We start from the raw sequence: 140,636 nt of genomic DNA, 5'->3' as shown, positions 1-140,636 counted from the left end.
TAGCAGTTATTGTAGTTTTTCAGAGCTGAGCTCTGAAAAAACAGGCAGCTTGGTGGCAGCCTGGCGGCGGGAAGGGCTGGGAGCCATCCTGGTGACAGGCTTTATTTGCAGTAAATTCTCAAACCCACTGAGAAAGAGCATAGTGGGGCGGGGGGTGGGGGAGGATGGGGAGCTAGAAAGAACCCAGAGAATGAAAACCCAGCCCCTTCCACCGATTCCCACCGCCGCCTTGTCCTTGTCCTCCGAGTGGTGATGAGAACGCCTCGGTCGCCGCCCAGCTCACTTTCCCAGGACGTGTTTTAACCCAGCGTTAATTAGTGATTGTGGCTGCATCTAGGGCTGGGGGCTTGAGCTGAAGAAAGAAAGTGCCCCAGAGAAAGGCAGACTTTAAAAGGCCCCAAAAGGCTGGGGCAGTGAGGCTCTGCGGAGAAGGAGACAAGCCGTGCATTTGTGTTGCAAATTTCCAGTGTGTGCAAGCCAGCCATTCAAAGAGGGCGATGCTACTGGCAGCCGGCATGGGGGTGGGGAGGGAAAGGAAGTCCACAAAGGGGGCCTGTCTGAGGACCTCAGACCCTGCTTTGTGAAAGCTGCTTTCATCCCCCTCCCTGGTTGATGGCAGTGTTCCCAGTCCAAGGCCACTGTGCAAGGATGCAGAGGCCTGGACCCCAGACTCCCAGATTATCTTGACCCTCCCTGCTTGCCCTTCTAGGCCTGTTTTTGTGGCATCAGCAACAGCAGGTGTCTGAGTGCTCCCGGGTACTGTGTCAGAGGAGACCGGGTTTAAGTGGTGTGGGCTTGCTAGGTGGCTTCAGGCAAAGTCACTTGACCTCCCTGAGTGTCAGTTTCCTCTTCTGTAAAATGGAGCTGATGTGGTCCTTTCTCCTGCTTCACAGGGTCCTACCCAAACAGAAGGGCCTGTGATTGGATGGCAGCTCAGAGCTTCATTTCTTTCTGAAAAAGTCTGCATCTGGGAAAGTCATTAGAAGAGCTCTTTTAATGAAGAGATGAGGTCAGTTGTACTTAGCGAATCAATGATGCAACTCTGGGCTCCTTGGAAATGTTACTCCCACGAGTATTTTAATTTTTTTTTTTTTGAGACGGAGTTTAGCCCAGGCTGGAGTGCAATGGCACGATCTCAGCTCACAGCAACCTCCACCTCCCGGGTTCAAGCGATTCTCCTGCCTCTGCCTCCCCAGTAGCTGGGATTACAGGCATGTGCCACCACGCCCAACTAATTTTGTATTTTTAGTAGAGATGGAATTTCACCATGTTGGCCAGGCTGGTCTTGAACTCCACTCACCTCAGGCTCCCAAAGTGCTGGGATTACAGGCATGAGCCACCGCGCCCAGTTCAATTTTTTTTTTTTTTTTTTTTTTTAAGACAGAATCTTGTTTTGTCACCCAGGCTGGAGTGCAGTGGTGTGATCTCTGCCCACTGTAACCTCCGCCTTCCAGGTTCAAGCGATTCTCCTGCCTCAGCTTCCCAAGTAGCTGGGACTACGGGCATGAGCCACCATGTCCAGCTAATTTTTGTATTTTTAGTAGAGACAGGGTTTCACCATGTTGGCCAGGCTGGTCTTGAACTCCTGACCTCAAGTGATTCGCCCGCCTCGGCCTCCCAAAGTGCTGGGATTACAGGCATGAGCCACTGCACCTGGCCCATGAGTATTTTGAACATTCACCGTGCTTGGAAACTTTGGGCCTGCCACAAGTCAATGAGGCACGCTAGCCAGGTTGGTTTTTGAGTTGGTAGACTTGGTGCAGGTGCCAAGCTGCTTCATAGGAGGCTGTCCCCAGCTGATCCTCGGGCAACCTCTCCCTGGTGAAGATCCGACCATACTTCAAAAGCCTCTTGGAGGCCATCTCTCCAAGAAGCATTCTCCCTCCCTGGCCTTGCCTGTGGTTGAGTGATTTTGTAATTTTATATGCAGAAAAATGTCTGCTTTCCTGAGACCCTTGGGATGCCTGGGACCAAATCTTTGAGCCCTCTAAAGCTTTCTAATCAAAGTGTGGTCCATAGACCAGCAGTATTGACAGTACCTTGGGGCTTGTTAGGAGTGCACAATGTCAGGCTCCACTCTGGACCAACTGAATCAGACGCTAAAATCTGTGAGGATTCTAAAGGCATCAGGCACCCTGCTGTGTAAACGCCCAGGATTCTGATCAGGTAAGAGGGCCATGGCCTCAGGCAGCCGGGAGATGTCGCTGTTCCCCAGTCATTGGCGTTGTCAGGTTTTACTACCAGTGCCAGAGGCCCCGCGTGTGGGGCTTTGTTCGCTGTGAAATCCCAGGACCACGAAAGGGTCAGGTCAGGTTTGTCATGCCACCCTTTTGTCGGCCACTCAACCTGCCCCTCCTCCCATCTCTCCCTGCCTGTTCCTGTCCTGGGTTCCCAGCGATGTTTCCAGATAGGGAAGACTGTGTGATCCCCAAGCCCAGCCCTGCCCCAGGATCTCAGGAGAAAGCCCACAGGAGATAGTGCATCTGGCCGGGCGCAATGGCTCATGCCTGTAATCCCAGCACTTTGGGAGGCCGAGGTGGGTGGATCACTTGAGGCCAGGAGTTTGAGACCAACGTGGTGAAACCCGTCTCTGCTAAAAATACAAAAATTAGCCGAGCATGGTGGCATGCGCCTGTAATCCCAGCTACACGGGAGGCTGAAGCAGAAGAATCACTTGAACTTGGGAGAAGGAGGTTGCAGTGAGCCGAGATCGTGCCACTGCACTCCAGTTCGGACAACAGAGTAAGACTGTCTCAAAAACAAAACAAAACAAAACCAAAAAAAACCCCCGAAAAACCAGAAGTGTATCCTACAGGGTCTCCCTCAGCCTGACTCATCAGACAAGAAGAGCTCAGACCAGCAAGGAGGAGGTGTCTACAGGGACGACCCGCCTCGCTTGGAATCTCTGAGTTGGGGGATCTTAGTGACAAGAGGACCTGCAGACACAGTGGGAAGAATTCCCATGATTTGAGTGTCCACAGGCAAAAGTCAAGGCCTGCCTGGGACTTCAGTTTCCAGTTTCTATTTTCTGTGTCAGGAGCCAAGTTATCTCATGGCCTTACTTCCCCTCTGTGGTTACAGTGCAGCTAAAGGAACCCTGATAGCCTTGACTGCAGCAAACTCAGGTTCGAGTCAGGGCCAAACGGACCTCACTCCAGACTAGAAGCAGAGTCACTGGGGTTTCCCTCCAGGGCCTGGAGCTCCCACTCTCTGGGCCTTTCCCACCCTGCCTGGTTTAGCCCCCGAACACCCAGGCCACAGAGCAGAAGGAAGAGCAGCCTCCACACCCAGGCCCCCCAGCTCCTGACTCCCCAGTGGCTGCGCCCTGTTGAAGCTGGAACCTCCTCTAAGGCCCAGAACCTGGGATCCATGGCTGAGACCTGGCTTCCTGCCTAGCTCCTGTGCCCCCGGGGTCAGCCCCAGTCACCACCACCCAGTGACTCACGGAGTTCAGCTGTCCTGGATTTCCGCAGTCTAGCAGTAACATCTACGTGCCGGTCACGTAACATATATGATCTCATCTCATTCAACAACCTTGAGCCTTAGGGACACATAGTGCTCTCATTTCATGGTGGAAGAAGCTGAGTCTTGGAGATACTGGATAACTCATCCAATCTCATACAGATAGTACATGGAGAGGCCAGGGTTAGGAGTGGGGCTTGCCTGCCTCCAGACAAGCCCACCTGCCCCAGAACAGTGCTATCCCTGACCCTGCCTCAGCAGCCTACAGGTGATTTCTGCCAGCTTGATTTCCCATGGCTTGGTATCAGTAGGGTCTCTGTGGGTCCTGCGAGGTGGAGTGATAAAGGTGACGTGAGGATTTCCTATAGCAACGACAAGGACCCTGCAATGGAAGATGGCACTGCACTTTACACTCGCGCTTGTCATGGTGATAGTGACATTTCTGATTAACATCAGAACTTTGGTCTGCTGATTTCACCCGTGAACCTGGAGCCAGAAGCCCCAGGATCCCATCTGACCTCTGACCCAATTCCCACATCCTTCAGGTGAGAGATGGTTCCAGGCATGCACAAACATTCCAGAATATTAATTGATGATGAAAAGTCATCATTAATTTATTGGCATATTTTATCTTTTATTCCTGCCTCCTTCCATCCTTTGATAATTTATCCATCAGATATCAATGTAGTAATACACATCAGGTGCTAAGTGCCGTGTTTGGTGTCCAGGAGCCAAGGAAGAGTAAAGCACAATTCAAATGAATTGATATTTATCAGGTACTGCTCTGTGCCATTCACTGAGTTGGGGGCTCCAGACATTCTGTGGACTGACTTGCTTTGATGCCATTTTCATCCTAGCTAGACAAGTGGGCAAACAGATAATTACACAGTGTGATATACACAGTCTATAATCGAGGTGCATACAAGGAGCTGTGGGAGCAGAGTGGGTGGGGACTTCTCCCTGCTAAGGAGCAGGAAAGGCTTTGCCTAGGATGTAACTTTTTTTTGGGGGGGCGGTTGGGGGGACAGGGTCTCACTGTCACACAGACTGGAGTGCAGTGGCATGATCTTGTCTCACTGCAAACTCTGCTTGCCGGGCTCAAGCGATTCTCCTGCCTCAGCCTCCGGAGTAGCTGGAATTACAGGTGCGCGTCACTACTGCCCGGCTAATTTTTGTATTTTAGCAGAGACGGGGTTTCACCATGTTGGCCAGGCTGGTCTTGAACTCCTGACCTCAAATGATCCACCCCCCTCAGCCTCCCAAAGTGTTGGGATTATAGATGTGAGCCACCTTATCTGGCTTCTTTTTTTTTTTTGAAACAGGGTCTCACTCTGTCACCCAGGCTGGAGTGCAGTGGCTTGATCTGGGCTCACTGTAACCTCTGCCTCCTGGGCTTGGGTGATGCCCCCACCTCAGCCTCCTGATTAGCTGGGACTACAGGCACGTGCCACTATGCCAGGCTACTTTTGTATTTTTTGTAGAAACGGGGTTCCTCCATGTTGCCCAGGATGGTCTAGAACCTGTGGGGTCAAGCAATCCACCTGCCTCAGCCACCCAAAGTGCTGGCATTATAGATGTGAGTCACTATGCCTGGCCAGGATGTGACTTTTAAGCTGGATCTTGAAGAAAGAGGAAAAATTAATCCAGCCCGAGCAAACACCTGGTTAGTGAATAGCAAATTATTTGGTGTAGCTGGAGTGAAGGTTCTCACATCTTTTTGGGCTTCGGACCTGGACCCCAGATTCAGTTGTCCAGGGTAGGGCCCAGGGTTCTGAATTTCTAATCAGGGCCTCACGTGGTTCTGGTACAGGTGTGAGGGTCCACAGACTAGGAGACCTAGGCCTGTGGTTTCAGCGGCAAGAAACGTGGATGAATCTGGAATAATGCATTAGGGCCAAGCTATGCAGGGTGTCAAATGCCATGCTAAGGAATTTGGACCTGTCCTGTTCTCAGTGGAGACAGTCCACTGGAGGCTTTCAAGTCCTGCAGTGGTGGTTTGGAAGGAGAACACTGCCAGCAGCCTGGTGGGCGGAACAGAGACCTGAGAGGCTGGAGGGAAGAGGTTCAGTGAGGAAGCTGTCACAGCTGTCCAGGCCAGCCATCCTGGAGGCCTGAGCCAGGGGGTTGAGGGGGCAGTGGGCAAGGAGCATGGGAGTGAAGGCACTGGATTTGAGAGGGCTCTGAAAAATGGGGCCCAGGCCTGCAGTAGATGGATGAGGAAGGTGAAGGAGAGGTTGTTGAGAATGGGCTGGGGAGCCCCAAGGGCTGATCAGGATGCACCAGGGGGCAGTGGATTGAGGGGAGGAGCAACAGAGCCGATTTGCACGTGTTGAGTTTTTCACTCATGGGACCTCCAGGAGGATGTGGGTAACAGGCATTGGATCTTGTCTGAAGCTTGGAGAAGGTGGTTGAAGTTGAGGGGAGAGTATTTTTTTTTTCCCCTGGAGACAAAGTTTTGCTCTTGTTGCCCAGGCCGGAGTGCAGTGGTGCGATCTCGACTCACCACAACCTCCGCCTCCCTGGTTCAAGCGATTCTCCTGCCTCAGCCTCCCAAGTAGCTGGGACTACAGGCATGCGCCACCACACCTGGCTAATTTTGTATTTTTAGTAGAGACGGGGTTTCTCCATGTTGGTCAGGCTGGTCTTGAACTCCCAACCTCAGGTGATCCGCCCACCTCGGTCTCCCAGAGTGCTGGGATTACAGGTGTGATCCACCTCATCCAGCTGAGCCTTTGAAGAGCAAAGAGGTATTGGAGGACTGTAAACTGCTTACGAATCTTCAGGGCGCGTGGAAGCAGAATTAGAAAAAGAGGCCAGGTGTGCTGGGCCACACCTGTAAGCCCAGCATTTTGGGTGGCCAAGGTGGGAGGATTGCTTGAGGCCCGGAGTTTGAGACCAACCTGGGCAACAAAGCAAGACCCCCCCTTCCCATGGCGAAAGAAAGAAAAGAGGCAAGAAGAACCCACTAGAAAAGTAGGCTGTTTGGCTGTTTGTCAATTTATTATCTCTACTTTGCAGATGGGGAAACTGGGACTCAGACAATTAAATACCTTGTCCATGGCCACTAGGCTCATCAGGGTAAGGCTGGAGTTTTGAACCTAAGTCTCTTTGGCCCCAGTGCCCATATTCTCTTGACTGAGTCTCCGGGAGGCAAATCCTGTCCCCAGACACAAAATAAACAAATTCAAAGACTGGGGGTGAATGGGTGGAGGTGAGGAAGATGCAGCAAAAAGAACTTGCAGGAGGCCGAGCGCAGTGGCTCATGCCTGTAATCCCAGCACTTTGGGAGGCCGAGACAGATGGATCTCCTGAGTTCAGGAGTTTGAGACCAGCCTGGCCAACGTAGTGAAACCCCGTCTCTACTAAAAATACAAAAATTACCCGGGTGTGGGGGCAGGCACCTGTAATCCCAGGTACTCAGGAGGCTGAGGCAAGAGAATCACTTGAATCCGGGAGGCAGTTTGTAGTGAGCCGAGATCATGCCATTGCACTCCAGCCTGGTGGACAGAGCGAGACTCCATCTGAAAAAAAAAAAGAATAACTTGCAGGACAGAGGCAGGGGAGACCAGCACACCAAGTGAGCCTATTTTTCATTCCTTCTCCCACTAGAATATATTAAAGCAAATCCCAGACTTCACATTATTTCATCCATAACTATTTCAGTATGTATCTTAAAAAGATAAGGCTCTTTTTTAGACATAGTCACAACCCCATTATCACACTTTAAAAAAAAAATCTAACAATAATTCCTATTAAGGGAACCTATTGAGGACAATCTGACAAGACCTCAGAATGGAAGTGGGCTTGTGTATCTTGAGCCGGCACTGTCACAAAGCCATGATAAGGAATTTAAATTTTCCCAAGATAATTACAGCCAAGGCGAACAGGGGATTGGAAATGCAGGAGATTTGAGAAGCTTGTCTGGCTCTGGAAAGAAAACGTTATAAAGGAAGAAAAAAAGAAAAAAAAAGACTGGAAAGGTTTACAGAGTACAAAAGACAAGACTCTCCTTTCTTTCTGACTTCCCCTTTCCTCATGCGAGGGTCTTTAGTCATAAATGAGAAATAGGAACCCGGGCTAGAGTGAAACCAAATGGATAAAAATAACACAGCAAATACAGTATTGCTAAATGCAATGATAGAGGCATGGGGTTTATTTCCCACCAAGGCCGTGCAAACTGCTCACTTCTTAGATAAAGGCTAATAGTTGCTGCTATTCAGAATCCCAGCTTCCTGAGAGGTCACGTCCATTGTTTATTAACTGGCTATTGTGGATGCTGACCTTCTACTAGGTAGGCATCAAGAAATCAGATTTCTAGACCAGGCGCAGGCTCACACCTGTAATCCCAGCACTTTGTGGGGCCGTCGCAGGTGGATCCCTTGAGGTCAGGAGTTCGAGACTCAGACTGGCCAACATGGCGAAACCCCGTCTCTACTAAAAATACAAAAATTAGCCAGGCGGGCCAGGCACAGTGGCTAATGCCTTTAATCCCAGGACTTTGGGAGGACGCGGCGGGTGTATCACCTGAGGTCAGGAGTTTGAGACCAGCCTGTCTAACATGGCGGAACCCCGTATCTACTACAAGTACACAAATTAGCAGGGCGCGGTGGTGGGTGCCTATAATCCCAGCTACTCAGGAGGCTGAGGCAGGAGAATCGCTAGAAACCTGGGAGGTGGAGGTTGCAGTGAGCCGAGATCGTGCCACTGCACTCCAGCCTGTGCGACAAGAGCGAGACTCCGTCTCAAAAGAAAAAAAAAAAAAGCCAGATGTGGTCTCTATTAAAGATACAAAAATTAGCCAGGCATGGTGGCAAGCACCTGTAATCCCAGCTACTCGGGAGACCAAGGCACAAGAATCGCTTGAGCAGTGAGCTGAGATCGTGCCACTGCCTCCAAAGGCAACAGAGTGACTTTGTCTCCAAAAAAAAAAAATTATATATATATATATAGGTCCAACTCCTCCATGAAATTGCTCTGTGACCTTGGACAACTTCCTTGACTTACCCGAGCTGTCTGTAAAGTGGGGGTATTAGACTATAAGACCTCGTCGTTTCCTTTAAGATCTGAGTTCTCTGATTCAGTGAATACCTAGTAAAACAGTGCTTACTTCCTAGGGTTTAGAAAGCCTTACTAGGATTTGGCTCAATGTTACGCTGCATCTGCAAAATGCTTGGATTGGCTGGGTGCGGTGGCTCACGCCCTGTAATCCCAGCACTTTGGGAGGCCGAGGTGGGTGGATCACCTGAGATCAGGAGTTCAAGAGCAGCCTGGCCAACATGGTAAAACCCCGTCTCTACTAAAAATACAAAAATTAGCCTGGTATGGTGGCGGATGCCTGAAATGCCAGCTACTTGGGAGGCTGAGGCAGGAGAATCGCTTGAACCCAGGAGGCAGAGGTTGCAGTGAGCCGAGATCATGCCACTACACTCCAGCCTGGGTGATAGAGTGAGACTCTGTCTTTAAAAAAAAAAAAAAAAAAAAAAAAAAAAAAAAAAAAAGAATACTTGGCTAACCTCGATGAAGGATGCTATGGAGATGCCATGTGTTGATTATGCAGGTTCATGCTACAAAATCACCCAGCATTGCTCTTGGCTGATCCCCCAGAGGAAATCCGAAAGGCAGCACTACGTGAGGTCTCTGGAAATGGACAGTGGATGGAGAGCATGTGGAAACTGCACAGAGCCATCCACAGATGGAGCTGGCTGCCTGAGGCCCAGGAAGCAAATTGAAGAAATAAGTTGAAACGACAGCCCAATGTGTTTTTTTTTGTTGTTTTGTTTCATTTTAATGGCAGGTAAAGGGGTTGATGGACGGTGACCAGGGATGTGGGACTGAGATGGAGCTAAAGGGAAGGCGGCTGTGAAAGCAGTTGCCATATGTTGCTGGGATTCTGGGACTTTGACCTGGGGAACTGCATTTGAGCAGAGTCTTAAGGACTTGAGATTGGAGGGGAGCCAGAGGAAGATGCAGAAGAACTTGAACCAGAAAGGGCAGGGGAGAAACAAAACAGACCCCATCCTGGGCCAGAAGAGAAGCCCTTTTCTGACACCTTGCCCTCTGTCCGGCTCATCATCACGTGAGGAAGGAAAGGCTGTGTGGCTCATGGCTCCAGCTGCTCTGATTTCTTTCTTCAGTTCCTCCTAGGTGCTCTGTTCTTTCTCCCTGCACGGTCTCTGCTGTGTCCTCTCCCTGGAAGGCAGCTCTTTCTCCCGATCAACTTCCACTCAGACCTTAGCTTAAATCTATTGCCTCCAGGAAGCCCTCCTTGGCCTTCTGATAAGACAACCACTTCATTTTAAGTCCTTACATCATTATTATAGTGCTCCTCACTGTTATCATTCTTATTTATGTGATTTTATCATTCTTTAATGTATTTAATGAATTTATGTGTATTATGTGATTTATGTGTTTCTAAAAAAATGTCTAATTTTGAAATAATATCAAGCTTTTAGAAAAGTTGCAAGAATAATACAAAAAACTCCATGGGCTGGGGGCGGTGGCTCACGCCTGTAATCCCAGCATTTTGGGAAGCCCAGGCAGGTGGATCACTTGAGCCCAGGGGTTCAAGACCAGCCTGGGCAACATAGTGAGACCTCATCTTTACAAAAACCAAAATAAGCAAATTAGCTGGGTGTGATGGCACGAACCTGCAGTCCCAGCTACTTGGGAGGTTACGATGGGAGGACTGCTTGACCCAGGAGTTCAAGGCTGCAGTGAGCTATGACTGTGCTGCAGCACTCCAGCAAGACCTTGTGTCTAAAAAAATAATATTTCAAAAATTAAATAATTTAAATTAAATTAATTTTATTTATGTATTTATGGAGATAAGGTCTCACTCCGACACCCAGGCTGGGGTGCAGTGGCACAATCTCGGCTCATTGCAGCCTCAACTTTCAGGGTTCAGGTACTTCTCCCACCTTAGTCTCCTGAGTAGCTGGAACTCTAGGCATGCACCACCATACCCAGTTAATTTTGTGTGTATATATGTGTGTGTGTGTATATATATATATATATATATATACACTTTTTTTTTTTTTTGAGACAGAGTCTCGCTCTGTCACCCAGGCTGGAGTGCAGTGGTGCAATTTCAGCTCCCTGCAAGCTCCGCCTCCCGGGTTCACGCCATTATCCTGCCTCAGCCTCCCAAGTAGCTGGGACTACAGGCACCTGCCACCACGCCCAGCTAATTTTTTGTATTTTTAGTTTACAAGTGTGAGCAATTGTGCCTGGCTTAAATTACCTTTACCTTAATTAAATAAATTAAATTTTATTCAATTTTTAAAATTAAATAAAAATAAAAATAAAAAGAACTCCTGGCTGGGTGGGGTGGCTCAAAGCCCAGCACTTTTGGAGGCCAAGGTGGGTAGATCACTTGAGCCCAGGAGTTCAAGACCAACCTGGCCCACATGGTAAAACCCCGTCTCTACAAAAAAGTACAAAAAATTAACTAGGCATGGTGGTGCACACCTATAGTCCCAGAGACTTGAGAGGCTGAGGTGGGTCTCTTGAGCCCATGAGGTGGAGGTTGCAGTGAGCTGAGATTGCGCCACTACACTCCAGCCTGGATGACAGAGTGAAACTCTGTCTCAAAAAAAAAAAACAATAAAAAAATTTTTAAAACTCCCAGATTCAACAATTGTTAACATTTTGTCACATTTCCTTTGTGATTCTCTCACCCTGTCTCTTCATATATATGTATATGTATAGATTATATGTCACATACTTACATACACGTAATATATGACTGTTATTTTTTCTGAACCTCTTAAGCGTAATTTGCAGATATCTTGCTCCTTTACCCCTAAACATTTAAGCATTATTTCCCAAGAACAAGATCATTCACTTATACAGCCACAGTTGTATAAATGATCGGATTTTTGGAATAACATCTGTTTTGACTTAAATGTAGGTGCCATGAGGGTGCAGCAGTATCTTGCTTTTCACCCATGTGTGTGTCTCCTAGCATAGTGCCTGGTGCATAGCTGGGACTCAAAATATTTGTTGAATGTACGAGAATTCCTGAATTCCAAGGGCTTGTCATTAATATGGTATTCTTGCCCAGCGGCCAGCTTTCTCACTCAGCCCGCTGTGCATGTTGGATGGGGTTGGGTGTTCAGACTTCTCCTGTCCATCTCTCAGTGGGGAATCAGGATCCCATCAAGGTAAATCAGTGCCTGAAGATTTGGCTTCTGTCATTTCTGTCAAATCCTCTCCAGCCAGCTCTGACCCTTGCCGAGCTACATTCCTTTTTTTTTTTTTTAAAAGGAGTTTTGCTCTTGTCCCCCAGGCTGGAGTACAGTGGCATGATCATGGCTCATTGCAACCTCTGCCTCCTGGGTTTAAGTGATTCTCCTGCCTCAGCCTCCCGAGTAGCTGGAATTGCAGGCGTGCGCCACCACCCCTAGCTAATTTTTGCATTTTTAGTAGTGATAGGGTTTCATCATGTTGGCCAGGCTAGTCTAGAACTCCTGACCTCAAGTGATCTGCCTGCCCTGGCCTCCCAAAATGCTAGGATTACAGGCGTGAGCCACCGTGCCTGGCCCTGAGCTATATCCTTGACTGGCAGCCGCCTCTCCTCTGGCTCAGTGGCAACTATTAGCCATCACACCCAGTTAATTGACCCCATGAGAGAGTTCTGGCAAAGGCAGCTGAAATGCTGGCCAATCTTCCCAGGCAGTTGCCTCTGTGAGGGACTGGCCTCAGCCTTGGAAACTGCCCTCTGTGCCCTTGGCCCACCAGGTGCTTCAGTCTACCTTACCGCCCGTGTTATGCTCTCCTGTTAGGATGTCATAGCTTTTAGTACAGAGGAGGCCAATGGAGGGCATGATGTACTCAGGGAAAGTAGGAGCTGGGGCCCACAGCCCACCGAATCCTGAGTTGGAGAGGCTTTTAGATATCAGGTAGGACAGTGGTTTTCCAAATGTGGCCCCCAGTCAGCAGCAGCCGTGCCTCCTGGGCACTTGGTAGACGTGCCCCACCCCAGCTCTATTGAATCAGGAGCTGATTAGGGCAGGGCACAACTGTCTGTGTTGTAATCAGCCCTTCAGGAGGTTGAGATGCATGCTCAGGTCTGCAACCCTTTGCTTTAGGCCCACCCTGCAGTTTTCAGGGTGGGGGTGGCGGGTTCACTCTGCTCCCTCCTCTCACATAGCACATTCTCTGCTCGTTCTTGCCCATCTGCAGCTACCGGCTTTTTAAAACAATGTTTTCAGAATAAAAAATAAGCTTATCACGGAGTTATTACATTACCATGGCAACCTGGCAGCTGACTAGACAGAAGCAGGTAGCACAACTGCCTTGGGGTCTCAGTGGCACTAAAGTAATCGTGGATTTTTGCTCTGTGGGCTGTTCTGCCTATGCACAGCTTCGTTTCTCTTGTCTTTTCCTCCTTTTTTCTCCTCTTTTCTGTTTGGACCCTTATTCCTCTCTCATCTCATCAGGAGCAACAAGTGTTCTCATTGTTTTAGATTTTCCAAGAGGCTGCCACATCTGACCTCTCCTTTGAAACCGACAATAACCCCAGGAGGTAGCTGATATGAGCAGGGCTGTTTGACTGCGTTTTTTGTTTGTTTGTTTTATTTTTTTAGATGGAGTTTCGTTCTTGTGGCCCAGGCTGGACTGTAATGGCACAGTCTTGGCTCACTGCAACCTCCGCTTCCCGGGTTCAAGCGATTCTCCTGCCTTAGCCTCTCGAGTAGCTGGGATTACAGGCATGGGCCGCCATGTCCAGCTAATTTTGTGTTTTTAGAAGAGATGTGTTTGTCAGGCTAGTCTTGAACTCCCGACCTTAGGTGATCCACCCTCCTTGGCCTCCCAAAGTGCTGGGATTACAGGTGTGAGCCACTGCGCCAGGCCTTGACTATGTTTTTATCCTCATCAAAATGTTGTATTAAAATTTTCTTGAATCGATTGATTTATATTTCAAGAAGGAACATGCACAGAAGGCAAAATTCAAAAGGTACAAAATGGTGCATGTTCAGAGTAAGTCTCTGCGTGATTCTGTGTCCAGGTCTCCTCCCTGGGGTGGGGGTCCCATGATCTGTTTCTTGTGCTTCCTTACTGGCTTGCTGAGATAGCCTACACACATAAAAGGTTTTTTTAAAAAAACCTTCTTTCACCTTTGTTATTTACACAAATGGCAGGTTCCATCCCCACTGCTCAGTACCTTGCTTCCTTCATGCAGTCTGTCTTAGGTATCCTTTTCCAGTGTTTAGAGTTGCCTTATGCATTTTATTTATTAATTAAATTAATTTTTTAAAAATTTGAGACAGTCTTGCTCTGTTGTCCAGGTTGGAGTACAGTGGTGCGATCTTGGCTCACAGCAACCTCTGCCTCCCAGGTTCAAGTGATTCTCATGCCTCCGCTTCCGAGTAGCTGCGATCACAGGTGAGCACTAATTTTGTGTTTTTAGTAGAGATGGGATTTCACCATGTTGGCCAGACTGGTCTTGAACTCTCAACATCAAATGATCTGCCTGCCTTGGCCTCCCAAAGTGCTAGGATTTCAGGCATGAGCCATCGCACCCAGCCGCCTTGTGCTTTTTAATAGTCTATTCCATAGTGTAGATGTATTATCATTTAAGCAGTCCCCTGTTGATAAATATTTGGGTTGCTCCTAGTCTTCTGCTATTTTCATCCTCATTTAACAGCTAGAAAAACTGTGATTCAGAGAGGGACATGACCTGTGAAAGTTCCCAAAGCAAACGTTGGCATCTTCAGGCATTGCTTAGCTACAGAATGTAAGAAAAAAGGAAGAGATGACTGACCCCTGAATTAGAGAAAAGACAGAGCCATCCAGGGACCCAATTTCCTCTTCTGCCGCACTAGTGTCTTAACTAGTTCAGTTAAATTCTTCTAACATTGCCTGATATGTAATTAAATAATCATTTATGGAAGTATTTTAAATCTGTCTTCCTTGCTAGACAGTAACCTTTGTCAGGCCAGGGGCTATGTTTTCCTCACTCCTTCATCCCTAGGAAGGACTACACTCCTAGCAAGTACTGAGCATATAGTAGGTGCTCAATAAATACCTGTTAAATGAATGAACGAATGGATCAGGATCGTGTGTGGTTAAGACAGTGGACTTAAGAGATCTCGCTTTAGAGATCCTGGGTTTCACAGTTATTATTATGTAATCCTAGATCTATCATCCAACTTCTCAATACCTCCATTTCCTTAGGTGTGACATGGAAACGCTCCCTTGGGATTGCTGGATCAGGTGAGCAAATGCAGGTCAGGTATCCATCACAGGGCCTGTGTGCAGTGAGGCCTCAGCCATTTCTCCTAAGCCAGAGCTTCTTCCAACATCATATGCTGCCTGGAAATTCTGATGAAGGAACCTAAGAATCTTCAAGGCGGAGGTAATTTGAGCTGGGCCCTGAAGGAGGAGTAAGATTCCAGCTTATGTGGCCAGGGCCAGATTTCTTTATTGAGTTCATCCAACTACAAAATGGAGATGATGACACCCAGTTTCTGTCTCCCTCTGGGAGCGCTGGTCTGGCTTAAAGTCTCTCAAGAGGATAAACATCATACAATTAAAAGGCACCATCATTACTCAAGTGGAAAAGTGCCCTCCCGGGACAAGTGATTCTGCTTGTGCTGTGTATGACTGGATATTTGGTGTGGATTTAACCCAGGGCGTCAACTGTGCTGTCACTTAGAGCTAAGTGTAACGGGGCACTTAGTAAATGTGGGGGTAGATAAAGCCGTCCAGATGCTGGATGTGGGTGAGCTTTGTGCTGCCTCTGGGACTGAAGTGCTTTAGAGAGATGAAGTTCTGGAGTCTCTTCTTGAGGGGCACTGGGAGTGTAAGCCCCAGCTTGGGCCTTTGCTGCTGCTGTACTCTTCTGCTGGAGACTAAAAGACACCTATTCTGGGAAGCCTTCCCTGATCACCAAGACAGAGTCTGATGTTCTGGGTTTTTCTGTCACCCCACACACTTCTCACAATATCCTATTGTCTTAGTTTGTTTCTCTGCCCATCTTCCCCAACCAGAGCCCAAGATATTGTCCCTAGGATTTTTCTGACATACAGTCAGTGCTCAACAAGTGTCTGCTGAATGAAGCTTTTCACTTTTCACAACCGTGGGAAATGTTGAGTCTCAAGAACAGATCAAGGGGTTTGATTTTCCTGGGAAGGGTAGACCCTGTGTGGTTTTGGCATGTGATCCCTCTTCTGATGGAAATTCTGTTTGATGCCCTTTCTAATAAGCCCAGGGTGGAAACGTGAGCCTATCCTCCTTTGCAGCAGACCTGAGCCTGCAGATTTACAGATATCTGAGTGTGGAATCCAGCCTTGAGTCCCTACCTTGTAGAAAGCAGGAGGAGAGCAGGCCTTGAACAACTGAAGTTGCTTATCTGCTATGAACCTCCTGGATGCCCAGAGAAAGAATCCAGAACGTGGCGAGTCTCCACTGCTGCCTGGGCCCTGTTGGCTCAAAGATGAACCTGTTGCTGGCTTTTCTGGCACACGGAGACTGTCCCCACTGCCCGGAGAGGCCCCTCCTTGTGGTCCTGCATTCTGGATTCAGTGGGATCCACCACACTCAGCATTCTTGGCTTCATGCTGGAGCTGAGCATAAGGCGAGAAGGAGTTGCTGGGAACACTGTGATACCTGGCTCAGGCAGGAACCACCCAAGTCAGGTGTGATGAGATCTTGGACTGAGAGCCACCTGCTCTGAACAAGGCCCTGGACTCTGGACTTACCACCATCTCTGACCAACCCTTCCAGCTGGTCTTTCTGCCTCTGGATTCAGAGTCTGGAGTCGGGCTTCTGGCTGGTCATGGTTAGGTCCAGTGTCCACGCTCCAGCAGGAATTGAGGGGAGCGTGTCCACCCCATTCGTCTGCATTTATCTCCCTGCTTCTTGGGATTCCCACAATGGGGGCTCAGATGCTGGGCAGCCCAAGTGACAAATACTAGCAGGGTTCCCCTTCTATGAACTTGATATTCTCTTCTGGAGGGCTCCATCTCCCAGGCCCATCTCTGCCCCATGCGGTGTCTGCTGAGGTGCCTAGGTCTGGAGAATCCACTTTCAAGATAGTTTCTTTGTTCAAAAAATGTTTTATTTCTTAATTTTTATTTGAGACGGAGTCTCATTCTGCCACCCAGGCTGCAGTGCAGTGGCGCGATCTCAGCTCACTGCAACCTCCAACTCCCTGGTTCAAACAATTCTCCTGTCTCAGCCTCCTGAGTAGCTGGGATTATAGGCACACGCAACCAGCTAATTTTTGTATTTTAGTAGAGACGGGGTTTCACGATGTTGGCCAGGCTGGTCTCAAACTCCTGACCTCGTGATCTGCCTGCCTTGGCTTCCCAAAGTGCTGGGATTACAGGCGTGAGCCACTGTGCCTGGCCCAACATTTTAAAACGAAAAATTAAAACATATACAAAAAAGCCAAAAGAATTGTTCAAAAAACACTATACCCACCATCTATTAAGTTGGAACAAAAGTAACTGTGGTTTTTGCCATTCCTTAACCTAACAGATTCTACGCTTCACTTTCATTCTGCCACATTTACTTTATCACACATGCATCCATCTCTCCACCGCCCCGAGGTGGCTGCTTCTCTCTTGGGTCTGATGCCTGATGCTCCCTGCACTCTTTCTCCCTATGTGACCTGGGCTTCTCACAGCTCGGTGGTCTCTGGGTAGTCATTCTTTTTACATAGTGGCTGATTTCCAGGCCAGTTCAACACCATGCTTGAAACTGACACATCATCTCTTCCATAGTTGTCTACTGCTCAAAGCAGTCACTGGGTAGAAGAGCATGTGGGATGGGGAATACCAGCCATCCTTAGGATAAATAGTCAGCTGCAAAGGGTGGTCAGTGGAGCCTTGAAAAGGAGGTATTGGGGCTTGGTGTGGTGGCTTGGGGCTTGGTGTGGTGGCTTACGCCTGTAATTCCAGACCTTTGGGATGCCGAGGCAGGTGGATCGCTTGAGCTCGCGAGTTAGAGACCAGCCTAGTTAACATGACAAAACCCCATCTCTATCAAAAATACAAAAATTAGCCGGGTGTGGTGGCACATATCTGTGGTGCCAGCTACTCAGGAGGCTGAGGTGGAAGGATTGCTTGAGCTGGGGAGGTAGAGGTTGCAGTGAGCCGAGATCACACCACTGCACTCCAGCCTGGGAGACAGAGTGAGACCCTGTCTCAAAAAAAAAAAAAAAGAAAAAATGAAAGAGAGAGAAAGAGGGAAGATAGGGGAGGGGAGGGGAAGGGAGGGGAGGGCAGGGAGGGGAGGGGAGGGCAGGGGAGGGGAGGGGAGGGCAGGGGAGGGGAGGGGAGGGGAGGGCAGGGCAGGGCAGGGCAGGGCAGGGCAGGGGAGGGGAGGGGAGGGGAGGGCAGGGCAGGGGAGGGGAGGGCAGGGGAGGGGAGGGCAGGGGAGGGGAGGGGAGGGGAGGGGAGGGGAGGGGAGGGAAGGGAAGGGAAGGGAAGGGAAGGGAAGGGAAGGGAAGGGAAGGGAAGGGAAGGGAAGGGAAGGGTGGGAAGGATTGGGGCTAAATCCTAAGGAAAGAGAATGAATTTGTCTTGTGGACAGCCAGAAGAGAGCATTCTAGACAGAGAGACCAACAAAGGCAATGACTTGAAGTGGAAAAGCGAATCTTGTACCTCTACTTTCCCTTTTCCACATCCATATCCAGCCCATCATTTGGGACCCACATGGAGCTGCCTCCCCCACGAAGCCTTCCTCGATACTTCAGTCCCTGCTGATCCTTCCCCTCTTCCTAGAGCCTTCATGTGTGTACACTCATCTGACTTGCACAAGAAGGCTGGGTAGTGCAAAGGTTATGCACGCAGTCTCTGCGAGGCCTTAGGGAAGTTGCTTAACTTTTCCAGCCTTAGGTTTCTTCACCTGTAATGCCTATTTTATAGGGGTGCTGGGGGAGAATATTGATATGTGTAAAGTGCTTGGCACCTTTACACATATGAATATGCAATAAACAGCAGCTACAATTAATACAAAACTGGCTCACTCGGTCAAGTGTGACTCTAAGAAAATATTTTTCAGAGCAGAGGTTATGGCTTTTTTGGATTTTTCCTTCATTGTGCAATCACTGTGCCTTGCATAGATATTAGGATAGAAATAAGCCTGCCACAAAGCTCTCCACCGTGCTGTGGTGCTCATGGAGCCATGCAGGGAATAGAGACAGCAAAACTCAGCTGCAGGCCTCTAGGAGCTTCTAGAGAGTGAGCAAGTAGCTGTGCCTGTCACTGGGCCTGCAGCAGTCACTCGGGCGATCTTTTACATTTGGATACAGAGAGTAACAGGTTTCAAAGCACCTGCACACTCGGATTAGCATGCAGGGGCTGCTCTAACAAAGTCCCACAAACGGAGTGGTTTAAACAACAGATATTTACTTTTTCCTGGTTTTGGGGGCTAGGAATCTGAAATCAAAGTGTCGGTGGCACCTTCTGAGGACTGTGAGGAGCCTGTCCTATGCCTCTTGCCTAGCTTCTGGTGGCCTGCTGGCCATCTGTGGTGTTCCTTAGCTGTAGAGGCATCGTCCTGATATCTAACTTCATGTTCACATGACGTTCTATGTGTGCATCTGTGTCCATGTTCCCCCTCTTTTAAAATAAATTCTTTTCTTTCTTAGAGACAGGGTCTTGCTCTGTCACCCAGGCTGGAGTGCAGAGGTGAGATCGTAACTCACTTCAGCCTCCAACTCCTAAGCTCAAGTGATCCTCTCATCTCAGCCTCCCAAAGTGCTGGGATTATGGACAAGAGCCATCACGCCCTGTCGAAATTTCCCCTTTTCGTAAGTATAGCAGTCATACTGGATTAGGGACTACCCTAACACTCTCATTTTAACTTGATTACCTTTGTAAAGCTCCTATCTCCAAATAAGATCCCATTGCGAGGTACTGGGGGTTAGGGCTCAAACACAGCTTTTTGGAGGGACACAATTCAACCCAGAAAACACTCTCCTCACTCACACCCCGCAGTGAGTCCAGGGCAAGTACCAAGTCCCGTCCTAAACATGTGCACCCTGCAGGCCTCAGTGTAACCCCCTCAGCTATTCTTACGCCCCAAGCCATTTCTCACTACCCAGCCTTTCCACTACCCATCGTGCTCTTTCCTCCTTCTCTTTGCCTGGCAAAGTCCTCCTCATTCTTCATTTCTTTTCTTGAGATGGAGTATCACTTTGTTGCCCATGCTGGAGTGCAGTGGTGCGACCTCGGCTCACTGCAACCTCTGCCTCCCAGGTTCAAGCAATTCTCCTGCCTCAACCTCCCAAGCAGCTGAGACTGCAGGTGCACACCACCATACCTGGCTAATTTTTCGGGTATTTTTTGTAGAGACGGGGTTTCGTCATGTAGACCAGGCTGATCTCAAACTCCTGGGCTCAAGCAATCTGCCCACCTAGCTTCCCAAAATGCTGGGATTATAGATGTGAGCCACCACTCCTGGCCTCATTCTTCATTTCTTACCAGAAATGCGATCTCCTCAGGGACGTCTTCCCCGATCACTTCTCTTGATTGTATCTCCCGTGTTATTTCGTCTCTCACGGTTCCCCCTTCTTCCTTCCCAACACATCTCTTGGTTTTTAAGTGTACATTTATCTGTGTGAATGATTAGTGGGGGTGACACATTGACCCCTAGTCTATAAGCACAATCAGGGTAGGGACCCACCTACTCACCATTGTCTTCCCAGTTTCATAGTGCATGATTCAGAGTAGAAACTCCATAAATATTTGTTAAATGAATAAATTATGCATTTTGGGTTCCCCATGCCACCTCACATAGTATGGGATTAGTGAATGTTGAGTGAATTATTTGTCTTCCTAGAGAGTGAATTCCTTTAGGGCAAGATATAGGTCTCTTTTTGTTTTTTGTTTTTTTTTTTGAGTCTCTGGTATCTAACCTCTGTTCCTTGAGCCTCTATGTATGTTATCTAGGCTGCATAACCAATTATCCTAAGACTTAGGAGTTTAAAACAGTATCATTTAGTATTTCACAACTTCTGTGAGGCAGGCATTCAAGTGACGTTGCCAGGTGTTTCTGGCTCAAGGTTGCTCTTAAGTTTATATTGAAGATTTTGGCCAGGCCACAGTCATTTGAAAGCTTGACTAGGACTGCTGGAGCCACCTGGCTCATACACACGGCTGGCAAGTTAGAGCTGGTTGTTGGCAGGCAGTTCAGTTACTCCCCATGTGAGCCTCTCCACAGGACTGCTTGAGTGTCCTCACAACACGGATTCCCCACGAGTGATCAAGACAGAGCAAAGAGGAAGTTCCAATGTCTTTTATGACTTTATCTTGGAACTCGTGCTCCAAGATTTCCGCAATATCTTAGAACTCGTGCTCCAAGATTTCCGGGTTATAGAGGTCAGTCCTATTCATGGTGGGAGGTGACTACGGAAGGGTATGGATACTAGGAGCCAAGAATCATCAGGGTTTATGGAGGAGGCTGGTTATCACACTCTCATCTAGGTTTCTTTTTCTCCTACTACTTGCCCCCCACCCCTTCTTAATCATGGAACACTGTTCTTTGCCTTCAAAAAACTTATCCTGTTATATGATTACACATTCATTTAATTAGTCTGTCTCCTTCCAACAGACTGTAAGCACCACAAGGGCAGAGACTGTATGTGCCTGGTTTAGCACTGTGTCCTCAGTTACCAGCACAAAGCATGGAGTAGGTGCTCCGTGAATGCTTTTTGAATGAATTATAATGATTTGCTTCTGTCTGAATTATAAGAGGTGTTTCTGTTTGTCTCCTCTCTGCATTGTAGGCTCCTAGCTTAGGACCTGGCATAAAATTAAGGAAATGAATGTGAGAAACACTTTTGAAATGGTGACAACACATACATATTAACATTTTGCAGGACATCTGCACACCCGTTTTAGCTCACCAGCTACCAGTTGTGACTGTGCTCTGCTCTGGGAGACGGCTTAGCTTTGCTTAGGACAAAATTCTAATCTAGTTTTGCGCAGTTCTTAGGAATTTGTTACAATGAGACGGGCCAGGCTATACAGCCCATTGCTATGAATAAGTTTTTTTTTTTTTTTTTTTTTTTTTTGAGGCAGAGTCCCATTCTGCTGCCCAGTCTGGAGTGCAGTGGCGTAATCTCGGCTCACTGCAACCTCTGCCTCCCGGGATCAAGAGATTCTCTTGCCTCAGCCTCCCAAGCAGCTGGGATTACAAGCGCCCGCCACCACGCCTGGCTAATTTTTGCATTTTTGGTAGAGACGGGGTTTCACCATGTTGACCAGGCTGGTCTCGAACTCCTGACCTCAAGTGATCCGTCCAACTCGGCCACCCAAAGTGCTGGGATTATAGGCGTGAGCCACCGTGCCCAGCCCCTAGAAATAACTTTTGTTTCAATTAAAAAAAAAATGTGCTGAAACGAGCTGAGGATATAGGAGCTTAAAAAATTGACAAGTTCGGGATTTCGTTTCCCCAAACCTCTTTGTCCAGCTCAAACCCACAGAACAGGGACAAAAGTCGACAAAACCCAGCGGTGGCTCACCCAGAAAGCAGGCAACGCGAGCGGAACAGAGCCCGTTGGTTGCTCAGTGCGCGTCACTTCCGGGACTCAGGGTCGCGGGGAACTACTTCCAGGGGAGCGGCGCGGCGGCGCGGGAGGTGAGTGCAGAGGCCTCGCGGCGGGGCGGGAACCGAGAGAGCTGTGCTTGTCGCAGCGGTCTGGCTTTTCCGGCCGGCGTGTCCCCAGCGGCGCCGCTCAGCGGGCCAGGCTGTCGCTCCGCTCAGGGCCTGAATAAGTTCCCGCGGCGGTCGTTCAAAAATTACTTCCGGAGGGGAGTTTGAGCCCCCCGGGAGGCGGAGGGCCTCGCCTGGTGCAGCCCTACGCTGTCGTGCGGAGGCTGGACCAGAACCCAGGGCTCCTCATGGCCTGGTCCGGGCCTTTCCTCCCACGGGTGGAGCGGTAGGAGAACCCTGAGCTCCAGAGTGAGTCTGGCTAGGGTTGGAATCCATATGGCTGTGTTACCGTGGGCAAGTCACGGTTCCTATCTGGCCCTCAGTTTCGTCCTCTAAAATGGATTTACACTCTTGTACTGCGGGTAAAGCGAGGTGGTAAATGTGAAGCCCTTAGTAGGTGCACAGTGCGTGTTTGTTGGACGAATTCTTTTTAAGAGAAGCGAGAAATGAATATGAGAAACACTTTTAAAGTGGTGACAACACATTTAGATTAATAATTATATTTTGCAGGGCATCTGCACACCAGTTTCAGCCCACCAGCTACCAGTGTGACTTTGCCGAGAAGTGGCTTAGCTTTGCATTCTAATCTAGTTTTGCGCAGTTCTTAGGAATTTGTTATAATGGGACAGGCCAGGCTATACAGCCCATTGCCGTAAAGCGGTAACTTATTTTCTTTTTTTAAAAAGCCATTCTATTTATTTAGAGACGGAATCCCTCTGTCGCCCACGCTGAAGGGCAGTGGCGGGATCTCGGCTCACTGCAAACTCCGCTTCTTGGGTTCAAACGATTCTCCAGCCTCAGCTTCCTGAGTAGCTGGGATTACAGACGTGTGCCACCACGTGTGGCTAATTTTTGTATCTTTAGTAGAGAAAGGGTTTCACCATGTTGGCCAGACTGGTCTCAAACTCCCGACCTCTGGTGATCCACCAGCCTCGGCCTCCCAAAGTGTTGGGATTACAGGTGGGAGCCACCACACCCAGCTTTTTTTTCTTTTTAATTAAAAAAAAAAAAAGTTCAAATAGAGATGGAGTCTCACTATGTTGCCCAGGCTGGTCTCGAACTTCTGGAGGCAAGATATCCTCCCTCCTGGATCTCCCAAAGTGTTTGGGATTACCAGCGTGAGCCACTGTGCCTGGGCTAAAACAGTAGCTTCTGACACTGGTTTCTACTCCCCAGTCTGTTTTCAGTTGAATTTTCACAACAGAATTTAAACTTACTTCATTAGAAGCCAAGAATGGCCTACTAGCACAGTACACAACGTTGGGAGATGGTAAGGCCTGTGGCAGTTGTGAAATCTGAGTTTTTTAGTCTTAGGAGAAGATTTAGTATTTGCTAAGTCTTGAGAGCTATACTTGTCTCAGTGGTTATTTATTTGTTTTGAAATGTTGACCCATTCTTTTTTTCCCCAGTAACATTTTTGTTTTAGAATAATTTTAGATTTACAAAGTTATCGCAGAGATACTTAAGTGAGTGCCCATATAGCCTACATTTCCCCTATTATTAACATCTTACATGTTGTCACAATTACTGAACCAATATTGATACCTTATTATTAACTCTAATCCGTACTTTATTCATATTTCCTTAGTTTTTCCCTAATGTCATTTTTCCGTTCCAGTGTTATCCGGGGCACCCTATTACATTTAGTCATCATATCTCCTTAAGCTCCTCTTCTCTGTGATCGTTTCTCAGACTTGCCTTGTTTTAGATGAACTTGAGGGTTTTCAAGATAGTACTGACTGGTCAGATATTTTGCAGAAGGACCTTTAATTAGGATTTGCCTATTTTTGACATGAGTAAGATCAGGGTAGTAGGTTTTGGGGGAGGAGGACCACTGATAGGGTTTGGCTGTGTCCTCACCCAAATCTCATCTTGAATTGTAACTCCCATAATGCCCACATTTGAGAGGGACCTGATGGGAGGTCATTGAATCATGGAGGTGGGTTTTTCCCATGCTATTCTCCTGATAGTAAGTCTCAGGAGATCTGATGGTTTTATAAAGGGCAGTTTCCCTGCACATGCTCTCTTGCCTGCCGTCACGTAAGACGTGCCTTTGCCTCCCCTTTGCCTTTCGCCATGATTGTGAGACCTCTCCAGCCATGTGGAACTGTGAGTCCATTAAACCTCTTTTTCTTTATTAATTACCCAGTCTCGGGTATTTCTTCAAAGCGGTATGAAAATGGACTAATCCAACCAAGGAGGTAAAGTGCTGTTCTCATCATATCATATCAAGGGTACATACTATCATTATGAGTTATCATTGACATCTGTTGACTTGGGCCACCTGGCTTGAGGTAGTAGTCAGGCTTTTCCAGTGTAGAGTTACTTTTCCTCCTGCACTTTCTGCACTGTACTTTTTGAGAAAGTCATTATGTACAGCACACATTTAAGGAGTATGGAATTATGCCCTCTGCTTAAAGGCAGAATGTTACGCAAATTTTTTGGAGTTCTTCTCTGTGGGACATTTGTCTGTTCCCCTATTTATTTTTTGCTTACAGAGCCATTTATTTGTATCGGTGTGAACTCATGGATTTGTTTTGTTTTGTTTTGTTTTGAGACAGCCTGTTGCCCAGGCTGGAGTGCAGTAGTGCAATCTTGGCACACTGCAATCTCCACCTCCCGAGTTCAAGCGATTCTCCTGCCTCAGCCTCCTGAGTAGCTGGGATTACAGGCACCCACCACCATGGCTGGCTAATTTTTGTATTTTTAGTAGAGTTTCACCATGTTGGCCAGGCTGGTCTTGAACTCCTGACTTCAGGTGATCCACCTGCCTTGGCCTCCTGAACTGCTGGGATTACAGGCGTGAGCCACCACACCTGGCCTGAACTCATGGATGTTTATTTTATACTTTGGACCAGAATCCAGTGCTACTTTATTTTGTTGCTCAAATTATTCCTCCATTGGCCATTGGGAGCTCTTCCACTTGGCTCCTGTATCCCTTTGACATATCCCCCTCTATGTGTTTTGCTTTGTTTTGTTTTGTTGAGCACCTTCTTTCTATTCCAGACTCATCTAGTGTGTTTCTGCCCCAGTCCTAGAATTAGCCATTTCCCAAGGTGCCCTGGCTCCTTTTATTGGAGAATGGCCCAGAAAACAAGATCTGGGCTGTAGGTACGCTCAGTGCTTCTCAATGTCCTTGCTTCTAGGCCTTCGCAGTGGACAGAGCAAGAGACATATATATAGATGCCCAGATGTAGAAGTATTTCCATATATAACCACCTGTATCTGTGTTCAGCTAAACATAACTGATGTCCAGCTCTTATCATGACCACGTGGATTGTTCTAGCTCAGCAGTCCCCAACCTTTTTGGCACCAGGGACCTGTTTCGTGGAAGACAATTTTTCCACAGACTTGGGGGTGGGGATGGTTTTGGGATGATTCAAGTGCATTACATTTATTGTGTACTTTATTTCTGTTACTATTACATTGTAATATATAATGGAATGACCATACAACTCACCATAATGTAGAATCAGTGGGAGCCCCGAGCTTGTTTTCCTACAATTAGACAGTCCCGTCTGGGGGTGATGGGAGACAGTGACAGATCATCAGGCAATAGATTCTCATAAGGAGCACTCAGCCTAGATCCCTCACATGTGCAGTTCACAGTAGGGTTTGTGTTTCTATGAGAATCTGATGCAGCCGCTGATCTGATAGGAGGTGGAGCTCAGACAGTAATGTGAGTGATGGGGAGCGGCTGTAAATACAGATGACGCTTTGCTTGCTCACCTGCCGCTCACCTCCTGCTGTGCGGCCTGGTTCCTGACAGGCCATGGACTGGTACTGGTCTGTGGCCTGGGGGTTGGGGACCCCTGTTCTAGCTTCCTTTTCTTGCTTATCTGTAACCTCGCACTCCACCTGTGACGAACCCGACTCCCACCATTCACCATACATTTACTTAATTGTTCATCTTAGCATACATGTATCATGGTTTTAGAATTGCTCCGCCTGTATCCCCTGTGGGAAACAACTTATCAGCTAGAGTACAGTGTGTATGTACAGTTCCTTTTGCCTTCAGTCTTACGGCTCCACTCATTTTCAAAGTTACTTAGGTCAGCACCCTATTCCCCTGCCACCCTTTCAGTGAAGTTGTTTAATACATTTAGATTCAAAATGTCACATTCTGCATTCCATCCTGGAACACCCTGACTTCATGCGTGTGTGTGTTGGTGTGTTTTAAAAACCGGGTCTCACTATGTTGCACAAGCTGGTCTAAACTCCCGGGCTCAAGCAGTCTTCCTGCCTTGGCCTCTCACAGTTCTGGGATTATGGGTGTGAGCCACTGCCACGGCCTTCCTATGTGTTTGTAAAAATATTTACATACATTAAAAAGTTTACGCTTTGTGCTGTCAAGTTTTTTGGGTTTTGACAAATGCTTAATATTTTGTATTCCTAATTATGGTGTCATACAGGATAGTTTCCCCTCCTTCAGGGATTATTTTTAACTTCTTTCAGATTTCACCTCAGCATTCCTGTTGCTTTTCTCCAAAATATATCTATAAGCTGAGAATTTACCACCTCCATAGCTACCACCCTGGTACAAGTGTGTCTTTTGACTGTTAAAGTAGCCTCTTCACTGGTCTCCTTGCTTTCAGTCTTGTCCCCTACAGTCTATTGTCAACAAAACAGCCAGAGGCATCATTTTGAAATGAGTCAGACCATGTGATTTCTTTGCTAAGAACCTTCCAGTAGCTCCCTTTTCACTCAGAGAATGGCCAGAGTCCTCATAACGGCCTGCAGCTTGCTTACTTGACTGTTCTTGATCATGACGCTTATTCCTGCCTCAGGAACTTGGCCCTTGCTGTCCCTCCATCCTGGGATACTCTGGCAGATGTTTAAATGACTTATTCCTTTGCTTTCTTCTTTCCTCTGTTGAAATGTCACCTTCGCAGAGAGGCCCTTCCCCGACCACTTCATATTAAATAGTACCCTCTTCCTCCTTCCTGTATGTATTGTAATACTCACCCCTGACATTGCATGTGTATGTGTGTGTTTGAGTACTTCCAGTTGAATGGAAACTCCGTGACAAGGACTAGACCAGTGCCTGGCACATAGTAGATTCACAGTAAATATTTGTCCAATGAATTAATGTCTTCTGTCAGCAGTGTCTGGCACTCAGGGGTGAACTTTGCAGTGTCTAGTAACCTCACGAAATTATTTGCCTCATTCAGTAATAAATAATTAGGCACCTTTTGTTAAATTCTGATAGAGGTATGAAAGTCTCCCGGTGTATGAAAACCTCTACCCGTAAGCAAGTCTGGAGCAGGACAAGGCTAGAGGCCAGGATAGCAGCTCTGCCCTGACTCACCAGTAGAGTCTAGGGAAACCTCGTGGCCTCTCAGCTCCTCCTTGTTGTTAAATGATGACGCTGTTGGTTGAGGCATCTGCTCTTGCTTTCAAGGTGGGAAACAGAGGCATAGGCTTAGTCATTTACCAGATATTTACGAGTCAGGACCTGGCATAAACTCAAGATATACTCAAGATCCTTGCTGTTCAAGAGATTACAATGGATCAAGTAGAAAACAGTAGATTCCAGTGTAATATTTCTCAAAGAATAAGAAATAACATTCTAAAATTTGATCCAGCACATACATGCTCAGATGTAGATGGGTGTTTAAAAAGCTTCAGCATATAATACCGGCCTTAATGTGATACTCTCTGATATTTTCTATTGTTATTTACCTACTTAAATAAAGTGCTGCCTAATAAAAGAAAAAATGCTGGTTGCAGCCCCCTAAATGGTTTTCGTGGCTCACTAATGAGCCACAGCCTACAGTTTGAAAACAATTGACATAGTGGGTAAGAGCCCTGGCTCTGGAGAAGCCGGCCCCTTTGAATCTTGCCTTTGCCACTTACCAGCCAGGTTATTCCTGGGTAGGTCACATAACCTCTCCAAGCCTTGGTTTCGTCATCCTCATTAGTAATACCACCTCCCAGCGTGGTGGCGAAGTGCATGAGTTGCTGCCTGTAAAGTGCTGTTCACAACACCTGGCCATTCATTTGCCGACTGCTGCTGCTGCTGGGACAATGGCCGGGGAACAAAGCCTGTCACAGCGAGTTGAAGGGGTAAGTGTCTCCTAGTTGAGATCTGCAGGATGAATAGGACTTGTTTGACTTTGGTCATCAGGAAAGAAAACTCAGAAATACTGGCAGGAGAGCTGGGAAGTAAAGCGCAGAGGTGCAGAGAGAACTAGATGAGAGCTGTACAGTGCACACAGTATGTGTAGAGCAGTTTGTTTTCCAGAACCTTTTCACAACCAGCCTCCTATTATACCTGTGCTGTCCAGTAGGGAAACTTTGGCCACATGTGGCTTTTTATGGTTAATTAGTTAAATAAAATTAAAAATTTAGTTTCTCTGTAACCTCATTTAAGTTTTCAATAGCCACATGTGGCTGGTGGCTACCATTTGAAGAACACAAATACAGAACATTTCCATCACTGCAGAAAGTTTTATTGGACAATGTGTCATTATACCCTAACAAAAGTCTTGTGAAGGAAGTAGGTAGGGCATAGATTTTTCTTTTTTCTTTTTTTTTTTTTTTTTTTTGAGACGGAGTCTTGCTCTGTCACCCAGGCTGGAGTGCAGTGGCCGGATCTCAGCTCACTGCAAGCTCCGCCTCCCGGGTTTACGCCATTCTCCTGCCTCAGCCTCCCGAGTAGCTGGGACTACAGGCGCCCGCCACCGCGCCCGGCTAGTTTTTTGTATTTTTAGTAGAGACGGGGTTTCACCGTGTTAGCCAGGATGGTCTCGATCTCCTGACCTCGTGATCCGCCCGCCTCGGCCTCCCAAAGTGCTGGGATTACAGGCTTGAGCCACCGCGCCCGGCCAGATTTTTCTTAGATACTTTATTGTTTCATAACAGTCCAAAAAATTAAAACTCATGACTTCACCTTAACAGCAACTATTTATTTCTGTGGCCTCTTTTGATCTTTGGCCCATGAAATCAGCTTATAGATGGTTCCAATCATAGTGTTTATACAATTGCTTATTTTTTTTTCAATTAATGTTACTTTGCAAAGACTTTCCACTGAGCTGATCCACAATGTTTGTGTTTGCCATGTTAGTGAAGAGGGATTATACGGTGATGTACCCTCACTGGGTTAACTGCTTGCTGATTGCTGGACGCTGGCTTGCTTCCTGTTTTTCGGTATTATGAATAGTGCTGCCATGAACTTTTTTCTACCTGAAGGCTTTTTCTTCTTTTGAATTGTTTCCTTACTATAAATTCTAGGAAGTAAGTTATTCAGTCAAAGGATATAATCACTATTATGGCTCTTGTTATATTTTGTCTAATTGCCTTTTTTTTTTAAAGGCCTAAATGTATTATAGGTATTATTCTTGCTTGGCTCATGAGAACATCCTGTCTCCAGAGGTCAAGGGATTATTAGCCCAAAGTGTAGCTACTTGCAGATAGAGCCGGGGCTTTTGTCCTCTGCTTCCCGACTCTTGCCCTATCTTTCTATTGTACCACTCCAAATATTTATTATCACAATGTTGCTGTTAGTAGTAACACTAGTGAATCCGGGTATTTATAACCTCATAAAGCTTGTTACAGCCTTAAGCAAAAAGCTTGGGGCCAAGGGCATTTTAAAAAATGCACACTTTATGAGGTGCAACTGCGGAGAAATGAGAACGCATTCTTAAGCGTTGGTATTCACGTGGTGGTGCTGGTAGAGGCTGTTACATTTCTTCCAGTGAAGCTGTTCTTGCAGCCGCCTTGGAATTTACTTCAGGGCCAGTTTATGAGCCACCCCAAGTAATCTGCTTGGAGTCTGAGCATCATACCTTGTATTTGACCAAAAATGGTATTCCTGAGCTCAGTGCCACCTGATTCACTGCACTTGGAACCAGATGATGTTGGGCTCTTTCCAGAAGTCAAATCCTTCCTGGGAGGATGAAGATCTGCCAGCTCTGAGGATTCTGGAAAAAAAAAAAAAAAAAAAAAAGAGCCTCAAGCTTTGAAGGCCATTTCCATGGTAGACAGACTGATGTGAAAAGTGGCCATCCTGTTGCCCCAGGCACATGACCTTCCAAAGTGACCAGGTTGAAAGGAAAGCAATATCGTGTGTGAGTCCTGCTCTGTTTACCTACGAAGGTCGTTTTTATTATTCTCGGTGACTTCATGTTGGAAACATGGTGCAAAGCAGTGAAGCAGCAGAGCCAAGGTGGAGACAGGCCTTTTTTTTTCAGATGGAGTTTCACTCTTGTTGCCCAGGCTGGAGTGCAGTGGCGTGATCTCAGCTCACTGCAGCCTCCATCTCCCGGGTTCAAGCGATTCTCCTGCCTCAGCCTCCCAAGTAGCTGGGATTACAGGTGCCTGCCACCATGCCTGGCTAATTTTTTTGTATTTTTAGTAGAGATGGGGTTTCTCCATGTTGGTCAGGCTGGTCTCAAACTCCTGATCTCAGGTGATCCGCCCGCCTCAGCCTCCCAAAGTGCTGGGATTACAGGCGTGAGCCACCGCGCCCTGCGAGGCAGGTCTTTAGGATTGTCTCTACCCCAGGGCTTCCCCATGGAAATATACAAGCTATGTATAATTTTACATTTTCCAGTAGCCACATTTAAAAAGCAAAAAGGGGCAATGCCTGTAATCCCAGCACTTTGGGAGGCTCAGGCGGGAGGATTGCTTGAGCCTAAGAGTTTGAGGTTACAGTGAGCTATGTTTGTGCCATTGTACTCCAGCCTGGGTGACAGAGTGAGACCCTGTCTCTAAATAAATAAATAAATAAATGGGTAAAAAGAAACAGATTTTTTAAAAATTGTGACAAAATATATGTAACAAATTTACCATTTTAACCATTCTTAAGTTTAAGATTCAGTGGTATTTGCAGTGTTGTATAACCGTCATCACTGTCTATTTCTAGAACTTTTTCATCTTTGCAAACTGAAACTCTGTACCCACTAAACAGTAACTCCCCGTTTCCCTTCCCTCCAGCCCTTGGTAACCTCAATTCTACTTTCTGTCTCTGAATTTGCCTGTTCCAGGTACCTCATATAAGAGCATTCATACAATATGTGTTCTTTTGTGTCTAGCTTATTTCATATATATTTATTCAAAGCTCATAATGTTTTCAAGGTTCATTCATGTTGTAGCATGTATCAGAATTACATTTCCTTTATGGCTGAGTAATATTCCATTGTATGTATATACTACGTTTTGTTTATCCATTTTTCTGTTTATGGACTCTTAGTTGTTTCCATCTTTTGGCTATTGTGAATAATGGTGCTATGAACATTAGTATCTTGAGTCCTTGCTTTCAATTCGATTTTTTAAAATTTTAAACAGGGTCTCTCACCCTGTCACTCAGGGTGGAGTGTAGTGACGCAGTCACGACTCACTAACTCACTGCAGCCTCGACCTCCCAGCTGAAGCAATTCTCCTGCCTCAGCCTTCTGAGTAGCTGGGACTACAGGTGTGCACCACCATGTCTGGCTAATGTTTAAATTTTTTATAGCGACAGGTTCCCACTCTGTTGCCCAGGCTGGTTTTGAACTCCTGGGCTCAAGTGATACATTTGCCTTGGCCTGTCAAAGTGTTGGGCTTACAGACGTAACCCACCGTGCCCAGCCAATTGTTTTTTACGTGTATTTTTTGGTGTCATGGTGGGATGGGGGCAGGGTCTCGCGCTGTCACCCAGGCTGGAGTGCAGTGGCATGATCACGGCTCACTGCCTTGAGCTCCTGGGCTCAAGTGATCCTCCCACCTCAGCCTCTGGAGTAGCTGGGAATACAGGAGTGAGCCACCACTCCTGGCTAATTTATTATTTTTTTTGTAGAGATGGGGTCTCGCTATGTTGTCCAGGCTGGTCTCGAACTCCTGAGCTCAAGTGATCTGCCCACTGTGGCCTCCCAAAGTGCTGGGATTACAGATGTGAGCCACTGCAGTCATTTCAACATGTAATCAATATGAAAACATTATGAATGAGATAGATTACATTCTTATTTTCATACTAAGTCTTTGAAAATGGGTGTCTAATTAGCATCTAAATTCAAACTCGCTGCGTTTCAAGTCGTAATAGTCGTGTATGGCTCATGGCCACCATATTGGATAGCTCAGACTTAGTAAAACATTGCATTGTGGCACAGATCTCTGGAAACACAAAGGGTTTTAGATTCAGATAGGCCTGATTCCAAAGTAAATTTGCCCCTTTATCATTGGGATGGGCAGAAGAAAGCCACTGATGGGTGCTGTGGTAGAGGGGGAGCAGTTCAGTCATGCCAGTGGAAGAGGAGGGTGACAAGAAAGGCATGTTGGAGAGATGACACTTGAGCTCAGCCTTAGAGGCAGAGTTGGGGCTTTGTCAAGCAGTCAAAGTAGGAAAGGACATTCTTTGCAGAGTATGCAGCTTGAGCAGAGGCCCAGGATTTTGAAAGAGCCCAGTGCTCTTGGAGAACCACAGCAGTTCTTTCAGCTCTACCAGGATATTAGGAGCGGGGGCCCTGCCGAGAGGAGAGGCTGGAGAGCTGGGCTGAGGCAGGACCTTGCACCACTGGCCACCACTGCCCCTGTCATTCACGCCATCAGCAGCTCTTGTCTGGCTTATTGGCAGGGGCCTCCTCCTGGCTCTCCCTGTGTCCACTTTGCCCCTCCCCTTGTTGTCCCTCCTCCATTTAAAAATGGAAGTCAGATCATGTCACTTTTCTGCTCAAAATCCTTCAGTGGCTTTACATTTTACTCAATCAAATTGGAGGTATCAGGGTCCGACCCCGTTCCTCTCTGATCTTACCTCCTTCCACCCTCCCTCCTGATCACTTCTCTCCCTGTATTGGCCTCATTTCCCCACCCTGGGGCCTCCACACTTGCTTTTTTCCCTGCCTGGAACATGTTTCCCTCAGATTCTCAAATGGCTCACTCTCTCACTTCTTATCTCTTCCACTCTATTCCCATCTCTGTTCTTCAGAGACAGCCTTCTTGTCACAAAATAAAGTGATGCCCTTAAGTTTTTTCCAAAATGCTTATCACTACCTGGCATATCACATCTCAATGTGTTCATTGTCTCCTTCCATCCTGAGCATGTAGGCCCCAAGAAAGCAGGGGTTTGTCTGTTTTGCTCATTCTTCAGTGCTTGGTATTCAAGAAATACTTGTTGAATGGATGACTAGATGAATAAATAAACAACAAAACCTGAAACGTGGCAAGCCTTTAGTAAATGTATGTTGATTTGAGATTTTTGTTGAAGTGCTTCCCTTTGCATTTATTTATTTTTCTCAACTTTATGTTTGGAAAGCATCAGACGTACAGAAAAGTTGAAAGAATGGTTCAGTGACTAACCATATGTCCCCAGCTTAGATTCAAGAATTGTTAACATTTCACAATTCCTGTATATATTCTTGGGGGGATGTGTGTGTTTGTTCAAGCTAAAAGTCAGTTGCTGGGTGCGGTGGCTCACGCCTGTAGTCCTAGCACTTTGGCAGGCTGAGGCGGGCAGATCACCTGTGGTCAGGAGTTTGAGACCAGCGTGGCCAACATGGTAAAACCCTGTCTCTACTGAAAATACAAAAATCATCCGAGTGTGGTGGCCCATACCTGTAATCTCAGCTACTCGGGAGGCTGAGGCAAGAGAATGGCTTGAACCCAGGAGGCCAAAGTTGCAGTGAGCCGAGATCATGCCATTGCATTCCAGCCTGGGTGACAGAGTGAGACTCCATCTCAAATAAATAAATAAATAAATAAATAAATAAAAGTCAGTTACAGAAATATGACACTGACCCTTTGCATTTACAAGTTGGCTCTGAAGAGTGGCGAGTCAGAAGAGACATCAGGCAGCCAGCAACTTGGGCCATGGCCTCTGACCTAGACTTCTCACCTCCGGAGGTGCCCGAGCCCACTTTCCTGGAGAACTTGCTACGGTACGGACTCTTCCTGGGAGCCATCTTCCAGCTCATCTGTGTGCTGGCCATCATCGTACCCATTCCCAAGTCCCACGAGGCGGTGAGTGTTTCCTTGGGAGCTTGAGCTCCTCTGAGTGCCAGGCTGGATTCTGAGTACTAACAGTAGATGCCACCGCAACTAAAATCAGCGGGGTCTACAGTGGGCCTTTTTGATTTAGCGTGCCCCTGAGTTCCCACCTGGTGGGTTGAACCACATAGTTAATACTTTATTTGTTCATGTACCCATTAAGGAGATTTTTTTTTTTTTTTTTTTTTTTGAGACGGAGTCTCGCTCTGTCGCCCAGGCTGGAGTACAGTGGCGCAATCTCGGCTCACTGCAAGCTCCGCCTCCCGGGTTCACGCCATTCTCCTGCCTCAGCCTCCCGAGTAGCTGGGACTACAGGCGCCCGCCCCTGTGCCCGGCTAATTTTTTCTATTTTTTTTTAGTAGAGACGGGGTTTCACCATGGTCTCGATCTCCTGACCTTGTGATCCGCCCACCTCGGCCTCCCAAAGTGCTGGGATTACAGGCGTGAGCCACCACGCCCAGCCAGGAGATTTTTATTTAGTGCCTACTACATTTCAGATTCTGCTGAAAGATGTAGTGTCTGCACCTGAGGAGCATCTAGTCCTTGGGAGGAAGGCAGATAACAAAAATATACCCCCATGTGCTCCCATGAGAAGTACAGAGTACATCGAGGGTGTATAACAAGGGGGAGAGACCTGATCTTACCCTGGGCTGTGGTCCCTGACAAGGAGACAGTGTTTGAGCTGAGACTGAAGGAATGAGCAGGCTTCTGCCAGGCGAAGTGGGCAAGGGGCGAGGGCAACATTCCAGGGAGAGGGCATTGCACGTGCAAGGGACTCAGAATAAAGGAAGGGGCTAGTTCAAGGAACCGAATGAAGGTGACTGTGGCCAGAGCACAGAGGGACATGATGAGAGGTGCAGCCAGAGGTGTGGACAGGGGCCAGAGGGTTTTAAGTATGAGAATGATGTCAAATTGGCTTTTTTGTTGTTGACTCTTCCTCTGTAAATATCTTGATAACTATACACTCTCCTTCTGCCCATTTTCTTGCCCACTCATTTGCTGATGGCATTGATTTGTTGGAGAAAGCAGGTCATCTATCATGTGGGATACCTACATCCCAGGAATTGGCTGTTGCTTCTCTGTGGTGTCATTTAACGTGTTTCTCTGTTCCCTGTGTTTCCTATCAACAGGCGTTCTATGTAGAGGACTGATTCCATTCCAATCAGGTTATTGGGTGTGGATACCTCAGAGCTGGTGCTGTGTACTCCCTACTATGTGGCATCAACAGGCATGTGATGTCTGGCTGCTGCACATTTAGAGATTCTAGGATTGATCGGTGGGTTTAGGTGGTACCAGCTGATGAAAATCCCCTGTCAGTCTTTCATCTAAGTGATTTTAGCATCCATTGATGGTCGTTGCTTAGATCCATTATTTCCTTCTGCATCTGTTAGCTGGAATTCTTTAACAAAGACTTTTTCCTTATCACCTGTATGATTACTCTGAATTACTCTTCATAATGAAGAGCAGGAAAAATGCTTGGTTCTTTCCCTTTATTTATCAATTTTCAAAGTTGTGAATTCAGGCTCTAGCAACCTCCAGTGTTGACCAGTGAAGCTTTGGTTTTCATAGCATTTTGAACATATTTTTTATATATTTGATATGTTTTAGTTGTTTTTTTTTTTTTTTAGGGCACTTGTCTGCCATTAATTTGTTTTTTATGTTCAGTGGGAGCCCCTTTAAGTTGGTATCTTTGTTCTTTGTCATACTTCATTAGTCTTTGATATTTCCTTGCTTCATGGTTCAGTAAGATGTCACAGGCTCTTTGTGTGTGTGTGTGTGTGAGACAGGTTCTTATCTGTTGCCCAGGCTGGAGTGCAGTAGCACAATCACAGCTCACTGCAACCTCTGCCTCCCAAGTTTAAGCAATTCTCCTGCCTCAGCTTCCCAAGTAGCTGGGACTACAGGTGTGCCACCATGGCTGGCTAGTTTTTGTATTTTTAGTAGAGACAAGGTTTTGCCATGTTGCCCAGGCTGGTCACAAACTCATGGGCTCAAGCCATCCACTTGCCTTGACTTCCCAAAGTGCTGAAATTATAGGCATGAGCCGCTGCGCCTGGCCCCAGGCTCATTTCCTGCCCCAGACTTGGAATCAGTCATTTCTCTAAAATGCTCTAGTTCTTTTTAGTTAGAAAATAGTATTTAGAAGCTACAGTTGGGGCATTAGAAATTCTCAGTGCTACTGAGCTCTTACTGCATCTAGGCCTTTCAATAAACGGAAATAGAAAATAAACATTTTTTAAGAAATGAAAAAGTTGTGAGTTCATACTAGTATTTCCAATTCAAATGTAAGGTGATAGTGTTTCTATTTATTTGATTTTATACTAGAGTCTCGTATTTCTTTATCTTATGCTGGAAATCTTGTTCTCAATAACATTAACAAAGTGATGTGTCTGCTAGAGCCTTCTGTATCCGAGGTCCTCAGGACCACCCCAGGTTCAGTGATGCAGTAGGGGGACTCTCAGCTGTGGCAGTGAAATGGTACCAGGTATGGCAGCACAGGGAAAAGGTACATGGGGCAGAGACTGGAGGAAACAGGCACAGGCGTCTGCATGCTCTCCCATTGGACACCCAGAGGAAGGAGTTGCGGCAATGTGTGTGAAGTGTTATCTAGCAGGGAAGCTCGTTAGAGACTCAGTGCCCACAGCTCTTATTCAGGACTGGTCACAGAAGCACCCTTGGCCTACCATGTACCAAAATTCCATATTTCCAGAAAGCAAGCAGGTGTTCAGCGTGAACCGTATTGTTTACACAGTTTAGGCGTGGTGAGCCACTCTTATCATTTCTGGGAATTGTGAGAACCACCTGGAATCCAAGTTCCCAGATGCCAGTCAAGGGCCAACCTTGCAAGCATGCTTCTCTAAGATTAGCGATGTATATTAACTTTATTCTGCACATCTACAATATGCCAGTTACATTTTTAAAATAACTATATGTTTACTACTAAGATTCAGAATGAAATTTAGACTTCTTTGTGGTTCTTCTTTGGCCTTAAAATATGTCTCTGTGGAGATATAAGGTCAAAGTGCTGTGTTTAGTAACTATTTTTCTCTGTGTAGGTCTCCCATCATGAGATATAGTTCGGTTAATTTGCTTCAATCTGTTTTTAATTTTTAGGTATTTTTAACATTTTTATTTAATTTGTTTTAATTATATAATACATTTATATACAATATTTCTCAAAGTCAAAACTATATAACAAGGTATATTCACAGAAGTTTGCTTTAATCTCATTCTCCTCCACCCTGTTCTCTTCCTTCCCACATAGTTAACAGTTGTTATTAGTTTATCTTTTCTTTGTTTCTTTTTGAAAACAGTAACAAATGCATATATATGTGTGTGGTGTGTACATATATATTTCTATTCCCTCATTTATTAAATAAAAGATAGCATGCTATTAAACACAGTTTTGCAACTTTCTTTTCTCACTTAATGTACCCAATATGTTCTGGAGATCCATATATCTTGGAGATCACTGTTCCTGGAGATCCTGCTTCTGTAGCTGGGAGGATGATGGGGAATTACTGATACAGTGTGGAACCTATTGATGCAGTGGGGAACTATGGTGAAGGAACAGGCTTAGGGTGGGTGCAGGGAAGGAACATACCAAGTTCAGTTTTAAACAGACGCTTTAACATATCCAGGTGGTTCTGTCAAGAAAGTTGGTGGATTTACAGGTCTCTAGCAGGAGGAGTGCATAGACTGAGTGTTGACCAGCATGTGAGTGTTGATAAGATGTCATCTGAAGCCATGAGAAGGGACAGGGTCTCCTAAGGAGAGAATATGGAGGGAGATGAGAAGAGGGCCTAGGCCAGAGCCTGGCGGGGCTCCAGCGTAAAGGGGACAGGCAGGGGAGGAGCAGCCAGCAAGGGTGGGAAAACCTTGGTGAACAGGGACAAGTTTGTGGCCTCTAGGTTGTCTTGTCCATCTGTTATTCTGGTGTCTTGAGAAAGATCACGATTGGAGTTCTTCCACCCACAATTGTATCACATTTTAAAAACATCACCCCTGTGCTCTTGGGCTCTGCCCCCACAGATGTGTGCTATTCGGTATTATAAATAACAAATGTGGTTGTTGGTGGTGGCTGATGAGGCCTGCAGAGAGTCCTGAGGGAGGGAGGTGATGAGCCTTCTTGTTTTATAGGCAGAGTTGTGTGGCTGTTTGGAGAGCAGGGAGGCTGCTCACCTCCTGTTGTGCTTGAAGCCCTTGGAGGTAAGCCACAGAAGCCTGGGTTAGTTCAGCAAACTTCAGAAAAGGAGCCCCTTTATTGTCCTCTTTAAGGTTTTCAGTGGGATAGTGTGTTAAAGTCTTTTGAGGCAGGGAGTTGACAAAGGGTTCAAAAATATGCCACCAAACCCCCCCCCACCCACTGCCATTTAGAGGTTAATTTTGGACAACAGCCTCATCTTTTTAAATTTAAATATAGTACATGACATCTCTCATTTTTATTAATCTTGCATTTAGGGAAACAAGGCTCACACAAGTGAATTGTCTCATAACTGAAGCTTACTGTTTTAACTTTTTTTTTTTTTTTTTTAGCTTTTCAATGGATCAGTAGCAAAAAAATACAGTACTGTTAATCTTAACTTTTTACTGGTGCATCAGGGGAGCAAATGGCCCCAGGTTACACAGGGGGCTCTATTGCTAGCTCTCTGTGTGTCTCCATAAGGCAACCTTTCTCACTCCCCAAACTCCTAACTAGATAGAAAGGGAACACAGCATTCTGTGCATAAACAGGATTACAAAGAGAGGGTAAGTGCTGAGACTGTGCTGCTTAGAGGTTGTCCCTAATAGTTGAGATTTGGAAGGAGTTTGGAGGGGAAAGAAAGGGGTTTTAATATGGGGATGGGGTACTTTTAGGGAGAAAGGGAGCCCATGGGAGCACCGGCAGCTTGTAAGACTCTAGGCAGCCTGAAGGCAGTTGGGGGATACGTGGAAGTGGAGAGTGGCAGGAGGTAGGGGAGGGAGCAGAAGTGAGGGTGGGAGGACCCAGAGAACAGTCTTGCCGCCTTTGCCGTTTTGCTTAGGGCAAAATCTTCCCTCTTGCTTAGCCTATAGAAACAAGGTTTATTAGTGGCTTTTTGGGTCAGAAGATAATATTTTTGGCTCCAGATGATGGGAAAGCCTTTGAAAAGCAAAAGAATGCCTTTCCTGTTGTTCCAGTAAGCCGATTTTTTGCAACTCGCTTATGACTTCAGTACTTCAATACTTAGCAGATTATTTGAAAGCTCTTTTGGGGTTAATCATGGAGGAAAAAAGGGAACACATACAAATGCTTCCCACCCCACCCCCTTCCTTTTCATAGTAGGAGCAAGAATCAGTTCGTAAAATGAAAACCCATGTCCCTAGAATCGTAAGCCAAATGAAAAGGTTTTCTTATTGGTACCTCATTAAACTCAGACCTAAAAAAACAAACATTTGTTTGAGCCTGATGGAGGTGTGGGCCACATTTAATCCAAGCATTTTCTTGTAGGCTGGATTCTAAAATAGAAGATAATAGGTCCTAGTACCATTTCCATCTAGTCCAGGTTAGCAGGTAAGTTTCATCTCTCATGCCAAGTCTGATCGATTGCATGGTGGCCATGGTGAAAAGGATTCTGGGGGCTGTTGCTTTGCTCTGGAGGAAAGAAATTGATCGATGCTATCTGTTCACTGTGAGCTGGGATTAGAGAATGAGAGTGCTGGTCTTTGGACTGGTCAATGATTCTCCACGAGGCTGCACATTCGAACCATCTGGGGAACTTTCAAAGGCCTAGACCTCACCCAGAGATTCTGATTCAGTTGTTCTCTGAAGCCTTGGATCAGTATTTTCTTTTTATTTATGTAGAGACACGGTCTTGCTCTGTTGCCCAGGCTGAAGTGCAGTGGCATAATCGTAGCTCACTGCAGCCTTGACCTCCTGGACTCAAGTAATCCTCCCTTCCTCTGCCTCCTCGGTAGCCGGGACTACAGGTGTACTCCACCACACCTGGCTAATTTTTAAATAATTTTTTGTAGAGACGTGGTTTCACTATGTTGCCCAGGCTGGTCTTGAACTCCTGGGCTCAGGTGATCCTCTCACCTTGGCCTCCCAAAGTGATGGGATTACAAGCATAAGCCAGTGTGCCCGGCTTGGATCAGTATTTTTTTTTTTAAAGTGTCCAGGTGATTGTAATATGCAGCCACTGCTCAAGTCTTTAGATGATTTCCCTCAAACAGAAACCAATTTTAGGAGGACAGGATATGTTCAGTTCTTAGATGTGTTGTTTGAAATAAAGCAAAATGTTCCATGTGGGAAAGGAAAAGTGAACAAGAAGTTGGGAAATAGAGACCTGATAATTATTTTATTAACAGAGCATTATGATGTCTGGAATCCCAGCACTTGGGAGGCTGAAGTGGGTGGATCACTTGAGGTCAGGAGTTCAAGACCAGCGTGGCCAATATGGTGAAACCCTGTCTCTACTAACAACACAAAAATTAGCCAGGCGTGGTGGTGCGTGCTTGTAATCTCAGTTGCTAGAGAGGCTGAGGCAGGAGAATCACTTGAATCTGGGAGGTGGAGGTTGCAGTGAGCTGAGATCGCGCCGCTGCACTCCAGCCTGGGCGACAGAGCGAGACTCCATCTCAAAAACAAACAAACAAAAAAAAAACCAAACCAAACAAATACAGCATTATTACTTGAAACCCAAGAATGAGTTGCTAAGTTTTTCAAGGGAAATGAAGATCCAGGAAAGACGTGAACTTGGAGCATACCCAACCTGTTGAAGTAGTTTCCTTGCAATGTAGGTAGACTGAGAAGGTGCAGGTGCTGTCCTAGAACCCAAGAGCAGGAGTGCGGCAGCGCCTCCGGAAGTGGTGGGAACTGGAACTTACTGCTCATCACCGGCATGCCCTCTGCCTCCCTTCCTGTTCCTCTCCTGCCTTTTGCTTTTCTAACGAGGACCCTGCTTCTCTGCTTGCTGGCCCTGTGATGAGATGCAGCACAGACACTAAACATAACCATGCCTTCCTGCCGGACTCAGTTCCAGAATCCCCAGGGAAGGAACTGTGGCTGACCCAGCTTGGGACAGCTGTGGCCAGTGTGGGGGAGGGGAGGGTTCTGTGGCGTGACCTCTTGAGTGGGGATGGGAAGGTCCATTCCCACAGGGGGAGTGCTGGGCAGAGAAAGCTGGGGTCTCCATTTCTCTCCCTCTCTCAAGTGACAGAGCAGTGGGCAGGGGAGCAGGACAGTGTGGCCTGCCTGAAGTCCACCGAGTGGTCCATGGAGAGCACATGTGAGACCAGTGCCCTGGAGATGATTGAGGAAAGCCGGCCCAATCTGACGCCACCACTGTGTTCCAGCTGCTCTTCTTCAGAGTTGGGTTTCAGTAGAAGAAAGTTCTCAGTAGGGAGTTCCTGGCTTTCTAGGGAAGTCTCGGGATAGTTTGAGGGTCTGTGATCCCTGTCAAGTTGTGTACAAGAATGTGAGATTTATATGCCCAGGCATATTTTCTGGGGGAGATGGTCCATAGCCTCTGTACATGGAGTGCAGTGGGAAGTGGGGGCAGGTTTCTTCTCAAGGTAGGGAGCCTGTCTCCCTCCTCCCCATAACCCTCCTCCAAGCCTCTTTCGGATCGATTTCTACATCGAGTGTTGATTCAGCCAACCCTAACTAAGCATGTGGGTGTTGACTCTGAGATCAGCAACTTGTGTGGCGGATGGTCAGTCATACACGGTAGTGAATCAGAAACTCTCCTAGCTTCAGCGTTGACTATTCTCATCTGTTCATGTGCTTATGGCACATCTTGTCAGCTCACAGCCAGCTGTCTGCTTCTAGAAGGCAGGTCCTTTCACTTCCATACTGCTATGTTTGTTGATTGCCACCGTCTTATATTAGTGGGGACTCTTCCTGTTGCAAGTTCAGAAACTCAGCTCCAGCAGCTTCTCCGAATGAAAACAGTATTGGCTCTTGGAACTGGGAATTTCAAGGCACAGCTGGATTTAGGGGTTCAAGGGGTCTCCAGGGCTCCATCTATCTGTCTCCTGGCTTTCCCGGGAGTGCTGGCTTCCTTCCTGGGCCCTTGCTCTGTGTTGGGAAAGATGGCTGCAGCAGCCACAGTCAGTGCCCTTATCAGTCAGGATTGACAGGTGAGAAAAGCCATTTTTCTGCCTCTCCTCACCTTCTGAGTCTCATGGAAGGCCTCTCCTTGGCCACATACATCTTGCCCCACAGGTGGGAAATGGGAATGAGTACTGTCTTTGGCCAGGCCACATGTAGCTGCCTACTCTTGTGACCCCAGTGACTGAGAGTCCCCTTGAACCCCATGGGATAGGGAAAGGGCAGGGCCCCCATGGAAAAGAGGTGCTGGGAAGACAGATAGCTGATGGCCAGCATTGCGATCTAGTGGAGGACTCACCACAGGTGATGGTGAGAGTGGTGGCTCCCAATGTGATGCCCGTGGCGACTTCACAACCAACCAGAAAGCCCTGCAGTGTTTAGACCCCTGATGATGTTTTGTCTCATCAGGGTGGTGAGCCACCTGCACCTACTGCACCACAGGTGGCTCATTCCTGTGGTGCAGTAGGACAGTGGCCTAGAAGGTCAGGACTCTTCTGGACAATTTTGCACAAGGGTCTTGATTTTAAACGAGGCCCCTGGTTTCCAGTGAGGCCTGCTGTAAATAAATAATGAACCGCAGGCAAGCATCCACCCATTCTCAACACCTCAGGACACAGGCTCACAGAAGCAACTTTGCATTTCTGCTCAGTGTGGTTTTAAAGCTTGGGAGGAGGTTGCAGTTGAATTGGGAGGCAGGCTGTTTTTTGCTTAATGACCCGTTCTGGGGATATTGCCGTGTGGTGGGCAGGATGAGGGTATAAACATGCTCCCACCAGCCTGTGGTCTGGAGATGTGTACCGACCGGTTCTTGGGAGAGACGGCTGGACACACAAGGAGCCGCAGAGCAGTCAGTGGGGAGGGCCGGCAGAGTCGTGCTGAATTGTGTCTGGAATGAGTTCCCAAAGGCTGTTCTTTCTAATCACAATTCTCCCTGCCTGCCAAGTGCGTCCTGGACTCCGTGTCTCTGTTTGCCTTGTTGAGTCCACATGGATGGCCTCCCCTGCTCTGTTTCAGCCAGTCCTATCTTTGCTTAAGGCCACTGCTAGTTTCATCTCTGCGAGGACTTCTCAGCTCCCACCCTGTCTCAGGCCCTCATGGCCCGCTGGGATGGGCAGCACCTTCAGCGTTAGGCAGACTGGTCTGAGTGCTGACCTGCTCTTAGTCTGCCTCCGTCATCAGAAGAGGATCTTCCTGCCCAACTCCATTGTTCTTAGAGGGTCGTGCAAGATAAGGTGCACGAGGGTGCCTGAGTGTAGCAGAATGGTTTTCTTTCCCTGGGCCATTTTCAAGGAAAGAGTGGCCTGTGTAGAATGACATTTTGTCCTGATTTACAGTACTAAATCCACATTGGACTGTAGAGTGGAAATCATAAAATTCAATGCACTTTTCTTGCTGGAAGGGATGTGATGTATTGTGGCACAGATTCGATTATTCGAATCTGATGAATAGCAGCAATTTTCTGGCCTGGTAAGCGCTACAGAGCTACTTCATTATTGATGGGGCCTTTGTCCACAGAGGACGCCTCCGTGGACCCAGGAGCCTCCTGGCCGCGGGAGTTTTTTATATGTGACATGCGATTGCTGAGGAAACTTGAGGCTTGCTTCAGAGGAAGCGCAGTGCTCCCAGATTTAAAGGCGGGGCTGTCGGCTTTGTAGTCTGCTGTCTGTGTGGCTGGACTGGCAGCGTACATTTGAGGAGAAATGAAAAGGCAGCCCTTCATTCAGAGTCATTCTTTTCAGTGAAGAACTTGGAGCTACAGGCCCTGTGTGGCTGCCAGGACTCCAGGGCCCAGGTCATGTGGGTCACGGCCGCCTTTGCTTCCCTGCAGCTTGCATGGGGCTGTCACCTGGCCTCAGGGAGCCTGAGTGGCCTTGCCAGTGGAGTGTGGCTCGTGGTGGCTGGCTCACCAGGGCAATGGAGAGGCTCGGGGAGCATCCACACACAGACCCGCTAAGTGTGCATTCTCCTCTTCATTCCCCATGGGCACAGTGCCCACATGTACTGGATGCAGGTAGAGATACAGAGGAGGAAAGGGAGCAGAGTACTGGGAGACACTGGCTGGCCAATAGCCCAGGGTGACAAGAGTGGGCTGTGCAAGGGGGCCTGCCTGGAGACAGGGGCCAAGACTGAGCGAGAGGCCCGGAGCCCCTGCTGAGTGTCTTGGAATTTATCTCACACAAAGGGGAACCAGCAAGGTTTTTAAAGGAGGAAACAGACACGATTGGGATTGTTGTTGTCATTGTTTTTTTTATTTGTTTGTTTGTTTTTGTTTTGAATGAAACTTTTTTTGAGTTTTGCTCTTGTTGCCCAGGCTGGAGTACAATGGCACAGTCTTGGCTCACGTCAACCTCCTGGGTTCAAGCTATTCTCCTGCCTCAGCGTCCCGAGTAGCTGGGATTACAGGCATGCACCACCACGCCTGGCTAATTTTGTATTTTTAATAGCGATGGCGTTTCTCCATGTTGGTCAGGCTGGTCTCGAACTCCCGACCTCAGGTGATCCACCCGCCTTGGCCTCCCAAAGTGCTGGGATTACAGGCATGAGCCACTGTGCCTGGCGTGTTGTCATTGTATTAGGAAAATTGACTCTGAAAGTAACATAAAGTAAACTCTGATGAATATGGGGAGGTAGAGGCATGGGCAGGATAATCTGTGGGAGTTGGATGCAACCAGCGGGGCTGGCAGGGGACCTGGGTCTGAGCTGGGCAGTGGAGTGTGTCCAGAGGGGACTGGCTGGGTCTAGAGCCCGCTGGAAAGTGGAATGGACAGACCTTGGGGATAGGTTGGATGCTGAGAACTCATAAATGACTTGGAGGTGTCTAGCTTGGGTAACTGGGTGCATGACGGCTCTAAAAGCTGAGGTGGGGAAGAGAGGAGGAGGTCTGGGGTGAGGAGGAGACAGATCACGCATTCAGATGACTCGATAACTGTAATATGTACACACACCCACAGAAGACTGCCTTCAGCTGTAAAAAATCAAGTGATCTGGAGTACAAACCCACTTTTCTGACTCCTATAGGGACTTTAGTCACAAACAAGGGGTTTTAAGTGACCCATCGACAGATAGGTTCTCAGAGGAGCTGTACTTATCGTTCCAGAGGCAGCTTGTGGTTCTGGGGGCTGCTAAACAGAGAGTAGGTTTCACAGTTAACTCAGATTCAACGTATTCCTACCCCTGAGGACCCCAGGAAACCTGAGAGAGGCTGGACTCTGTACCCATGAAGAGGTTAGGTTCAAATCTTGGGTCTGCTACTCACCAGCTAAGACCTTAGGCAAGTCATATGACCTGAGTGTCTGTTCCTTTGTTTATAAATTGGGCCTCATTATGGCACTTTGTGAGGCCGTCATGTCCAGACACATAACACAGGGCCTGGCATATTATAAACAATAAATAATTAGCAGCTGTTGTGGCTCTTGTTATTTTTTAGAGAGGGAGTCTCACTCTGTTGCCCAGGCTGGAGTGTAGTAGCTATTTATAGACACAGTCATAGCACACTATAGCCTCAAACTCTTGGGCTTCAGTGATCCTCCTGTCTCAACCTCTCAAGTAGCCGGGAGGACAGGAATGTGCCACCACGCCCAGCTGTTGTTGTTATTATTGGCAGCTATCCTTAGGCATACTTTAGGCCAGGGTATGTATATTGGGTTTTAAGTCTGTTCATATCCTCTGTGATCATGGAAAAGTGAGGCCTAGTTTTAAGTGCTGTATTTTCATGGGAATAAACAAGAATGAAGTTCTCATGGTTACTGGGAGACTTGGCTGTTCTTTCATTTCTTTCATTCATTCATTCATTCATTCACTCATTCATTCATTCAGCAACAGTTGAAGCTATCCCAAAGTGCTCATGGGCTAATAGGGGCTAACATGAAAACATGTAACTATGGGAAAATAATAGTGGCATTATGGGCTGGGCGAAGTGGCTCACACCTGTAATCCCAGCACTGTGGGAGGCTGAGGCGGTTGGATCATTTGAGGTCAGGAGTTCGAGACCAGCTTGGCCAACGTGACAAAACCCCATCTCTACTTAAAATATAAAAAATTAGCTGTGCGTGGTGGCGGGTGCCTGTAATTCTAGCTACTCAGGAGACTGAGGCAGGAGAATCGCTTGAACCTGGGAGGTGGAGGTTGCAATGAACTAAGATCGAGCCACTGCACTCCAGCCTGGGCAAAAGAGTGAGACCCTGTCTTAAAAAAAATAGTGGCATTATAAGGTTCCTGGGTGCCTAGGGGCCCGAGGAAGGAGGAGGGGCTGCCCCCAGCTGGAGGGAGGAGCAGGGAAGGAAGGCTAGACAGTGAGTAGGAGTGTATTCATGGACAGGGCCAAACAATGGGAGCAGCTTGCCAGGTGGCCAAGGAAGCAGGTATTCCTGTTGATGAAGGTGACCAGCGGAAGCTCTGGGGCCTGACTTAGTGTGGGGGATAAAGAGGAGCCCGGGTGAGGCTGGAGAAGCGGTCTCCTTAGATGCCGTTCCACAGAGAGCCACTGGAAGCTTTCAGGTGGAAGGTGCAGTGGCCAGAACTGCACTGTAGAGTAGTTCCTTTGGTGGGTGCATGAGGAATGGACAGAGACAGCAGGCACTTCGCTTAGCGGTGGGCAGAACTGAAGGGGGAATTGGACGCTGGAGAGAGTAGCAGAATCAAGAGGTAGAGGGGGTCATGTCAGCAGGACATGGTGACCCACTGGACAGTGGGGAGCAGAGAGACGGTGAGGTCACCGGGTCTCTGGTTGCTCCACCAGTGGGAGGAGGGCTGGGCCTTCTGGGGTCAGGGACAGTTCAGTTGGAGGTGCCTTAGAGACGCCAGTCCCGATCTTCTGGCAGACAGCTGGATCAAGGGAGAGGTCTGGGAGGTGCCAGAAGGGTTGAGGCTCCAGAGAGAGGGCCTGTGGAGTGAGGGAGGCACTAGGGTGGCAACGGGGTCTCACTGTCCCTGTGGTCTCTGAACTGAGCCCCATTGAAACTGGAGGAGCCCCCAGCCTTGAACTCAGAAGGCAGACTCCTTCCTAGAGATCCAGGCAGGCCTTGCAAATTTTGTTTTGTTTTGTTTTGGCCAAGTTACATAAACAGAGTAGGGGACCTTCAGATCATTGTGACTTTTGGCGGGAGGAGGTTCAGCAGGCCAAGGGAATCCAGCGCTGCAGTGAGAGGCTGGGGAGGGGAAGCCCTTCGGTTATCTTGGGACAGTCACTCCTTGGGGGCCTGAGACCTGACTGGCTCTTCATAACTGGTTTTCTCGCCCAGGCGGGAGACAAATGTTGGCTGATAGGAGGGAGCTGACAGGCCTCTGGATCAGATCCGAGGCAGGGACTGCCCTCCCCTGCATGGGCCCTCCTCTTCTGTAGGGTGGGCTGAGGCTTGGGCCATGGGCCAATGGGGCAAGCAAGGAAGGTCAGGGAGTGTAGTGAGCTGGAAGCCGGGTTGGGAAATGAAACACAGAGGGGTTTTTTCCTCATCTGGAAGTATCCCCCCTCCCAGGAATCTTAGTCTGCTTCATATTTTCCTATTTCTCATAAAGAACACGGGCACTGAGAAACATTTCCCAATCAGTGCTGGGGGCGGCGGGGTGTGGGGGCATGGTCGGCACCTGAAAAGGGGCAGTGCCTCCTCAGCCCATCGCTGCCACGAGGGAATGCAGGGCCAGTGTCACCGGACAGTTAGTTTCAAGAGAATCTAGGAATCCAGATTTAATGGGAAATCTCCCAATTGGCTTGAGTTTTTAAATAAACACTGCAGGCCAAATGAAGTCTGTGGCCTGAACAAGGCCTGTGGGCTGTGGTTGGCGTTCTCTGGGCTAGCCCGGCCTCTCTGACGTCCATCCTTTCTGGCCACAGCACACTGCAAGTTATCACTCAGAGGAGGAGAGGACACTAGACAGGAGCACACGGAGCCTGTTCCACATTCTTCTCTGACATGAGCCTGAGTGGCCTGGGCCAAGCTGTGTCCCTTTGCTGGAGTCTACCTTCCTTATCAGCACAGTAAAGGCCAGGGCTGGATCTGTGGGTTTGAACCTTTTATTCCTTAGCAGCAGAACTTTGTTTCATTTAAATCTTACAAGGGACAGATCACAGTGTATGAAATAGATTGAAAATCAGAGCTGCTCCTGTCGCCAGGGGAGTCTGGAATTCTGCCCCAAGGCTCTCTGCCCTCCCCCACAGAGGCACCTCTGCCAGGCTCCGCAGAACACAGTGTGGAACTGCGTACCTGCTGGCGGGCCCTCTGTACCCCTCCCAGCCCTGGCATTCTGTGGGTTGAATGGGAGGACAAGAATGGCAGCCAGAGGAGGGCAAGCCACAGCGAGTCTGCCCCACAGCCAGCTCCTCGCCCACATTTTGTCCAGTCCCTGACACAGGATGATCGGCCAGCCACTGGATGCAGCTGGCATTTCCTGGCTGCTTTCCACGTAGTTTTGCCTCCTCACATCAGTCCTGTAAGGCGGGCGTGGCTATTTCCATTTCACAGGTGAGTAAACCAAGACACAGAAAGGGGAAGTAAGTTTCCCACAAAGTCAGTTGGCTGGAAAGGGAAGGATCCCAGGTTCTGCCTGGGCGTCTGAGATCCCACAAGCTGCCCCCTCCCCGTGGGGCCTCCTTTATTCTCCACTGAGAGCCACGATGCTCCCGGGGCAGTCCCACATACATGTGGGTGCTAGGTCCCGGGAATGACGATTTCCATCTCTTGTGTTTCTGTGGCATGCTTCTTTGCTTTCAGATGTGCTCTCCTTTTGCTGGCATCAGGCTTGATCCATCTAAGCAGGACTCTCCTTTTTATCACCTCACAGGAGGCCGAACCATCTGAGCCCAGAAGTGCTGAGGTGACGAGGAAGCCCAAGGCTGCTGTTCCTTCTGTGAACAAGAGGCCCAAGAAAGAGACTAAGAAGAAGCGGTAGAAGAGGAGGCCCGAGGAGCCGGGCAGGCAGGGAGAGGGTCTTGGGGACAGCCCTCCTGGGAATCTACATCCTGTTCCCCCCCATCCCAGGCTCGGGATCTGAGGAGGCTGTGACGCCCTCGGACCACAGAGATCTAGACAGTCATGACAGTCCCTAGGCTCCAGCTCGGCAATCCATCACTTCCTCTTCCTTCTGCTTCTGTGACGGTTTAGAGTCAAGGGGACTGAAACTGTGAGCATAGACTGTATTAGGTTTGTTCAGAAGCCAGTTCAGCTCACAGAGTCACATTTTCTTAATTAGTCATGTGTCCATCCTTGAGTCGCCCCCTCCTTGTGGGTTTACACTACATTTTGGCGTCATTATCTAACGCTGACAAGCACACCCTCTCCCATTATTTGTGCACTGCAAATCTCCTGCTAATCAGTCACTTTTGTTGCTGCTGTGTAGACAGAGCCAGGCCTCACCTGTTTGTTTTGGCCAAGATGCCATGGCCATGCAATGTTAGTGATCCCACTGGCTGCGACAGCCAGGCCCAGAAAATGCCTGGCGTGAGAGCCAGCAGACGGCCAGGCCAGGGTAGGCAGTGCCTGCTTCTGCTCCGTCAGGTGCAGGGTATTTGGCTGAAGGTGTGCATATTTCCTGGGCACAAACTTCCTGAGCCTCCGAAATGGGAGGCTCATCAATTTCAGACCAACCTCTTTTCAACCTATCATAGCACATTCAAGGTGTGCCTTTTACTTCTACTTGTACATCCCCCATCCCTTCAATTCTTTCATTCCCTGACCAGTGAGCGAGTTCCTGGGGGAAGTGTGAATAAACTGACATGCAAGCTTCAGAACCTGCCTGTGTTGTCTTTTGCTGAGGGAGAGCGGAAGCCTGGGGCCCTGCCCTGGGGATGAGGGAAAGGCTTGCCCCCCAGAGAAGTGGGACAGTGGGGGCGAAGCTGGCCATAATGGGGTGGCTTTGGCAAGAGCAGCTCTGCAGGCTGAGCCATTCTGGAAGAAGTTTTCAGGAAGGGTCCGGCTAAGTGCTTCGTGTGGCCTTTAGTCACTGGAAACACTTGTGAATGGCCATGGGTGTGTTAGAGTTTCCACTGGGTCCAGGCCCTGCTCATTCCCCACGTTCCTTCTGAGGAAGATGCTGCTTGTCGTCAAAGTGGCTTGAGGAAAACCAAGTGCAATACGGTAAAAGGCCTTATGTGGCATTGGCCAGGTGTAGTCACTTGCCCTGAATCAGCTGCTGAGGAAAAGCCCTGGCCCCTTGGTAACTCAGATTTGCCCAGCTCGTTTATAGCCCGCTGGACAACTTTCCCAAATGTCAGGACTGATGAGGATCTTAAGGGATGAGCGACTGTCATCTCCGTTTTGGAGATGGGAAACTGAAGTCCAGACTACTTGAGAATGTCCAAGCCGGGGATTTGGACCCAGCCCACGGCACATTCCTTGGTATTTAACAGGTATTTAGCGAGTGCTATGAGGGTCCTGCTCTGCTGCAGAGGGGCTTGGCAAGATCTCCCAGCACTTGAGGTTTCAGGAGAGGAAGTCCAGGGGCTGGAGCTTGTGCATAATGAAGGGCCAGTCTTGGCTAGATACTGGCTTGAGGAGGAGCTTCTGCGGAGTGTTGCTGTTTCGCAACACTTTAATATGAGTTTCAATGCCAGGCCCCATGCTAGGAACTGAGGATGCAGAAATAAGGAACCTTCCCAGAAACCCAGAGTGCACCTGGCCAAGTGGGAGACTCAGACATGTAAGCAGGTTTGATGTGGGGAGTTTCTCCAACAGAGGAGCTATTTCTCCAACAGTGTTCCCAGGGGCACCCAGCTCAATCTCGAGGGGTTAGGTGCAGCCATCTGGCAGAGTGGAAGTGATGGAGCTGAGTCTTAAAGGCTCAGCAGGACTTGAGACCACAGGGAAATAAGGCTGGGAGAGCAGGGGCCAGAGCTGTAGTGCAGACCTGTTTCAGCTTGTGGGGGAGAGACAGCTTCTGGCTCTGGGGAGCAGTGCCACCTCAATAGATCCTCTCCCTTAAAGGCTGGGCCAGAGAATAGCCCTCAGAAAGCAAGGGCTGTCATCCTCTGCTCCACCAAACCCTTCTTCCACATGTACTGTGGGCAGAGTTTGCGGCATTTGGTTCTCTTGGTTTTCAGGACCCATCCTCTCCGGATTTCCCTCCTGCATTACTAGTTCCTGCTCATGAGAGGGACCCAGGCTTTAGTCCTTAGTCCTCTATCGTCTTATACAGAAGCTCCAGTCCCTAGACTTCCTCTCTGCACGCACTCCTTTGAAGATCTCATCTAGGCTCGAGGCTTTAAATACTACCCATATTAGGATATTCCAGAGAAACATGGAAGGAGACTTTAAAAATTTGGTTTTTTGAGATGGAGTCTTGCTCTGTCGCCCAGGTTGGAGTGCAGTGGTGCGATCTCAGCTCACTGCAGCCTCTGTCTCCCAGGTTCAAGCGATTCTCCTGCCTCAGCCTCCCGAGTAGCTGGGATTACAGGCACGTGCCACCACGCCCAGCTAGTTTTTGTATTTTTAGTAGAGGTGGGGTTTGGCCATGTTGGCCAGGCCGGTCTCGAACTCCCGGCCACAAGTGATCCATCTGCCTCAGCCTCCCAGAGTGCTGGGATTACAGACGTGAGCCACCGTACCCAGCGAGATTTCTTATAAGATATTGTCTCCAGTGATTATGGAGGCCGAGAAGTCCCACAGTCTGCTGCCTGCAAGCTGGAAACCCAAGAAAGCCAGTAAAGGGCCGATGGTGTAGATCCTGTCTGAGTCTGAAGGCTGAGAACCTGGAGTGCTGTGAGCAGAAGATAGACGTCCCAGCTCGTGCAGTCAGACAGTGGGAGGGCGAGTCCAACCTTCCTCCATCTTTTTGTTCTGGTCAGGCCCTTAAATGGATGAGGCCCACCCGCTTTACTCACTCCACAGATTCAAATGCTAATCTCTTCCGGAACACAGACACACCCAGAAATACTATTTAATCAGATATCTGCATGTCCTGTGGCCTAGTCAAGCTGACATGTAAAATTAACCATCACACCGCTCACATGCTGAAGGCTCCCCGACGGATCTCTCCAGCCCCTCTCCTGAGCTCCAGACTCACGAATCTGACTTCCTACTCCTTATCTCCATTTGAATACACAGCAGGCATCTCAAAGCACATTCCTGATCTCACCAGCAGCCCCAGGCCTGCTCTTTCTGTGGTGTTTCCTATCTTAAAGAGCATCTTAAAAAAAAACAAAGTATATATTTAAAGTGTACAACTTGCTGATTTGATATATGTATATGTTGTGAAATAATCACCACAATCAAGCTAATTAAAATACCCATCACCTCACATCGTTGTGTGTGTGTGTGTGTGTGTGTGTGTGTGTGTGTGTCGGGCGGTGGGGGGTGGGGTGAGAACACTCAAGATCTTAGAAAATTTCAAGTATATACAGTTGACCCTTGAGCAACATGGGTTTGCACTGTGTGGTCCATTTATACGCAGCTTTTTTTCAGTAAATAAAATTCCTTCATAGCCACATCCACATCTACAACCAAAAGCAGATCAAAAATAGTGTTTGTGGGATGTGAAATTCACGTATATGGAGGGCTAACTTCTCCTAGAGGCGGGTTTCACAGGGCCCACCTCGAGACTTGAATATGTGTGGGTTTTGATGTCTGCGGGAGTCCTGAAACAAATCCCAGGCAGATACCCAGGGATGACTGTACAGTATCGTCTATAGTCACCATGCTATACATTAGATCTCCAACACTCTTTTATCTGGCATAACTGAAACTTTGTGCCCCTTAACCAACAGCTCCCCATCACCCACTACTCCTAGCCCTTAACAACCTCCATTCTACTCTCTGATTCTATAGGTTTGACTATTTTAGATTCTACATATAAATGAGATCATGCAATATTTCTCTCTGTGTGTCTGGCTTATTTCACAGGTCCATTTGTGTTGTTGCAAAGGGCAGAATTTCCCTTTTTTTTTTTTGAGACGGAGTCTCGCTCTGTCGCCCAGGCTGGAGTGCAGTGGCGCGATCTCGGCTCACTGCAAGCTCCGCTTCCTGGGTTCACGCCATTCTCCTGCCTCAGCCTCCCGAGTAGCTGGGACTACAGGCGCCCACAACCGCGCCCGGCTAATTTTTTGTATTTTTTAGTAGAGACGGTGTTTCACCGTGGTCTCGATCTCCTGACCTTGTGATCCGCCCGCCTCGGCCTCCCAAAGTGCTGGGATTACAGGCGTGAGCCACCGCGCCCGGCTTTTTTTTTTTTTTTTTGAGACGGAGTCTCGCTTTGTCACCCAGACTGGAGTGCAGTGGTGCGATCTTGGCTCACTGCAACCTTCACCTCCTGGGTTCAAGTAATTCTCCTGCCTCAGCCTCCTGAGTAGCCGGGACTACAGGCATGCGCTACCATGCCTGGCTAATTTTTGTATTTTTAGTGGAGACGGGGTTTCATCATGTTGGCCAGGCTGGTCTTGAACTCCCGACCTCGTGACCTGCCCACCTCGGCCTCTGGGGTTATAGGTGTAAGCCACTGTGCCTGGCCTGGATTTCCTTTTTTTTTTTTTTTTTTTTTTTTTTGAGATAGAGCCTTGCTCTGTCACCCAGGCTGGAGTGCAGTGGTCCGATCTCGGTTCACTGTAAGCTCTGCTTCCCAGGTTCACACCATTCTCCTGCCTCAGCCTCCCGATTAGCTGGGACTACAGGCGTCCACCACCACGCCCGGCTAATTTTTTGTATTTTTAGTAGAGACAGGTTTCACCCTGTTAGCCAAGATGGTCTTGATCTCCTGACCTCGAGATCCGTCCGCCTTGGCCTCCCAAAGTGCTGGGATTACAGGCGTGAGCAACCATGTCCGGCCTCCTTTTTCTTTTTTTTTTTTTTTTTAAGGCTTAATAATATTCCATTGTATGTATACACCACATTTCCTTTATCCATTCATCAGTTGATGAACATTTAGGTTGTTTCTGTATCTTATCTATTATGAATAATGCTGCAATAAACACAGGAATGTAGCATTTCTTTGAGATACTGATTTAATTTCCTTTGGATAAATACCCAGAAGTGGGATTGTTGGATCATTTGGTAGTTCTTTTTTTTTTTTTTTATCTTTTGAGGAGCCTCCATACCGTTTTCTATAATGGCTATACCAATTTACATTCCCATCAGTAGAGTACCAGGGTTCCAATTTCTTCACATCTTTGCTAACAGTTACCTTTTGTCTTTAAAATAATAGCCCCTCTAATAGGTGTGAGGTGATATCTCTTGGTTTTGATTTGCATTATTTAGTGATGTTGATAACCTTTCCATAGAACCTGTTGGCCATTAGTATGTCTTCTTTGGAAAACTGTCTATTTAGGTCCTTTGACCATTTAAAAAATTGGGTTCATTGGGTTGTTATTTTGCTATGGAGTTGTATGAGTTTCTTTTTTCTTTTTTTTTTTTTTTTTTTTTGAGACGGAGTCTCGCTCTGTAGCCCAGGCTGGAGTGCAGTGGCCGGATCTCAGCTCACTGCAAGCTCCACCTCCCGAGTTTATGCCATTCTCCTGCCTCAGCCTCCCGAGTAGCTGGGACTACAGGCGCCCGCCACCTCGCCCAGCTAGTTTTTTGTATTTTTTAGTAGAGACGGGGTTTCACCGTGTTAGCCAGGATGGTCTTGATCTCTTGACCTCGTGATCCGCCCGTCTCGGCCTCCCAAAGTGCTGGGATTACAGGCTTGAGCCACCGTGCCCGGCCCTGTATGAGTTTCTTATATATTTTGGACATTAATGCCCTATCAAATATATGATTTGCAAACATTTCCTTCCATTCTGTAGATTGCCTTTTCATTTTGTTGATTGTTTCCTTTGCTGTGTGGAAACTTTCTAGTTTCATGCAGTCCTTTTTTTTTTATTTTTGTGTTTGTTGCCTGTGCTTTAGTTGCCATATCCAAAAAATTGTTGCCAAGGCCAATATCAGATTGCTTTTTCCCAACTGGGTGTGGTGGCTCACACTTATAATCCCAGCACTTTGGGAGGCCTAGCTGGGAAGACATTTGGGGCCAGGAGTTTGAGACCAGCCTGGGCAACATAGAACTTAGTGAGACACCATCTCTGCAAAAAATAAACAAATAAATAAATTACATATATATGATTTTAAAAAGCTTTTTCCCTGTTCTAGGAGTTTTACAATTTCAGATTTTATATTTAAGTGTTTAATCTATTTTGAGATGATTTTTATATATAGTATAAAGGTTCAATTTCATTATTTTGTAGGTGGCTATCTAGTTTTCCAAGCACTATTTATTTATTTATTTATTTTGAGACAGAATCTCTTTATTGCCTAGGCTGGAGTGCAATGGCACAATCATGGCTCATTGCAGCCAAAGACTCCAGCTATCTTCCTGCCTCAGCCTCTCAAGTAGCTGGGACTACAGGTGCACACCACCACACCCAGCTATTTTTTAAATTTTTTGTAGAGACGGAGTCCCAGTATGTTGCCTAGGGTGGTCTTGAACTCCTGGGTTTAAGTAATCCTCCTGCCTCAGCTTCCCAAAGGTCTAAGATTACAGGCTTGAGCCACTGTGCCCAGCCCAACACCATTTATTGAAGAGGTTGTCTTTCCCCTTTTGTGTATTCTTAGTGCCCTTGTCAAAAATTAGTTGACCATATATGCTTGGGTCTATTTCCAGGCTCTATGCTCTTTTCAATTGGATTATGTATTTGTTTTTATGTCAGCACCATATTGTTTTGATTACTGTAGCTTTGTGATATAATTTGAAATCAGGAAGTGTGATGCCTCCTCCAACTTTGTTCTTTCTCAAGATTGCTCTGGCTATGTGAGATCTTTTGTGGGTTATATGAATTTTAGGATTTTCTTTTTTATTTCTGTGAAAAGTGCCATTGGAATTTTGATAGGAATTACATTTCATCTGTGGGTTGCTTTGGGTAATATGGATATTTTAGCAATATTAATTCTTCCAATCCGTGAACATTGGATATCTTTCACTTATTTGTGTCTTAAAGAACATCTTAATTCTTCCAGTTGCTTGGGCCAAAAACCTTGAAGTTATTCTTTTTTTTTTTTTTTTTTTTTTTTTGAGACGGAGTCTTGCTCTGTCTCAGGCTGAAGTGCAGTGGCCGGATCTCAGCTCACTGCAAGCTCCGCCTCCCGGGTTCATGCCATTCTCCTGCCTCAGCCTCCCGAGTAGCTGGGACTACAGGCGCCCGCCACCTCGCCCGGCTAGTTTTTTGTATTTTTTTTAGTAGAGACGGGGTTTCACCGTGTTAGCCAGGATGGTCTCGATCTCCTGACCTCGTGATCCACCCGTCTCGGCCTCCCAAAGTGCTGGGATTACAGGCTTGAGCCACCGCGCCCGGCCGAAGTTATTCTTAACTTCCCTCTCTCTGTCACACTCCACTTCTGACTCTTAAGTATCTCCTTGCCACTCAACCTTAAAAATCCAGAATGACACTATCTCATCACTTCACTACCCTTATCTCACCTGGATATTGCAGCACCCTCCTCATGGGTAGTCTGTTCTCAAAACAGCAACCAGAGGGATCCTTTTAAAACTTGTGAGATCACCTCCATCACCTGTCCCCATCTCACTCAGGTAAAGGCCAAAGTCCTCACTGGGACCTACAGAGCCTGCAAGAACCACTTCGCCTCCTTCGCCTCTCTGACTTCATTTCCCCCCACTCCTCCTTGCCCACTTCACTATCTAAAGGACTAAATCACTAATGGTAAAATTGTGCTCGTCAGTGAGGAAGAGACTCTAGAGAAGAGTTTCGTTTTTATTTTTTAACGTATTGGAGTAAAAGTCACATGACATAAAATTGACCATTTTAAATAAGCCTACAATTCAGCAGCATTTTAGTGCTTTCACAGTGTTGTACAGCCACCACCTCTATCTTCTTCCAAATTTATATATTTTTTAGAGGCAGGGTCTTGCTTTTTTACCCAGGCTGGAGTGCAGTTACACCATCATAGCTCACTGCAGCCTCGATGTCCTGGTTCCAAGCAATCCTCCTGCCTCAGCTTTCTTGACAGAGTAGCTGGGGCTACAGGTGCATACCACCACCCCCAACTAATTTTTAAATTGTTTGTAGAGACAGGATCTCACTATGTTGCCCAGGCTGATCTTGAACTACTGACCTCAATTCATCCTCCCACCTTGGCCTCCCAAAGCCTTGGGATTACAGGCATGAGCCACCATCCCCCACCAGTAGAGCCGCTTTAGAAAACTGGGGTTTCTGGGAGCTAAATGATGAGAACTTATGAACGGAAAAAAGGAAACAACAGACACTGGGGTCTGCTTGAGGGGGGAGGATGGGAGGAGGAGAAGAGCAAAAAAGATCACTATTGGGTACTGGGCTTAATAACTGGGTGATGGAATGATATGTACAACAAACTCCCATGATACATGTTTGCATATGTAACAACCCTTCACATGTACCCCCAAACCTAAAAGTTAAAAAAATTAAAGAAAACTGGAGTTTCTTTTAAAAATTTAACATACATCTAAGCTATGAGCCAGCATTCCGCTCCTAGATATTACCCAAGAGAGGCGAAAATATTTGTCCACAAAAATTTGTGCTAAATTCAAGCTAGATTGTTCATAGCAGCTTTAATCATAGTAGTCAAAAACTAAAAATAGCCCTGATGTTCATCAACAATAGAATGAGTGAAATGCAGCATATTTATACAATGAAATACTACACACCATCAAGTAATGATTGACTGTCAGGCATAGTGGCTCAAGCTCGTAATCCCAGCTACTCAGGAAGCTGAGGTGGAAGGATCCCTTGAGCCCTGGAGTTCGAGGCTGCAGGGAACTATGATTGCACCACTGCATTCCAGTCTGGGTGTCAGAATGAAATCCCATCTCTAAAAAAAAAAAAAAAAAAAAAAAAAAAAGAAAGAAATGATTACAGATATGCGCAATATGAATACGGATGATTTTCTACTTTAATTTTTCAACTTTATGATCCTGTGAAAGAGATACACGTTCAGTAGAAACCGTATTTTGAGTACCCATACAACCATTCTGTTTTTCACTTTCAGTATAGTATTCAATAAATTACCTAAGATATTCAACACATCACTATAGAATAGGCTTTGTGTTCGATGATTTTGCCGAGCTGTAAGCTATTGTAAGTGTTCGGAGCACGTTCAAGGTAGGCTAGGCTATGCTAGGATGTTTGGTAGGTTAGGCGTATTAAATACATTTTTTTTTAACTTTTTTTTTTTTGTAAAGGCAGGGTCTCACTCTGTCATCCAGGCTGGAGTGCTGTGGTATGATCATAGCTCACTGTAGCCTCTAACTCCTGGGCTCAAGCCATCCTTTCACCTCAGCTTCCGTATAGTTGGGACTAGTGGCTTATACCACCACGCGTGGCTAATTTTTTAAAATATATTTTTTTGGTAGAGGTGGGGTCTTACTATGTTGCCCAGGTTGGTCTTGAACTCATGGCATTCAAGGCACTGAGATTATAGCTGTGAGCCATTGTGCCTGGCCTAAATGCACTAACAATTTTTATTTTGTTGGTATAGTAGGTGTATAGATTTATGGGGTACTTGAGATATTTTAATACAAGCACACAATGTGTCATAATCACATTGAGGTAAGCATCTATCATTTCTTTGTGTTACAAACAGTCCAATTATACTCTTGTAGTTATTTTAAAATGTATAACAAATTATTGTTGACTATAGTCACCTTGTTGTGCTATCAAATACTAGATCTTATTCATTCTACCTAACTCTAACCATTCTACCTAACCATTGTCCCTTCCCCTGCCAAATGCATTTTTGACTTAATGATATTTTCTATTTAGGATGGGTTTATCAGGATGTGACACCACTGCAAGTTAAGGAACATCTGTATACAGTCTGGTTCTATTCCAGTGAAATTCTAAAATAGACACAACTAACCTGTGGTGATAGAAATCAGATCTGTGGCTACTTCTGGGAAGAGGGTTGAGTAGGAAAAGGCATGAGAAAACTATCTGGGATGATGAATTTTTTCTTTTCTTTTTTGAGGCAGGGTCTTGCTCTGTCACCCAGGCTGGAGTGTGGTGGTGGGATCTCAGCTGACTACAACCTCTCCCTCCCAGGCTCAAGTGATCCTCACACCTCAGCCTCCCGCATAGCCAGGACCACAGGCGTGTGCTACCACACCCAACTAACGTTTTGTATTTTTTGTAGAGACAGGGTCTTGCCATATTACCCAAGCTGGTCATTAACTCTTGGGATCAAGTCATCCACCCCCTTGGCCTCCCAAAGTGCTGGGATCACCTGCTGGAAATGTTTTATACCTTGATATGCAGTCATCAAAATTGACTGAATGCTTCAGATCTGAGCACTTCACTATTTGTAAATTGCTTTTTCCTAAAATATTTTCCTAGGCTGAGGTGGGCGGATCACTTAAGCCCAGGAGACTAGGCTGAGCCACATAGTCAGGCCCTGTCTCTATTTAAAAAACAAAACAAAACAAAACAAAAACAAAAACTTAAAAAAAATTTTCCTGTGGGTCAAGACATAAGCTATGTGTTTGAGATACATTATGTCATTTAACTTGTAAGCAAATTCCTTATGGTAGATATTATTGTCTCTGCCTTAGAAAACTGAAGGCTTTTCTCAGAAGGGCTAAACAACTTGCCTCATTAAGAAAGGTGGGATTAAAACCCAGCACTATGACCCCAAAGCCCATACCTCAAGGGTTACCTCTTCTCTCTAACCCATTCTTTTCCCTAAGATTTTACAAAAAGGGAAATTGAGTCCCAAAGAGGGTTGGAGACATGCTCAATGCCACTTAGCTCTTTGGAATCAGAATGGAACTAGGTTTCCAGAGCTTTCTTACTGCATCCCACTTGGGCAAAGAGGTCAAACTCACTCCCACCTCCACCCAGCTGGAGGTTGGGAGCTCAAAGTATAATTTTTAAGGACTTGAGTATAACATTCATGTTATGGGAGGCCCAAATTCAGGGCATAGATATCCTGTGACTTCAAAATGAGAGACTGTGCTTTCCATCTGTCTTTGTATTATTGGAGTCGTTCCAGGCTGGTTTTTGAATCATGGAGGCTTGCCATCCGCCCTGCTGCAATTATCACATTTTACACCCAGGATCCCTAACCAGACTCACCTATTCCCTCCCTCCATGGCTTTTTGGGCGGCAAGATTTCTAATCCAACACATTCCACACGCTTCCCTCTACTTAATTTAAGAGGAGCCAGTATGAGTTTCTCATCTTCTCCTTGACACTCGGAGTTCTGACATGGATTCATGTCAAGAACAACAAAACAGCCAATCAAATTTAGTTTTAACCCACATCCAATCAACCAACAATAAGAGCGGCCGTTGTCAGGTTCAGCCTATCACATTGTTCAAAAAGTGATGTCGTCTCTTGTGTTGCTAGAAGGTACCATCTTGTGTTTTGAGAGAATTAGGCTTGAATGATGATAGATTCCTCCCAAAAAAGCTTGGTTCTCTGGGAGGAAAAAAATACGTGTCCCAGCTTCTTTGGCCATCTTCTGCTAAAGAGAAATTTCGTTAAAAAATGCTGGCCTGGTGTGGTAGCTAATGCCTGAAATCCCAGCACTTTGGGAGGCCAAGGCGGAAAGACTGTTTGAGCCCAGGAGTTCAAAAGCAGCCTGGGCAACATGGCAAGACCCCAGCTCTAAAAAAAACCACCACCCAAAATTAGCCAGGCATGGTGGTGCACGCCTGTAGTCCCAGGAGGCTGAGAAGAGAGGATCACTTGAGCCCAGGGAGGTGGAGGCTGCAGTGAGCTGTGATGGTGTCACTGCCCTCCAGCCTGGGTGATAGAGAGAGACCAGGTCTCCAAAAAAAAAAAAATATTTTCCTCCTCCTTAAAAGTCACAGAGTGTGTTTCACGGGCTGCCTTTTCTCTGGAACTGGCAAGTGGTGCTGTGAATGAATCACCCTGTTTCTTGGGAATGTTTTGCTCCCAGAGCTCAAGGGGGTACAACAAGATGATAAACAGCCTCTTGAAAGTGCCTCTCCTCCCCCCGCTGCGGGGCTGGGAGCCTGTGAGTTCATGGAACTGGACAGTGGCCGAACTTTCAGAGACCGCTGAGTCCAACTCAGTTGTGCAGACGAGGAAACCTGGGCTTTCACATTTATGGAAAGGGAGCCAGGAGCAGGGCCGAGGCCATCTGAGTATGACCCATCCCCACTGCTGGCGGGCCTGTGGTTCGTACCCTCGTCCCTCTAAGTTTCACCTTCCTTCTCTGGAAGATGAGGGCAGGATGCCTGATGTTCCCTGTGGGTTCCTATCATTTAGGGACCCTGAGTCTTTGCTCCTATGTAGTCACCTGATAGAAATGCCAAATCTGAAATGTGGTACTTTGCTTCTCAAGCCAGAGAAAGATCCAGGCTTATGGCCCTTAGCAAGAGCCCAAGTGATTCAGTTCAGCTCAGGCAGGTTCAACAAATACACCCACACCCTGGCCCTATTCAACCCCTATGCTGGGCACCGGGATGCCAGGTGGGTCAGATCCGGCTCCTGCCTCCAGTCAGTGGGGCTAGGCAGACGCACAGAAAGACTATGACCATAGGCTGTGGCAAGCCTGGGGGTATTGGCCTAAGGGGCTTTGGGAACACAGGCGAGGGCCTAACCAAGCCTAGGGGAGAGCCAAGGAAGGCCTCTGGGGGCAGGTAGCCATGCTGGAGGGTTTGCATCTGGCGGCACTGAGGAGGTGATGGACAAATGGGATGAGACCTTGGGCAAGGCCCTTCCCGTCTAGGCCTGGGTCTCCCCAGAATGCACTTGCAGGGGCTGGCGGAGGTCTCCCTACCTCTGGACTTCTGGGGTGGGGAAAGTGTTAATGTTCGTTGTGAGCTTGGAGGGCGCCTGTCCATGGCCAGGAGAGACTATCCTATCCTGGCACCCAAGGCTGTGGTCTTCTTCTTCTCCTGTAGGTCCAGAGTCCTCTGGGAACATAAGGGCGCTGCCTGGCAGCCCTCTCAGTTCTGACCGAGTCCCAGTGTGTGTGGGAACACCCCGAGCTGGGAGAGGGGAGAGTGAGGCACCCTGCCCTCTCCTGACCCCTGCCTTGTCCTCAGTCCATTGGAGAATTGCCACAGGCAAGAAATAGCCCTCGATAATACACAGGTTAACTCGGAAGTGCACAGCTGCTGATCAATACCAAAAATGAAATTCTTTTTTTTTTTTTTTGAGACAGTCTCCCTCTGTTGCCCAGGCTGGAGTGCAGTGGCATGATCTTGGCTCACTGCAACCTCCACCTCCCAGGTTCAAACAATTCTCGTGCCTCAGCCTTAAAGTAGCCCGGGACAGCAAGCGTGCGCCACCATGCCTGGCTAATTTTTTTTCTTTTTTTTTTTTTCCGAGTCTGAGTCTGGCTCTGTTGCCCAGGCTAGAGTGCAATGGTGCGATCTCGGCTCACTGCAACCTCTGCTTCCCGGGTTCAAGCGATTCTCCTGCCTCAGCCTCCTGAGTAGCTGGGACTACAGGTGCCCGCCACCACGCCTTGCTAATTTTTGTATTCTTAGTAGAGACAGAGTTTCACCATGTTGCCCATGCTGGTCTCGAACTCCTGACCTCAGGTGATCTGCTCGCCTCAACCTCCCAAAGTGCTGGGATTACAGGCGTGAGCCACCACGCCTAGACTCAGAAAGGAAATTCTTATTCTAAAGTGTCCATCTCTTTGACAAATCCCTGGAGTCTCTGGCCCTAGATGGGCAGGGGAGCATCCTGGGACCCTCTGTCCCTGTAAGCAGCGTCTGTCTGTCTCCTGCCCTCCCCAGCCAGGCTTAGCTCCCTCCACCTTCTCTTCTCCCACTCCCTCCAGGACATCTAGCAGTCCAGCTCCCGCCTCTATTCCCCTGAAACCTCACTCTCTGAGGTCAGCTGGAGCTGCTTTGTGATTGGTGGCTTAATGCCCTGGACACTTTATTGACCCTATCTTATCTCACGTGGTCTCCCAGCAACATCTAATCCAAGAACAACATCCTTCCGGAAAGCTTAGAACCCTCATTGGAGGCCTCTTCCTGCAGCCTATTAGACATGAGGACTCCCCAGGGCTCTGCGTGGCTTTCTCATCCTTTGCAAAACATCATATTCTGAGCCTCAGTTTCACCGTCAGTGAAATGGGAATAATGATACAGGTTGAGCACCTCAAATTGAGCACCTCAAATTCAAAAATATGCCATCCAAAATGCTTTAAAATATGAAACTTTCTGAGCACTGAGATGACATTCAATGGAAATATTCACTGGAGCATTTCAGATTTCATTTTTTATTTTTTGGATTAGGGAAATATTTCAAAATCCAAAAAAATTCAAAATTGAAACACCTCTGGTCCCAAGCATTTCAGATAAGGGAGACTGAACCTGTAGCACCTTTTCCAATGGGTTGCAATGAGTTAATGCATATAAGGCACTTGGCAACTGATGCAGTGTGTTCAAAAGTGTTGGTTAAATTATTCATTTTTTTTCAACATCTCCATGGATATCTAACAGGTTTGCCCAAAATAATTTGGCCAAAACCAAACTCGTGACTTTTTGGCCTCAGTGGGCTCCTACCCAGACTTCCCCATCTCAGTAAGTGCACCTCCACTCACCCACCTAAAGCCTGAGAATCCGTCTTGAGCTGCCCTCTCTGTGCCCACACCCCTCATCCATCAGCAGGGACTGTCGGAGCTTCCTCCTAATGCGCTCAAGTCATCCACTCTTGCCACCTCCCCTGCCAGGCTTGCAGCACTTTCACCCTCTCCTGGAGGATATCCCAGCCTCCTTGCTGACCTCCCTGCCTCCACCCACCTCCCTTAATCCCGCTTTATGCAGCTGCCGGCAGGGCCTTGCAAAAACATGCATTGGTGGCTCATGCCTGTAATCCCAGCACTTTGGGAGGCCAAGGCGGGTAGATGCCTTGAGCTCAGGAGTTCGAGACCAGCCTGGGCAACAAAGGGAGACCCTGTCTCTACAGAAAAAAAAAAAAAAAAAATACATTACATCTTGTCACCAACACCTTTCTCCTCCCTTAACATCCACTGTGGTCCCCCAGAGCCTGGAAGTAAAGCTCAAGCCCCTTCTCATACCAGAGGAGGCTCCAGTCCCTGTGAAAAGCTCTGGTTCCATCTCCCATTAATCTTCCTCCACCCATTCTCCATCCAGATCCAGTATACCCAGTTCCCACCTTGAGGGCCTTCCCCTGAATGTTCTTTTCCTCAAATAATTTTCTTTTACTTTTTAATTTTATTTGAGATGGGATCTCGCTTTATCACCCAGGCTGGAGTGCAGTGGCACGATCGTAGCTCACTGCAGCCTCAACCTCCTGGGCTCAAGTGGTCCTCCCACCTCAGCCTCCCAAAGTGCTGGAATTACACCGTGCCCAGCTCTCCCGAATCTTTATATGGTCACTCTTTTTCATCCTTCAAGGTTTAGCTGCACAACTGTAGTCCCAGCTGCTTGGGAGGCTGAGGCGGGAAGATCACTTGAGCCCAGGAGTTTGAGGTTGCAGTGAGTCAGGATTGTACCACTGCACTCCAGCCTGGGCAACAGAGCAAGACCCTCTAAAAAGCAATAAGAACAATAAAAACCAAGCTTTAGCTACTTTCCTCTGGGAAGCCTTTCTGACTTGCTGTCCTAAGAGCTCCTCACCTCCTCCTCACCCTGTCCCTCACTGACTCCCATCCTAGCAGGTAGCACATTCTGCATTTCTGCAACAATTGGGTCAATTTTTTTTACCGACCGCCTCTCACACCAACCTGTGAAATCCACAAAGGCAGGGGCCGTGTGCATTTTATTAACCAACGTGCCCCCACCACCAGACACTCAGCAAATGCTTCACCCGGTCCCAAGGCCTCAAGCAGATCTCCAGACCTGGGCTCTGTGGCCTTGGGGAAGTTACTCACCCTCTTTGGGCCTGTCTGGCAGGTAGAGGGGCCTGGCTGGTGATGTATGCCTCCTCTTATCCCTGGCCCACGTTGTGGCAGGGAGGGGAGGCTGCCCAGGCTGGCCCTTCATGTGCTGGGTACTTCTCAGGGCAAGCTTCCACAGACAGAGCTCCCTGAGTGTTTGCTGAATTGAACAGAAGGACCTGGAAACCTCGATGCCAACACCTCCAGGAATGAGAAGGCTGCAGGGGAGCCAGCTTAAGGCCCAGGGAGCTAATTGCACCATTAGATGATTAAAGATGTTTAATGACGGGGATGCAGCTGTGGTACAAAGTTAAGCACAGACCACAAGCGGCCCGAGGCTTGGTTCAAATTTGGGGTGTGGGAAGGAGCCTCCCCCAGATCCAACCATCTGGATAGGAGAGGTAACAGCCACAGCCTGTGGCCCCAGGCAGCTGAGGCCTGAGCCAGCACTGGGGCTGGGCTCCTTCCGGGCTCCTTGGGGATCCCTGCCTCTGGAGTCCTCCCTGAGCTGGCGGGGCCCTGGGAGAAGGTGAGGCCAGACTCAGGGTGTGACGTGGGGCGGGGTGGCTGGCTTAGTTCCTGCTCTGGAAGCCAAGCTAATGTGCTAGCCTCAGACAGGGGCTGAGATGGGCCTGGCATGGCGCCAGCCAATCTGGGGAATCCAGGCCTGAAATTCCTGTCCCAACAAGTGTTGGGGCCTGTTCAGCGTCAAGTGCTGGTCTGAGCAATGCTGGAACATGATGATGACCCAGCCCACCCTCTCCCCGCTGGTGAAACATCCACTGTGAGGAGTGCAGATGGGATCCACGAAGCTTTGACCCAGGCTGGGGGGTCAGGGGAGGGACCAAAGAATGGAAGAGGAGTGAGCGGGGGATTAGAGACAGGAAGGACATCCCAGCAGATGGCAAGCAGGAGCAGGGCCCACTGGAGAGACAGTGGCAGGGGCAGGGACGCGGGGTGGTGGAGGTTCAGCCGTTTAGCCCTGCAGGCAGATGATATGGGACTGGAGAGGCTGGCGGGGACCTGGTGGCCTCTTAAGTGTGAGCTTTGGCCTAAGGCCCCTGGAGAGCCACCGAAGGCTCTTAGATCTTAGCTGGGTAGTTAGTCCCTTCTCGAGCCTACAGCAGTGACCTCCAGAGTGCTCCATGTATTGGATTTTCTCCTTCCCTGCCTTTCTCTTCCTGCTCCTTTGCTCCAGCTTCCTGGGGTCACTTCCCAAAAGAGTAGTCTCAGGCTCTGCTTCAGGAGAACCTGAACTAAGATAGAGTGAAGCTGAAGCCACCAGACAGTTGGCTGACTCCTCTTAGGCTAACACTGGCTGTGTGCTCAGCCCAGGCCCAGTGCAAAGGAGCCCACCTTCCTCATTACCCACTTCTGCCCTACCTTGGGAACGTGTGTGGATGTAGAAAGGGTGAGTCAAGGTCAAGGGGAAGGGGAAGGGGACATCCCAGAATGTCATGGAGAAGAACTGGGCACTTCCTCCTGGGGGTAGCACTCTCTCGTCAATGGTGCCAGGACAGGTACAAAATGCACAACAGACGTCACAGAGCATCCCCAGCAGGTGCCCCCAGAGGGACCAGCCCAGAGGGGCTGCGGAAAGGCCAAGTGCATGACCAGCTGCCTTGAGGACTTTGGCCCCCAGGAACCTTGGGCCATGGACTAGGCCTCATACTTGGGCTTCCCAACTAGTTGGGAAGCAAAGATCTGTGTGAGTAGAGGGCACTAGATGGCACTTTAAAAATAACTCATAGGCCGGGTGCAGTGGCTCACGTCTGTAATCCTAGCACTTTGGGAGGCCAAAGAAGGAGGATCACTTGAGCCCAGGAATTCAAGATCAGCCTGGGCAACATAGGGAGACCCTCGTCTTTACAAAAAAAAAAAAAAAAATTAGCAAGGCATGGTGGCAGTTGCCTGTGGTCCCAGCTACTTGGGAGGCTGAAGTGGCAGGATCACTTGAGCCCAGGAGTTCAGGATCAGCCTGGGCAAAATGGCGACACCCTATCTCTAAAAAAACAAACAAACAAACAAACAAAAAGAAAAAGAAAAGAAAGAAGGAAGGAAGGAAAGAAATGAAAGAAAGGAGGAACGAAGGAAGAAAGGAAGAGAAAAAGAGAGAAAGACAAAGAAAAAGAAAGAGAAAGACAGAAAGACAGAAAGAGAAAGAAGGAAAGAAAAAGAAAGAAAGAAAAAAAGAAAGAAAGAAAGAGAAAGAAAGAAAGAAAGAAAGAAAGAAAGAAAGAAAGAAAGAAAGAAAGAAAGAAAGAAGAAAGAAAAGACAAGCCAGGTGTGGTGGCGCTCATCTCTAGTCCCAGCTACTCTGGAGGCTGAGGTGGGAGGATCTCATGAGCCCCGGAGGCTGAGGCTGCAGTGAGCCGTGATTGTGCCATTGCACTCCAGCCTAGGTGACAGAGCAAGACCTTTTCTCAAAAGAACTAAATAAGAAAATAAAGGTTATATGGATCTACATTATTAATTTTAAGGCTGTCATAATTATCTACTTTATTAAGGGACTTCTCCGGCTGTACCAGAAATAATAATGATATGCATTTACTGGGTATCTAACATGTGTATCATTACACAGCCATATGAGGTGCATACAAGTATCCCCGTTTTACCAGTGAGAGAAATGAGAGTCAGGGGTTAATGACTTCCAAGGCCACACAGCTACCAAGGCAGGATTCAAACCCAGGTCTGCTCTTAACTGTGATGTTCAGCCACCTGGCAGGTCCCTCCCACTGACCCCTATATATTTGTTTCTGAAAAAAGTTCTGATGAGTCAGAGCCCCGTGTGTACATTTTACCAGTTCCACTTGGAGGGAAACTTTATTTGCAGGACATTACATTGGGGCAGGCAGGGTTGGGGGAGCAGTCATCACCATCCCTCCTGCCTGCCCCCTGGACATCACACTGCTTCCCTTAGCAGCTATGGAAACCACGCTGGCCAGAGAAGGGAAGGGACTTGCCCAAGGCCACACTGTTCAGAGGCTGCTCAGGACTGCGGTCCTGGCTTCCGATTCCCCACCCGGGTGTGGATGAAGCATGCGGGACACACGGGACATAGGGATTAGAGACCCAAGCTCCAAAGGGCAGGGACGGTGCCAGTCTTGGTCATTCACTGCTCACTCATCTGTCCCCAGCTCCAGCACAGGAGCTGACATGCAGGCCTGAATGGATAAAGACCATAAGGAAGCCAAGATTGGGAGGGATCTCTGTGGAAGATTTCTAGGAGGGGCCGGGGGTGGGCCAAGGGGGAGTGGGGTTTGGACCATGGTGCCTCGTGGGCAGGTGTGTGGAGGAGGGAGGAGACCTGGCCTGCCGAGGGCAGAAATGGGTCTGGGAGCAGGCCGACCAGCCAGATGGGGGTGAGTCTGGGAGTGGCCAGAGCAGACTGAGGAGGCTCCAGGCCCTGTCTCTGGGGCAGCCCCTGTCCCCGAGTCCCGCCACAGAGCCTTGCCTGGGTAATTCCTGAACAGGAACAGAAGGAGGAAGTTCTACAAGTGACACTCAGCTGGTAAGTGGGAGGCAGGGTTTGGTTTCCTTTCCAGATGAGCCCTGGGTTTGTTCAGCCCTGGTGCCTGCCCCCACCCCTCCCCCTCCGCTGCTGCCTGTGCCCTTGGCTCAGGCACTGGTGAATCTCAGAGGCCAGGGAGGCCAGGAAGGAGCCATCCAGGCCAGGAAATGGGGAAGTCCTGCTGCGTGGGAATCCCCTGGGAGGGTGGCTTGACATGTCCCCTTCTCTCTCGGACCAGACTGTGAGAACTGAAAGCTGGGGCCGCAGCTTTCACATCCTTCCAGTGTGGCAAACTCCTTTCCATCCTTCGGGACCCAATCTATTTTATTTTTTTACTTTGGAGATGGGATCTTGCTTTGCTGCCCAGGCTGGAGTGTAGTGGCACAATCATGGCTCACTGCAGCCTCAAACTCTTGGGCTCAAGTGATCCTCCTGCCTCAACCTCCTGAGTAGCTGGGAGTACAGGCACACCCACCACACCTGGCTAATTTTTAATCATTTTTGTAGATACGGGACCTCGCTATGTGGCCCAGGCTGATTTCAAACTCCTGGGCTCAAGCGATTCTCCTGCCTCAGCCTCCTAAAATGTTGGGATTACAGGTGTGAGCCTCTGCACTCAGCCAAGACTCAATCTAAATGTCCCTCGTTTGGTAAACTCTCTGAGAATCCCCTATCAAGGCAAACTGACAGATGCTCCCCACCCCTGAACTCCTGTAGCACTCAGAACACACTTAAAAATAAAAAGAATCACTGTTTCTTGGGAGTCCACAATGCACAGGGTCTCACATTTCACCTCCTTGTACCTCTCGGCATCACTGACAATTGGCACTGTCCTTAGTTCCATTTTACTGAGCAGCTCAGTGGGGCTCAGGGAGGTTGCAGGGTTGCAGGCAGTGGGGCTGCGTCTCCTGGATACCAAAGTGTGTTGCTCTCTGGCCCTCCTGCTCATAGCGTTTCAGGGTCTGTTTCGTCCTCTGGCTTGGAGCCTTCAAAGGGCAGAGTCCGTGTCCCTGGGGACCTGGCCGTGGGGAGGTGTTGACCCATGGACAAATCTTTGAACCTCCCCACCAACCTTCACCATGATGAGGACTTAGACTGGTGCCTTGTATACAGTAGGCTGTTACTGAATTCTTGTGACATTGAGAAAGCTTGATCTTAAATTTGTCATAAACGTGCAGTTTGAGCTTGGGCAAGTCACTTCTATTCTCTGGTCCTAAGTTTCCCCGAGTTTAGAAGGAAATGTTTACAGACAAGTGTCTTAGCTTCCTCCCTGTCTGAAAATTCAGTCCTTTGCTCTAGAACATGGCACATACCCCACACTAAATTTCCCTGATATTTCCCTTATATTGTTATATTAATTTTTTTTTCTCAAGTGGGCTTTCTAGGGAATCCCTTATTATTAATATCCATGATAGTATAGTATATTTGTTACAATTAATGAACCAATATTGATACATTATTATTAACTAAAGTCCATATTTGATATGGAGTTTCTTAGTTTTTCCCTAGTGTCTTTTTTTTTGTTTTTTTTAGATGGTGTCTCTATCTGTTGCCCAGGCTGGAGTGCAGTGGCACGATCTCGGCTCACTGCAGCCTCCACCTCCTGGGTTCCAGATATCCTCTTGCCTTAGCCTCCTGGGTAGCTGGGATTATAGGCACACACCACCATGCCTGGCTAATTTTTGTACTTTTAACAGAGACGGGGTTTCACCATGTTGGCCAGGCTGGTCTCGAACTCCTGATCTCAGGTGTTCCACCTGCTTTGACCTCCCAAAGTGCTGGGAATCCAGGTGTGAGCCACTGCACCCAGCCCCTATGTCCTTTTTCTCTTCCAGGATCATGTCTCCTCTTGGCTTTGATAGTTTCTCAGACTTTTCTTTTTTTGATGACCCTGACAGTTTTGAGGAGTACTAGTTAGGTGTTCTGTTTTTTGTTTTTTGTGTTTGTTTGTTTGTTTGTTTTTTGAGATGGATTTTCGCTCTGTTGCCAGGACAGAGTACAGTGGTGTGATCTCAGCTCACTGCAACATCTACCTCCTGGGTTCAAGCGATTCTCCTGCCTCAGCCTCCCCAGTAGCTGGGACTACATGTGCCCGCCGCCAGGCCCAGCTAATTTTTGTATTTTTAGTAGAGATGGCGTTTCACCATATTGGCCAGGATGGTCTCGATCTTTTGACCTTGTGATCCGCCTGCCTCAGCCTCCCAAAGTGCTGGGATCACAGGCATGAGTCACTGCGCCCAACCTTTTTTGTTTTTTGTTTTTTGAGATAGTGTCTCACTCTGTCACCTAGGCTGGAGTACCGTGGCACAATCATAGCTCACTGGAGCCTGCACCTCCCAGGCTCAAGCGATTCTCCCACCTCAGCCTCCTAAGTAGCTGGGACTACAGGCATGTGCCCCCACGCCTAGCTAATTTTTTTTAAAAATTTGTTTTTTGGTAGAGATAGGGTCTCGCCATGTCACCCAGGTTGGTCTTGAAGTCCTGGCCTCAAGCCATCCTCCCGCCTTGGCCTCCCAAAGTGCTGGGATTATAGACGTGAGACACAGTGCCTGGCCTAGTCTGGTGTTCTGTAGAATGCCCCGCTATTGGAATCTGTCTGAAGCTTTTCTCATGGCTAGACTGGGGTTCTGGGTTCTGAGGAGAAAGACCACAGAGGTAAAATGCCATTCTCATCACATAATTTCAAGGGCAAATGTTATCAGCAGGCCTGTTGGCCCTGATCACCTGGCTGAGATAGCGTTCGTAAGGTTCCTGCACTGCAAAGGCACCACCCCCACCCCTCTTTCCACCCTGAATTCTTTGGAAGGGAGCCACCAAGCACAGCCCACACTTAGGGACTGGGGAGTCATGCTCCCCCTCCTTGAGGGTGGAGTATAGCCTGAACATTTTTTCTTCTATCTACTTTTCAAAGTACTCCCACAAAGCATTGCTACATTGTATCTTCCCAATGCCTAGGAAATGTGGAGGATGGAGGCATTCCACTGAGGTGGAGGCCAGTGCTCAGAGGGGCTGCAGTGGTTCCCTGCCCGGCCCTGTGGATCCGGCCTTTCGCTCTTGGATATGAAATACGTGAGCTTCGAGGTTCACAGACCCGGGTAGCACAGAACTGCAGTGCCGGAGTTCCAGATTCAAGAAGCCTTAAATTTTTTTTTTTTTTTTTTTTTTTTTTTTTTTTGAGAGGGAGTCCTGCTCTGTCGCCCAGGCTGGAGTGCAGTGGTGCAATCTCAGCTCACTGCGATCTCAGCTCTGCTTCTTGGATTCAGGCAATTCTCCTGCCTCAGGCTCCTGAGTAGCTGGGACTACAGGCACCCGCCACCACGCCCGGTTAATTTTTATATTTTTAGTAGAGACGGGGTTTCACCATGTTGGCCAGGCTGGTCTCATCTCCTGACCTCTGGGAACCACCTGCCTCGGCCTCCCACACTGCTGGGATTACAGGCGTGAGCCACCGCGCCCAGCCAGGAAGACTTGAATTTTGCCTGGGTTTGCATTCAAGTTCCTGCCCTTCCTCACCACGTCATGTCACCTCACTGAGTCTCAGTTTCCTCATCTGTACGGTGGGATAACAATAGCTCCTACCTTGTTGCGTTGTGAAGAATGAACTAGATACTACTTCCAGGGTCCCTGGAAGCAATTCCCTGCTCAGGAAACTCCTTGCACCAGGACTGTGAGCCGTGGTGATTATTTTTACAATGATTCTTTCAGCCCTCCCGTCGTGACCGTCTCCTCTCTGTGCGGCGGGTTTCTCGCCCCCTGTGGACTGTGGGGTCACAGCTCTAGCTGCAGATTTCCGGCTGCCCTCTGCCCTCCCGTCAGGCCAGGCAGATCAAGGGCCCAGCCTCCTTTCATCTTTTCTCACAAACATTCTGGGATGTGGTGGAAGGAGGCCTGGGCTGGGGTGGGGTGGTGGCTCTGCCTGCCAGCGACTCTCTGTGTGACCTTGGGAGAATGCCTGTCCCTCTCTGGGCCTCTTCTGCAGCCTGAGGTGAGTGAGGTGATGAGTGGCTGAGTTTCTTGGCACTTGGCCGTCACGTGAGCCCAGTGGGGCCAGGCGTCTCCCCCATTTTCACATGGACAGGTCTTTTCTGCCTTTGACGTCAGTGTTTTGTCTCCAGATTCTGGGCTGGGTAGAGACACTTTTGAGCCTGAGGTGCCCATCTGAGAACCGGCCACACAGCCCAGAAGGTCCGGCTGTGGGGTTTGAGTGTGTGGGGCTGTACTCAGTGGTTAACGCCGTTTGTAGGTCACCACTTGGGCGCCACCTGCTCAGCTGCTGCTGTCTCCATCTCTTCCCTGACGGGGACACATTTGTTATGATTAATGAATCAATACAATATTGATACATTATTATTATTTTAAAAAATTTCAGAGGCAGAGTCTCACTCTGTTTGCTAGGCTAGAGTGCAGTGGCATGATCACAGCTCACCGCAGCCTTGACCTCCTGGGCTCAAGCGATCCTCCTGCCTCGGCCTCCCAAGTAGCTGGGATACAGGTGCACACCACCATGCCTAGCTAATTTTTTGTTGTTTTTTGTGGAGACAGGGGTCTCACTGTGTGCCCAGGCTAATCTTGAACTCCTAGACTCAAGTGATCCTCCTGCCTCAGCCTCGATGCTGGGATTACAGGCGTGAGCCACTGCCCCTGGCCTGATAGATTATTATAACTGAAGTCCATGCTTTAGTCAGACTTCCTAAGTCTTTCCCTAATGTCTTTTTTCTGCCCCAGGATCATGTCTCCTCTTTGCTCTGATAGTTTTTCAGATTTTTCTTTCCTGCCTCTGACATCCATGTTATGGACGCCCCTCCTGGCGCTGGCCGCTGCGGGAGAACAAGCTCATCGGCTCCTGGCTCCTGACTCCCATGTGGCTGGGAGTCTCTAGTGTCTTGGTTTCCCACCTTCGGCCAGTTTGGCCTCACTTCCCGGAACACAGATATATGCCCATGCACACGCTCCTGTATGAGCCAGGCCTTCTGCCTTAACTGGGTCCCTGCTGCTCCTCAGCACAGAGGCCTCCTGACTGCCCCCTCCCTGTCCCCTAATGTGGCTGCCACTCCACATCTCGCCAGGCCCTGCTCTGCTCACCACCCTCCATGGCTCCCACCACCTCCAGGACGGAAGCCACGACTGGCACTTAGGGATCCTCAGGTTCCCCTGCCACCCTGCCCACCTTACTTTCCTGACTCCAGCCCAGCCGCCATGCTGTGCTTTGCAAACACCACGTGCTTCTGCATGGAGTTCCAGACGCAGCGGCATCCCCATCTCTGTCTTTGCTCATGCTGTCCCTCTACCTGCACACTGGCCCTGTCCTGTTTGTTATTATAATTATTTTTTTTTTGAGACAGGGTCTTGCTCTGTCACCCAGGCTAGAGTACAGTGGTACGATCATGGCTCACTGCAGCCTCAATCTCCTGGGTTCAAGTTATCTTCCCAGTTCAGCCTTCCCAGTACCTAGGACCACAGGTGCATACCATCACATCTGGCTAATTTTTAGGTTTTTTTTTTGTAGAGACAGGGCCTCATTGTGTTGCCCAGGCTGGTCTCAAACTCCTGGGCTCAAGTGATCCTCCTGCTTCAGCCTCCCGAAGTGTTGGGATTATAGGCATGACCCACCATGCCCTGCCTCCCTGTCTCATTTTCACCTGGCAACCATTTCCCCAGGCTTCTAAACTCTCCATAGACAACTCTCTCCTCAACACACATGCTGGGTTAGGGGCCTCACTCTGGGCCCTGCAGCCCCTGTACTTGCCCATCCCTGACTCCTCTAAGTTAGAGACCAGAGACCAGCCTTGGTTTTTTCACTGCTGTATCCCAGCATGTAGCGCAGACCCTAGCACATAGTAGATGCTCAATAAATGACCACTGCAGGAGGAAGGATGAGTGCAGCCCAGCCAAGGGCCAGGGGGTGGGAACCTTCCAGGCAGAGGGATCAGCACGTGCAAAGGCCTCAGGACAGGGACTGCTTGTGGAGGGACAGCAGGAGGCAGGTAGAGGAGGGGAGGGGACCAGGGCCTGCACAGCAGGACATCTCTGCGGAAACTGTGAAGTGCAGTGCCAGGGGAGGTGCCAAGCCCATTCCACAGCCTCAGGCTAGAGCCCATCCCTCACCCAACCCTATCCTGTAGCCCTGAGCCCAGTGGCTTCAACTAGACCACTCACAGCACACCATGTGGAGAATGGCGGAGCTGGTCTGGAATTTCCCACTGAGGCCTGTGATGGGTCCAGTTTCCTGGCTGCTGCAGCAAGGGTGAGCTGGGCTGGGGCTGGGCATGGCAGATCAGCCACCATTGAGCCAGAGTCACCAGGGCACTAGGTGTGGTGTGGGCAGCACCTCTAATCCCATGTGATGGGACAACTCTGACTGGTGGGTTCACTGCCTCACCCTACCTCCTCCACCCTCCCCTCAGTTGTGGCTTTGACCCACCCAGGTTGAGGGAAGGAGGGAAGAGGAGGTTTCTGGAGACAGAGGACTATACGACCAGCACTCACCATCTCAGCAATATTGATGTCAGTAGCATCTATCATCTGCTGGGTGCTTTTGGGTTGGGAAGTGGTTCCTGTTGGTGTTCTAAGACTGGTCTGGGGCCATGTATACAGTTGGTAGTCAATAAATGCTTGCTGTCCATTAATGATGATTTGCAGGAATTAAGCAGTGAGTTGCTGCTTTACCAACAAAGAATGTTTTAAGCAAAATAATTTGCACAAAGAGTCACTTATCCACCAGGCCAGACCCGCAACTCCCAACTGCATAATCCTGGAGCTTGCCAGGGTTGTTACCCTCGTTTTACTGATGAGTACACTGAGGCCCAGAGAAGGCAGGTTCACATAGTCACTGAAGGGAAGAGCTGGAACTTGAACTCTTGTCTGTAGGTCCTAAGTCAGTGTGTGCTGCCTGGCCAACTGGGCAGTGCCTGCTCTGTGCTGGGCATGGGCCAGGCCTTGGTCACTGCCTTCAGGGTGGGGACAGACACACTCAGAATGGACTTGGCACGTGCCTCCATCAGGGTGTGTCAGGAAGCATGTTGTGGAGAAGGTGGCATTTACTCTGGACTTTGAAGAACAAGGCGAGGTAGCCAGGGACAGGGGCTGAGCATTCCTGGCAGGGGTTACAGCCTGAGCAAAAGCCCAGAGGGGTGGTTAAAAATAAAGAGCGCTTCAAACGCTCAATAATGAAACCATTGTGCTGGCCACATCCTCCTGAGAACCTCAGCCACTGAGCCAGGCCCTTGAAGCCCACAGTAGCTTCAGGTGCGAAGCTGCATCTGCCTGCAGAACCCTTACTTGTCTGAGTTGCCTCCTCTCTGATAAGAGCGTGTAGGGTATGAATGAGAATGAGATTTCACATGTGCTGAGCGGGCATCACCTCATTTCATCCTTACGTGCGTCTTCTGGGGGCTGTGATATCTTTAGCCCACTGTTCAGGTTGGCATACTGAGGCTTCTTACATTATCTGCAAAGTGGCAGAGTTGAGACTTGAACCTGGGTCTGGTCCAAAATCTGTACTTTTAAGCTCTCTGTCATCCCAGTTCTCGAAAAGCCCAGAATTTTCTGTTGAACTCCTGGGGATGAATTTAGTGATGTGCTGGTACATATTGAACAACCAGCTCTGTGGAAGAAAAAAGAGGCTTCATTGGTAGCGTATTCTGATGTCCAAGGGGTAAATACTCCCACTGTGGCTGACATGGAGCTAACCAGTGTGACATTCTTGAATATGGACTTGGGAAGAGATGAGCACAGTCGGTTCTTGCAAGTAGGCAAGGGCCAGCTCCAGCGTGTCACTGGGTGACTATACCTGCCTCCCCCCGAGCCCCGCACGGCCAGTAAAGGCCTTTAGACATGTCTAAGGAATGGAAGAGGGCTGAGAAACCTGCTTCTCCAGCCGGGGGCCCGCCTAGCCCTGAGAAGCTGCGGTTAATCTTTAAGCCAGCCTTGCAAACAAGGGCAGCCATTTCGCCTGGCTTCTGCTGTTGACTGGCTGTGGCACCTCAAGCAGCCCCTTTCCCCTTTGGCCTCAGTTTATCACCGGAAGAGCTACTATTCATCTAGCACAACCCGACCATCCTCACACTGGTCAGTTTCAGCCTTCCCAGGAATCTTCTCTGGTCACGTTCACTCCTGTTTTACAGGTGAGGGGGCTGGGCTGGGAAGCTGATGGACTTGTCCACCCCACAACAGAGGGGCAGCTAGCCTAGATGCGAACCTAGATCAGTGTAGAGTAAGGCTTTGCTCATTCCTGGTCTCCTGGAAGGTATTTTGTACCCAGAGGCCTTTGCCTTCCACATTCTAGGGTGCTCCTCCCGGCTCCTCTCAGCGGGGACCTTTGCCCAGGAAATAGAAGCTTGGCAAAGGCTTCTATTTGTCTTTGACCTGGCTGGGCCTTAATTTCCCATCTGTGAAATGGGAGAACTTTCAAAGAAGGAACATGGAGGCAGGTGTGATATTTAAAGCAGGACCCAGGTCCACCTTTCCCTGTGCTAGGATTCCAGGACAGGTGAGGAACCAAGGGTGGGGTGCCCAGCCCCAAAAGGATAGCCCTGGAGCCTGTGCCAGGGGGTGATGGGGAGTCTTTGTGGCCTAAAGCAGCGTTTCCTCAATGTCCCGTTTTTCTGCTACACTTCCTGCCCTGGTTCAGAGATACTTAGCCTCTTTACTTACTTGGAAGTGTGAGTGCCACTCCGATGCCCTGGCCAACCCCTCCTAAGCAGTAATAACTGGAACTAGAGTACTTCCAATGGGCTGCCAGGGATGTTTTTTCCTTACGCACTTTTTAAAATGAACCCACAACTATTAAAATAAAGGTCGCTCCTCCCCACCCTGTCCCTCCTGCCCCAGCCCCCACTTTGAGAAACTCAGGTCAAGGTTAAAGTCCAGGGCCTGGTTCTTGTCAGTGCCTCAGTTTCCCCATCTGTAAAGTGGGGCGATCTTCCGCCACTCAGGCCAGGTGGTGGTTAGGATTAAACCCTGAAGTCGACCTGAGCACCTTAGCCTGGCGCCTGGCCCAGAGCGGGCGCTCCACGCCCGCTGATATTATTCTAATTGTGATTTCGGGAGAGGCAGATTTGGGGCGTAGAGGGTGGGTGGGTCGAGGAGGGCATTTTGGCCTGGGGGCGGATGGGGCCCGCGGGGTGGGACGCCCTGGCGGAGTGGGAGGCGGGGCTTCTGTGCCCGGTGTCCCCACCCCGCCCGGACCCCGGCCGTGCCTGGGTCTCTCCCGGGTCACCGGCGGGGAATCCGTCCCCGCGCGCTTCCTCCTTCCTCCTCCTCCCGGCTGCCTGCCGGGCCCCTCCTCCCAGCTCGCGCGCTCCCTCCCTCCTCTTCCCCTCCCCGGGCCGCCGCCGCCTCCTCCTCCTCCTCCTCCTCCCTTTCTCTCTCGATCTGTCTCTCCCAGCCCGGAATCCATTCCGGCCTGGGAGCCGGAGCGGCCAGGCCGCCGTCTGCCCTACCCGCCGGCCGTCCCGCGGTCCGCCCTTCTGTGCGTCCGTCTGCCGGTGCGCCCGCCCGCCCGCCGGCCCAGGTGAGCGCCCCCCGCCCCTCCGCGGGCCCCCCGTCCCGGCCAGCGCGGGGGAGCCCCCGCCCTAGACCACCTGGGTCGGATCGCGGGCCCGCGGGGGCTCCTGTCCACCCCCCAATTCCCACCCCCCGGGCCGAGCCGCGATACCCGAGCGCCGGGCGGGCGCACAGGGCCATGCCCAGCGCGGCCTTTTGTTGTGATGCCGCGGGGGGAGGGGACTGGGCGGGGGGACGCAGGGGTCCTGGCTGCGTGGGGACCCCCTCCAGCTAGTGCTCCCCATAGGATCCCCCAGAGAAGCGGGTGAGCTGGGCCCTAGCCCCCGGGCCAGGTCTAGGCCAAATCTGAAATCTGAGCCAGTCGGCGCCGCCTCTGGCTGGGCTGCCCGGTCCTGCGCCCCCCGGCCCAGGGTGGGAGGTGGAGGGGCTCGGCAGGGCAGGCTGAGGGGCCCCGGGGTCAGGGCGCCAGGCCGAACCACCAGGACCTCCCTGCCCTCTTGGGGCCTCGGGTAGGGCCTGGTGCTGCCGGCCTGGAAGGGACTGGGCCAGACTGCGTTTAGTCTCCACTGCTCACAGCCCCCAGCCTCGCCCCAGAGCAGGCCCAGCCACCAGCCGGCTCAGAAGTTGGCAAAAGTTTTGGGTGTTGGCCACCGGGCCAGGTCCACCTGTCTGCCTGGGCTGGGATTGGGGGTGGGTTTGAGTCCTGCACCAGGGCTGCCACTTGCCCTGCTGTGTGTCCTCAGACAACTGCCTGCCTCTCTGAACTGGGGTCCTCATTGGTGGCAGGTGGGCCTGGCTGGAATTGCTGGGCTGGTGGAAGGATGGGGTGAACAGAAGGGGCTCACCTTTGTGGTATCCTTTCAGCACCTGTGTCCTTCAGGTGGACTTAGGAGTGGACAGAGCCTGTGTGTGCCCCTGGGCAAGGCCTCCTGAACTTCATGGACTCTGTACAATTTGGGGCAGTGGTTGCTGGGTCACCTGGGGTAAGTCCAGGCCCAGCCACAGCCACAGTGCAGCTGGGATCAGACTTGGTTTCTAGGGTGGGCCAGGCTGGTCCTTTTGCAGACCCTCTTCTCAGCCCCCTGGCTGGGGAGTCAAGGCACTGAGGCTTCTTGTCTTGCCCAGTGACCTGGGCCAAGAGACTGCCCCACTAAGTCCCCATACGTGAAATGAGAATCCTCAGGTGAAGATTCTAAGCGCTTCTGCAGGTAGAGGCTTGGCATGTAGTAGATGCTCAATAAATGAATTGTTCACTGGACGCATTGGCTGAGAAAGATGAGTGAGATGTGAGGTTGCTGGCTAGTTCATCCTAGAAGAAGATGGGTTGGTGCCTTGAGAAAGAAACAGCCCTGGCACCATCCTGCCAGCCAGCAGCTGGGTGACTGTAAGCAACTCACTTTTCCCTTCTGGCCTCAGTTTTGCCACGTATAAAACTGGGCCAATGGTAATGACAGCTGCCAACATCTACTGAACACCTTTTAGGAGGTAAGGACTCTTGTTTATCCTCATTTTGCTGATGGGGAAACTGAGGCTAAGAGAGGGGAAGTGACTTGACCAAGGCCATACAGATGCAAGCTGGAATGAAAGCCCCGACCTCAGAGACCACAGTCTGGCTGCCCTTGCATCCCTCCAGTGATGGGGCAGCGGAGGCTCCCAAGACAGGACTGCGCACACAGCAGGGCCGGAAAAGACTGTTGTGCCGAGGGATTGAATGAAAGCCACGAGGCCTTTTTGGTGATGTGGTGATGTGGTCTTTCCACCCAAGGAAATGATTTACAGTGTGTCACCTCTCTCAGCTGACTGCCTGCCTAGGCCCTCCCGCGTGCCCCTGGGCCTTTGCTTCTAAACAGTGTCCCTCCCGGAGCTCCCTCTCCTCCAGGTGCTGCTTATCTACCCTTGCCCCACCAGGCTTAGCTTAGGCCCATCTCTTCTAGGAAGAAGGGCCCTGGCTGTCTCTCCCTGTCCCCTAGCTCTTCTTGGAGCATGACTTACCCACAGCTCAGCCTGGTTCCTGCTTTTGCTTCTCTGATTGTGACCTGGGGGGTGGGGTGGAGGGATATCTGGCTTCCTCAAGCCCCAGGAACCGGAGAGGAGATGGCTCGGTGACCTGTTGAGGGACCTTATGCCCATCTCTCTGGTCCTCAGCTGACCCCATTTTCTCAGACCTCCCCATGTATAAGCATTTGTGACCCCTGTATTGAGCACCTGCTGTGTACCAGGAACTTGGAACTGGGGCTGAGCAGTATTGTGCTGGAGTTAGTAGGGAGTGGGAGCTGTGGGAGTCTCGGAGGCTTCTAGAAGGTGGCAGGGCCTGAGCTGAGGACTAGCAAGAGTTCACTCAGCAAAGAAGGGGAGAGGGAGCTCTTTTTCCCTTCCCAGGGGCCCTGGGGTGGTGGGGTGTGGTCAGCCTGGTTGGATACTTGCTGGGAGCCTGGGAACAGGTCCTTGGCCTCCCATAAGTTTGAATCTGGAGGGTGAGCAAAGTTGCAAACAAGTTGCCAGTTGAGTTACTGTATAATCACAGATATGATAAGGGCTCAGGGAGAGAGGCCTGGGGTACAGAGGAATCTTGAAGGAGGCATGTAGGGGTTGACCAGGCATAGAGTTAGGGAAAGGGCTTGCCAGGCAGCAGGAAGTGCACATGCAAAGGCCCTGGGGTGTGTGCCAAGATGTGTGCTGTCATGGAGAATCAGTGGGAGAAGCTGTGAGGCTGGAGTGTACACAATGAAGGGGAGTGGGTAAGAGGTAGAACGAGCGGGTGTATCAGCAGGGCCGGACCATGCTGGGGCCTTGTGGGCCCTGGGGAGGAGTTTGGCCTTCATCGTCACACAGGGGGCTGATTGGTGTCCCCTGTGTGAACAGCCTCAGGCTGGAGGCCAGAGGTACAGAGCTGACCAATAGAAAGATCTGACGACAGAACTAGATTTGTGGGCTGGACTCCAGTATTTTATGGAGGCCTAGATCAGGTCTCAAGAGGATCGGGTATTTGAGGCTGGGCTTTGGAAGTGGAGTAGAAGTTCACTAGCAGCAAGGCTGGAGAGGATGAGAGCCGGGGGTGTGGGAAGTGCAATGCTGGGTGGCGGGAAGCTGGGAGTGAGGTGGGGAGCAGGGAGGGGTCAGCCCGAGAGATGGGGACCAAAGATTTGATAAGGGCTCAGGAGTCAGACAGGCCTAGGTTTATGTTGCAACCGTCCCACTTGCTGTGTGTCTTTGGATCATTTACTGTATCTTTTGAGAGACTTAGTTTCTTTGTCATGAAAATGGGGACAATAGCTATCTCCTTGTTAGATTAGGGTTAAAGGAGGGCTGTGTGCCCAGTGTCTGGCACCGGTAGGTACTTGGCAAATGGGACCTGCTTTGCACTGTTGCATTGGACAGGTCACTTGGCCTCTCTGCGTCTGGCCCTGCCATCTCTGTGGTCAAGCCTTTGCCTGGGTGATCTCATTGAGTCTGAAGATGCCGGTTGGGGCAGGGCTGGCTCAGGAGAGGATGTTGGCAGCCAAGGCTGCCAATGTGCAGGGTGACTTTGAGTCCTGCCTTGCACTCTCTTTGCCTTCTCTGTGTGTGAAGAGGCTGAACGGGGGAGAATGCCATGTGTCTAGCCTAGCCCCGCTTCTTCAAAGCCTGCCTTCGGTGCAATTGGCCCCATTTTCCAGTTGTAAGTACTGAGACCCGGGAAGGGAAAGCCACTTGCCTAGGGTCTCCCAGTTGCCAAGTGACAGGGTCAGGCCTTGGCTGTAGGGCTCTGGACTCCTAGTCCAGTAGAGCCACTGAAAAAGGCTGCCACTTCCCTGCGCTGGGCCTTTTGCCGGAGCTTCATTTCCTGCCTCGGTGTGTGTCCCCACATCTCTATCTCCCTTCGGATTCCCACAGCCCTTTCCTTCCCCTCCATGGCTCCCACCCCTTATCTCCATGGAAAACCCCTCTGGCTTCCCCTTGAACTCCTGGGGGCCACTTCCTCTGGGGAGCCTCAGTTTCTTCATCCCTGAAGTAGGATAGTGAGTCATGGTTCCCAGGATGTCCCAAGAGGACAGAAATAAAGTGCTTAGCACACATTAGGGACTCAATCAGTGGAGGCGGGGGAGGGCCAGGCACCTGCTCAAGTCCTGCCTCCTCTGGCAGCTGATTCCCTGTCCTGTGATTCAGTTTCTGAAGCTGTGAAATGGGCCTAGGGCTGGTACCTAGTAAGGCTAACAAGAGGATGGTATGAGGCTGTACCTTAGGTCCCCACCTGGTGACTGGCTCCGTGTCTCTGTTCCTGGGGGAGGGATACCCAGTAGAGGCCTCCTCTGTGTTCAAGGCCTCATTCCCCGCTGTTTGTCCAAAGCCAAGTCACTTAGTCTCTCTCAACCTCAGCCTCTGCACACCTCCCTTGTGAGGATTAAATCAGCTAATGTATTCCCAGTGGCTCAAATCTACTGGGTGCTTGGAAATTTTTATATTTTTCTTTCCCCATTCTTTTCCCTCTTGGGGACTCAGATATTATCTAGTTTAGGAAAGGCTCTGAGCTTTCATCCCCCTGGCCTAGAGTGCTGTGTTGAGAAGCATTCTGAGGCTTAGTGTTGGCTTCATGGGAAAGAGTGCTGTGATAGATTAGTCATGTCTGCCATGGGCAGAGGATAAGAGAGTATTGTATATGTGCCATGAGTTTGTCATTCTTGATCTATTCTGACCTTCTCCTTTCACAGATGGGGGGATTGAGGCCAGAAAGACCCAGGGCAAATCATCTAAGCTGGGAAAAAAATGCAGAGCTCTTGTCTTTGATCCAGGACTCTCCCCAGCCAGCCAGCCTCCTCCTTCCCACAGTACAGCCTGGTAAGGCTGAGTCAGGGATAGATGACTGGGGAGGATCTCAGAGCTGGGAGCCAGACCTCCATCTCTCTACTCCTTGCTCTGGGTCCTTGAGCAAGTGACTTTCCCCCAACCTTGGTTCCTTTGGTCTTCCTTCTCCCTTAGAACTACCCAGAGAAGTTCCAGAGTAAAAGGAGAAGCCAGAAGGGAGGAGAAGTTGAATATCTTGGCCAAATCCCTTCCTGTCTGGTCCTCAGTTTCCTCAGTATGGTGAGGACTCCTCCCATTGAGGCTCTGTGATGGTAATCCTAGCTGGGGAGTGTTCCAGGGGCAGGCCCAGTGGAGTCCTCTTAGATGCTCCTGTAGGGGTGGGGATGTCTGTGGTGGGTGGGTGGTGATATCTGTGGACCCACTGAGAAACTTTAGGAATGGGTTCTTTTGAACGCTTGGACCTGCTGGTCTATGAGGCCGACACAGGCAGAATCCAGTTGCTGGGAGTAGAAATTAAGCTGGAGTGGCTTCGGGAAGCATGGCTTCCCTGTGGGGTCTGATTAGCTTCTCTTAGGCTGCTTTGCCCAAATTCATGGCCTTGACTTTTACCTTATCTGATATTGATATCTTCATGTCATGCCCTTCTGAGCTGGATCATAATAAGGTGACCCATCGTGTCCCTTGCTCCATCCTGGGAGCAGTCAAACTCTTACTCCTGTTACATGGAAAAGGAAACTGAAGCTCAGAGAGGCTAAGAGCTGGGGCCATAGGAGCGCAGCAAAGTGAGGTGTGAGCCCAGATTTCTGGTTGCTGAGTAATTTGTGGGGATCTGATTCCTATTAAGTGTGTACCCAGTGTGGCTAAAACTTTTCCCAGGTATAGGAGGGGTGTGTTGCTGGAGGCAGGTGACCCTGACTCTCTGGGTTCCAGCTCTGGCTGATGGATTCCCCAGTCGGACCTGGAGTACTGGGATCTTGGGTGCTCAAGGGTGCTTATGCCATAAAGGGTAATGGAATTAGCAAAGCCTTTGAAGGCAGTTGGTTCTGGGTTCATATCCTGGCTTGGCCACTTGTTTGCTGTGTATGATTTTACAGCTTAGAACCTCAGTTTCCCCATCTGTGAAATGGGGACGATGAGGCTGGCACCAGCTTTGACAAGATGGCATGAGGATCCGGTGAGCCAATGTGTGCCAAGTGCTTGGGTGCGGAGCCTGCACTCAGGAAGTGTGTGATATTTATGAATGCCTGTTAGAAAGGTGATTCCCTGATGAGGCAGGAATCCTGGGCCTCTGCAGGTCGATTGATCCAGAAATCCCCAGGGCAGTGACCGGCCACCTTTGTCTGTGGTTGGCTTGTTCTGTGGGGAAGGGAGTGGGGGGAAGATTAACTAGAGACAGACAAACTTGGTGGCTGGATCCATTGGAAGCCACCAGCTCCCTCCAGCCTCCCTGAGCCTGGCTCCTGCCTTAGCCCTTGCCTGCCTGTGACCTAGCATAGCCTCCCAGTGCCCTGATGCCTCACCCTGGCCTCCCTCCTCCCCCTCACTGAATGGGCCCCTCTCTTCAAAGATTTGAGCATTCTATTTGAGCTTGAGGATTCTATTTGAGCATCCTTGCCTGTTTGACCTGAGAGGCAGGACCTGTTCCTGCTCTTGTTTTTTGGGAGGCAGCTGAAACTCAGAGAGAGGCAGGGATGGGCTTAGGCTGCACATCAAGGGCTGTAGCTATCTTCCTGCCTGCCTGGGATTGTCGGGCCACACACCTTTGCCTCTGCAGCTCCCACTGCCTGATGTGCCCTCCCTCTCAGTACCCCTCCAGTGGCTGAGATGCCTCTGGCTTCAGAAGGCCTTTGTGACCACCCTCCTAGTCCCACTGAGTCCATGAGTCCGTACTGACCCCACATCTGCCGCTGAACTTCACCTTGTCCCTTCTTTGCCCTTCCTCATGGCTCTGACACATTCTGCCTTAGATGGCAAGTCATAGGATTCTTTTTGCCTCTAAGGGAATATGGTAATCATCACTCGCAAGGGCACAGCCCTTTACAGTTTACCAAGAACTTCCTGCAGTTATCTCTGTGCATCCCTAGCACCAGCAGGGCTGAGACAGGCAGAACCACTGTCATAAACTTTGTGTGGCAGATGAGGAAACTGTGACCTCAAGTCAGGGTCATGCCAGGTGCTCTCTCTGCTTGGGCAAATGGAACTGGACTCTTGCCCCACCGAGCCTGTCTCCTCAGTCCGGAACCCCTCTCCCAGAGCCCTGTGAAAAGCATGACTTATTGTCAAAAGGAGGATTTGGAGGTTCAGAGAGGTAAAGTGACTTGCCTGAGGTCACGCAGCTCTGAAGGGACTTGGAGGGTTCCTTCTAAGAATCAGAGAAGAGGCAGATTAGGCCAGTTTTCTTCCCACTTCTGAAGGGAGGACCAGACACGCCCGGGACCCTGAAGGAGCAGTGAGCCACGGTGAGCCCTGGTGGTCCCTTCAGCCAGCGTTCGTTCCTCCGGTACAGAGTTGAGCCCTTCTGCAGTGCCAGGCAAATGGTTGTCTCATGCTCACAGCAGCCCCGCAGGGTAGTGGTCCCGGCCCCACTTCACCAAAGAGGAAGCTCAGGAGCCAGGGGACTTGCCCAAGGTCATCCAGTGCATGGATTTGAACCCAGGGCCTCCTGGGCATGCCAGGCCTGCCCCGCTTCATCTGGGCTGAGCCCTTCTCTGCTTCCACAGACCCTTGATCAGCCCTTCAGCCCTCCCCACAGTTCCTCACTGGGCAGCGTGAAGACCGGGAGACTTCTCCTCTACCTCCAACTGCTGTCACCCACTAGCCGCGTGGCTTTGGTGAGTCAGTTTAACCGCTCTGTGCCTCAGTTTCCCCATCTGAAAAATGAGCCTAGTGGTAGAACCCACCCCATGGGCTTGTTCCAAGGATGAAGTCTTGCGTCCAATGCTCTCAGCAATGCCAGCACATAGTAAGTGTTCGATGCGTGTTGTTATTTTATTGTAATTTGTATTGACCTGGGGAAGAAGGGAAAGACCACCCCGTTATCCAGATGGGAAGATGGAGAGAAAGGAAATAACATCCGCTAGGTCACAATGTGATGTCACAGCCAGAAGTCTCTTGGGGCACATTCTGCTTTCCAGAGGGGGAACTGAGGCCTGGAACCTGAGAAGGGACTCAATCAAGGTCCTAATTTCTTGCCTTCAGTTTGGGTTGCAGCCTCCTTGTCCACCTGCTTGCCCTGGGACTATGGGTCAGTTGCTTCCCCTCGCTGAGGCTCAGTTTCCTCATCTGGGAAATGAGGGTAACAAGCGTGCATCCAGTGGGGCTGGGCTGGGGACTGGGTACAGTCATCTCCATGAAGCATTTAGTTCAAGGCCTGGCCTGGAGGCAGCACTCAACAAATAGCTGCAGGGACGGACTTCCAGGGCTCCATTTTCTCATCTGTGCCATGCTCTGTGCATGTTTCTGGGGAGACAGTTCCATCACGCCTCGCCAGTGTGGCTCCTCAGTCTCTTAGAAGCCACCCTAGGCAGGGGCAGGGGCTGGGGAGGTGAGGTCTGGCTTTCTCTTCTGCCTGGGAGGCCAGGGCTGTGCCTTGTGGACTTTTTCCCTGAGTTGTGCCAAGTCCTCAAGGCTGGGCCTGGTTGGGAGGCTGCACCAATCCCCACCAGGCCTTCTGGGTGCCCTGTGGTTGCCAGCACCCAGATCCTGCCACATCACTGCGTCTGCCTGCCTTTGCTGCCGCGTGCCCCAGGTGGGGCTTCGCTTTCTGAGCCTTGGTTTTCTCACCTATGAGATGGGGTCAGGAGTCTTCCTCACCAGGCTGTTGGGAAGGCTTGATGTGCTCATTCTCCCCATGCCAGGCTTATAGACAGTGTCACTGTTAATGGGCATGGCTGTGAGGACGGGTAGGATCCTGACTGGCAGGAGGGGTGAACGGCATCCTGGGTAGAGGATACACATGAGCACAGGCTTGGAGGTGGCACAGTTTTGGGGAGCACCCTGTAGCCAGGTGGGTGAAGTGGGAGAGGACCCCATAATGTGGGGATTTGGACTGGCACTGCGTGAAGTGGGCAGGACCTCAGCGCCAACTGTGGTGATTTTGGGTGATGCTGACTCCCCTGCCCTCTAAACTTTAGATTTCTGTTTGAAGCCTCGGGAGCAGCCTCCTGCCCTCCCCACCCCCACCCCGCCAGGTGTTCCCGAAGGCCCCGGAACCAGATGAGACATAGTTCTATTTGGGGACAATACTGCTGTTCCCGTTTCTCTCCTGTGCCCTAGTTTTAGAAATGGAGTGGGTTTGGTTACCAGTTGGCCATTTGCAGAGAGCTCCCCCCTCCGCCCACTCCACCCATACCTTAGAGCTGTGGGCATCACGGGCAAAATAGGACTCAGTGCTGTCACTGGGAGCGGCTCCTGGGCTCTGCCCCTGGGTTCTCTGGGTAGGGAGTTGGCAGCTGGACTCTCGCTTGTCCACCGGTGATATCTGGGCCTTGTGATGGCTGCTGGGAACCCTAAGGATGTGCTTGGGACATAGCTTATATTTTGGGGGAGCCAGACACAGACCCCAATAATTTTCCTATGGCACCACGGGGTAGGGGCCATATGAACTATGGTAGCCCAGCACAATGCCAGGAGAGCTTCCCGGAGGAGGTGATACCTGGCCTGGGTCTTAAAGGGTGAGCAGGAGCTCATGAGAAAAACAATAAGGGCAAGGGTGGGCCAGGAAGAAGGTACCGTGTGCACAAAAGCCTGAGGGTAGGTAGTAGCCAGGAGGTGTGGATAGCCGGGGAGGTGGGAAGCAGCAGGCGTGTACGGGGGGTTAAAATGTGGCTTGGCTGATCAGGCAGAGCCTCACACTCTCACAAGGCACTCAGGCTTGGGCCTGGGGCTGATGAGAGCAGAGCAGGTTGAGGCCGGACTCCTGCTGCAGGTGTGGAGGACAGGGAAGGATCAGATCAGCCTCAGGGGCTCAATTACTTTTGCCAAGTAAAGGCAGCCCACAGAGGCTAGGGTTCAAGACAGGGATCAAAAACCTCTCCCTGGGGCAAAAGGTAGAGGCTGGCCTGGGTCCTTGGAGGGAGTGGGTCGGGGAAGACTTCCTGGGGGAGGAGATACTCTGACGGAAGGATGGGAGGGACCTCTAGCAGGGGATAGAGCTTGACAAAGGGCCTGAAGGTGCCTCTTGGAGGTCTGAGGAGCCGTGGAGTCTGGACTTGGGTCAGTTGGCTGGTGCCAATGGGTAGAGGGCCTGGGGGGCCTGCTCCTCGGGCAGTGAGGAGGGGCTACTGGACGAGAGTCATGTATCCCACGTTCTGGGTAGTGCCTAACTCAGGGTCAATGTGGCTTCAGTGAGGTGACCCTGGTGGCCACACTGAGAACAGATGGGCCTGGAGAGAAGGGGGGTACTGGCAGGGGAAATGGCCAGGTCTGGGATGGACAGGGGAGTGGTGGGGGGCAGGGTGGGAGCCTCTGCCCCTGGGTCCTTCTGCCTGTCCATCCTTTTCTCGAAGACGCCCACCTGGCAGGAAGTGGTGGAGACGTGCTGCAGCCCAACTGGCAGATTCCCAAGGTGCCTGGGGCATTGGGCAAGGGCTGTGGGGTTAGGGCCTGGCCTCTCTTCCTTTTCGGGTAAACCTCACCAGGGCAAAGCTCCCCTACTTGGGTGAAGGGCTAGGCCTGATGGCCTCTATAAAGACCCCCTCTTCCCTCTTGAACCCAGAGGGTCTGGACTCTAGACAGGGGGAGTTGAGAGCCATGGCTGTTGGCACTGGTGCCAGGTGAGCCTGGATTAGAATCCAGGCTTTGTTACCTGCTGGCTGGCAGACGTTGGCCTTTGAGAGCCTCAGTTTCCCCATCCGCAAAAATGGGGGTCACACTAGAGCTTCCCTCCTACAGCTCCTGAGAAAATGAAATGATCCTGTGAAGAGCTGTGCCAGCACTCTGCCCGCCTCAGGGGTCTGTGACTAGAGCTGTTGCTCTAGCCGGCTCGGGGACTGAGATTTGCTGGGCTGTGGAGGGCCGCTTCCGGTCTACCCTGGGCTCTCAGCACAGAGGACAAAGCCCCTTTGTGGAGGGCGGATGGAGCCTGAGAGCCCCCGTACTTGGGGAGCAGGGGACTGCTTGCCCCTTCTCTTCACTCAGCTCCCCCGGGAGAAGGACCTTCCTCAGACACAGAGGGTGGGAAACGAAAGTTGGGCTGTGCAGGAGGAGAGGCTGGGCTGGCTGCGGCTGCCCTGGCCAACCTCTGGCTGTGAGCTCGGGTGGGCCCTTCTTTTCTCTGGGCCACTTTCTCAGGCAAGTCCCAGGTCCACTGTGGGTGCCCTGCTTACTCCTCCATCCATCCATCCATCCATCCATCCATCCATCCATCCATCCATCCATCCATGATCAGGTACTCACTCCATGCTGGGCTGTGTGCCTTTGGCCAGTGTCTGTTCTGACCCGCTGGTACCCAAGCATCCCAGCTGTTCATTGTTTTGAATATTACACCTGCTGCAGAGTATTCAACTATAGGGAAGACAGAAGTGGCCCCGTCCCCATGAGACGGGTTCTCACACAGTGAGTTTTGTCAGCAGAGCTGTGATCATCCATGCTAGGAAGCGGAAGCTGAAGATCCTCACTGAGACTGGGGTTTGAGGGAGGCTTTCTGTGAGGAAGTGGCTTTGGAGCTGAGACTTGGAGAACAGAGTTGGCCGGTGTATCAAGAAACAGGTGGTCGAGGCAGGCCTGTCTGAGCAGGTGGCTGAGTCCTGAAGACCTGAAGGAGGCAAGAGAGTTGAGTGAGCCTCCCGATGCACTGTAGGGGACTGTATCTCTTCCTGCTGGGGACCCGATGCCCTGCATATGCGATGTGTTCAGTCGTTAGTGAGGATTTTGATTACTGTTGTTTTTGTGGGGAGTAAGGGCCTGTGTGTGGGCTCAGGCTCACAAGGGAGGCAAGTGTAGGTGCGGGTGGAGTGTGCTGCCGGTGCGGGAAGAGCAGGTGCAAAGGCTCTGAGGCAGGAGTATGCTAGCTTCTCAGGGAAGGGGCAGGCGGCCGGGGTGGATGGAATAGAGTGAGGGGAGGGATGGGGTTGGTGGAGGCCACTGAGGGCCCTGGAGGCCTCTGTGACGACTTCGGCCTTTGTGTCAGGAGTGTGGGTACTGTGGGTGGTATTAAGCAGGAGCGAAGGGTTCAGACATCTCAGAAGGGTTCCCTGCTCCATATTAGCCAGCCTGAGAGGAGGAAGCTGGGTCTGGCTGAGGATGTGGTCATGGTGGGAGGGAGGGAAGTGGATTCAGAGTGTGTTGGAGGTGAAACTGACAGGGCTTGGAGCTGGGGAACAGCGGGACAAGAGGAATCATCGTTCCTCTTTTGGGCAGCTGGTGGTGAAGGGCAGCATCCCCTCACAGACAATGGTGGGCTTCTGGTCCATGTGGGCCGCCCTGCCCACATGCATCTGGAGCTACACAGCCCCAGGGCTTCCCCACCTGGCCCTGAGCGCTGGCCCAAGTCCTCTGGGTCCTGCACCTTCCGATACTGGATGTACCTTAGGTGAAGCTGGCAGGATTCTACCCATTTTACAGGTGAAAATACTGAGACTGTGAGTGGCACACCCATGGCCTGGGTTACACAGAGGGGCAGGGGTGGGTCTCAGCCTCCCCAGGACCAAGGGGAGCTATGGACTTGGGGAATATGGACTCTGTCCCCTAAACGCCAGCCAGCGACTTCAGAGCATACCTGGGACAGTACCTGTCTCAGGGAGATGGAGGCTGCACAAGTGTGACCTTGGGGATGGGGCCAGGAGGCCTGAACTCCAACTTGCCATGTGAATTGGGCCTCAGCTTCCCTTCCTGTGAAATGGGCACAGTAACGGTCCCTACCTCGCAGTGCTGGCAGGAGGAGCCGACGAGGCTGAGTGTGAAGTGCTGGCCCGATGCCCTGCATGCGCAATGTGTTCAGTAGTGAGTGAGGATTTTGATTACCGTTGTTTTTTGTGGGGAGTAAGGGCATGTGTGTGCGCCCGGGCTCTGGCCGTGGTCATCCCAGAGCTGGGCTTTGGGGAGGGGCTGGAGGGCTGAGTGGCCTCTTACAGGTAACTCAGCACTTTGGGATTCACAGTCCTGGAATCCATCCCAACGCCACTTTCCACACCGGGAAACAGAGTCCAGAAGGGCTTGTGGATGCACTCAAGGCCCCCCAGCACCTTGGGACAGATCAGGGTTTCCGTGCCGGGCGGTCTCTGCACAGCCCAGGGCTCACCTCTCCTTGCCCTGTTCAGGCGCTACCCACTTCCAGGCAGTATGCTTCCTTGGAGGCTTCCAGGCCCTGCACAGGCCCCGGTGGGAAGGGATACAGGCCCCTACAGTGCAGGCCAGGGGCTGGGGTCTGAAAGAAGCCCCTTTTTTGCCTGGGAGGAAGCTGAAGAGCGGCCGGGGCTGGGACAGTTGTACTCTACAGGGTGTGAGTTGGTAGGAGCTCCTGGCCCCCCTGCTGGGCCTCTGCCCTTTCTGGGCTGCAGGCCCCATCCCCAGTGCACCCCTCCATCTCTGTCGGTGTCCGCCCCAGCCTGCCGTCTCCACCCCAGCCCCACTGGCAGAGCCGGTTTGAGCCTACTGTCCCTGAGCATGTTCGCGCCGCGGACACGGGACCAGACATGTTCCGGCTGCCCTGGCCCGCGCACGGCCCCTTGCTCACTCTTCACTCACTCTTTGCTCACTCAGCAAACATCCCCTGGGACCTCAGTTCCCGGCCTGGGCTGTGCTGGGCGGGGATCAGGGCCTAGAGTTGTCTCAGACTTGCTTATGCCCTGTGTAAGCCAGGGTGGGCAGAAGCTCTGCCCCAGAGATGGACCAGGCCGGCGGCAGAAGGGCACAGTGGCGGGGCATAGGCTGTGAGACTGGACAGATCTGGGGCCGAGGCCTGCCACCTCTTATTCCTGTGGGGCCCTGGGTGGGGCCCATCGGTCTGTCTATCCATCCCACAAATATTTTCTGTGCTCAACAATGTTCTACAGGCTGCAGATAGCAAGGAAACAACCAAAGATCCCTGCTTTTGCAAAACTCACATTCTAGAGGGGGAGACAGAAAAACACAACAAATAAGGAAACTGCACACATAGCCCATAAGAAGGGGGTAAGGGCCACGAATCCATAATGCAGGGAAGCGGGTGGGCCTGCTGGCGGGCTCGTGGAGGATGGGTCGCAATTAGATGGTGGCCAGGGAAGGCCTCACACCTCAAAGAAGCTCACAACAAAGGAGGGGAGGAAGGAGCCATGCAGCTCCTTGGGGAGGGAACAGCCAGTGCGGAGACCCCGAGGCAGGGGAGAGCCTGGAGTGCTGGTGAAACTGAAGGGGGCCAGGGTACAGAGTGAGGAAAGGGAAGAACAGGGGAAGAATGGAGGGAGAGGAGGGCAGATCGGGGGGGCCCCTGAGCCATCTAAAATGCAGGCTTTGGACTTGGAGCCAGATGGGGTCACACGAGGGTTCTGGGTGCACCTGGTTGCTGTGTGAAAAGCAGACTAGGGGGTGAGGGTGGTGGCGGGTGGACCAGTGAGGTGGCTGCTGCATTAGTCTGGGGGGTGGCGGTTCTCTCAGTAAAGTCAGTAACTTTCCTAAGGTCACACAGCAAGGAAGGGGTAGTTGTTGGGAGGGTTAAGGGTCCAAGCATTTTTTTTTCTTTGCATCATTTAAGTTAGTCTTGCTTTTCCCATTCTATGCTGGAGGCATGTTCATAGAATGAGACCCATGAACCCATCGCTGAGCCAAGCACCACTACCCGTGGCCAGTCCCGCCTCCTCCACACCTGTTCTATCCCATCCTATCTTGTGTCGTTTTACAGCAAATCACAGGCATCATATTTCATATGTAAAATATTTCAGTGTGTATCTCTAAAAGACAAGGACTCTTGTGTTTAAAAAGTAGCCATACAACTATAGTCCATATAAAATAAGTTAACCATTTCTTTCTCTCTCTCTCTCTGTTTTTTTTTTTTTTTTTTGTTTGTTTGTTTTTTTGTGAGACAGGGTCTCACTCTGTCAATGAGGCTAGAGTGCAGTGGTGCGATCTCAGCCCACTGCAGCCTCAAGCTCCTGGGCTTGAGCGATCCTTCCACCTCAGCCTCCTGAGTAACTGGGACTACAGGTGCATACCACCACACCTGGCAAGTTCTTAAAATTTTTAATTTGTAGCGATGAGGTCTCTCTATGTTACCCAGACTGGTCATTCCTGAGTCAATTCCTGACTCAAGTGCTCCTCCTGCCTCTGCCTCCCAAAGTGCTGGATTACAGGTGTGAGCCACCGCCTAATGGCTAACTTCTTAATATCAGCAAAAGTCCCCTCCTCTCCCAGATATACTCTGATGGTGCCACTGATGTCTCTGGGCTTCCCCTCCTTGCCATAAAGTGAGGTTCGTAATAGCCACCACTGTCATGCTATTGTGAGATCATTCAAGTAGGACGCCTAGCACAGGCCCAGCACAGAGGTGCTCAACAAGGAATAGCTACTCCTACTATTTTGACTGATAGCAAACACTTAGGGCACACTTGCTAGGGTCTGGGCCCAGTCCTGTGTGCTTCACAGATACAAACATATTTAATCCTCACAACAGTCCTTTGAAGTAGATGATGTTTATCACTATTTTATGAGAGGAAGTGGAGCCACAGAGAGGTGGAGTGTACTTTCCCAAGGTCACACAGCAAGGAAGGGCCAGAGCTGAGTTTTGAATCCTGGCAGTCTAGCTCTTAATCCCTATGTGGTGGAGGCTATGTGAGCCCAGAAAAGGGTGGGGGTCCCTCTCTCAGCTTGTGGGGGGGCAGGCAAGGTCAGACACTGCCTGTGGTCAGGCCCAAAGGGTGCACTGTAGTTCATGGGGGGCAGGGAAAGGGGAGGTGGGTGGTAGAGCTTAGGGGAGGGAAGAGCATGTGCAAAGGCTTGGAGGCTAGAGGGTAGTTAGGAGTTTAAGGGAGGGTCAAGGGATGGGAGCTTGTGGCAGGCCCCCTCCACCCCAGTTTGACCTTGGTCCTGTGATCACCAGGCTGGAGTGTAGAGCGTTTTTATCATCTTACGATCACCGTCCCCGGCCTTAGTCTCGGATGCCCTCTCCTTCCTCTGAGACCTGCCAGGACCCCATTTCATGGATGAGTAAAGGGAGGCTGACCTTCCTGTGACCACACTGCCAGGGGTAGGCCACCTGCAGGCTTGAACGGGGTCGGGGGGTGGGTTTGGAGCTCAGACTGGGTTGTGTGGAGGGGCCTGGCCACTAGGCGCTCCTGCCCACCAGTGTCCCTGGAGGGAGATACTGCATGGGTGTGGGCGTGGAGGAGGGGGCACTGTGTGTTCCCAGAGCAGCTGGCAGGGAACAGCGGGTGCTGTGGGCAGGGGCCGGCTGGCGGCCATCTCCACAAAGCACATCAGCCATCAGCCATCGGGGTGGGGCAGCTGGGGGCTCTGGGAGAGATGACTTACCACTGGGAGAGAGCAAAACTTGCCACCTCAGTGTTCCCTGTGGTCCTTTCCTGACGCTGAGCGGGGGTGGAGGTGCTGCTGACGGCCTCTGTGTGCGGGTAGAGATCCTGGGGTCCTCTGTGTGCGCGCAGAGGTGCCGGGTCCTCTGTGTGCGGGTAGAGATGCTGAAGCCCAGGTTAGCTCTTCTTCTTCTTCTTTTATTTTTCTCTGAGACAAGGTCTCACTCGGTCGCCCAGGTTGGAATGCAGTGGTGTCATCGTAGCTCACTGCAGCCTCAAACTCCTGGTTGCAAGCCATCCTCCCACCTCGGCTTCCCGAGTAGCTGGAACTCTTGGGTACCACTATGACCGGTTACATTTTTTTTCTATTTTTTTGTGGAGATGGGGGTCTCGCTTTGTTGCCCAGGCTGGTCTCAAACTCTTGGCCTCAAGCGATCCTCCCATCTTGGCCTCCCGAGTCACTGGGATTACAGGCGCAAGCCGCTGCTCCCGGCACACAGTGATTCTGATGGAAGCCTTCACTCAGCTACGTGGTGGTTAGCCCTCAGCAGGCCGGCCCCAAGGCTTTGTCTCCTCTTCCAGTTTCTCCTCAGCTCAGTGCTTTGGGGCCTGGTGCCCCCAGAATCTTATCCTCAGTGCCATTGCCCCCAGCCCACACCCTTATTTCAGGGCAGGCCTTGGCCTTGTTGTGTGACCAAGGGCTGGCAGCCCCCTCTCAGCTTTAGCCTCCTCATCTGCCAAGGAGAAGGGCCCACAAAGGCTCCCGGGGGTTGGGGCTGTGACCTCCGGGCCTTGTGAGCTGCCCTACCCACCCCGAGACGGGGCTGCCTGCTGATAGACAGATAGATAGGGATGGTACCTGGAGTGGGGTGGGGAGGTCTGTGAAGCCTCCTCACTCCTCCAACTCACCAGTCCCTAGATACTGTCTCCTTCTCAGTGACCTCACTCCGGGGCATGGGAGCCTGGAGGAGGGAGAGATGGTGGGAAGTGGGTATAGGGAAGAAGGAGCCACCCCCGTGTGTCTGTCTTTCCCCCATTTTGCTGCTGAGGAGACTGAGGCTGCAGGACTGAAATGGACATAGCTCCCTCACCTTTCTCTAAGCGGTCGCAGCTGCAGGCCCTGTCAAAGCCGTCCCACCTACCTGGGTCACACTCACCACCCTCTCTTCACAAACCGCCTAGCCTTTGGGCCTCAGCTGAGATACCCCCTCCTCTGGGAAGGCCACCATGGTTTAGGTGTCTCCTCTTGCCCCTCAGGCCCTTTGGAGCTGGAGATGACTGTCCCTGAGAAGACACTGGGGGAAGGGCCACTGTGCCCTGACCTCCAGCTCCCAGGGGCCTGAGAAAAGCTTCCTGGCCCTGCTCTCAGTTTTGCAGGCCTTCGTGACTTGCATTGCTGAACATATCCCTCTGGGGGTCTCCCCTAGGCCCCCTCGTGCCTAGGCCAAGGGCCAGCAGTGACCCAGTTACACCGGAACCCACTCTGGCCAGACCTCGCTCTGGACAAGGCCCTGCCCACCTGGCACTCTGGTCCGCCTGTGCCTCTGCACCCAGGCTCCCTCCTGGGCTGCCCTTGCTGTGCTCCTCGCAGGGGAGGTAGGGGAGGGTGGGCTCTGGTGTCCCTCAGATCTGGTTGGCATCCTGGCTGTCTGCCTTCTTGCTGGGGCAGCCTCCTGGAGCCCCCATGGCCTTGTGTGTGAAACGAGTGTGGCCACAGCTTGCTACAGGCTGCTGGCAGCTTTGGAGGGGAGCGTGAACTCCAGGCGGAAGGATGTGAGGGGGAAAAGCTGATGGGGAGAAGCATGGGTTTCTGCACTCCCGTCAGCACACCCCATTCCACCCCTGGCCTGGACCAGAGCAGCTGGTAACATTGGGTTTTGCCAGGAGGAGCCCAGGCTCCTTCCTTTGGGTGTTTCCAGGGCCCTGGGTGGCCGTCCTGGTTAGGAAGACATGCAGAGGGTTAGGGGTTGTCACTTGGCTGCTAAGAGTTGGGATCTCAGGCACACCATTTAACCTGTCTGTGCTTCGGTTTCCTCATCTGTGCGATGGGGTGATGAGTGTGGCGCATGGCAGGTGATGCATGAATATCAGCCACCGCTGCTGTCAGTGTTCGTATCCCTTGCTGTGAAGCCTGTGCCTTTCTGCATTTCTACACTTGTAGAAAAACACTGCGGGTGAGCAGGTCATTCTTTTTTTTTTGAGACGGAGTCTCGCTCTGTCTCCCAGGCTGGAGTGCAGTGGTGGGATCTCCACTCACTGCAAGCTCCGCCTCCCGGGTTCACGCCATTCTCCTGCCTCAGCCTCCCATGTAGCTGGGACTACAGGCGCCTGCCACCACGCCCGGCTAATTTTTGTATTTGTAGTAGAGACGGGGTTTCACTGTGTTAGCCAGGATGGTCTCGATTTTTTGACCTCGTGATCCGCCTGTCTCGGCCTCCCAGAGTGCTGGGATTACAGGCGTGAGCCACCGCGCCCAGCCGAGCAGGTCGTTCTTTTGATAGCGGGAAGGAAAAAGAGAAGCAGGGGAAGATCCCTGCCCACGGGGAGCTTCCACTCCAGTGTGAGGGGCAGGAAGAGGGTGTTGGGCTTGGAGGAAGGCGGTGCCCATCTGTGAAATGGGCAGGCTGCGCCCTCTCATACTTCTCCCAGCCTCAGCCTTGCTGTCTCTGGATGCAGCCAGTGCTGGCAGGGTGCCCTGACCCCCAAGGTTGTTGTAGTGGCCTGGGCCCTGGTGGCTGCTCCCTGCCCTATTCCTGCCCTATTCCTAGCTCTGTGGCCTTGGGCCAGCCACTTTCCCTGTATGGCTTTCCATTTCCCCTTTTGGAAAATGGGCCAGCCATGGGGCTCTGCTTAGTCCCTGGGGTAATTTCCAGCTGGGAGAGTGGCCTTGGGGAGCAGTGCCCACACTGGCCTGGGGCATCAGCTGGCCATCTGCTGTCTTGGACGGGCCCCAGGCATCTCACTTGGCTTCTCTGAGTCCCTCTCTGTGCCCCCATCTGGAAAGAGGGGCAGGTTGTTGCTGTGTAGCAGGGTCTTGGTGAGAATAGAAGTCTGAACAGTACCAGTGAGAATCTAAGGTTAGGGGCACAGCAGGGACCTCTGTTCATGGGGCATGGCCTGTGTGCCCAGGTCTTGGCGTGGATTCACCTGTTAGCCTTTGCAACTACCTGAGGGTGACCATGGGCATCTCCATGGTACTGAAGGAAACTTCAGTCCATGTGCCCAGAGTCCTCCTGTGGTGGCAGCAGGGTCCCCTTAACCATGATGCCCCCACCTGGCTTGGGCAGGTGCCTGACAAGCCCTTCTGCTCTCCCGTCAGAGAGAGGATGGCTGCCAAAGGGCCAAGTCCCTGCCCGCCGCCTTCCCCCTTCATCCCCGCACAGGCCTGACACTACACCCACTGCTGCTCTTCCCTGGCCCGCCTCCCACCTTTCCCCCGCCACTGGGACACTGTTATCAGGAGGCATTCCAGGACTGGCTGAGAACAGCTTCCACCCTGGGCCCTTCTGAGCGGATGTGATCACTGATAGGATGCCCTGCTGGGGCCTCCTTTAAGGAATGGGCTCTGGGGTACGAGACGGTGGAACCCAGATAGTCTGGGTTTGCCTCCCAGTGCTGTGTCTTATGAGCTGTGTGACATCAGGCAAGCAGCTCCACCTCTCTGTGCTTCAGTTTCCTCATCTGCAAATCAGGGCCCGCCACAGAGGGCTGGGGTGGTTCACTGAGTTCCTAAGCATGGTGCGCGCCACCCAGCAACACCGTGATGGTGACGCTGTAGCTGTTGTTATCCTCTGAGGATCAACCATCCCTCCTCCTTGTGGGGCCCCTGGTTTATTTGGCCTCTGTGTCCACCCCCTGATGAGGGCATGGCCGGAGGACCCCTCTGGACTTTCTCTTCTCCAGGTCTAGAGGACAAGGAGAGGGTGAAGCTGAGAGAGGCTATGTTCAGAAATTGGGAACCTGCTGTGTGATCTTGGATGGCCCCTCTCCCTTTCTGAGCCTCCATTTCCCGGCCTGCTCTATGAGCCTGTGGACCTGGCCCCTCATTATCCCTGTCACGATACTTTCTGTAGTTCCTCCCTCGGCCAGCCCAGCTACATGGCTTTTGACTGTCTTTCCCACTATGGCATCAGTAGGTGCTCAGCTAAGCCTTGTTGGAGGAGCCTGGCAGTGCACCATTGAGTGACTGTCCAGGGCTTTCCCACTCCTGGCCTTTTGCTTGTGTGGCCCCCTTTGCCAAGAATGTGGCCCCCATTCATCTCTACTTGTGGAAATCCTTCTTGTCCTCGAAGCCCTTCGCAAATGCTGCCTGCCCCAGGAAGCCTTTCCCAGTTTCTCCCAGCCAGAGGGGATGCTGGTCCTTGGAACACTTGCTCTGAGGCTCTCTGGTGGTCCCTGTTACAGTGCACTGCAGTGTCCATAGTTACAGATGAATGGCAAACAGGGACTGTGCACTTACTAGGAGCCAGGCACGGGGGGGGCCCTGAGCTTGTGCTGTCTTATTTCATCTTCCACACCAACCTTGCAAGGTGGATATTAATCCTATTATCCCTCCCTTTACAGAACAGAGAACAGAGGCTCAGAGAAGTGAAGCAACTTGGCCAGCTATGAGAGACAGAGCCAGGATTTGAAACCAGGTAAGTTTGTGTTTTTTCTTTAAAAAGGAAAGAAAAAACATCACACACACACACACACACACATACACACACACGACAGGGAAAAGTAAGTCTCTCTCACACCCAGGTCTCCTTGCCAGAGTCAACCACTTGAAAAAATTTCTGGTGTATCCTTCCAGGGAGATCCAGGCATATATAAGCATGTATATTAACAATTTTTTTAGCATAATGTGAATTTTAATAATGATAGGAATGCCAGGTGTTGATATTTTTAGCTTCCGCACTTGACTCAATATTACACATTTGCAAAGAATTTTGTTTTTTTCTTAGGGTCTTACTCTGTTGCCCAGGCTGTAGTGCAGTGTCACAATCATGCTTACTGAGGCCTCGAACTCCTGGGCTCAAACGATCCTCCCACCTCAGCGTCCCAAGGAGCTGGGACTGCAGGGAAATGCACCACACCCAGCTAATTATTTATTTTTTTGTAGAAGCAGAGTCTCACTATGTTGCCTAGGCTGGTCTTGAATGTCTGGGCTCAAGCAGTCCTCCTGTCTTAGCCTCCCAAAGTACTGGGATTATAGGTGTGAGCCATCACCCCCAGCCGGAAATTTTTTTCTCTTTTTTAGACAAATGATAGCACACAGTCTACCCTGTCCTCAAATGACTTTTTTCTCTTGACAGTGTACCTCAGAGGTCATTTATTTGTGCTGCATTTTTCTTGTTCATGGTTGCGTAGTATTCCACTGCATGTACGGTGGTCACACTGTACTTAACTAAGGACAGATATTTTGGTTGTTTCCAGTCTTTTGCTTGTTCTAGACAATTCCACAAATGAATATCCTCAATCATATGCCTTGTGTTTGTGTGTTCTTTTAGGATTAATTCCACACTGCAGGGTCAGTGGGTGTGTAATTGTGATAGGTATTGCCAAATTGTCCTTCAGAGAGATTGCGCTGGTGTCCCCACACCCTCTGTTCTCCTCACTCTCACCAGCATAGGATGTTACCAAATTTGGGGATAAATTGCATAAGTGCAATTTGCCGAGCTGATAGGTGAACAGTGGCCCCCAGTGTAGTTTATTTGAAAAATGTGTATCACAGCTTTACTGAGATAAAATTCACATAGCATACAATTTATCTATTTAAAGTATACAATTCGGTGGTTTTTAGTAGAGTCACAGAGTTGTACAATCGTCACCACAGTCAAATTTAGAACATTTTCATTACCCTACAAAGAAACTTTACCCATTACAGTTACTCCCCACTTCCCCCTAAACTTCCCTCCCCTGGACCTAGGCGGCAACTAATCTAGTTTCTGTTTCTATAGATTTGCCTATTCTGGGCATTTAATAGAAATGAAATCATTCAAGTGTACTCTTTTGCGGCTGACTTCTTTCACTTAGCATAATGTTTTCAAGATTCACTCATGTTGTAGCATGGATCAATATTTCATTCTTTTTTTCTTGCCAAATAATATTCTATCATATGGATATACCATATTTTATTTATCCATTCATCAGTTGATGGACATTTGGGCTTTCTGGCTATTACGGGTAATACTGTTCTGGACATTCATGTGCAAGTTTTTGTGTAGACATATGTTTTTCATTTCTCTTGAGTGTGTACCTACGAGTAGCATTGCTAGATCATATGGTAATTCCATGTTTAACTTTCTGAGGAACTGCCAGATTGTTTTGCAAAGCAGCTGCACCATTTTACATTCCTATCAGCAATGTCTGAGGGTTCCAGTTTCTCCACATCCTTGCCAACATTTGTCTTTTAGATTCTAGTCATCCGTCCTAGTGTCTGTGAAGTGGCATCTCATGGTGGTTCTGATTTTTTTTTTTTTGGACAGGGTCTCAGTCTGTTGCCGAGGCTCACTGCAGCCTCAAACTCTTGGGCTCTAACAATCCTCTCATCTCAGCCTCCTGAGCAGCTGGGACCAAAAGTGTGTGCCACCACATCTGGCTCAGGCTCATTTTTTTTTTTTTTAGTTTGTAGAGATAGGGTCTCACCGTGTTGCCCAGGCTGGTCTTGAACTCCTGGGCTCAAATGATCCTCGCACCTCGGCCTCCCAAAGTGCTGGGTTTACAGGCATGTGCCACTGTACTCAGCCGTTTTGATTTTTATTTCCCTAATTACTAGTGACATTAAGCATCTTTTCATGTGCTTATTGGCCATTTGTATATCTTCTTTGGAGGAATGTCTATTCAAGTTCTTTGCCTACTTTTATTATTAATGTAATCTATTTTTTTTTGTCTTAGCAACAGGGTCTCACTATGTTGCCCAGGCTAGTCTAGAAGTCCTGGCCTCAAGTGATCCCCCTGCCTCAGCCTCCCAAGTAGCTAGGACTATAAGCGTGTGTCACCATGCCTGGCTTAATTTTTTTTTAATTTTGTAGAGATAGGATCTTACTCTGCCACTCAGGCTGGAGTGCAATGGTGTGATCATAGCTGACTGTAACCTCAAATTCCTGGGCTCAAGCAATCCTCCCATCTCAGCCTCCTGAGTAGATAGGACCACAGGCATGCAACACCACGCCCGGCTAATTTTTTTTTTAAATTTTTAGTAGGGGTCTCACTATGTTTCCGAGGCTGGTCTCAAGCTCCTGGCCTCAAGAGATCCTCCTGTCTTGGCTTCCAAAGCACTGGGATTACATGCATGAGCCACTGTAAGAGATATTTATATATTGTAGATACAAGTATATGATTTACAAATATTTTCTCCTATTCTGTGGGTTGTCCTTTTACTTTCTTTTTTTTTTTTTTTTTTTTTTTTTGAGACGGAGTCTCACTCTGTCGCCCAGGCTGGAGTGCAAGTGGCCGGATCTCAGCTCACTGCAAGCTCCGCCTCCCGGGTTCACGCCATTCTCCTGCCTCAGCCTCCCGAGTAGCTGGGACTACAGGCGCCCGCCACCTCGCCCGGCTAGTTTTTTGTACTTTTTAGTAGAGACGGGGTTTCACCGTGTTAGCCAGGATGGTCTCGATCTCCCGACCTCGTGATCCGCCCGTCTCGGCCTCCCAAAGTGCTGGGATTACAGGCTTGAGCCACCGCGCCCGGCTGTCCTTTTACTTTCTTGGTTGTTCTTTGGAAAACAAAAGTTTTTTGTTGCTGGATCCAGTTTTCTAGTATTTTGTAGAATATTTATATGTATGTAATACATATATTCATTTTCATAAAAGTTACTGGTCTGTAATTTTCTTTTCTTGTGATGTCTTTGTGTGGTTATGGGATTGGGTAATACCGGCTTCAGAAAATGAGTTGGGAAATATTTCCTAGAGAAGAACTGGTATTATTTCTTCTTCAAATATTTGGTAGAATTCACCAGTCCAGCTATCTGGGCCTGGGCTGCTTCTGTGAGAAAATTTAAAATTAATAATTCCATCTCCTTATTGCTTTAGATTTATTCGAATTTTCTATTTCTTCTTCTTCTTCTTCTTCTTTTTTTTTTTTTTTTGAGATGGAGTTTCATTCTTGTTGCCCAGGCTGGAGTGCAATGACACTATCTCGGCCCACCTCAACCTCCGCCTCCTGGGTTCAAGCAATTCTCCTGTGTCAGCCTCCTGAGTAGCTGGGATTACAGGCACGTGCCACCACGCCCAGCTGGTTTTTCATTTTTAGTGGAGACAGGGTTTCACCATGTGGGCCAGGCTGGTCTTGAACTCCTGAACTCAGGTGATCCGCCCGCCTCGGCCTCCCAAAGTGCTGGGATTACAGGCGTGAGCCACCGCGCCCAGCCTATTTCTTCTAATTTTTGATAATTTGTGTTTATTTCTAGGAATTTCATCTAAGTTATCTAGTTTACTGACATAGAATTATTCACAGTAGTCTCTTATAATCTTTGGTTCTTTAAGGTTAGTAATAATGTCTTCCCTTTCATTCCTGAGTTTAGTCATTTGAGTCTTCCCTTTTTTTCTTGTTCAATCTAGCTAAAGATTTGTCAATTTTGTTGATCTTTTCAAAGAATCACCTTTTGGTTTTGTTGATTTTCCCTATTGCTTTTTAGTTTTGATTTCATTAATTTGTGCTCTAATCTGTATTCTTTCCTTCCTTGTACTAGCTTTAGATTTAGTTTGCTCTTCTTTTCCCAGTATCTTAAGGTAGAAGTTTAGGTTATTGATTTGAAATCTTTCTCCTTTTTATTTTTATTTATTTATTTATTTTTGAGACAGAATTTCACTCTTGTTGTCCAGGCTGGAGTGCAATGGTATAATCTCGGCTCACTGCAACCTCTGCCTCCGGGGTTCAAGCAGTTCTCCTGCCTCAGCCTCCCGAGTAGCTGGGATTATAGGCATCCACCACCACGCCCTGCTGATTTTTGTATTTTTAGTAGAGATGGGATTTCACCATGTTGGCCAGGCCGGTCTCAAACTCCTGACCTCAGGTAATCCGTCCCCCTCGGCCTCCTAAAGTGCTGGGATTACAGGCGTGAGCCACTGCACTTGGCCTATGTTTATTTTTTGAGACAGGGCCTCACTCTGTTGCCCAGGCTGGAGTGTAAGTGGCATGATCATGGCTTATTGCAGTTCTGAACTCCAGGGCTCAAGCAGTCCTCCCGCCTCAGCCTCCCGAGTAGCTGGGACTACTAGCAGGTGCCAGCACGCCTGATGATTTTTTAAATTTTTTTATTTTTTAGAGACAGGGGTTTCACTGTGTTGCTCACGCTAGTCTCGAACTCCTGAGCTCAAGCGATCCATCTGCCCCAGCCTCCCAAAGTGCTGGGATTACAGGCATGAGACACCACATCTAGACGGTTTTTTTTTTTTTTAATATAGGATTTTACAGCTAGAAATTTCCCTTTAAGTTCTCTTTTACCACATCCTTACATTTGGATATGTTGCATCTTCATTTTCTTTCATCTCTAAGTATTTTCTAAGCTTTTTGGTGATTTATTCTTTGACTCACTGGTTATTGAGGAACGTGTTGTTTAGTTTTCACATATTTTAATTTTCCAAATTTCTTTCTGTTATTGATTTCTTACTTCATTCTATTGTGGTTGGAAACATACTTTGTATGATTTCACTCCTTTTAAATTTATTGAGCCTTGTTTTATGGTGTAGCATATGGTCTGTCCCGGAGAATGTTCCATGTGCACTCGAGAAGAACGTGTATCTGCTGTTGTTGGGTGGCTGGTATGATTTGAATTTGCATTTATCTTATGAGTGAGGTTGAGCATCTTGTCATATGTTTGTGAGCCATTTGTTTGCTTTTTCTTCAAACTATATGTTGTCGTTTTTCTTATTTTATGGGAGCTTATTATATACATGCTAAGAAAAAAAACACCCTTACCTATCATAGAGTTGCAATTATTTTTCTTAGTTTGTTGTTTGTCCTTTGAACTTGTTTACTGTTGAGCTACACAACCGTTTCAGTTTTTATATAGAGTGATTTATCATTTAAAGAATGATTTCTGGCCGGGCGCAGTGGCTCAAGCCTGTAATCCCAGCACTTTGGGAGGCCGAGACGGGCGGATCACGAGGTCAGGAGATCGAGACCATCCCGGCTAAAATGGTGAAACCCCGTCTCTACTAAAAAATACAAAAAACTAGCCGGGCAAGGTGGTAGGCTCCTGTAGTCCCAGCTACTCAGGAGGCTGAGGCAGGAGAATGGCGTAAACTCGGGAGGCGGAGCTTGCAGTGAGCTGAGATCCGGCCACTGCCCTCCAGCCTGGGCGACAGAGCGAGACTCCGTCTCAAAAAAAATAAAAATAAAAATAAAAAAATAAAGAATGATTTCCAGGTCTTATGTCATGTTTAGGAATGCTTTCCCCATTCAGAGATAAGAAAATTTATTATCTTTCCCCCTTTACACACACACACATACACACACACACACACACACACACACACACACATATTTTGTGGATATGAGATTTTGCCGTGTTGTTCAGGCTGGTCTCAAACTCCTGGACTCAAGCAGCTCTCCTGCCTTGGCCTCCCAAAGTGTTGGGATTACAGGTGTGAGCCACTGCACCTGGCTCCTCCCCTTTTTAGAGCTTTATGGTTTGAGTATTTTGTGGTTTAAATCTGATTGATTTGTAATTTATTGGCATATATAGTGAGACTGAGATCCAGCTTTGTTTTCTGATGTCAGACTGTTGGTCCTAACTCCATCTTAAAAATCATCCACCTTTTTCTCACTGGTACAAACTGCCATCTTCATTATATAGTAAATTCCCGTATGTTTCAGGACAACTTTTGGAATCTCTATTCTGTTCCCCTGATTTACTCATGTGCCAATAGCACACAGTTTTAATTACTGTATCTTTGTAGTAAGGTTTACTGTCTGGTTGGGCTGTTTCTCCCTCATTACTCTTCTTTTTAAGAATTCTCTGGCTACTCTTATTCAATATTTTTACTTACAAATTTAGAAATTGACTTGCCTAGTTAAAAAAAAAATCTTGTTGGGTTTTTTTTAATTGGGATCACATTGAACTTTTAGATTGATTTATGAATAATTTTTTTTTGACAGAGTCTTGCACAGTCGCCCAGGCTGGAGTGCAGTGGCATTATCTTGGCTCACTGCAACCTCCACCTCCCGGGTTCAAGTGATTCTTCTGCCTCAGCCTCCCGAGTAGCTAGGACTACAGGCACGCACCACCATACCCTGCTAATTTTTGTATTTTTACTAGAGACAGGGTTTCGCCATATTGGCCAGGGTGGTCTCGAACTCCTGACCTTGTGATTCGCCCACCTCGGCCTCCCAAAGTGCTGGAATTACAGGCATGAGCTACTGCACCTGGCCAATATTTTTATAATGCTAAGCTTTCTTTCATTTTATTTTCTAATTACAATTGGTATATATACACATAATTGATTTGGGAATGTTAACTTAATTCCCTGCCACTTTACTTAATTTGCTTTTGGTTTAATAGTTTTGCAGTAGGTTATCTTGGATTTCCCAGATCTATACCTATACCAAATACTATAATAATACTCTTTTTTGGTGTTGTTTTTGAGACAGAGTCTTGCCCTGTTGCGCAGGCTGGAGTACAGTGGCGCAATCTTGGCTCACTGCAACCTCTGCCTCCTGGGTTCAAGCGATTCTCCTGTCTCAGCCCCCAGAGTAGTTGGGATTACAGGCATGTGCCACCACACCAGCTAATTTTTGTACTTTTAGTAGAGACGGGGTTTTACCATGTTGGCCAGGCTGATCTCGAATTCCCAACTTCAGGTGATCCACCTACCTCTGCCTCCCAAAGTGTTGGGATTACGGGTGTGAGCCACCGCACCTGGCCAATAATAATACTCTTACTTTCTCTTTTCTAATTCCATTTTATTCTTCAATTTCTTTTTCTAGTCTTTTTTTTTTTTTTTTCTTTTTGAGACAGAGTCTCACTCTGTCACCCAGGCTGGAGTGTAGTGCCATGATCTCCGCTCACTGCAACCGCTGCCTCCTGGGTTCACATGATTCTCCTGCCTCAGCCTCTCAAGTAGCTGAGATTACAGGTGTGCACCACCACGCCTAATTTTTGTATTTTTAGTAGAGATGGGATTTCACCATGTTGGCTAGGCTGATCTCGAACTCCTGACCTCAGGTGATCCATCTGCCTCGACCTCCCAAAGTGCTGGGATTACAGGCATGAGCCACGGCGCCCGGCCTCTTTCCTTTTTTTTGAGACAGTCTCACTCTGTTGCTCAGGCTGGAGCGCACTGGTGCGGTAATAGCTCACTGCAGCCTCAACTTTCCAGACTCAGGCGATTCTCTCACTTCAGCCTCCTGAGTAGCTGGGACTACAGGTGCATGCCATCATGCCTGGCTAATTTCTTTAGTGTATTTTTTGTAGAAACGGGGTTTCACCATGCTGCCCAGGCTAGTCTGAAACCCCTTAGTCTCATACGATCCTCCTGCCTCCGCCTCACAAGGTATTGGGATTTCATGCGTGAGCTAACACACCTGGCCAAATTTTTGTGTTTTTTTGTAGAGATGATGTTTTACCATGTTGCCCAGGAAAACTCATGGGTCCCAGCAATCCGTCTGCCTCAGCCTCCCAAAGTGCTGGGATTACAGGTGTGAGCCACCACACCCAGCCTTCTTTTTCTAAGCTAATTGTATTGACAAGTATCTTAGAGTGGGGTTAACTGATGGACTTGTATCTTAGTTCATTCAGGCTGCTATAACAAAATACCATAGACTGGGCAGCTTAAACCATGAACATTTATTTCTCACAGCTCTGAAGGCTGGAGAGTCCAATATCAAGGTGGCAGCAGATTCAGTGTCTGATGAGGACTGTCTTCCTGGTTTGCAAACGGCCACCTTCTTAATGTGTCCTCACATGGCAGAGAGAGACAGGGCTCTGGTCTCCTCTTCTCGTAAGGGCACTAATCCCATCATAAGGACTCCATCCTTATGACTCATCTGAACCTAATCACCTCCCAAGGCTGACCTCCAAACACCATCACACTGGGGATTAGGGCTTCAACATGTGAATCTGGGGTGGGGGAAACGCATTCAGTCCATAGTGATATCCTTGTCTTTTCTGGGTTCTTTCCCTGTAAAGTGGCATTTGTAGGCCTTGGCTCCTAATCAACTCCACCAGACAAGCCCCGCCAGGACCATGCACAGGGCATGGCGCATATAGTAGGCATTTTGGAGGCCTAACTATGAAATTGACTGCAAAAGAGAGCAAGTGTCTGAACAAGATCTTCCACAGAAATCATAATAATTGCTAATTAGATATTGAGCACTTTCTATGTGCCAGGTACTTTACAAATATGATGCCATGCTTTCCTCACAGTGAGCCCCAAATTATGTAGGAAAAATCACACCAGTTCCCATTTCCCGAGGCTGCATGGCTAGGAAGTTGCAAGCTGGCATCTGAACCTGGCATTGTGGTCCCAGGCCACCTGAATTTTTTTTTTTTTTTTTTTTGAGATGGAGTTTTGCTCTTGTTGCCCAGGCTGGAGTGCAATGGCATAATGTTTGCTCACTGCAACCCCCACCTCCCTGGTTCAAGTGATTCTCCTACCTCAGCCTATCAAGTAGCTGGGATTACAGGCGTGCGCCACCATGCCCAGCTCATTTTGTATGTTTAGTAGAGACGGGGTTTCACCATGTTGGCCAGGCTGGTCTCAAACTCCTGACCTCAGGTGATCCACCCGCCTTGGCCTCCCAAAGTGCTGGGATTACAGGCATGAGCCATTGCGCCCGGCTCCACCTGTAGTTTTTGACTGCTCTGTGATGCTTTTGCTTCCCTGGAGGGTCTAAGATGTGGGCGATGAGGTCATAGGTTGCCCTCTGACCCCCGTGTTGCTTTGGGCTGTGGGGTCATTGGCACGGTGGGCGGGGCACCAGAGGTAGGTTCTGACACCTCTCTCCTGAACCGTGAGCATCCCAGCTCTGCTGCACTGACTTGCTGTGTGGCCTTGGACAAGGTTTTAGTTTCTCTGAACCATCTGTAAAATGGGTGCAGTTACAGTCCCTGCTTCGTTGTGCTGTTGGGACAATTAAGAACCAGCCGTGTGTAAAGCGCTAAAGTGCCCAGCCTTGTGCTTGGTGTTCAAGGCCCTGCCACTGCCTCCTCTTATTCCCTGGAATGATCATAACAACAGTAAACAACATCGTGTGCTGTTTATCGTGCACTTACTCTTTTCCTGCCACATGGACTCTCACTCGTACTTTTCAGTTGTTAGGTTTCTAACCCCATTTTAAAGGGCAGGAAACTCACAGGCAAAGTGACTTGCGCAAGAAAATGTAGCTACTAAGAAGTGCAGCCAGGACTCGAACCCAGGTTTGACTGGAGTCCTCACTCTCAGCTCCTAAGCTCCTGGCCTGCTCTCCACCCTTAGAAGAGGTGGAGATGATGTTCTTCAGTGTCAGGAAGGAAGGGGCTGGTGTGTAGTGGCTGAACAGCAGTGTGGTCTGAGCATCTGTGAGCCAGGAGGTGAGAGAGAGTGTGTGGTGCCCTGTGGTTGGGCAGATCACTGTGGGAGGCTGGGACATGCTCTGGGAGGCTGGGACATGCCATGGGAGGATGGGACACGCCATGGGAGGAGGGGACACGCTCTGGGAGGCTGGGACACGCCGTGGGAGGATGAGACACGCCGTGGGATGATGGGACATGCCGTGGGAGGCTGGGACACGCCGTGGGAGGATGGGACACGCCGTGGGAGGATGGGACACGCCCTGGGAGGACGGGACACGCCGTGGGAGGACGGGAAATGCCGTGGGAGGATGGGACACGCCGTGGGAGGATGGGACACGCCGTGGGAGGATGGGACATGCTGTGGGAGGATGGGACACGCTGTGGGAGATGGCAGCAACACCAGCTGCAGGGCCGTGTGACCCAGGTGATGGCTTTAGGCCTCATCCACAGGGTTATGATGGGAAGCTCTTGAATATTTAAAAAAAATTCTCATTTTAGAAAATCATGACAAAGTCATTTCTAAATGTCAACTGATACAGGGTGTAAAGTGAAAAGGGATTTTCCTCTCCCCATCCCACACTTTTGAGATGAAACATTGTGATGAATTTGGAATCCTTCCAGAGCTTTCTTTTTTAAAAGTTTTTTTAAATTTTTAATTTGTATGGGTACATAGTAGGTGTACATATTTATGGGGTACATGAGATATATTGATACAGGCATACACTATGTAATAATCACATCAGGGGAAGTAGGGTATCCGTCACCTCAAGCATCTATCATTCCTTTGTGTTACAAACAATCCAATTCTACTTTTTTTTTTTTTTTTTTTTGAGACATGGTCTCACACTGTCGCCCAGGCAGAGTGCATGTATGTGTGCAATTTCCTTTCTTTCTTTCTTCTTCTTCTTCTTCTTTTTTTTTCTTTTTGAGACAGGGTCTCGTTCTCTCACCCAGGCTGGAGTGTAGTGGCGTGATGACAGCTCACTGCAGCCTCAAACTCCAGGGCTCAAGTGATCCCCCCACCTCAGCCTCCCAAGTAGCTGGGACTACAGGCTAATTTTTAATTTTCTATAGACATAGGGTCTCACTATGTTGCCCAGGCGCAATCTTCTTTAGAGAGATAATAGCAGCTCATGTTTGCTACAGGCCAGACACCACACTAAGCCCATTGCCTGCATTATCATGTTTGATTGCTGACAACCCTTTTCCAGAGGAGGAAACTGAGGTCACTCCTCACCGCGGGCTCTGGACTCCTCAGCAGACAGGGCCTGCTCTATGCCTCGCTCCCTCACGAGGTGCCGGGTTGCTGCCATACGAACTTTTCCCTCAGTGTTCCCAGTGCCTTGAGCTCAGCAGGTCCCCAAGTGGCCAAGCACCTCCCGCTAAGCCTGCATCCCCCCCACCCCCATCCCCATCACTGACTCAGCGACACCACTGCACGTCCCATCCCAGTCATTCCCCAGGTGTTCGCAGAGCACCTGCCATGTGCCAAGCCCTGTGCGGGGCTCTGCCTGTGGGGAGCCCTGGGGCAGCTCCTGAATCTTCCTCAAGCGCATCCCTCCCCGCCACGCTGTCTATCTCCAGTCCTTCAGGCCAGGGCCCTGTGGTCCTGGGCCTGGACACAGCAGTGTGGGTCCCTCCAGCCCACCCTCCCCCCGCAGCCAGAGGCGGCTCCGTAAACCTCACAGACAGCCGGGCCTCCCCCGCCTAAAACTCTCCACGGAAAGCCACTAACAACCTACGTGTTCCTCAGAGAGGGGCTGGTTAAATAAAGGGGCTGCAGTCACCAAGTGCACAGCAGTGCAGCCATTATAAAGAATGAGAGCTGAGAGTGGCCTGAGAAGAAGCCCCAACACACTGTTTCAGTGAAAAGAAGGCGGTGGCAGTGTAGAATCTCCTCCTCTCCCCGCCCTGTGCGGGGCTGGGCACATGGCAGGTGCTCTGCGAACACCTGGGGAATGACTGGGATGGGACGTGCAGTGGTGTCGCTGAGTCAGTGATGGGGATGGGGGTGGGGGGAATGCAGGCTTAGCGGGAGGTGCTTGGCCACTTGGGGACCTGCTGAGCTCAAGGCACTGGGAACACTGAGGGAAAAGTTCGTATGGCAGCAACCCGGCACCTCGTGAGGGAGCGAGGCATAGAGCAGGCCCTGTCTGCTGAGGAGTCCAGAGCCCGCGGTGAGGAGTGACTTCCCAAAGGAAAGGGGCCACCTTTCCCTGGGAACCTCAGGCAGCCCCAGTACAGGACCCCCACTGCTTCCCCTTGACCCCCGCAAGGGTCTATCTCTACCTTGGAGGCTGCAAGTGGCGGAAGAGATGAGGGGAGGTTGGCCCCCCTCCAAGGAGCAACTCATGGTGACTTGTCGGTTGGGCCGCAGAATCAGGAAGCCCAAGGACAGAGCTCTGCGTCAGGGAAGAGGGTGGTCTCTCCTGAGGTCCCACAGCATGGAAGCAGCCCCCCGAGACTAACTCCCACCCTCACTGAGTCATCGAGTGAATAGCTGTGCAGCTTTCGAGACCAGCCGGGCCAACATGGTAAAACCCCATCTCTACTAAAAATACAAAAAAAATTAGCGAGGCATGGCCAGACGCGGTGGCTCACGCCTGTAATCTCAGAACTTTGGGAGGCCGAGGCGGGTGGATCACGAGGTCAGGAGTTTGAGACCGGCCTGACCAACATGGTGAAACCCCGTCTCTACTAAAAATACCAGAATTAGCTGTGAGTGGTGGCGGGCACCTGTAATCGCAGCTACTCAGGAGGCTGAGGCAGTAGAATTGCTTGAACCTGGGAGGCGAATGTTGCAGCGAGCCGAGATCATACCATTGCACCCCAGCCTCGGCAACAGAGTGAGACTCCATCTCAAAAAAAAAAAAAAAAAAAAAGAATGAGAGAGCTCAAAGTGGCCTGAGAAGATGCTCCAAACACACTAACACACTAAGTGAAAAGAGGGAGGCGGCAGTGTAGAATCTCCTCTGGGTATCTCAGGCCTCAGTTTCCTCATCTGGAAAGTGGGGGCCACAATGCTACCCGCATGACCCTCAGTGGGCCATTCTTGCTCAAGCACGTTCTGCTTGGAGCTTTCTCAGGCTTTCTCTTGGACTGGGGCGGGCTGCTTTATTCTCTCACGCCTCTGCCAAGGCCATCTGGCTGCTTTGTGAGAGAGAGTCCCCGGAGGTAGGAGGTGTGGCCCGAGAGTTTCCCCACCAGACCCGGTGAGCAGCCCCTGATTCCCACCTGCCCAGTGTAGTTCCCTGGCCCCTTTTCACTCACCCATGCTGTGCGACCTCAGGCAAGTTCTTCAACCTCTCTGTGTCTTAATGTCCTCAACAGTAAGATAAAGACGTGATTAGTATTTACCTCCTAGATTATCATGAGGAGCCGATGAGTCAATGTTTGCAAAGTACTTAGAGCAAGGTCCAATTCAAGGTCTGAGCTCTGGGAGTGTTTGAATACCACGGAATGATATTTAGTCTTTTCAGTGCGGCATTGCAGGAACAAAACAGGATGCAAATTATACATCCATGCTCATTTAGTCTTTTGTCTATTCTGCAAATATTTCCAGAGCACCTAGTGGGTGTCAGGCCCATCCCGGTCTCTGGGGGCCTGGAGATGGATCCTGCCTGGCCCTGCCAGTCGCAGGTGCACAGTGGAGGTTACTGGGTGGACCCCAGTTTGTTGAGTCTTGCGTTGCTGTGAAGCTGAAAGGAAATGCACCACCACACCCAGGTGGTTGTCTTGTAGGGGCAGAATTCTGGGGCATTTTCTTTTCTTTTTCTTCTTTTTTTAAATCTTCCGGTAGTTCCCAAAGAGTCCACTCTGAATGATAAAAGTTACCATTTACGGAGGCCTGGCAACGTTCTGCGCCATCCTGAGCGTGTTCCGTGTACTTCCCTCACGGATTCTCCCAGCAGCCCTGACATGGGTGTTATCTCCGATCGATAGAGAGGAAAACTGAGGCGAAGGGCGGCAGGCCAGGATTCAAACCAGGGAGTCCGTCCAGCACTCCAGCTCTTAACCTCGACCGTCTGCCTCTCCACAAACACCAGGACCAAGCACCAAGACCAAAAAAACTGTCCCACAAAGCAACAAACATTGTACTTGGTGGCTCAGGTCCCTTTAGCTTCGTCTTAAAGGTCCTTGTTATGCTTTTTCTGAGTGCCCCAGTGGGGAATGGTCTTCGTGTTCATGTAAGAGTGCAGGGGTCAGGGGCTGTGTCTTTTCTTCTTGTCCCCTTCCAAGAGGGGACATGTATCCTTGATACTGGAAGGGCCCTCAAGGTCTAGCCCTGGCTCTCTGTCTCCCTTCATGGCATAGCAGCCAAGTACCCATTCTCCTGTCTTTGATTACCTCCAGTGACAGGGAGCTCACTCCTCAACATTTATTTTATTCTGAAGAAAATTCAGGCTCTTAGATAGTTCTTCCTACATAAAATTTTTTTTAAAAATTTTTACTTCCTCTCAAGGTCACATAAACAAGTCCTCCGCTTTGGGGTCCTGAGGCAGGACCTGGCTAATTCGTCTCTATGTCCCCCTATAGTGAGGAGCACAGGGCCTGCTAGTAGGCACTATAAATGCTGCACCAAGAAGCAAGTGGCTAGGAGGTGGGCTGGTTGGGCCCCCATAAAGCCTCGGGCTGCAGGTAACCAGGTCAGCAGGTCCTGCGGGACACCAGCTGGGTGAGTGCTGATGGGCACCGTGACCTCAATGGAATGGGTTGCCATAGAAACTGACTTTCCCTATCCCCAGGTTCATTGACGTGTCCCTCAGGAGACCGTGGTAAACCCTTGGGCTGTTGAGCAGGTCTCCCCAGGGCCTCCCCAACCCCACATTCTCAGAGCTGGGTGGTCCCCAAGGAGCATGCAAGCCATATCCCCATTGTGCAGCTGGGTAGCCGGAGGCCCCGCGGAAACAGGGGACAGGCTGCAGTTCACACAGGCAGGGGCGTCTCATAGCTGGACTGGGTGCTCAGGGCAAACAGTCTTGCCTGAGGACCCAGCCAGCGGGTGTCTTCCCCACTCATGGGTTCTCAGAGGAAATTCTGGACTAATTCCCAGGCCATCTGCCTCCCCAGAGAATAATTGGAACCCACCTCCCTGGTGTGTCCAGGATCACACAATATCAATAACGGCTGAGGTGCAGGGTGACCTGCTATGCCCCTAGCACTCTACAGTGCCTCATGCACTTACCACAATGACCCCATCGTTATAGATGGGAAAACAGGGCATAGAGAGAAGTGAAGTCACATGCCTAAGGTCACATAGTTATTTAGGGTTAGAGCCAGGATCTGGACGTGGAGAGCCTAGCTCCAGAGCCACGCTCAGCGCCATGCCATACCCTGCCTCACTCTTGCTTTGAGAGGGTTGAAAGAGCTTTGGGAGGGTTGAAGGGTACTTTAGGTCTAGGAGACTCAGCACTGGGCCAGAGCCACAGTCTGATGGACAGTGATTGGAGAGTGGACGCCATTGGGATTTCTCTTTCTAACGACATCCTCAAAACAGTGCTGAGATGTCTGCTTTATCCCTGCTTTGCAGATGAGGACACTGAGGCTCAGAGAGGGGAAGTCACTTGCCTAGGGACACACAGCGGGGAGAGGTGGAGGAGGGCTTCTAGTTCGAGACCCCTGACTTCACACCTGGTGTTCGTGCCAAGACTCCAGGCTGCCTCCCAGGTCCTCTGGGACAGCCCCTGCCTTCTACCAGGTGAGATGATGGCCCTATCAGGGTTCAAGATGGGTGGGGAGACCCAGGCCAGTCTGAGTGGGAGCTGGGACCAGCCAGGGTCCAGGGCCTGTGGATGGGGAAGTGGGAGGCAGAGGGTGGTGGCAGGACTGTGGGTGTCAGGGGGAGTATTCAACTTGGTTTATTCTGTGTTTCCCTCTCTCTGGAGCTCCCAGGTTTCTGGCTCTAAAGTCCCTTAGCTCTTAAATAGTAATTCATTCGTTCAACTGTTTACTGAGCACCTACTGTGTGCCACACCCCATGCTAGGCACTGGTAGCACAGCAGTGAACAAGATGAACAAAAGCCCATGACAGTAGTCACATAACCACATGAATTCAAACAACAAAAACAAAACAGGACCACATGTTATCAAAGAGAGACAGAAGTCAGGGGGACCCAGTGAAAGGGTTTGGGGGACACTTCCCAAGGAGGGGACTTTTGAGTTGAGAACGGAAGGAAGCACCAGTTACCCCGATGAAATGCCAGGCAAGAGCATCTGGGCAGTGGGAATGGTATGCACGAAGGCCCTGTGGCTGGAGTTAGCTGCCAGTCATCTCTGCTTCAAACCTCCCACTGTACGGCCTTGACTGCCACTTTTAGCACCTTTCCCCAGCATTAGGCAATTCCCATCAGCCACATATTCATTCAACAAACCCTCAGTGAGCCCCCTCCATGTGCTAGGTGCCCGGGACATAGGCGTGGCTCAGATACTGTCCCTGCCAGGAGGCAGGGAAACAGTGACTCAGGGGGAGGTGGGTAGGTAAGGTCAGGGCTTCTGATTATGAGGCATTTATTCCGTTCCTGGCCCTGGACCGAGGAGGCCCTTTGTGGATGGATGCCATCCTTACGCTCATTTTACAGATGAAGCCATCGAGGTTTCGAGAGGCTAACTCTCCCAAAGAGGCTGGTGCCCCCGTCCCCCCGGTTTTTTCTTTTTCTTTTTTTGTTTTTTTGAGACGGAGGCTTCCTCTGATGCCCAGGCTGGAGTGCAGTGGCAGGATCTGGGCTCCCTGCAGCCTCTGCCTCCCCTGTTCAGCGGTTCTCCTGAGTAGCTGGGACTACAGGCGCGTGCCACCATGCCCGGCTAATTTTTGGATTCTTTTTTTAGTAGAGACGGGGTTTCTGCATGTTGGCCAGGCTGGTCTCGAACTCCTGACCTCAAGTGATCCGCCCGCCTCGACTTCCCAAAGTGCTGGAATTACAGGCGTGAGCCACCGTGCCGGGCCCTGGTGCCTCTCTTTGGGCCTCGTTTTCCCCATCTGTGGGATGGGTGGGAGGGAGGCCGGCCAAGGGGCCCCGGCAACCCTACCTGTTCCAGTGTCTCCTCTCTTTCCAGCCAGGACCATGGGCAGCAACAAGAGCAAGCCCAAGGATGCCAGCCAGCGGCGCCGCAGCCTGGAGCCCGCCGAGAACGCGCATGGCGCTGGCGGGGGCGCTTTCCCCGCCTCCCAGACCCCCAGCAAGCCAGCCTCGGCCGACGGCCACCGCGGCCCCAGCGCGGCCTTCGCCCCCGCGGCCGCCGAGCCCAAGCTGTTCGGAGGCTTCAACTCCTCGGACACCGTCACCTCCCCGCAGAGGGCGGGCCCGCTGGCCGGTCAGTGCGCGGGCGGCGCTGGGTCCTCGCCCTCCTGGGGCCACGGCGGGGAGGCGGCGGGGCTGTGTGCCCGGGGTCGCCTCCTCTGCGCAGGCCCTTACTCTAGCCAGGAGAAGCGCCCCTGGGTGACTTGGGTGTGCGGGAGGGCAGTACCCACTGTGAAGCGCTCCGCGCCGCCGCCGCGGCCTTTGGGGTGGAGCAGGCGCAGAGGACGCGAGGTCTGGTGAAGGGAACCTAGTGGAACGCTGAGGCTCAGAGAGAGGGGCGGCGCGGGGACCGGGCCTGAAGCTGCTGCCTGGCGCCCAGGCCTTTTTCGTTGCCCCGGTCCGCCCAGAAATGAGTCGGGACCCGTGGCCCACGTGAACTGGGCACCGGGCGGCCCCGGCTGGGCCCGCGCCAGGATGCGCCCCTGCGCCCTCTGCTGGCGCTCTGCGGTCACCGCAGCCCCGGAGAGGGCCGCTTGGAGAGCCGCGGCCGTGCCCCAGACACTCCACGCAGACTTCACTCAGACCCGTGCACTCTCTCCACACTCACACGCTGGGCCACACACACGGCTACACCCCTGCCCGGGACACGCACACATGCGGAGTGGAGACAGGGTCACAGACACCCGCGGACACATCCCCAACGCAGATGTACCCAGATACAAACTCACATACATGCACAGGTGACGTCACACTTGTAGATGAAGACACACGCGCATGCCATCAGACGCGCATTCAAAGACACACACAAGACACAGACACATGCTCAGCTGGAAGTCACCATCGTGGCCGCCCAGACGACAGATGCACACGGGTGCATCGAGAACATGCGAACACTCAGAGACACACGGACAGGGCTGGACCCCTCAGATGCAGACGCACGCCCGAGAGAGAAACAGATCCACAGACACACCATTCATTTGTTCAAGAAGTATATATGGAGCTCCTACTACCGGCCGGGGCTCCTCTGCTGGGCAGACGGAACCCACCTGGGGGAAGGAAGCACAGGGCAGCTTGTGGAGGGCGTTAGAAGTGGCGCTGCGGCCAAGACACAAAACAGGCAGGGAGGGAGGGCTGGGGGATGTGTGGAGGTGGAGGCTGTAGCTTAAAATGGTGGAAGGGGGTACGGGGGCCTTTTTGAGGGGACAGTTACTTGGAGCCGAATCTTCCTGGACACCAGGAGCGCCCAGAGTGACACACTTTACGGAGAGAGAGCAAGTCTCCCTGGGGCAGTGTTCTTCATTCACTGCTTTGTTCAGCCTACAGCTCTTTCTTGAGCACCTACTATGTGCCTGGCTCTGGAAACAAAACAAAGATGCTTGTTATTGGGGACTTCTGGTCCTAGAGTAAGACAGGCACCAAACAGATAAGCCGGGACCCAGCACTGCCCAAAGCCCCGGGGGCGGACACGGACAGGAAGGGATGCTCCCGCTCCCACATGCCCTTGCAGGGATGCGCAGACACACGGATGCAGTGGACACATGCACAGGCCCATCTTCACTGAACCTGACCGTGTCTTTGGGCTGGGCGCTTGTGGTGTGTGGGAGACAAATCCCCACTCCTCCTGGGCACAGGGCCCTCCTGCCCACGCCTTCCCTGGGTGTGGCTCCACCATTCTGACACACCCCACCCCTCTCTGCAGGTGGAGTGACCACCTTTGTGGCCCTCTATGACTATGAGTCTAGGACGGAGACAGACCTGTCCTTCAAGAAAGGCGAGCGGCTCCAGATTGTCAACAACACGTGAGTGCCCCCTTCCCTACTGCCCGTCAGGGCTGGGTGGTGGGACTTCAAAGCGGGCAGGGGCTCATGCAGGATCTGGCATCAGGGCAGCGCAGTGTGGAGCCCAGGGCAGTGCGGAGCCGGGCGCTTGCTGCACTCTCGCCCTGGGCAGCACCTGCTGTCGCTCCCCCAGCTGTGGGGAACTCCTCCCAATCCCTGGCTCTTGCTTGCTCCCTCCAGCCCTCTCTCAGCTTCTCCCTCTCTCTGCTTCTCTCTTGCTGGCCCTTAGGAGGAAGGTGGATGTCAGGTGTGTACATGCTCTGTGGGCGGCGGGCTGGGCAGGGTGCTTTGCGGGGGGTGGGGGCTGCTGTCTGCATGTGCTTCCACTCCCTGCCTGTGATCTCTGGCTCTCTTGGCTGCTCCTCACCTCCCAGCTTCTCCTCTCCCCCTCACCAATTGATTAGGTCCTGGACCTTAACCCCAGGCTGTGATCAGGGGCCCCTCCGTTGCACTCTCCTGCACACCTCCTCCCCATCCACCTTCCTACTCACTCACCCTCCCATTCTGCCCCGTCAGCCCACCCAAGTGTCCGCTGCATGCAGGACCCAGTGCTGTGACTGGGATGGCCTGGGTGGAGAAGGCCTTGGCCACGCCCTCCTGGAGCCAGCATGTGGCCAGGGAGACAGCCCATGGCCCCAGTCCAGGCCAAGAGTCAGGCAGTGGACAAGCCCAGAGTCAGCTCCTGGAGCCCCTGCTGTGGGCCTGTCTCTGGTGATGACCACAGGGATTGGGAGGGTCAAGGGCCTCAAAGGAAAGCCAGTGAAGTTCTCTGGCAGGTGGCAGTGGTGGAAGGGCAGCTTGCGGGAGGGGGCCGGGCTGGAGGGGGCTGACGCCTTCGCGGGTGTGAGAGGCAGAGAGGTTCTAGAGGGCGGAGGAGAATCGATCCCTGGGTGTCCTCGAAGGCCTGGCTAAGGAAGTTGGGGGTTTCCACTGCCCCGAGCGTGTCTGGCTTGCTCATACCCCACTTACTTGCCTTGCGCATGCTCTTCCCTTTGCCTGAAATGCCCTTTCTCCGGTGTCTGCCTGGAGAACTCCTGTTCATGGCTCAAGATCAGTGCAGGACTGCCTTCTCAGGGGGCAAAAGGGAACAGAGGTGCCAGTTGCCATGCCAGTCGTCTCCACCCGTGTCCTCGTATTGACTCCTCTCTGCAGTCTAGCCAGGGTTGAAGTGATCGGGGAGGGGCTGTCTCCATTTTGCAGATGAGGAAACTGAGGCTCAGCGATGTGAAGGTCCTTGTCCAAGGTCACACAGCTGCCAAGTAGCAAAGCCAGGACTGGAACTGAAGCAGCAACTTTCTGCCCTCCTCAAGCTGCTCTTGGCGGCGGGGGAGGGGGGGTGCGTGGAGGGGAGGGGCTCTCCCAGCTCCCCCTCCCCCCTTGCATGACAGAGTCCTGGTGCGAAGCTACAGTTTTCTTATTGTCACCAGCTGTTTGTGTCTGCTTCCCCCCTAAACTGGGAGCTGCTGGAGGGCAGCTCTCTGGTGCACCTCACTTCTGGGTCCCCATAGCACCTGTAACTCAGCACAGTGGCGGGTGCCCAGCAGGTGATGGTGAACAGGATGAATGAACAGCAGTGACAAAGTCACCATTTCTTGTGCTCTCTATGTGAGCCTGCTGAGTGCTTGAAGTCGCATTATTTTATATATGCATCACCATAGCCTTGAGAAATGGGAAGTCTTACTTGCACCATTTTACAGATGAGGAAGCTGAGGCCCAGAGAGGTGAAATGACTTGCCCAAGGTCACATGGCTAGTAGGGGCAGAGCTGGAAGACTAGGCTGGCCCTCCGACCCATGGTCCTTTCAGAAAGGCTCAGTGGAGGTGCAGCAGAGGCCACAGGCGGGAGGGGCCTGTGCAGGGGAGGGGCGCCAGCAGGATGGCTTTGAAGTCCTGGTGGAGTCTCTACCAAGCGTCTCAGACTGGGTGACAGCTGGGGCAGAGGTGTGGAGGCAGGAAGGGCTTGGATAACTTTGGTTCTGCCTTTTTCACCTGGAGTCAGAGGGCAGCCCCATGCTTGCCTTTTTCCAGCCCTTTCCCTCCACTCTTCTTGCCTTCCAGGGGTGGGTGCGCTGGGGGAGGTTTGGCCAGGAGGCTGGGGCTGCCAGGAGGCCTGGAAGTGATGGAATCTCATTCAGGGAAGACCCTGGGTAGACTGGGAGATGGGGGTGGGTGGATTGGGAGCCCCTTCTCATATCACAGTGCTCCAATGTTCCTTCACTTAGACGTCAGAGATGGTGGCTGAGCGCGGTGGCTCACAAATGTAATCCCAGCGCTTTGGAGGGCTGAGGCAGGAAGATCGCTTGAACCGAGAAGTTTGAGACCAGCCTGGGCAACATAGGGAGATCTGGCCTCTACAAAATATAAAATTAAATTAGCTAGGTGTGGTGGTGCGTGCCGGTGGTCCTGGCTATTCAGGAGCCTGAGGTGGGAGGATCGCTTGAGCCAGGAGTTCAAGGCTGCAGTGAGCCGTGATCATGCTACTGCACTCCAGCCTGAGTGACAGAGCAAGACTGTCTCAAAAAAAAAAAAAAAAAAAGAAGTGAAGGAGTGGGATGTAGGTGGGGGCTGGTATTAGTAGAAGAGGAGAGGGAAAGGGATTTGGGGGCGGGGCTTGGTAGGAGATGGGCCACCTGAATTTAGGTGTTCGAGTCTCCCACCTCACCCGGGTCCCGCCTGCATGCACATCCTTCCGCCATCAGTGCTCAGGGCCTATTACTGTGTAGTGCCTCCCCCACCCTGTAAGAGTGAGGGACTTTCTGAATCTAGTATGGGGCCCAGGCATGTGTGGGGGCTGAGCTGGCTGTCAGGGCAGTAGAGAGAGAGGAGGAACCTGTCTGTGGATGGGGTCTGGCTAAGTGGGAGTCCTCACAGTAGCAGACCCAGAGACCCCCCGCCATGGATCTTGGTGCCACGTGGCCCTGGGTCCTGGTGTTCTGGGTACCATGTGGCCCTGGGCATGAGGAAGCCCTCTGGGGCTGACGTCTGACTGCCTCAAGCTCCCTGACCTGACATCCGAGTCTCAGGAGTCAGGACTCCTCTGGGTCTGATTCTCGGTTGCTCCCTGAACTGCCCCTTCCTCCCACCCAAATTCCAGGAGCTTCTTTTGGGAGTTTTCTGGCCGGCGCTTCCGGGCAGCAGCGCCTCAACTGGCCTCTGCCTCCTTGCCCTGCTCATGGCGGCAGGGGGCACCTCGGGAGTCCAGAGCCTCGGGGCCCTGCCTTCATGCTCTCCTCCAGAGACCTGTGCTGGCTTCACCCCTGCCTCGCTCCTCCCTCACCCCACAGACCATGTGCCCCAGGCCTTGGGGCTTGGAAACTTGGCCTCCTGCCCACTGCCCGCCCGGCCAGCCTCAGCCGTGGTGCACCAGCTCAGCGGCCATCCGCAGAGCCCTCCCAACCAGTCCCAACAGCCCAAGGGAGCGAATGTCAGTGCCCACGCTGGCATATGTCCTGGGTTCCAAAGCTGCCGTGCCCCTGAGCCACATGCCACCCTGGCTGGAACCCAAGGATTAGGGCCCCAAAAGAGGATCCTGGGGCTCAGAGAGGTGAGGTCAGTTGCTTAAGGGCCACACAGCTGGTGACCAGCAGTTGTGAAAAATCACAGCTCTGGGACTCTTGGCCCCTCTTCTAGCCACGGGTGGGAAGGCAAGGGGTCGGGCAGGAATGCGCGATTCCCTTCCTTCCCTGCTTGCTGCCCGCCTTATGAGGACCAGGCCCCAGGGAAGGTGCTGGATGCAGTAGAACTCCTCACCCTGATGGCTTGATGCTGCTGTGACTGACGACCGTAGCCACCAGAGGCAGGTTTGAGCCTCCCAAGCCCCTGACATGGGAAGATGGGGATTGATACCTCCATTTCACAGGTGGGCAAACTGAGGCTCAGATGATCATCACGGTCATTATCTCAGTTTACTCTGAGCCCAGCTTGACGCTCACTGTTTACACACTTTGCCTGCAAGGGAGATTCTGTGAATATTGTCTCCTTTTTACATATGAGGAAACTAAGACCCAGAGAGGGCAGGGTACTTGCCCAAGGTCACACAGCAAATCTTTGTTGGAGACCAGGACTGTGCTGCTTTGGTTTTTAAAACTGTGCTGCTTTGGTTTTGGGGAGTAGGAAGGGGCACTGTGGAAATATCGATTTAGTTGTTTCTAGTTTTATTTTTTAGCTAAATCCAGATCTAACAACTGATGCATGTTGTGCTGGGCTCTGATACAGCTTTTTTTTTTTTTTTTTTTGAGACCGAGTCTTGCTCTGTGACCCAGGCTGGAGTGCAGTGGTGCGATCTTGGCTCACTGCAATCCCTGCCTCCTGGGTTCAAGTGATTCTCCTGCCTCAGCTTCCCAAGTAACTGAGATTACAGATGTACATCACCACGCCCAGCTAATTTTTATATTTTTATTAGAGAAGGGGTTTCGCCATGTTGCCAGGCTGGTCTCGAACTCCTGACTTCAAGTGATCCATCTACCTCGGTCTCCCAAAGTGTTGAGATTACAGGCATGAGCCACCGTGCACTGTCTGTTCTGGCATTTTATATCCTGGGAGGGAGACATGGCTAACCCTGCAAATTTGGAAACTGAGACTGCTGAGTGTGGTGTGGAGGGGCCAAGGTCACACAGCCAGCAAGTGGTGAGCTGGGATGGTGTCTAGGGCAGCCCAGCACTGGAGCTCATGCCCTCAGACCCCTCTAAATCAGGGGCCAGGCTGAGACTGGATCTTGGGTCCTTCAGTAAAACTGGAGTGCATCTCATCTCTCTCCCTGTCCCCTGTGAAATGAAACCCCCGGACTGGACCATGAAACCCCAGACTCACAGGTGGGCTGACTCTGGGGAGTGAGAACCCTGCTTACTGAAATCTGGGTAGTGTCAGCTGCGCTCCTCTCGTTCTTGGGCCCTGCTTGGCTGGCCTCCGATCATAGGCCTCCTGCCAGCCTTTCACTCTGAGTGGGTGACTGGAGGCTCCCCAGAGGCTGACCAGCCTGCAGACGGTAGCTTTGTCAAACGGCCTCAATTTTTAGCATCTGACCTTAGACTTTGGCCCCTTCCCACTGTGACCTGTCCTCTGCCCCAGCCCTGCAGCCTCCTCTTTCATCTGCCACTGACTTTCCCAAAGGTCTCAGCCTCTCTGGGGCCTGGGGAGGCCTACTGTGCCTGGCTGTGGACAGTCAGGGGCACTGCTTCCCACTCTTGCTCTGCCGTTGATTGACCGTGTGGCAAATCACTGGCCTGTCTGTGCCTCGTTTTCCCCCATTGGTAAATGGAGGCTTTGAACTGAAAGGTCTCAGAGAGCTGTTTTCTGTGATTTGAGTCCTTGCTTTGTAGCTTTGGGCAAGTCCCTGCACCTCTCTGTCCCTCAGTTTCCCCAACTCTCTAAAGAAAGTGCTGGCCGGGGGTGGTGGCTCACGCCTGTAATCCCAGCACTTTTGGAGGCCGAGGCAGGCAGATCACTTGAGGTCAGGAGTTTGAGACCAGCCTGGCCAACATGGTAAAACCTCGTCTCTACTAAAAATACAAAAAATAGCTGGGCTTGATGGCGCTCACCTGTAATCCCAGCTACTTGAGAGGCTGAGGCAGGAGAATCGCTTGAACCCAGGAGGTGAAGGTTGCAGTGAGCCGAGATCACGCTGTTGCACTCCAGCCTGGGCGATAAAGCAAGACTCCATCTCAAATAAATAAATAAATAAAGTGCTGGGCTACTCTGGCCTGGGTGCTGTGTGCCCCTGCGCTGATCCCTTGACACTTCTGAGCTACAGTTTCTTCATCTGGGGGCCCTGCCTTCCTCCCTTGCAGGGTGGCCTTGAGGGTCAGTGGGAGAGACAAGTGTGGACACCCCGGGTGGGTATACAACAAGGAGGTAGGTGGGGATTTGGGACATCCAAAGGCTTCTTTCCTTGAGGTGGATCTTGCCCCCTTACTCCAGGGTCCTCCCTCCAGTAACCCCACATAGCTTACTTCCCTGCCTGAGTGTGTGTCCAGCCATCACAGAGCCGAGACAGGCCACACAGCCCCAGTCACACGCCCTCGCCTCACTCCATCAGGAGGGGACACCACACCCTCTGGCTCACTTCTGGCAGAACCCCAGGGTCTCAGGTGCTCACCTGTCCTCTGACAGGTCCCTGGAGAGCTCCCCAAGCTCTGCTCCCTCCTGGCCTCAACTTCTCCATCTTCTATATGGGCTGAAGAATATGGCCAGGGGCAGCTCAGAAGAACTGGGAGCCAGGGATCCAGGTTCAAGTTCAGATTGTGTGACTGTAGGCAAGGGCCTTTCTCTCTCTGGGCCCTGGTGGTGGGTGGGGGCCACCCTGCCTGCAGCGTGTCTTCTCAGGGTCGTGGTGAAGTGCAAAAGTGGCCTTGGATTGAGAAGAGCCCAGCAAGCTGTCAAGCCCTGTTGCACCCTGTAGGGGGCACTCCTTCTATCTGGGAGTCAGGAGCCCCGGCCTGGCTGTGTGACCTTGAGCAAAGAGGCCTTTGCTTCTCTGGCCTCAGTCTTCCCAGCTGTACAGTGGGAATGAGAGGGGGCTGGACCCTAGTTCCCAGGTCTCCCTGCCCATTGACCTCTCCTCACTCCCTGTGGACCCTGTCCCTGTCCCCTTGGTTGCTTTGGATGTGAGGCCTCTGTGGCTGCCCCCTCCTCCCCTGTCCCCAGCACCGCCTGGCTCTCCCGCTCTCTCCCCTGCTCTTTCTGCCACTCTCCGCCTCTCACCACCCCCATCTCTGCCTCTTCTCTCCTGTTGGGCTCTCGCTCTCTCCTCCCTCCTCTGTGTCTCTGGACCCCCGCTCCAGCCAGACCTGGTTCACATTCAGATGGCTGCAAAGGTACTTCCGCCCCTCCCCGCTCCCACCCAGGCCCAGGGGACCCAACCACGCCGGGAGCTCCTCCTGCCCCATCCCCATCACCCGCCCCCCCCCTTTTCCTCACTTTCGCATAGAAGTGCCCTGGGCATCGGGGCTCTGCCACCTCACCCCCTCTGACAGGGCTCACTGTGTGACTTTGGGCAAGTCCCAGCCCCCTCTGGCCTCAGTTTCCCCCTGCAGATGGGTAGGCTGGAGGAGGGGGCCTGTAGTTTTCAACTGAGGAGCCCTTTAGGTGTGACCCGTGATTTGGGACAGAGGCAAGCCTTGCTCTCGTTTGCAGGGTTGGGGCCTGGATGGTCACTGGGTCCCAGAAGGGCCCTGCTTGCCTCCACCCAGGTCTCACCAGCTCCCAGGAGCAGGCTTCCGAATCTCAGAGCATGGGGACACTTTCAAGTCTCACTTGACTTTCTCTCAGGCAGGAATCTCTTCTATTACAACCTTGCTTGCCCGCAGAGACAGGGGGCTCCCTCCCTCCCTCCCAAGGCAGCTCTCCTCATCTTGAGATGTCTTGGTACATCTGAAAGGAAGCGACTTTCTTCCTGTCCCGGGACTCCTCCCCTGTGGATTTGAGCCTCAGATGACTAAGGCCAGTCCTGCCCTGGTCCTAGACAAAGTCCATCTGATCCAGCTTCGGCAGAAAGGCGTCTGGGCCAGGGAGGGGAGGAGTTCCAGGCCAGCTGGACCTGGCATGCTGCGGGGACTCATGCTGGCCCCACCACCTCCCTGGGCCTCCCTCAGCCACTAGAGCCCTGAGCACAGCACCTAGGAGGATGGTGGGTGCTGGGTTTGTGGCTGACGGCTCCTTTCTCCTTTTCTCCCTCCTTCTGTCCCTGCTCAGAGAGGGAGACTGGTGGCTGGCCCACTCGCTCAGCACGGGACAGACAGGCTACATTCCCAGCAACTACGTGGCGCCCTCCGACTCCATCCAGGCCGAGGAGTGAGTACTGTCTCTGGCTGCCTCTACCCGTCGTCCCTGGACACTGCCGGTGCAGAGCACCTCTCCTGGGCTGGGGTGGGAGGTCTGGCTGCCCAGCGCCCCAGCCATATCCAGGGAGAAGTGCTATGAGTGGGCAGAAGCCCGGACAGTCAGCAACATCCTCCGTCCTCCCACTCCCAGGTGGTATTTTGGCAAGATCACCAGACGGGAGTCAGAGCGGTTACTGCTCAATGCGGAGAACCCGAGAGGGACCTTCCTCGTGCGAGAAAGTGAGACCACAAAAGGTACGAGCACTCTCGTTGGCCAATGGATACTGAGTCTTCTGTGAGTGGTTTGAGCTGAGTGTTGAGGAATGAGCAGGAGTTTGGTTTGTGGAGTAGGGAGGGAAGAGCCTTCCAGGTGGAGGTAATGGCAGGATCAAAGTCAGGGAGGTGCATTTGAGGAACGCTGAGTAACCTGCGGTGGCCAGATGTCCAGAGAAAGATGAGGCTTAGCCTCTCTGGCCTCAGTTTTCTCAAATGAAAGATGGGCATAGGTTGTCTGGAGGTTTTTCTGAGTGCCACACAGTAACAGGCTTGTTCCCAGGGTAGGTGCTGCTACAAAGAGCCCTGCTTCTTCCCCTTCCCCAGGGGTCCCTGGGCTGCACTGGATTCTGGAGGCTGGCTTTGCCCTCCCCCAACCGCAGTCCTGATCCCTGCCCCTCTCATGTCCCTCCCCTGAGCCAGAGAATGAAGACCATCCCCTTTCTCTCCAGCCCCTCTGAGAGTGGGTTGCAGGCGCCCATCACCATGGCAACCAAGCTGGGCTGCTTCCTGTGGGCCTGGGGCTCAGCGGGAGATGGGGAGCAGAGCATCCATGTCGAGCCGTGCATTTACGTACAGTTGTGCGGCCGTGTGTGGGTGTGCATGCTGTGTGTACGTCTGGGCGTGTGTGTGTGTGTGCATGTGGGGTGGAATTGTCTGTGTGTCGCTGTGTGGGAATGGACTGTTGTGGTTTGTCTGGTGCCCGAGGGCCTGGGGAACGTGTACCTGTATGAGCATGTGGCCACTGGGCACGGGCATGCCTGTATGTGTATGCACATATGGCCAGGGTTGGCTTCAGTCTCAGGCCTGCGGCTTCCACATGCACCAGCCAGGCCGTCCGTAGAAAATCACGGTCGCCCAAGGCAGGTTTTGAGTCCTCGGGTGTGGGTTTGAGCCCCAGCCCTGTCTCTGGCTTGCCGGGTGACCCCAGGCTGGCCACTCCCCTCTCTGGACCTCATTTCTTCTGTACGCTGGGATCGTAACCTCCTCCTGAAGATTGCAAAGGGGAGGTCTGTGGGCTAGGAGGGCTGGGCTTCCCCCATGCCTATGCACTGCCTGGCCAGGCTCCTGGGAAGGCCGTTCCTGGCCGCTGGAGCCTCTGCCCTTGCCTCCAGGGCTCAGCCTTGTTCCCTGATGCCATTTGGGCGTCTCTTGGCCTCTGGTCCTACCTGGGCCTGCTGGATGGGAGGAAACTTTTCTGGCCAAAAGCTTTTCTAGGCTCAAGAGAAAGAGGGGAGGCACCAGGGCTGGCTCTGCTTGACCCAGGCAGCCTTCAGGCCACACCCAGCCAGTGGTCTCCTGCCCACGACAGCCAGCCTCTGCCAACCACCCCCTCCCGCCTGACCCTGGGCCTGTCTTCAGAAAGGAGGTCGGAGGGGGGACACGGACAGTGCCCCCGTGAGCCGATCCAGAGAGGGAAAGCAGTTAGGCCAGGGCCACACAGCAACAGGGAGCCACTCACAGGCTCCCAGCAAACAGTTATTGAGTGCCTACTGTGTGCCTGGCCCTTTTATATGTGGTGGCATGGAATCTCCCCAGCAGCCCTGGGAGCACCCGCATTGTGCAGAGGAGGAAACTGAGGCCCAGAGAGAGCCAGCAACCCCTCCAAGTTCCATAGCTAGGATGCCCACCTGAGATATGGGGGTCTTGCTGGGGCCAAGGGTGCGTGGCAGGACGTTCCAATCAAGTGTCTCTTGGGTCCCTTGGCCCTACCTCTGTGGCTGCCCCGGGGCTGGCTGTTGAGACACAGGGTGGGCCGGGGGCCCCGCCTGGGCCTCCCTTCCCTCCAATGTCAGGCAGGCACAGAACGGTGTCCAGAGCAGCGCTGAGTGCTGCGGCCTGCAGGAGAGAGGGCGTGGCGGTCACGGCTCCCCTCTGTGCCCCGCAGGTGCCTACTGCCTCTCAGTGTCCGACTTCGACAACGCCAAGGGCCTCAACGTGAAGCACTACAAGATCCGCAAGCTGGACAGCGGCGGCTTCTACATCACCTCCCGCACCCAGTTCAACAGCCTGCAGCAGCTGGTGGCCTACTACTCCAGTGAGCCAGCCTCGGAGGGCGGGCGGGCAGAGCCTCAGCTGCAGACCCTGGGGAGGGGCTTTGGAGCCTAGAAGGGTGGGGTCTTCTGTTATCCTGTGATGCCAGGTTTCCTGCTCCCCTCCCCACTTTCTCCCTCCCCCTTCCCTTCCTCTCTCCTCCGTTTTCCCTACTTTCCTCCGTCTCCTTCTTCTTCCTCTTCTTTCCCCTGACCCGCTCCTCCCAGTCCCCGTCTCTCCCTGCTCCTGCTCTGCAGCTGGCTGGTATGGAGGGGGCTGCCCTGAGGAGCCCAAGAGTGAGCTGGAAGGGAGGGGACGGAGGCTGGTGTCGTTTGTCTATGTAGCCCTAGGACCGGTCTGAACCGGTTGCTGGGAGAGGAGGAGGGGGCGGCCAGATCGATTGCAGCAGAGACGGAGAGAGCGGCAGAGGGAGCTCGCGGGGCTTGCGTGCTGGGTGAGGGCTCGGGCGTGGGCGCAGTGCTGTAGCCCACCCACCTGGGCGTCCGGAGCTGACTGCAGTGTCGGGGCCTGTGGGTGCCTGTGGGTGCCTGTGTGCCCATGTGTCTGTGGCACGCGTGGCCTCTGTGTGCAGGTGTTGGTCCACTTCCCACCCCAAGTCTCCTCCTCCTCTCAGCTCGGCCTCCTGACTTCCTCTGGGATCACCCACCACGCTCTTGTCTCTTCGGCCACCGCTGTGTGGCTCATGCTGAACCCCGTTCCCTCAGATCAGAACTCTCCAGGGGCTGTCTTGGAATCTTGGGATAAAGACCCCCACCAGCCCCCGAGTGGTCTAATCCCAGCTGCCTCCCCACCTCTGCCTGGTGCCGCCCTTCCCCACCTGCTCCCTGCAGCTCCTTTTGCCTCCGCTTCTTCAGCCCTGCAGCTATTCTTTCCTCAGAGCCTTTGCTCTGGCTGTGCCCCTGCCTGGAGGGCTCTTCCCTGCTTAACCCCTCACCCTCCTGCACATCCAAGCTCAGTTGCTGCTTCCTCCAGGAAGCCTCCCAGGACCCTCCTGCTGTTGCGCAAACAGCTCTCCTCCAGTCACATTCATGTCTGTGGTCCTGGGAGGTGATTAGGGAATTGAGGCTCCTCCCTGGACTCCGAGTTCCTGAGGGTAGATTCCCTGGACTTGTTCCCCGCAGGGTCCCTGGCACCCCCTACTGTCTGCTGAATGACTGACTCAGCAGATGCATAAAGCACTGTGGGCCTGTGTGGGGGTGGGACTGTGTGCACATAGATGTAGATGCCTGGCTTTGAGGGCACCCTGGGTGTCTCCTGAAATCTGCGTGCATCTGGCATGTAGGGTGACACACACTGAGGGGCAGGGAGGCCCCAGGGCAGAAGCCCCCCCTAACTGCTCCTCTTGCCTCCTCCTCAGAACACGCCGATGGCCTGTGCCACCGCCTCACCACTGTGTGCCCCACATCCAAGCCTCAGACTCAGGGCCTGGCCAAGGATGCCTGGGAGATCCCTCGGGAGTCGCTGCGGCTGGAGGTCAAGCTGGGCCAGGGCTGCTTTGGCGAGGTGTGGATGGGTAAGGCCTGGCCCCTGCCCTCGGGAGAGGCATCCATCCCCCACCCCGTGTGGCAGCTCTGGGCTCTGTTGGTCCCTTTGCCTTTAGCTGCCTCTGCTGGACGACGGGGCCCTGTTGTAAATCTGGAGCCCCCCAGCGGTGGCTGGCACCGAATTGGGATGTGGCCCCCCAAGTGCTGTGCCCCAGACCGTGTAAACCATAGCACCTGATTCCAAGATCCGCACAGGGCTGGGCATTGCACAGACCTGCTGTGTAGGCTGGGCCCGGTGGCCTCACTCGGAGTCTCAGTCTTCCTGACTATGAATGGGGCTGGTGACAGTGGGACCTATGGGAGGCTGTGGAGGCCCTGGCCCAGTGCATTGTCCACACACCAGCTGTTAGCCATGGAGAGAGAAGCCTGGCTCGTGGGAGGAGGTGCTGGGAAGCTTAGTTCTGGCATGGTCTGAGCCTGTTAGTGATTTCCTGTCTAACCCTGGAGAAACAGCAAAGCATGAGCACCGTGCAGCCCTGACAAAACCCAGGCCCCTTGTCCACCAGTTGCTTTCTGCTCACACAGAGGGACCAGAGGCCAGGGTGGAGATGGGACAGCACTTGTAAACCCGTAAGCCCATGGTGCTAGCGGGGATCACGGTGTGCTGTTTTCAAGGTGGTTTCATCTGAGCCGCATCTCCACTCAGTCCCACTGCCTCCACTCTCCACCCTCCAGAGTGCTGATGGAGGACAGCAGAGAGGCCTCCTGGGTGGAAGGCACTGCAGGGACAGAGGCCTGGAGGCTGGAGGTCAGGCCGTCTGGAAGGGGGAGGCATGGGCTTTGAGCTGGTGAGAGGGGAGAGGGGTGAGAAGCCAGGGTGTGAGCACAGCCACAAAGTGAGGACTTGAGCGAAACCTGGGTGAATGCACAGCGTCAGCCATTCTGGTGGCTGCAAAACTCATTTCTGGCTTCGGTGAGTGGTGATGACCCTGGGAAGGGCCTCACTTCCTCCCTGGGTGCTCCAGGTCGACTCATGAAGTGCCACATGCAGATGGCTTGAGCCAGGAGGACCACAGAGGTGGGCCTGAGCCCTAACCCTCGGAGAGAGGCCCAGTGACTGGGAGGAATGGGCCCAAGGTCACACAGCAAAGGAACCTTGAGTCCTGCTGGCACAAGAACCTGGATTAAACATGCTGGTCTAGAATACAGCTTCCCCCAGAGCCCCCAGTTAGAAAAGCAGATAGTAGTGAAACGATAACCGCATTACTTACTGAGCCCTCACGGTGGGGCTGGCCCAGTGGTTAAAATCTCATTCAGTCCTCAAACAGCTCCACCAATAGACACTGTGGAATCCCCATTTTCCAGATGAGATAACTGAGGCTTAGAGAGGGGAACTGACTCTCCCATTGTCTCTCTGCTGGCTGGAGGTGAAGGTGGGAGTCAGGCTCTGGCCAGCCTGACCCCCAAACCCTCATGCTTAGGACAGTGTCTCACTTTTTGGGATGGGTGGGCTCCAGAGGTGACCTCTTTTTCTGGCAGCAGCCTCCGCAGTCCCTGGGCCAGCTCCGCGTCACCCCTGGCCTCCACCAGTACATATTGCATGCTAACACATGAGGCACGTTCAAAGTCCTGCCAGAGGGAACATGACCAACCCAGGAGTGACACCGGTTGAGTTGGAACCTTGGTCCCCTATCTGTCATGCTAATAAGCTGCTTTTAAGGACTTATAGATAGGCTCTCACTCTATCACCCAGGCTGGAGTGCAGTGGCGTGATTTCGGCTCACTGCACCCTCCACCTTCCAGGCTCAAGCCATTCTCCTACCTCAGCCTCCCAAGTACCCAGTATTACAGGCACACACCACTACCGCCTGGCTAATTTTTGTATTTTTAGTGAAGACAGGGTTTCACCATGTTGGCCAGGCTGGTCTTGAACTCCTGACCTCAAATGATCCACACGCCTCGACTCCCTAAAGTGCTGGGATTACAGGCGTGAGCTACCACGCCCAGCCTGGACATTCTTAATAATCACAGTCCAGGCTGGGCGCGGTGGCTCACGCCTGTAATCCCAGCACTTTGGGAGGCCAAGGCGGGTGGTTCGAGACCATCCTGGCTAACACCGTGATACCCCGTCTCTACTAAAAATACAAAAAAATTAGCCGGGCGTGGTGGCAGGCGCCTATAGTCCCAGCCATTCAGGAGGCTGAGACAGGAGAATGGTGTGAAGCTGGGAGGCGGAGCTTGCAGTGAGCCAAGTTCGTGCCACTGCACTCCAGCCTGGGCGACAGAGCGAGACTCTGTCTCAAAAAATCAATCAATCAATCAATCAATCAATCAATCACAGTCCCGACAACAGCTACTGGTTCTTGAGCATTTAATCCTAGTAACAATCCTGTGAGGAGCACCCTGCCATTGTACCCATTGTACAGATGGGGAGACTGAGGCTCAGAAAGGGCCCAGGCTTTGACTGGGTTTGTCACATGGCTGTGGAGGCCACAGCTGACACCAACACCCAGGCGAGCAGATCCTGGATCCCTGTGCAGTAGGAGTTGAGGGGCTCCACTGAGGCAGCCTGCATCCCTCCTCAACAGGGACCTGGAACGGCACTACTAGGGTGGCCATCAAAACCCTGAAGCCTGGCACGATGTCTCCAGAGGCCTTCCTGCAGGAGGCCCAGGTCATGAAGAAGCTGAGGCATGAGAAGCTGGTGCAGTTGTATGCTGTGGTTTCGGAGGAGCCCATTTACATCGTCACAGAGTACATGAGCAAGGGTGAGGCCTGGGCGGCCGGGCAGGGGCAGGGGGCATGAGCCTCGTTTCCCCTCATGTCTAGAATGGGCATCTTCAAAGATGAAATGCGGTAGAGCCAAATCCTGGGTCTCCTGGGCCGGAGTGCAGTGGTACAGTCGTAGCTCACTTCAGCCTCAACCTTCCAGGCTCAAGCCATCCTCCCATCTCAGCCCCCCAAGTAGCTGGGACCACAGGTATATGTCACCAGGCCCAGCTAATTTTTTATTTTTTGTAGAGTTGGGACACTATGTTGCCCAGGCTGGTCTCGAACTCTTGGGCTCAAGCAATCCTTCCACCTCCACCTCCCAAAGTGTTGGGATTACAGGTGTGAGCCATAGTAATTTTTAAACTAATTAGTTAGTTTTCAAAATTCCACTTTTTGAAGGTATAGTTTACATATGATAAAATATACCCCTTTTAAGTGTTCAGTTCAGTGAGTTTTAACAAGTGGATTTACTGTGTACCCCTAACCATAATGAAATTATGTAACATCTCCATCACCCAGAAAGTTCCTTGTGCCCTTTGCAGACAGTACCGTCCAGCCCCAAACCCATGCACCCACTCATCTGCTTTCTGTCATTATAGATTTGTTTTATTTATTCTAGAATTTATTACATGGAATCTTTTACATCTGGGATGCATCCTTTTTTTACTTCTTTAATTTTAATTTTTTATTTTTTGAGATGAGGTCTCGCTATGTTGCCCAGGCTAGAGTGCAGTGGTGTGATCATAGCTCACTGCAGCCTTGATCTCCCAGGCTTAATTGATCTTCCCATCTCAGCCTCTCAAGTAGCTGGGACTACAGGTGCACACCACCCTGCCCAGCTACTTTTTTTTTTTTTTTTTGGTATTTTTTGTACAGACAGAGTCTTACTGTGTAGCTCAGGCTGGTCTCAAACTACTGGGCTCAAGTGATCTTCCCGCCTCGGCCTCCCACAGTGCTGGGATTGCAGGCAGGAGCCACCACGCTCGGCCTGAAATGCATCCCTGTTGTGTCTCCCAGTGGTTTGTTCCTGTTGTCGCTGAGCAGGACTCTGCTGTCTGCATTAGTACAGTTTACCTGTTCACCTGGAGGTGGACTTCTGGTTGTTTCCCGTCCTGCTTGCCTTTTGAGTGAGAAGCACTGAGTGAGGCCTTGCTGTGCTGGTTAAAGCAAGGCCAGCCACCTGGGAGGACGGGTTTTGGGAATCACTGCATCCTGGCAGAGGGACAGGGCAGGAGCTGGAGCTGGATCTCTCTCTGCCCAGGGAGTTTGCTGGACTTTCTCAAGGGGGAGACGGGCAAGTACCTGCGGCTACCTCAGCTGGTGGACATGGCTGCTCAGGTGAGTCAGCCCTTCCCGCCTCCCCACACCCTTGGTCCTCGAGCACCCAATCCCATCTGGTGCAGCCATTTCTGGCCTCTTGAGTGCCCTCTCCAAGAAGCCTACCTTGATTGCCTCTACACTCATTGATCTTGCTGCACGTATTTACCAGGTCTGCTTACAGATGCCCTGAGTGGTGATTCTGGGCAACAGAAAGCCCTTACCTGGGCACCAGGGGTCACTGACTTACTGTGGGACCTCGGGCCTCAGTTGTCGTCTGTATAAAGGTCATGTAGCGCTCAGCAGACATGTGTTCGCGCTGGCTGCAGGCAGTGCTCAACAAGTGTTTTTTTTCATTTAATCCTCATCACGACCGGGAGTGACGAGGATTGGCTGTTATTCCCACTGGACGGATGAGAAAACAGGCTCAGAGAGACTTGGGCAGCAGGCAGGACCTGGCACTCATCTGTGTCTGGGTCCGCTGGGGCCTCTTTCCATGGTCACCTCGCTTTCCTGGCTGCATCTAATCTTGTGCCTCCCTTTGACCTTTGCCCTCTACCCTCTGCCCTGTGCTCCCTATTCCCGCAGAGCACTGCTCCTGCTTTCGATGCCAACAGCATTTACTGTGAACTGACCTCACTTGCCTGAAGAAGTGTGGGGAGGGTGGGGAAGGGGTGGTTGGCTTTCCAGCCCCGGGGTGCTATGTGGCCCTGGGAGGGCATGGGTGGCACCTGAGCCGGGCTCCCGCGGTTCCACCTGCAGATCGCCTCAGGCATGGCATACGTGGAGCGGATGAACTACGTCCACCGGGATCTTCGTGCAGCCAACATCCTGGTGGGAGAGAACCTGGTGTGCAAAGTGGCTGACTTCGGGCTGGCTCGGCTCATCGAAGACAATGAGTACACGGCCCGGCAAGGTGAGCAGGGACTGTGTGGTATGCTGCGCTTGGCCTGGGACAGGTCACGTCCCGCTCCGAGTCTGTTTCCTCATCTGTCATTCCTCATGGTGCTTATCTACCAGAGTGGTTGTGACAGGAGGTCAGAGCTGCCCCGACCTTTCTCATTCCTGCAGGTGCCAAATTCCCCATCAAGTGGACAGCTCCGGAAGCTGCCCTGTATGGCCGCTTCACCATCAAGTCGGACGTGTGGTCCTTTGGGATCCTGCTGACTGAGCTCACCACAAAGGGACGGGTGCCCTACCCTGGTAAGAAGGTCCTCATGGCCCGTCTCTAGTCCCCAAACCCGTCTGCCCTGGTGGCCTTGGGCAAGTCATGACTCCTGCTGGGCGCGTTTCCCCATCCGTACAACAAAGAAGTTGAGCATCTGATGTTAGGCTCTCCCGATGGTCCATGCTCTCAGCTTCGGGGACAGGACCTACCTATGGTCACACTCAACCTGTCCTAGGCAGGAAGCCCTCGCTGTCCTCCCCATCAGCTTCCCCCACCCCACTTTCCTCACTGGAGCCGGGCTCCCCATGCCTTGCTCTGCCCACAGGGATGGTGAACCGCGAGGTGCTGGACCAGGTGGAACGGGGCTACCGGATGCCCTGCCCACCGGAGTGTCCCGAGTCCCTGCACGACCTCATGTGCCAGTGCTGGCGGAAGGAGCCTGAGGAGCGGCCCACCTTCGAGTACCTGCAGGCCTTCCTGGAGGACTACTTCACGTCCACTGAGCCCCAGTACCAGCCCGGGGAGAACCTCTAGGTGCAGGCGGGCCCAGACCGGCTTCTCGGCTTGGATTCTGGGCTGGGTGGCCCCTGTCTCGGGGCTTGCCTCGCTCTGCCTGCCTGCTGTTGGTCCTCTCTCTGTGGGGCTGAATTGTCAGGGGCGAGGCCCCTCCCTCTTTGGTGGCATGGAAGGGGCTTCTGGACCTAGGGTGGCCCGAGAGGGCGGCAGGCGTGCGAGACCAGCACAGTGACTCTGTCCGGCTCCCGCTGTAGCCGCACGCTCCTCCCCGCACTCCCTCCTGGAGCTCTGTGGGTCTCTGGAAGAAGAACCGGGAGAAGGGCTGGGTCCGGGGCTGAGGGTGCCCTTTTCCAGCCTCAGCCTACTCCACTCACCGAACTCCTTCCCCACTTCTGTGCCACCGCCGGTCTATGTCGAGAGCTGGCCAAAGAGCCTTTCCAAAGAGGGCCCTGGCCCTGCCTGCCTGCCACCCTGCCCCTCGCCATCCGTTCTGGAAACACCTGTAGGCGGAGGCTGCCGAGACAGACCCTCTGCCGCTGCTCCCAGGCTGGGCAGCACGAGGCCTCGCCTGACCTGATGATGGTGGGTGGGTGGGATGAGTACCCCCTCAAACCCTGCCCTCCTTAGACCTGATGGACCCTTTGAGATTATCACTTCCTTGCCCCCATTTCACCCATGGGGAGGCAGTCGAGAGAGGGGATGTGACATGCCCAAGGCCACGGAGCAGTTCAGAGTGGAGGTGGGCTTGGAACCTGGTGCTCCCTCTGTCTTCCTCAGGAACCAACAGTTCGTCAGAGGAATCATGGAAAGACTGGGACAGTCCAGGAGACAAGGGGTCTGAGGATGCATTCGAGACGGCAGATTCCCACTGCCGCTGCCCGCTCAGCCCAGCTGTCGGGAACAGCATGGAGGCAGATGTGGGGCTGAGCTGGGAATCAGGGTGAAAGGTGCAAGTGTGGAGAGAGAGGCTTCAATCAGCTTGTGGGTGATTTTTGACCTTCAGAGCCAGCCGGCCATGAAAGGGAGTGAGCCCCGGGGCTCTGGAGGCAATCAAACAGACATAGAAGAGCCAAGAGTCCAGGAGGCCCTGGTCCTGGCCTCCTTCCCCGTACTTTGTCCTGTGGCATTTCAATTCCTGGCCCTGTTCTTCTCCCCAAGTTGGCGCCCTTTAACTCATCAGGAGAGAAAAGAGTGCCTAGGCAGGGGTGAAAGAGGACGTGTTACCCACTGCCATGCACCAGGACTGGCTGTGTAACCTTGGGTGGCCCCTGCTTTCTCTCTGGGCTGCAGCGTCTGCCCCACATGTGGCCATGGCCTCTGCAACTGCTCAGCTCCAGTCCAGGCCCTGTGGCAGGACATCCATGGTGAGCCCAGCCCTGGGACGTCAGGAGACTGGGCTCTGGCTCTGTTCAGCCTTAGGGTGTGTGGTAGATTCTCCCTGGGCCTCAGTGTGCCCATGTGTAAAGGGGCAGCTGACAGTTTGTGGCATCTTGCCAAGGATCCCTGTGTGTGTGTGCGTGTGCATGTGTGTGTGTCTCCATGTGCGTCCATATTTAACATGTAAAAATGCCCCCCCTGCTCCGTCCCCCAAACATGTACATTTCACCATGGCCCCCTCGTCATAGCAATAACATTCCCACTGCCAAGGGTTCTTGAGCCAGCCAGGCCCTGCCAGTGGGGAAGGAGGTCAAGCAGTGCCTGCCTATGAAATTTCAACTTTTCCTTTCGTACATGTTTATTACCCAAGTCTTCTCCCGTCCATTCCAGTCAAGTCTGGGCTCACTCACCCCAGCGAGTTCTCAAATCCCTCTCCAACTGCCTAAGGCCCTTTGTGTAAGGTGTCTTAATACTGTCCTTTTTTTTTTTTTTTTTTAAACAGTGTTTTGTAGATTTCAGATGACTATGCAGAGGCCTGGGGGACCCCTGGCTCTGGGCCGGGTCTGGGGGTCCCAAATTCCAAGGCCCAGACATGGGGGGGTGGGGGTATCCAGAATTGGTTGTAAATACTTTGCATATTGTCTGATTAAACACAAGCAGACCTCAGAATTTGATCAACAGTTTATTGAACATCTACTGTGTGCTGGAGAGCGAGATGGGGCGGAATATGCGAGAACAAACTGCCCCTCGAGGGGTCTTTGGGCAGTACTAGTAGCTGGAGGGCTTCAGGCCAAGGCAGGGGTGACATGATCAGACTGGAGACAGCTACGGCAGAATGTGGCTGTTTGTGCACATCTGCACCTGTGTTTGGGGGTGAGCACCTGGGAGAAGGACAAGGCACATCACAGGACTTCCCCGAGCATGACAAGTTCAGGACTCAAATGTCCGTGGTGGATGGTAGCAGTGACACTGGGAAGTGGCTGGGGCTGTCAGGCCTGCCTATAGGAGATCACAAATACACGACAAGAATGCCACTGTGTGTGCTCTTCACGTGTTTCCTAGGAGTGCAGGGCAGGGGTGCTGGATTGATCCACAAAAGTCCTGAAAATGCTGAAGAAACACCCAAAGACCCTTCCCCTCCTCCCTCCTTCCCCACCACCAAAGCACGCAGTCTTGAAGGTTGATTTGCAACTGTCTATACGAACACATTTATTTTACACAAATATACATCAGATCACACACCTGTACACCGGAGTCAACTCTGGCTGCAACATCGCTTAATTAAAAACGAATTTCAACAAATCATAGTGTCCGGGTCAGGGTGGCATCTGGAGATCACAGGGGTGTGTGTGTGGGTGTGTGTGTCTCGGGAGTAGAGATGATCTGGATGTGAGGTTGTGGCAGGTGTTCTCTGCTTGCTGGTGGGAGCGTACCTGGATGCGTGCGCCTTTCTGTTCATGGGAGTATGTGCGTGGGCTCTGTTCGCAGACATGGTGTTTGGATGTTTGTGTGTGAGCAGCTGTCTAGGTGGTCTGTGAGCCTGGGCTCATGGAGATGTGTCCCAGATGTGTGTGCTTGGGCATTAACGGGATGAGGTGAGCCGGTCCGCTTGCTCTGGCTGTGTGTGTACTGTGTGAACACAGATCCACGGGGTTCACGAGCCTGTGGGCTCCTGGGGTGTGTGGGCACCGAGGTGTGCAGCTGGGTTCACGTGGATGTGGGTGGGGACAGCATGCGTGCCCGTGTGGACCCGTGTGAGCTTGGGCTCCCACCCGCAGCGCTGGCCACTCCCGGCGGGACCCACGTGTGCCCGGGGGCGCAGGGCCACGTGCGAGCACGCCGGGCACAAAGCTCTCGCCCGTGCTGCCGCGGCAGGTCAGGAGTGCGCATGCGCGGCGTGGCAGGGTCCAACCCTAACCCCCCGCGCCGGCACAGGCGGGACCCGCCACGGCGGGGCCTCTCTCCTCTTCGTTGTCCGTCTGAGCGTTTCTCTGTCTTCCTCTCTCTTGTCTGTCAGTGGCTCTTCAGCCCTCTCTGGCCTTACATCAATTTCCTGTTTCTTCTTTTTTAAGTTTTAAAAATTTCAATAGCTTTTGGGGTTACAAGTGGTTTTTGGTTACATGGATAAATTATATACGGGTGAATTTTGTAGTATACTCGTCATCCGAGTAGCGTACGTTGTACCTAATATGTAAGTTTTAAAAATCCCACACCCCACCTTCCTTGCTTTTTTCTTTCTTTCTCTTTCCTTTTCTTTTATTTCCCTTTCCCCTCCCTCCCTCCCTTTTTTTGAGATGGAGTCTTGTTCTGTCCCCAGGCTGGAGTGCAGTGGCTCACTGCAACCTCCACCTCCTGGGCTCAAGCCATTCTCCTGCCTCAGCCTCCCGAGTAGCTGGAACCACAGGTGCGCGCCCTCATACCCTGGCTAATTGTGTGTGTGTGTGTGTGTGTGTGTGTGTGTGTGTGTGTGTGTGTGTGTGTGTGTAGAGACGGGGTCTTGCTAGTTGCCCAGACTGGTCTTGAGCTCCTGGGCTCAGGTGATCTGCCCCCTCGGGCTCCCAAAGTGTAGCGATTATAGGCGTGAGTCACTGCGCCTGGTTGATTTTCCTTTTGTTTCTCTATGTGTCTTTCTGTCTCACTGTTGCTAATTTCTGTCTCTTTTCCTCTTTGCCTGGATGCTGTCTCTCTTTAGTCCCCACCCTCCCTTTCTGCCTCTCACATTTTTCTCCCCATCCACCTCTTCCCATCTCTGACTCTTCCCAGGCCCTCCCACACCTCCATGCCTTTGCCCAGGCTGTTTTCACCGCTGGGAATGCCCTTTCTTCCCGCTGTACAACCTGGCAAACTCCTATTCATCCTGCAGAGCACATCTCTGAGGCCACAGACCGGCCCTGGGAGCTCTCCCTGATGCCCTGGAATCCGCAGAGGTTGTCAGCCTGCCCACTAGAACAAGCACTTGAGGGACTGGGTGACGTTCTCCCTGATGATCCCAGGCCTGGCCACATGGGTAACTCAGGGGAGGCAGGTGGGAAAGTTGCTCTCTCTCTCCCCCTCCTGTCTCTGGCTCCTTCTCTGGTTGGGACCTCCTCACTCTGGGCCTGCATCCAGTTGGCTTGTACTGTACTCGGTGTGTAAGGGAGACAGAGATAGACACACAGAGATGCAGTGTAGAGGCAAGAGATGTCATCCACTCTGCCTGGGCCATAGTCTCCTGGCCCCACCGTCCCCTCCTTCAGCCCTGTGTAGTGTCCAGGTGTCTCCAGGGGAAATGCTACCCCAGAGCTCCATGTCCCCTCAACCTTCCTTTTCTGCCTTCAGTTGGTTTTACTGTTAATTCTGCATGCATTTTTTTCTTTCTGAGAAAAATAAAATGTTTCCCCCATGACAAAAAATAATATATACTCTTTCTGGCAAAGTAGGAAAGATAGAGGAAAACACAAACCAACCAACCACATTTCACACCCCCTGCGCCGCCCCTCCCATTTGGAGCCTGGGGCATGTCTCTAGGGTGCGTGCAGGGGGTGTGTGGTGGGTGGTGTGTGTAGGGGTGTGCGGCATATGCGTGTCCCTGCTCCTGTGGCCTCCCAGGCTTCGTCCTATGAGCTTCGAAAGTCTCTTTGTTCATCCTCTGCTTCTCTCATCCCCTCTCTTCCTCCCACCCTAGTTACATTCTCCAGACCAGACTTCATGCTGGGTGCACGCATGCACAGACACGCACAGACATGCACACACACACGCATACACACACACACACACACACAGAGTTTCTTCTCTGCATTTTCTATCATCTCTGTCTTCTTTTCCCATTTTTCTCTCGGAGGCTCTGAAACGCTGTGGTTCATAGAGAGAAAAAGAGATAAGCAGAGACTCAGAGATTCAGACAGGACAGACAGGAAAAGGGGATGGAGACAGAGGGGCTGGAATTGGGGGTGGGAAGGGAGCGATAGGCACAGAAACTTTTTGTCCATCTGTTTGTCGTCTGTGAGGTCCATCCCGATTCTCACTCCCCGCAGCCCTCCCCTTTCTGCTGCTTTTCCCACCCAGCCCTTGGAGCGTGTCTCCTGGGATCCTGGGGCTGTGTCCATCTGTCCGTCTGTGTGTCAGCCTCTGCCTCTCGCCTGCCTCT

The 140,636-nt window shown here is 51.2% G+C and overlaps 2 protein-coding genes and 1 long non-coding RNA gene across 8 annotated transcripts; 2 read left to right on the top strand and 1 right to left on the bottom strand.

The window, feature by feature from the left end:
* Positions 1-4,175: 4,175 nt before the first annotated feature.
* Positions 4,176-22,073, bottom strand: LOC139358464 (uncharacterized). Its single transcript, XR_011613370.1, has 3 exons — positions 21,941-22,073; positions 19,899-21,218; positions 4,176-4,319 (listed from the first exon to the last, which is right to left on the bottom strand). It is a non-coding gene; the product is annotated as an uncharacterized lncRNA (long non-coding RNA).
* LOC105496308 (mannosidase beta like) lies at positions 21,946-49,889 on the top strand. Of its 2 annotated transcripts, none has more exons than XM_011766636.2 (3): positions 21,946-22,056; positions 33,860-34,065; positions 48,944-49,889. In XM_011766636.2, exons 2-3 carry the CDS (start codon positions 33,916-33,918, stop codon positions 49,049-49,051), a joined length of 258 nt encoding a protein of 85 aa, XP_011764938.1. In that variant the 5' UTR covers positions 21,946-22,056; positions 33,860-33,915; the 3' UTR covers positions 49,052-49,889. The 2 variants fall into 2 exon arrangements, with proteins under 2 accessions (XP_011764938.1, XP_011764939.1); XM_011766637.2 differs by lacking the exon at positions 21,946-22,056 and adding an exon at positions 22,359-22,380.
* A 26,545-nt stretch (positions 49,890-76,434) lies between these two features.
* On the top strand, positions 76,435-137,184 carry LOC105496309 (SRC proto-oncogene, non-receptor tyrosine kinase). Of its 5 annotated transcripts, XM_011766638.3 has the most exons (17): positions 77,761-77,960; positions 78,818-78,936; positions 98,740-98,813; positions 114,187-114,354; positions 115,710-115,967; positions 117,594-117,693; positions 117,962-117,979; positions 124,511-124,543; positions 125,421-125,519; positions 125,700-125,803; positions 127,710-127,859; positions 129,234-129,389; positions 131,949-132,128; positions 133,394-133,470; positions 134,212-134,365; positions 134,521-134,652; positions 134,943-137,184. In XM_011766638.3, exons 5-17 carry the CDS (start codon positions 115,718-115,720, stop codon positions 135,149-135,151), a joined length of 1,662 nt encoding a protein of 553 aa, XP_011764940.1. In that variant the 5' UTR covers positions 77,761-77,960; positions 78,818-78,936; positions 98,740-98,813; positions 114,187-114,354; positions 115,710-115,717; the 3' UTR covers positions 135,152-137,184. The 5 variants fall into 5 exon arrangements, with proteins under 5 accessions (XP_011764943.1, XP_011764940.1, XP_024653236.1 ...); XM_011766641.2 differs by lacking the exons at positions 77,761-77,960; positions 78,818-78,936 and adding an exon at positions 76,435-76,572; XM_024797468.2 differs by lacking the exon at positions 78,818-78,936.
* The last annotated feature ends 3,452 nt before the right edge of the window (positions 137,185-140,636 follow it).

Source organism: Macaca nemestrina, chromosome 15 (assembly GCF_043159975.1).
Source record: "Macaca nemestrina isolate mMacNem1 chromosome 15, mMacNem.hap1, whole genome shotgun sequence".
NCBI classification, from domain to species: Eukaryota; Metazoa; Chordata; class Mammalia; order Primates; family Cercopithecidae; genus Macaca; species Macaca nemestrina.
This window is presented reverse-complemented; position numbering and strand designations above follow the sequence as displayed.

What these genes read in the sequence shown, in the direction of transcription:
- LOC105496308 (XM_011766636.2), top strand. Translation starts at nt 33,916, where the DNA reads ATGGCCTCTGACCTAGACTTCTCACCTCCGGAGGTGCCCGAGCCCACT. An exon ending in TTCCCAAGTCCCACGAGGCG is followed by an intron (nt 34,066 to 48,943) that starts GTGAGTGTTTCC and finishes ATCACCTCACAG; the next exon opens with GAGGCCGAACCATCTGAGCC.
- LOC105496309 (XM_011766641.2), top strand. Translation starts at nt 115,718, where the DNA reads ATGGGCAGCAACAAGAGCAAGCCCAAGGATGCCAGCCAGCGGCGCCGC. An exon ending in GCTGGTGGCCTACTACTCCA is followed by an intron (nt 127,860 to 129,233) that starts GTGAGCCAGCCT and finishes CCTCCTCCTCAG; the next exon opens with AACACGCCGATGGCCTGTGC. An exon ending in CACAGAGTACATGAGCAAGG is followed by an intron (nt 132,129 to 133,393) that starts GTGAGGCCTGGG and finishes CTCTCTGCCCAG; the next exon opens with GGAGTTTGCTGGACTTTCTC.